The following is a 116,762-nucleotide window of genomic DNA, read 5'->3' on the forward strand; positions in this document are numbered from 1 at the left end:
AAGAACACGCGCTCAGCTTCTGGCCAGTACTTGTCGAATGAGTGGGTCCCACTGGACTGCAAGTGGGAGCACAAAGAGGCTTTGTCACTACTGGGGTAACTGCAATTTCAAATATTATGCGGCCATTGTATCAATGACCGAGTTCGAGAGCACAAGGCCTCAACAAAGAACGTTCCGTCAGGACATTTGGCCATGCACTTCCGAGATTGCCCCAAGTGTGAAGGTGACTTCTATGGGGTCATTACCATGCATAAAAACAACGATAGGCTTGCGCGCGAAATCATCGAAGCTATGGAAATTGAAGATGGCGCCGACGATTGTGTCAGTAGTACTGCGTAGGTTGCGCTAACCGATAAAGAAAAACTCTTTCTGCGCACTGTTGCCCCTGTACCACATGGCTAGAAGAGGGTATAAATGTACAAGACGAGGCGTAATAAAAATTCGGCTGATAGTGTCAGCGCTTGTGCTTCGTCTCTCGTGTTTGCCTGCGTCCTCAGTTAAATTTAGGTTGACCAGTATTTAATCAATTATGATCCAACTAGCTCAGATTCTGCCTATTCGTATTTCAACGTGTAGGTGTGCTTGCGCGCGTTTGCCTGCCCTCCACACATACGTGAGCGCTAGAAACCTTTTGTCGCAACGTTTCCACCGTGATGAGGCGGGAACAATGGCAGGGAAACAGAACTAGTTGTTTTTTGACATTACAACGCATGTTAAAGCTCGCACACTGAACAATATAAATACGTTATTGTTATTATAAAAAAAGCCACAGTACGACGCCCCTCAGTGTCCAGGTTCCACTCCGGCGCCCAAAGTTTTGCCGCATTTCGTGTTTAGGGGATACGAAAATATACGAATTGTAAAATTTTGGAGGACATAAAAATATTCTTACTGCCGGCGGAGTAAGGAATCCCGTCTTCGTACATAAATATTTTCCATGCTATGGCAAAAACAAAGTTTAATGCAATCAGGACGTCTTCCATGCTATGGCAAAAATAATGCAATCAGGACGTCTTATTCCAATTAAGGCACACTGTGCAGAAAGCTGAAAATTTCCCGTAGGTTTCCTTCTTAGTGCCTCCGGCTGTTTATGTTGTCAGGATGTAAAAACAGCGCGGTAGGACGAAATATACGAGGAAAGAAACCAGACAGGACGAGCGCTGACTATCGACTGAAATTTATTTGAACGAAAAGACATATGTACACACAAAAAAACATTGAAACGGCGCATGCGCTAATATGCGTGCCATACCAAACAATGATAGAGATAAAAAGAGCTAAAGCGCGAAATAATGAAGGCGTTCAGTATAAACAGGCTTCGTGACGAGTGCATTAGTCAAGCTTTTGTTACTTTACATGATAAAGAAGTGGCTCATATTGCTTGTTGATGACACTCTGTAGGAGCAAACTTGTTTCCGTTTTATAATCTCTGGCAGTGTTTGGTATGGCACGGATGTTAGCGCATGTCCCGTTTCAATGTTTTTTTAGTCCCGTTCTTTTAGTCCCGTACTACTCCTTTTTAAAGGAAATAAAGCTGTTTGTTTGATTGGTTGATTGATTGATATATGTCTTGTCGTTCAAGTGAATTTCAGTTCATAGCGCTCGCCCTGCCTGGTTTCTTTCCTCGTGTATTTCGTCCTACTGCGCTGTTTTTACATCATGTCGACGTACCAACTCGCCCAACTTTCCACCCTGCTGCGTTTATTTTGTAATGTTTCCATCGGTGATGCGTAAAATAGATGCTCTCCAGGGCCCCCCACACAAAGCCCACGTACGATATTTTAAAGGTCCGGTCCTGGGCTGGCATATCAAAAACAGATATTCGGCCCAAGCTTTTGCGTCTATTACGACATGGAGGTTTCATGGACGACACCCAGGATCAAAAGGGGAGATTTGTTTTGAAAATACGAAAGCCAATGTGTTGCTCTGTGATGCCAGTGAGGTAGTTAACGAGACTCAGCTACGCGAGTAACTACAACCAGCACGACGGGACCTGGGCATGATGCGACTCTGAGCGAGAAAGTGTAAGAGATGAGCAGAGGAAAATATTGAACCAGCTCTAGGGGAAGGAAGGTACGCTTAACTATGGCACTGTGTTTTTGGGTATAGTGGGTCTCGAGGTGAAGGACGTGTAGGTGACTAAAAGAAGACTGTACTGCTGGTAAGCGGAACAATGCCGCCAATATACGCTGTGAAGATGTCATATTAGTTGAAGACACAAAACACTATTTAGCGAGACACATTCTAAACTAGTGGAGGAAATAAAGAAACTGTTCGTAATTAGATATTTACCATACTTCTCAGAAGATTAGACTAATGAAACTTGGAAATACTAGTTTTATCCTAGGAAACAAAGGTGGGGCTGCCCGTTTCACTGCGTCTTTCTGGTGTTGCTGGAATTGCATAAGATCGACGGCTTTATTTATTTGAATAATATTGCGATTGACAGTTATTGTTCATGCATTCTTTTGAGCAGTCCAAAGTCGTATAGTTCTTTCGATATAACTTTGTTTAAGTACGATATGCAGCCGCTTCCTATAGCCACGCTCGTCCGTAGAAGCCAATACATATGTCAACGGCATACGGGAATTATAAAAACATTTTCAATCCACGGTAAAATAATTAGGACAGGTGAAACTCGTCGTAATGATGAAGTCGCCTTAGCGCCTAAGCGCACTTTAGTTTTTCAAATATAAGCACATTATCTTGAGAAGTACCAAGAATTCCCGAGAAAGTCGGTGTAAGGTCCACTCATGAGGTCAGTGGCCAGGCGCCCTGGCCTTTCGTATGAACGGACGGATAGATTCCCGCCGCCCTGTCTGGAGGCACAGCACGGCCAGCCCTACGCTGTTGCCGTCGCGCGTACGGGAGACGGCTTGTCTGGACGGAGGGAATGTCGCGGGAATAATCCCCTTCACGAATCATATGGGCCCGCCAAGTTCCGAGGGTTGTTTGCGTAGCGGACAACGAAGGCGCCAACACAATCGGCTGACCACACGGCCGCCGAGGCGACTTTTCCGCGAGGTCCTTTTGTCGCGCGCCATTGTGAGAACGGCTGCCCTTAGCCGCTTTTCGTTCCGACCCTGCCGACCCTCCGGAGGGGGTATGTGTACTCGCCGCCGCGTGCCTGCGCACAGGCTTTTGACCTGCAGGTGGTGGCGCCTAATTGATTATTCGGCAAATGGCTGAGTGGAAGCTGTCTACGTGAAGTTGGGCCCTCTCTCACGCGTGTACGAAACCTGGAGGGGCGTGCCCGAGAGATAGCAATACCGAAGTGTTATAAGGTCGAACTTGGCTGCAAAAGAGCGTTCTTCTCTGAGCTCCCAGCTAGGCAGTTCCCGGCGAGGCAAGAGTCTGGACCGTTGAAGCTAGGTTGGGATTTGTGAGTCCCACTATGCGAGAGGTATACTTGAAGATCGCGTCGGAAGTTAAGCGTACAGCTGTGTACCGGGCAACTAGACGGGTCCTGCGGCGGAAACAGACTTCAGGCCGTCGTCGTCCTCGAGTGGTTTGTGTACGTTCCGAGCACAGGAGAGTTGGACGGCGTTCTCGAGTGACTTGTACGCACTTGTAGCTAGCGTGTAGCTGAAGTTTGAAGTTTTTCCATTTTTATTACTCATGTACCCAGTTACTCAAACGAAAATAGTTGTATATAAAGTCTTCGTTTCCCCTCATCAAATCCAATCGCCTCAAGTTCGTCGAACGCCATCTCCGAGAACTTCTACACCATCGCCCTGTGAGCCTCCTAACAAATCAACCGGAGCCCGGGCGATTGCGTTCCTGATCGGCACCGGACCTCGGGGAAACGAACATCCCAACCTTGACTGCCGGCTTTTCCGCAAAACGTATTTCGGGGATGGACTTGCAAGAAATTCTGTTACTGAGCTATATACAGCTCCACTGTAAGAATGGCAGAAGATCGGTTACATCCAACACAGTTAAAATGAATGGGTATAGGAAAAAATAACGATCGCATGAAGGAAGAACAGTCACACACTGAGTTTACGGAACCGCAAGTTACGGCTGTTTGTACGGGCCGCTTGCCTCTCTGTTAAACAAAAAACAATTGTGCTTATTCATGTTGTACATCATGGGTGGATCCTGAGTAGTCACTTTGAGAGGGAGCCGGAGAATGGGTGAATGCAGTGGTACATGGGGGATGGGAGAGGGGAGTGTGACGTGGCTAGGTAGGGCTACTTGGGGGAGTGCTTGAAAGGGGCGATCCGTAGCTATCCCTCACGCGACCATACTCACCTACGTGATTGTAATAATAAGAAATTATCGTAAGCAGAGCCCGGCATCTCCACCTGGTCTGGCGTCGAAAGCCTGTACCATACGGTCTCCAAGGCAGTCATTTGTTTACAGAAAGTCGTGGCAATATCAAGAACTTTAGTGGTTCTTTATTCTACTAAAGGCCTGGGGAGAGCTTCCTTCATGGCTGCTGCAAGTTGTTTAGAAAATGCAGCTCATGAATAAGGGGACCAAAGTTTCGAATTGCCACGAAAAAAATTGAAAGACTTCCGGCATATAAAGAGGAAAACAAAGTCACCTTCCAGCGGAAGCCATGCTTCATGGCTACGTATGCGAGTCGAACGCCGTGCGAGATCGTCAGCATGCGTGCCTGCTGGTCGTCGGTTAGATTTGTGCCGGGCGTACCGAAGCCCAACTGGACACGACGCTGGAGCAGGCAGCTCTGTAGCTCGGCGTAACTGGCGAACGTCTTGCTGCTCCAGAGGGTCCGCCGCAAATCGTCGACGGTCAGCGTACCCGCGCCCACGAGTTTGGACAGCTCCACTCCCAGCAAGGTGCCCACCATCGCGAAATTGAAGTAGTCCGGCACACGGTAAATGTACATGTACGGCGCCACCTGCGCGAAGACAGAGAGGTTTGCATAGGTCAGTGTACCCTGGTGTAGTGGTCCCATCTGCTGCAGATTCTGATTATAATGACGCTAAAGGATTTGTTTTTCGGTATAAAGTGATGATAAAACCATCTCGCTTGCGCAAGTGATTCAGCTGTCGCTATTTCAGTGTTAAAGCACTACGACTGTCAACCACAAGAGATCAATACGCGAACTCCGAAGTATAGCAAAGTATTACCACCCACAATGCAGCAAATACTCGTGGAAGGGCACTGGACAAGTCTCCATAAAACGGCTAATTCGTTTGCCAGGTTGTCTGTGTGTGAAACGCGGTGGAGAGGACAACTGCTTGGAAGGCAATTCACAGGGCGCCTCTACGATTTCGGTAAAGGCTCAGCGCGCAATCTGAAGCCGCAGAGTAACATTTACACAGTGAAGCGGAACTCACAGATGTGCTTTGGACAATGCTGTGTAAAACGGCTAAGCCGCCCGTGGGATTCACCGTAGAAACCATGGGAATGCTTAAAACAAAGTAGTGAGCAGATCATAATCCTATCGCAAATACCGGTAAGCAGTAATAAAATCCTGGTAACGAACTCCAGGAATCATGGCTTACCCAATGGGTTAAGCGCTGCGGCAACGCAGAGAAAAAGTAACGAAACATTGGTTTTGTTTAGTCAAAGTTTAAACCAGGACTTCACACCTGCATTCTAAACGTGCCTACGAGCTTGTCTGTTACGGCGAGTGACTCCGCGCGGGCGAACACACGAGTAAAGAATCCAGGCGCTTAGGCCACCGTAGTGCCAGACTGCTGCGCGCCCACATTGTTCTCCGACGAGGAGGTGCACATGATACGGCAGCCACGTCGGACATTGATTCTGCTGGGCGGTAAGCTTTGCTGCGCGGAATCGCCAGTTGGGTTAGTTGGTTTTGGTTCACCGTAGATATATAGCGCTTGAAGACATGGGAGAAAGAATAGCCGGAGAGTGCCATCCTGTGGTCTTTCTTCTCACATCCATGACTTCAAGCGCAGTACATGGTGGAGCTCTGGTTTTTCGATATGGCCGACACAATGTGGGTTAAAGGCGAAGCGAATTGAGAGGATAAGGGTTCAAAGAAACACAAGGTGACACGGTGCTGGTCTTATACGACTACTAAGATATTTGATCATGGTACGTCTTCAATGGGGTTGCGTAGGGCTGCCTGAATTTTGTATTCGAGATAGAAGCTCCGTAAATATTGCTACGGGGAGGCAGGCCAGTGATGAGACGAACCATGGTAGATGAAGGCGAACAACCTATTGAAATTATTTACAAGCGGCGAAGACAGAGCGCACGGAGGCTGCGCGCACCAGCCACCCCTTCGTCGTCGCCATCACCCCCGTTGTCGTGGATGGGGGGCTATGACCCCACGTGGCACTGTCCGCCATGTCCTGTGACAATATATTTTGGCGTATTTATGTTGTACCACCATGTTGCCTTCAGGAACTTATTGAAGATATTTGTCACCAGTAGAAAGAATATAGGTATATAGGCTGCTGTAAGTGTTCGCACTATATAGTCTAGAAGCTTGGTACTGTCTGTAGATTCTGTAACGAGAGGAAAAAATTGCCTCCAATCCACTCTGTGAAGGTGGCTGGAAAGCAAATTTTTGAACGGCACCCACAACAAATACCCAAGCGACGTCACTTGAATTCACACACGTGGCTCCACAAAGAGTGAAACCAGAGATTCTGCCAGCCGTTACCTGGAATTCGCGGGGGCGGCGTCCCGAACGCAGTAGCGTCGGCCACGGCCGGGCTAGAGCGGCGTACGACGCCACCGCTGTAGCCCGGCCGTGCGTCGGGAGAAAACGGAGAGGAGCGTCTTTCGAAAGGTGAGACAGCGGAACCTATACTCGGGAACAAGTTAAGAACGGCAATAGCTCATATACGGTGTCACTCCGCCTAAGCGACGAACCCGGATGTCAAAGGGCGCGCGCGTTTTGAAAGGGGATTGCTTTGAATGCGTGGTATCGTCTGCCTTTTATCGAGTAGTTTGTCTGCCGTCACTGCAGTACTTTATAAGCATATTAGGTACAGAAAATTACGGAAACGGCTCGTGCCATGTTCAAAATATTCCCAGTAACACACTAATCGCGGCGCGCGGAGTAACATCCGGCTGCGGTGATGAGGCAAAGCGGCAACTTCCGTTGCCGTTCTGAAGTTGTAACCGAGTATAGCCGTCCTAGATGTGCTAGCTAGGAGCTACACCCCTGCAAGACACAAGAGCAGACACCGAAACAATTTGGCATGCGAGCTTAGTGATTCCTATGTCTAGCGATTTAAGCTAGTTTGTTTGAGAATTGCGAAAAAGCTGAGGGAACTTTTATAATCGCTCTATTTCAGATCGAGTTTCTCCTTTCGCCTTTTGTAATACCTGGTAAAACACAAACGAATTGGTATTCACCAATTTAGAAAACGAAGTCCCATTCGTGGCAAGCAGTGCGCATAAGGTAGCGTTTCTCTAGCGGCCAGATGTCTGTATGTGGTCTCTACATTTTGTTTTCCCGCCCTGCAAACCAATCCTTAACTTATCATTGCCGAACGACCACGTAATTCCGTCGGGCCCGGTTTACCCAGGAGGTGCTGTCAGACAAGTTAATTAAGGTGTGCGAAGGAAGTGCGCAATGGATGCGAAACACGCCAGAGCGGGCCAAAAACAACCATCGCTAAAGCAGACGACAAAGCCGTCCCTTGAACGCACCCGCCGAGGCGAGCAGGCAGCCTTGCGCGGGGAACGCTAATAGCGCCCTATCGCCGCGCCATCTACACCATGCTCCGGTAGGGAAAACTGCCTTCCCCCACCCCATCCACGTTCGGGGTTTCTTGTCCCGCACGCCACGAGGGAATCGTTGCCTGGCAGTGGTAGAAAGCTTTGCTTTATTACGAAGGAAGCTCTCACGAACGCAACCTGTACGCAACGTTCACGACCATCCCGACGGTTTAAGTACACCATTGCGGACGATTTAATTCTTCGCTGCCGCAACGACCTTTACCCCCTCTTTGTTGCTATAACGGTGAAGAAGAAAATCAAAGAAGCCGAACAAACGAACGGAACGCGCACACTTAAATTTCGCGCCCGCTGGTGCAACGCGTACCGTATCACGTGTTCTGTGCCAAGGAGCTGGCGGAATTCCTCTCCCCTCAGTCACGGTCGAGTGGGTAAGCCGTTTGAATCTCGTGTAACAACTCACGGTCATGGCCACGTGGGTCAGGCGACGTACTCTATCTCCGTTGATGTACCACGTACAGGTTCGAATGCTGCCGGTGCCGGTGATTCCTTTTCTTCATACTGTTATACTCAGTTTTGTGAAACGCCGGAATCAACGAATGGCTAAGCAGCTTCGCTTTTATAGACGAAAGTGGCTCTTATTCGAAGCATTGGATATACTAAGTTCAAGTCTACATAAAATGACGTTTGCAGACTATGTTTCTTTCACAATGCTCATTATCACGGCAGCCAGGAAGCATCAAAAGTCATACGGAGTGAGCCCGTAGGGTCATACCTGGAACAGCGTCGGCACGAGGATGTGGTGGCTGCCGATAATGCGAGGGAGCGCTCCGGTGAACTCGAGCCTCGAGATATGCAGCTTACGTCGCGTGGGTGGGTTTTTCATGATGACGCTGTAGTGGTGCTTCAGTGCCGTCAACATGGTGTCAAGGAAAGAATCGTTCTGGAGGCGTTTTGACGGGCCCTCGTAGTCAATGCTGTGCACGTTGTGCGCTTCGCCCAGTAACACGTCCAGCTCCGCCTGGTGCACCTGCTGGCTCATATTTTGCCGGTTGTCACCCTGAATAGCAGAATAAATGAGCCTTAGAGAATGATTGAGGCTGTTACTGAAAAAAAAACTGTGGTCGCTTCCTCTGTCATAGGAATCGGTAAAACACGAAAGATAAATGCGCAGCGAAATCTGCAGCTGAGCATGATTTGCGGGTCGGCGACTGCCTTGTAGGTGTGCTTGGAGAGCGACATCCTGTTGGCGGGGCGCTTCGGCAGAGGTGTAGTGGCATCTATTCTGTGACGAATATGACGTCAGTGAAATCTTGGTGTATCCCGGCATAAAACACTTTCGTGTTAAAACATCAAGCCCGAAAACGAACAACCCTAGTATAATGTACTCGTTAGATCTTAAGGTTGCTTCCCCGCAAGAAGGCCCCCTGTGCAGGGGTGCACCCTTTAGAGGCGGCTTGCTTCGTTGTACTGGCGTCACTTCCGTGACGGATATGCCGTAAGTTAAATCTTCGAAATTTCCCAGAATAAAGCACTTTCGTGTCAAAAGTGATCAGTGCCATTCCACTCTGTCAAGGCGGATGACCAGCGTGACTGTTTGCGGGTGATTGGTCATAAACACACTCTCACGCCACGCCGTTACAACCTAAAAGCGCTCATCAGGATTTTAACTAGGATTCACTATGCAACACACAATGTGGGAACGCCAGGTGACATAGACCAAGTTTACACTAATTTTCCCAAAGTCCGATACATTATTGCTCGAAACACGTTTTTAGGACCAATACACGCTCAATAACCACGGGAGAGCACAGCTGTTTGAGATAGGTGGCGAGGCAGTGGAAGTGGTAAAGGAATACAGTTAAAACTGGATATAACGAAGTTGACAAAACTTCCAAATTTTGCGTTACATCCAGGTATTCATTACATGATGATGATGATAAATTCTTTTTATTAGGAAGGGGAGGACCGAAGGTCGCTGGAGGGGGAAGAGGGGGAATAGAGAGGGAGGTAGACGCCCACTAAATCATGTTCGCCAGTCCACTGGCAGCGCCAAACTGGGCTAAGGTCACCAGGTGTTGAGGATTTTCGAGAATGTCTCTATGTAATGCTTCTATATCTGAATTTTGAAAAACATTATGGTCCAGTCTATGAATATCAAAAGCGGAGCAGTGCAGAACAAGATCGTCCATGTTTGCTTTACACACAGTGTGACAAAAGGTACATGTACAGGGGGAAGCGGTGCCAATGCCCTTCTTCCTGTCAGCAAGTGTCTGCCACTTATGGATGATATGAGGTGTAGTGGCCGTGTTGGCAAGTACTTTGTTAATAAATATTTCTTGCGATCGTTAAATGAAGTTTTGGAGTTGAGGATCGCGTGAATGACGCAGAAACAAAACCAAATTGCTAAGCATCAATGATGGTAAACTAACTCTTAAGAATTGATTTCATAGTGAAAAACTGCGTGATTTGCGCCTGCTGCATTCTTACAAACTTACTACAATTCACTCTAAAGAAGCAAGGTCACTTACCCCTGTATTCACAAACGTAACTAAAGTATCTCTTATCCCTTTTGACACTTTTCGGTGCCTTGACGCATTTCAAGGACCAAACTTAAGCTGAAATGGTACATTCTCGTGAACTTTACGCTCTTTTCCGCACTCATATTTCTTGAGAGGATTCTAGCTGGGATACTGTACCGGGCGGCGACGTTCTTCTTTCTCGCCGGCAAAGAAAGCGTTTGAAATTGCGAGCTGAACTTGAAAAAAAAAAAACAAACTTTTGGTTCTCTGGCAGCAGAACTGATCACCGACGAATCGACAACACAGATAGCAGTGGAGACTCGCGACTACACGTCGAAAGGCAGGCCTAGCACCTAACCGACACCGCACTGACACTGGAAGCGCACCGCACTTTGCGGTGCCGGGCGCAGTTCGCTAAATTATTGCATTTCTAGAGCCAATTTTTCAGTAAAAGTGCAAAAAACAATGCCTTATCAGCGTAGCGAATTCACAACATCAAGATTAAACGTGGTAATGCCTTCGTTACAACGACATCGCAAACACATGGTTTTCGATGGGGCTGGCAATGCGGAATTGAAAAGCTTCGTTGAATTCAGGAATTCGTTACACACACGCTCGTTAAATCCAGGCAAAAGGGAAGTTGTGACCCTGGATTCGAACCATGAGACAGATATAAGAAGGATGGACAGAAGACAGAAGAAGGATGGTAAGAAGGATAAGAAGGACAGAGATGAGAAGGATAAGAATGGGGTGGAGTGCATTCGGCAGGCATTATCAGATAATGAATGGCAGCCTACCATTGTCGCTGAAGAAGAAAGTGTATGACAGCTGCATCTTACCGGTACTCACCTACGGGGGAGAACTTTGGAGGCTCACTAAAAGGGTTCAACTTAAATTGAGGATGACTCAGCGAGCAGTGAAACGGAAGATGATAGGTGTAACATTAAGGGACAACAAGAGAGCGCAGTTGGTCAAGGAACAAACGCGTGTTAAGGTCATATTAGTGGAAATTATGAAGAAGAAGTGGACGTGGGCAGGGCATGTAATCCGAAGGCAAGGTAACCGTTGGTCATTAAGGGTAACAGAGTGGATCCCTAAAGAAGGCAAGCGTGGAAGGGGGCGGCAGAAAGTTAGATGAGCGCATGAGATCAAGAAGTTTGCAAGAGTAGATTAGTGGCAGTTAGCACAGGACCGGGATAATTGGAGATTGATGGGAGAGGCCTTTGCCCTGCAGTGGACGTAGATAGGCTGGTGATGATGTTGTGATGATTTTGATGATGATGATGAGCGCCGGTGGCGTGAGAGTGCAAAGTGAGTAAAGGGAATGCGGAAAAGGAAAACTGGGAGTTAGGCTACTGATCTTGCCGTACAAATTCACATTTGGAAAAAATGCCCTCAAGAGACAATAATTGCTTACAAATAATTAACTACCCCTTCACAATGACGGCCGCGGTTAATCACCAGGGATTGCCGTAGATGGGCCACCCCGGCGGGCTAATGATTTGCTTCATGCAGATTGATTTCCCCATATGTGTTGCTGGTGGGACGGCGACGTGAAGGAATGCGCACCCGCTTTGTGATGGGTCCTAAACCTAAGTCCAGATTGATCTCATTTCGGACCAGGAAACAACGATGCGCTTTTGACCTGCTTTGCTGTCCGAAATACTGCAAAGTATTTGCAACAAGTTTCAACCAGAGAGCAAAATCGAGGAAGGTTTAAGAGTGTACTGAACGAGTTTCAAACGCATGGTGATGCTAAAAGCACTTGACAAATGACGAGGACAAAAAAATGTATGACGATTGCGATACTCCCTAATGCGAAATTTGTGCGCAGCGCGAAATGCAGTCTTTTCGGTCAAGGCGTATATGTGTCTCAGCAAGTGATCGCGTGATCAACGAATGCACGGCGGCGCGCGTTTCTCTGCCATCTCGCAGCGCGTCGGCGCAGCCGAGCATGCTGTTGTAAATCGTGTTTGAACCTCCCTCGCAAATGTCACGTGGTTCGGGCGAATCCCACAAAAAGAACGACGATGAAGGAGCCAAAGGACCAATGAACTAGTGTGGGTTCCAGGACATGCAGGAATCTCATACAATGAAGTGGCTGATCAATTAGCCAGTATGTCTCTTGGTGGCCCTGTGGTCGTTCAATGTCCAAATGATAGCTTTTTATTGGGTGCACAATTTACTCGTTTACAACTACTCCAGACTTATCGACGCCCTTCCCTCTTCTGGGGATTATAGCCGCCTTCGTCATGCATGGAAGCCGATATTTTGTGAATCAAGGATATGCGAGGTAGCAATCACTAAACTTCGGTGCGAAATTCCCCCATTAAATTTTTATCTCTATAAAGCTGGTCTGGCTCCAGCTCCGCAATGTCCCTTTTGACAGGAACTAGAAAATATAGAGCATTTCCTGTTTAACTGCCGCAGCTTCTCCCTAATGCGACGCACGCATCTGGAGTCAACCTTTAGATGCCTCCGCCTTCCGCTATCTACTTCCGAGGTGCTGTCATTAGGCGCTTCCGCCCTAGGACATACGCGCGCACTTACACACGCCTTAGAAAACGAAAGTGTTTTTTATAAGGGCGCAGAGTGTGTGCTTATGCAGACGTCTTAAGACATGTCTGTTTTCGCAGGGTTTGTTATCTCGCGAGTTACCCTCATTTGTTTTGATGCGCAGAACTTTGACTCCTTTTGCAGCGGATTGGCGGCGGCGGCGACGGGGATGTCCGCCTAACCGAGCCAGCGAAGGAGGCACCGGAGACGAAGGAAATGGAGGAAGAGCTAATGGCGAAGCTGCAAGGGGGAGGGCAGCACGCGCTGCTATGGCATCGTAGCTCCCACTGCCTCTCCCTCTCACTTTCGCCATGCGTCGCCACCGTGAAGCGCCCTCCCCCTTACACCTTCGCCTTACGCTCCTCCTCTCTTCATGGCTCGTCCGAACCACGTGACATTTGCGCGGGAGGTTCAAACACCGTTTGAAACAACAGGCTTGGCAGCGGTGACGCGCTGCGAGATAGCGACAGAGTAGCGCGCGCCGCCGTGCGTTCGCTGATCACGCGATCACTTCCTTTTTTTTAGCTTTAGGGAGCATAGTAAGCGACAGCTGCATTTTTTTGCATATTATGGCACATTTACAAATAAGCGCATCGTACCTGCACGGGATGCAGTTCAGCCAGTCATCAGTTACGCCTATCCTGAACATTGGCACAGTGCTCACGAAGATGGTTTTTGACGCTATGCCCCGCGGACCCGAAATGCCGTTTTCAACAAGAAAGGGCAATTTCATACGCAACATTTCCCATTCATTTCACGTATCAGCTTCTGCGCTTTTTGACAATGCCTGGAGTGTTCCCTAAGTGGACTGCTGACTTTGCACAGTCTTGCAGTTTATCAAGAGCAAAAAAAAAAAAAACGAAATCTAGAATTGGGCTTTCGGGATTTTTTCTCTCAGTTGCGGGAAACATCATGAAGATGTAATAAAGATGAAAAATGAAAACATTGGCAGATTTAATGCTTTCTAGTTTTAAAAGCAAGCATTTGATTAAATTTTGTTATGGAATAGATGCCTAGGAAATTATTTCTCTCTTGGGTGCCGCGGCAATGAAGTATATATTTGTTCCCCCAGCTCAAACAAAGCAAGCTTGCTCGCGTGGTCTGGATTCTGAAGCGGAGTTCCGCAACTGGTGTATATTGAACTGTGATCTCTATCGATTGTTGATGGTTACAAAAAAATGGTTATCCTTGTTATAAGCACGAAGTCGAGGGTTTGACGGAAACCCGTCTGGTCGGGAAACATGTTAGAGTAGAAGCGGAGACACCGACCAAAAGAAACTTAAAAACTTGTGAACAACTTGTGAACAAGGCTTCAGTAACGAAGCCGAAACGTCTTGTTGTTGTTTTAAAGTTTTTAAGTTTCTTTTGGTCGGTGTCTCCGCTTCTACTTGTTATAAGCACAAACCAGTCTTTCCAATGAACCCATCTTGTACTTCGTAATCATGGCCCCCGCAAGTTGTGCAAGCTGCCGCACCTGTATCCACGCCCAGGCGTCTCTGTCCACGGCCTCCTTCATGCGCTGGAACATGTCGAAGATGAGGCCACCGCTGCCGCTGGTGGAAAACATGCGCGAAGCGATATAGGCCCAGGTGAGCGGGAGGCAGCGGTAGGCAATGCCGATGCAGTACCGGGCCTTGCTGTACTCCTCGGAGGTCTCGTCGCTGCCCGACATGATAAAAACCACGTCCGCCAGGAGGTTGGCGGCTAGGTAGAGCGCCGCCTCGGATATACTACGCTTCGTCACGACCTGCGTTGAAAGAGAAGTGGGTGAGTCATGTAACGGCTCGGGTTCAGAGCACATTGGTCCCTACATTTGTTGTATAACGTGTGGGCAGTGCCCAGGACGTACCCTCAGGGGTATCCATTGTGATCGAGCCGCACTGCGAGTGATAAATTGTGGTGGGAGAGGAAGCTCGGATACTTTTAGATGCAGAGCATCTGATTCACTCGCCTTGTCCCTCCGGCGTCGTCGGCGTTGTCCGCCCCTCCCCCATTCTCCTCGCCGCGCCAGCTGCGCTCTCCGCCGCTCACCCCCTCTCCTCTCCGATAGCGAACACTCTCTCGCGAGGGGCATTGGATTGGATTCGATTGGATTGGATTGGATTGGATTGGATTGGATTGGATTGGCTTGGCTTGGCTTGGAATTGATTGGATTGGATTTGAATTGGATTGGATTAAAGTGGATTGTGTTGGATTGTGTTGCGTCATAGCCGCGGCAGACGCGCTGGGGCCGGGGCATGTGCAGTACTCTCTCTTCCGCGGTTTCCTCTCCTTCGGGCGCGCTGCGCATATAACCGGTGTGCCGTTCTCCGGCGAAGCAACATCCACGCTTGGCTGAAACGCAAACAGTCTACGCCGCTTTACAAGTACGCAAACGTCGTCATCGACTGGGACCGGCTTACACAGTCCCCTCAACGTTGTGCGCGTCCCTTCGCCGCTCCGCCTATGCGTCGCATCTACACAGGGGTTCCCGCGAAGGGAGGAGGGAGTTTTTTGTTCTTTGCTTAGACTGGCGTCCGCGCCACAAGTAACTATATATTCTGGCAGTGGTCAGTCGAAACCGCACCTCGTGATGGAGGCCTTAATTCACGGAACGGCGGCTCCTCGCGGTGTCGCAGATTCGGAGAGCTTCAAGTTCCAAAAATTCAATAATTTGGTTGCTAACGAGTAGAGTAGACACCCACCAAAAGACTGAAGAAGCGCCTGAGTCTATCCGCCTCTTTATACCAGGCGGAGGCAGGCCAAGAAAAAGCTTCAAATGTTCGGTATCTAGAAACGCAGATTGAAAGCTAAAAAAAAAAAAAAAAACGTGTGGAGAAAATTTGACAGCCTTTTCATTGGCAAGAGAAGTCCAGTATGCAAACGCCACTTTTTATTCACTGCCGACGTGAACCCGCCCTACTGAACTATTTCGGAACCTTGACGCTCTCCTATTGCAACTGCAGTTGTCAGCTTGTCAGGACCCTCTTAGGATACCCTTGCCTCTGCAGCTGATTGAGCCTCAGTGCAATTTCCAGTTTCACGAGGTGTACAAAAGCAAACTGAGGTTGTCCTTTACCGACTTTGCCTGAACGTTGCCTTCACTGGCTGGGCGAACTCGCCATTGTGCTCTTTGTGCTCTGTGAGAGAAGACATACGGCATGTTTTGTGTCACTGCCCACAGCATAAAACTCAACGCGAAACAGCGAAAAGAACTCCTGTGTGACTCCTACGCGGAAATTCTTTAGAGCTGCATCTCTTAATTGGTGCGTGGCAAAATCACGCTGACGCGGCGTGAGGGACAAAGGCTCTCCTAACTTTGTTATGACACGGGGTTAATCGAGGTTCTTTAACCTTGGGATTTTCAGGTTTTTTCTTCTAGTGCTGTGATTTTTTTCTATAGTTCCGAACTTGTTTTTATTTTATTCTCACTTTTATTCATTGTTGCTGCGCACTTCTTCGCCTTTTCTTTTCTTTTTTCGCCTCACTATGTTCGCCCCCATCTGAAGTAGCAAGCCCCGCCATTTGTGGTGCTAACCTCTCCAGTATTCAATGAAGCTTTCTCGCTCTCTTTTTTATCACTGTGACTTTTGGTAGTAAAGAAAAAACCTAATTAGAGACTTGTAGGCGTTACATAGGCCCATTTAGGTCCTTTCTAACGATAAATTCCGCTTTACTGGACGCAAGCACACTGGTCAAAGCCCGGCTGACGTTAGAAAATACCGCAAGCAGTAGGAGTTGCGGCCTATATTGGGTGAAGTACCGGAAGTGGAGTTGAGCGTCAGTAAACTGGCGTTGTTAGGGCGTGTACAGAAAAGCGGCAAGGCTTTTGGCAGCACGACTGGCATATGCGACAGCCGTTAAAACAGCGTCCTTTACGTGGACACGAAAAGCATTCTAGAACTCGCGCTATGTAACAACTGCCATGGCTGGAGGTGCCGTTAACCGCGGTTTTCTGACAGGAATTCGAAAGCGACAACGTGAGAATCTTGTTTCATATGTTAGTGCTCCCTTCGTACGCACAATTCATACCTTTACAGCTAACGGTGTTATGTGAAAAGCAAATGCAATGGCCATGTCCAACCTCTGTTTGGAAAAAACTTCATAGGCATAATTTTGCTGTTCTTTGATTCCTCTTTGCTTCTTTGCTCAACGAGAGCTTGGGCCACAAAGCAGTGCAGTAGGAAAATGTGTTTCTGAAGAACAACCTACATTTAGCGAACGTGTATCCCGCCTAGTTTACGGTATTCATGTAGTTGTGGGGATTCTCTTTACGCGAGCCTACCACGTAATCGGCGTCAACGTCCGTCTGAGAGCTTCTTATTCAGCAAGTACAAAAAGTTTTCATAGAAGCTTACACTCACGCGCCAGATTTGAATGGTGAAACTGTTTTAGGTGATCATTGATGGACAGACCAAACTGAGTTTTAGTATCGTTGCGATGTCGTGGTTGACGTCGACGGCATGGCATTTCAATGATCTTATGATGAGCAAGGCCAGAGTGAGCTTGTCGTTTTGGCCGACATTTTCGTGCGCCACTCTGAGAGCGCGACTTTTCGTCTCCAGCGGATGCTTTGCACGCCGAGTGTCTCGAAGCGCGGTCTCTTCCTCGGCCGTGCGAAATATATCCGTAGCCGGGCCATGCGGAATCAATGATCGCCTTCCGTAGCTTCGACATTCAAGTCGCGGCTGATGCGCACAACGACTCGAGGACAAACGAAAAAGGGGGGCGTACACCCGCCGCGGTGGCTCAGTGGCTAAGGCGTTGTGCTTCTGAGTACGAGGTCGCGGCTTCGATTCCCGGCCGCGGCGGTCGCTTTTCTAATGGAGGCGAAAAGCAATAACGCCCGTGTGTACGAGATTTCGGCGCACGTTAAGGATCCCCAGGTGGTCAAAATTAATCCGGAGCCCTTCACTACGGCGCACCCCATCGCCAGTGTTGCGTCGGCGCGTTAAACCCTACAATCAATCAATCGAAGAGGGGCGTACGCTATCACGTGTCTTTCTCGTTCCGAGCAAGCGTTGCCACAATGCAGTGAACGCTGGAGTTGTTTTTTTTTTCTGCGGGGGAATCATCATCATCAGTTTCTGCAAGCGGTCGGGCTTCGCTGATGCTCCTGAGTTTTTCGCTTGTGTTCGCGTTTTTTGCTGCGACGTTGGCCCTAATGCAGTGTTCTATTGCTTTCGTGAATGTGTGCTGACGCCATTGAACCGAAAATTCGGCCCACTGGATCTTCCAGCCGCCAAAAACCAAGGCCCGACTACCCCAGCCTGTGGTTAGGCCTAACCTTCCGCCGCCTCTCACGGCCTCGCCCCACTCGGACTGCAGATTTCGGCGAAGAAACTGCATACGTGGCTGTCACGGCAGCTGCGGGCAGCCGCACATCTAAGTTGGCGCTTTGTTCCACGCAACTTCAAGACGACGCAGCGTCTACAATGGCCAGCGCAACGATCTTGCAAGAGGTCCAACTCAACCAGACCCCAATTACCCGACAAGTTTCTGAAACGGACAACTACGAAGAGGACATCACCGAAGACCAAATGCAATAAGTTGAAGAGGACGACGGAACTATTGACGAAGAGGGATGGCAACGAGTTCCCCTAGGCAAGAAAAGGCAGCCCACACGCACTGATCGGGTGAGTCGATCCCGCCATCTATTACAATTGAGACCTTTATCCAATATTAAAATTAGGAACATCCCCCGACACGCCATCGCTAGCGCAATCAGACTCACAGCCCCCAGCCCCGAACTAGCTGAAATGGCAGCCGTAACATTTGACGATGCTGCAAACAGCGTGCATATAACGCTGTACGATGAAAGCCATGCAACCAAGCTAGCCAAAATAGATCACCTTTCATTCCGCTAGAACGGGAAGATCGAAAATATCGAAGTGGCACTAGAACTCATGCCCTCCAACAAGAACACCATACGAGGTGTCATCCGAGTGGACCCGAATGAAAGTAATGAAGCAATCCACAGCTGGACTCGATGTGAACAAGCTGAAGGGCTTCGTGTCCAGAAGATTGGCAAATCGGACAGAGCCATTCTTACATTTAACTCGACTACCTTGCCCAGAGCAGTGAAATACTACATGGAACTGGTACGCGTGGCTGAGTACCATCCCAAAGGTTGGTGTGGTTCAACTGCCACAGTCTGGGACACATGTCCAAGTATACGGTCCGTCACCCAGCGTGTGCAAAGAATGCGGTCGTACCCACGCTGCTGAAGGAGAGTGCGAGTCCACGACTTTTTGCGTCGCGTGTCAAGCAGATGGTCACCTAGCGGTTAGCAAAGTCTGTCCCAGTCGCCTTCCCAAACAGGAAGACAAAGTGTCTAAAATGGACCCTCAAAACGATCAAGAACTCAAACGCAGCAATAAAGCCTTGCATCGCCATGTCACTAGTGGTGTCTCCTGGGCTACCGCCGTCACAGGATCCACCCAGAAAGCCGGCCATAACCCCATAATGCCGCTACCGAATGACCATCCCATAGTGCTCGAAAATTCGCAGCTAAAACAAAACCTTCAGGACCTCCGTTCGGAGCTCGAGGCATTGCGTAAAGAGCTTGCATTCCTCCGAAGAGCGGCTACACGTCGTCAGTCTGTTTCCCCTTCCCAATCTGCACCTAAATCTGCCCGACAGAGCCGTTCTTGCATTTCACGCAAAAAAGCAGACGTAGCTTCGCAATCGACAGGCTTCAGCTCCACGCCTTTCATTACTCAAGAAGTGTTGGCGCAACGAGAAGCGCAACTAAAGTTTGAGGCATCCAAGGAATGGCAAAAGGCTTTCGACAATATTGCGGATCTTCAGGGCCAATTTACCACCCCGAGACAAGACATACAGAAGATCGTGGAGGAAATGCACAAAGTCACACAAATGGTCACTCCGCATACTACGCTATGTAAAAATAAGCCGCCTCAATAGATGCCCCACTCGATGCCCCCAAGCCGTTTAATAATGCAATGAAATTGTCGTAGTTTCACTCAAAATGGACCGCTACTCACCTCACAGACATCTTCAATTTGTCCACTCGCCGTACTTCTCCATGAGAGGAGAGGCTCATGTAGGATTCCCAACTATACAACGTACATGGATCCTAAAATCACTTACACCCCCAAAAACCCGGCGAAAGTTCCCAATGCACCTGGACAGACAGCCGTGTTGGTACATAATTCTTGCCCATCTGTTCAGCCCCGATGGGACGCAGCAAGTAATCCTAACAGAGAAGTCGTCGTCGTTCGCATTGAACCGCCACGTGGCAAACCTCTGCTCGTAGTATCAGTCTGCTACCGGCCGCAATGCAACTCAGGAACAAGGGACTCATATGATTGCATATATTTTTTCTCTAAATTTTAACGGCCCGGTTATTATTGGTGGAGATTTTAATGCTAAAAGCATACTATGGGGTTACTCCCATTGTGATCTCCGTGGAAAGCTTTTGCAACAAACGCTGGAATGTAGCCCCCTGCAACTGTGCAATGAAGATTTCGTTCCTACTCGAGTCGGTCTTCACAGCTCACAACAAGATACCACTTGGGATCTTACCATCGCTACACCGGGAATTGTAAAAAGATGGCAGGCCCTGACGTGTACGTGGGGCAGCGACCACTTCCAGATTCTAATCCACCTAAACGGTAAAAAATTACGCAATAAGAATACGTATACTGCCGTCAACTGGAATGTATTCCGTTCACCATTTCATACGGCTCCTCAACACCTCCCTGAGTTTGTCGCCACTCTGAATGAAGCACGCAGCTTGGCTCTAGAGTTCGTGACTAGTACCGTCGAAGTCGATCTACCGGATGCGCACATGCACAGACCCCTGCGTACTGCTGAACGCCTTACAAAAAATATCGAACACACGGAAAACGCCACAAAGGTCTCATGAAACTTAAACGCCACTACAAGAAGATCAATGAATACCAGAAAATTCTTCAGTCTGAAAATTGGTAAAATCTTTGTCAACGCCTTGGACAGGAGAGAGGTCTTTCGCGCCTATGGGGCCTTTTTCGAAGTCTAAGCGGTCGAGCAAAGGCAAGACTGGAGATCGTACAGGAAATGTGCTTGTACTCTGACTACCCTGAAGTTGAAAAAACTCTTATAACGACCTTTTTCCCTCATGCAACTACCGACAAAGCCGCTCTTCGTCCCCTGCCTGTTATCGAGATTACTACGACCCTTGGAGACCTCGACTCCCCATTCACTTTGAGCGAGCTCCAAGTGGCTATGTCGCAGGGAAAGCCAAAGTCAGTACCAGGTCACGACCGAATTAAATGGCAGGATGTCCGTAACCTACCACCTAATGGGCAAGAGGCACTTTTGGCTCTCGTAAACAAATCCTGGGACACTGGAGAAGTTTTTGAGCACCTCAAAACGTCGATTATTCATCCTATACCCAAGCCGGGCAAAAACTCGTAAACCCGAAAACCTCAGGCCTATTGCATTAACCCCTGTCCTGTGCAAATTATTAGAGCGAATGATCAATAACAGGCCTCAACATTATCTCGAGACGACTGGTTGGTTTCACCCGGCCTTAACTGGCTTCCGCCCTAATTTGGGAACGCACGACTATCTTTGGCTTCTCCGTCGAGTAGTGAACCTAACATCCCGCAAGAGTTCTCCTGACTACATCGTCGCTCTCGATATTCACAAGGCTTTCGACAACGTCAGCCAAGAGGGCATACTCCGAGAATTGGCCGCGCCTTCCCCAGTAAAAAGGCGCAGAAATGGGTTCGTTGCTTTCTAGAGCACCGACCCATTCATCTCAACCCGCGGGACGAAACGCCCACAACCTACTACCTTGACAGAGGCGCTCCTCAAGGCTCGATTCTTGGACCTCTACTATTCAGCCTGGCTATGAGCCGCGTTGCTCGCACACTCGAAACAGACCCTGCTGTACGCTTCGCCATGTATGCAGATGATATCGTCGTGTGGACAGAAGCTGCCGACTATGACTCCAAGGAAGGTATGCAAATTGAGCTTCAAGCTGCTGTGTTAAGCTTGGAGCGCACCCTCGCTACATTCAATTTGCTATTATCTCCTAATAAGACAGAATTCCTCAGCGTGGACGGCAAACGCGCGACGACCCCGGATCAAACCATCGAACTTCAAGTGGCCAACAAGGTTATTACCTCTAAAAATGGCATTATTAAGCTCCTGGGGTGGCAGATAAGCAGCTGCAATAGTCCCGCTGCGTGGATTCGACATTTAAAAACTACTTGGCGCTCCACATTACACTTAATAACTCGCATCTCTGGAAAATATGGCGAATCACGTCAGAATGCATGTCTCATGCTTGCTCGTGCCGTTGCGCACGGACGACTGACGTACGGGTTCCCCGTTTATGAATTGCGTCCCCGCCATTTGAAAAGGGTTAAACATCCTCAACAGACATCTAATCCGTACCATCTCAGGGCTTCCACTCCATACCAAAACAGACGTACTGTCGGAAGCAGTTTCGCTTCCCCCCCATCGCTAATTTGGTAGAGCAGACGACGCTCCGGTTTCAGAAGCACCTTGAACGCGTGCCTCAAGGACAATCTATTTTGAAGTGGGACACATAAACAGTACTTTTAATGCTGACACTTTTCCACCTGCTATTCCACCCTGGGAGCGACCCACCCTAGGCAACCTCAGGCGCCGACCCATTTCTCGCTGTAACCGCGCCGTACGGGAACAATATGTCCGCACTCTCGCCAACGACAAAGCTACCGATGAAATAGACATTTTTACCGACGCATCCATGAACGGAACAACAGCAGCGGTGGCCTGGACCTGCCCTGACATTCCCCAGCTTAATGGCTCTCGCAATATAACAGACACATACGGTCTCACTGATGAAGCCGGACTTTTCGGAATCCTCGGCGCCATTCAGACCATACAAAGTGCGACCTCATTTATCACCACCAACAAGTTCCGTGTCATCACTGACTCCCACGTCGCTCTACAGGAACTGAACAGTTCCTTCTCGCCCAATTCTACGGCTACCAACATTCTTTACAAAATTCGCGACCTCACTCGCGAAGGGTTAAAGATACGCCTGGTCTGGACTCCTGCTCACACATATGGAGCAGACGGAAACCATTCGGCGCATAATGCTGCCCGGGAGTGTTTACGCAATCCTCCCATGGTTGCCGCGTCCATCCAACAATGACCTGAGCCCCAACAGGCATGCGAAATAGACCGGCAGCAAAAATACCGTCAAATTAAGAACCTCAGCCGGCAACGGCTTGACGACGTCTCATCACCTGGTTTTCTTGCTCCTCTGCAGTCCCTGCCAAGAACAGTAGAAAGTTTCGCTAATAAAGTCTACGCTGACTCGGCCTACACTCCGGACGTCATCTACAAATGAACAACGCATAGGAACCTTGCTAGTCCTCGGTGCCCCTATCGTGGCAGCAACAATACACCGAACCTTTTCCACCTCATCTGGGCTTGTTCAGCTTACTCGACTCACCGCGGCCAGTTCCTCACAACGCAAGTACGCCCGACGACTTCTGAAGAACATGTCCAACACGTCAGAAACAACCCCCAAATTTTACAGAAACTTACAGAATTCGGTCTCAAAACAGGTCTCTATAAAGTAGTATCATGGCGGATCGTGCACCCACTCTCTAGATGTCCCCCCAAACACACCCTTCGTGGCTCCTGAACGGCTCCTTTTGGATACCCCAGTCATGGTCGCATTAGAGTGCCCTCGTCACAACTTCACCTGTGCATATCGTGCTAAGCGAACGCTCACAGTGCAGTGCAGACTTTATATGAACAATCTTCCCCTCCCCTTTTCCCTGTGTCCCACAACAGGGCCTATTGTCCTCCTCCTATAATAAAGTCATACATTCCATTCCATTTTTTCTGCGGCAAATGTTGTCCAATCTCCCTAGTGGATATGCTTGGCTTGAAGAACGTACGCTCGAGGCACGCAGCGAACACTGACGTTTTTTTTTTGGCCAATACTGGCCAATCTTCGTAAGTGGGTATACTTCGTTTGACGAATGTGCGCTCAAGGAACGCGGGCAGGATCGCTTGGTATTTTTTTTGTATTTTTAAAACTGCGGACACCATACACAAACGATTTGCTCAACTGCTCCGCTGTTAAAATGTGTTCGTCGGATGGTGTGTCTCATCATAGCATCGAGTCATACACTTTTAGTCATGCACCGGATAACGACCCCTATATAAGCGGCGCACAGGCTAATACCGAGCTATAAACGTGTGCTAGATAACGTCCCATATATAAGCGGTGCAGAGACTAATACCCGGATATAAGCGTGTGTGACGGAAATTTTGAAAAGGAATTAGCCGAACTATAAAGACTACCTTTTGGGAATGCCAAGACACTGATGTAGCAGTATACAACGCTTTGTTCCAAATATACCTTGTGATTGATATTGTTGGAACGCTGTTTTACACATAATTTGCCGTTCATTCAGAGCTCAGCTTAGTTGTGAAGCAATCAGAGCTGATCGCGCCAGTTCAGGGGTTGACATTTTTTCCCGGTTATACTCTGCAAATAAACGTTGCGCAAACCAGTTGAGTTAGTCTTGTAGAGTTGAAGTATAATATACTTTTGGGGGAGCTAAGTGAGCAGCAGGAAGTTAAGGGCTCGTATGTGTTACTATGCCTTATTTCTTTTGGAAGAGTCGGGCGGTGTTTCCACTCAACTGAGCTCCTGCTGTCGACGATGGGCTTCCTGATTAACGGCCCATATTGTCCGCGGAATGATTGACGTGAGAAAGGGTATTGGTAGTGCGCATTATTTTATCATACCATAAGCAAGAGAAATCGTTAAACTAGAGAGGAATTTACAGTATCCATGCATCAGGGGGCAGGGTGAGAATTTGTGCCCTCCGCAATGTACTAGTAGTGCTGCATTGAGTCTAAGGCACCTCTGGGCCCCGACAAGGTGTTCAGCGTTGAGAAAGGCCGCGTATCCGCAGTGCAGATACAATGACTATTCAATTTTTATTGGTTTGCGAGACGAGCAGTACCGTTGTAGACGGGCATTTTCTTCTGCTCACATTTCCCCTATGCTTCCTCTTCGTACGCGCATTGCACGATCTTGTTTCAAGGTGCGCTGCCTGGCACGAAAATGTGCCAGGCATTTTTAACAGCTCTGAAGTGATAATTTAACAGCTCTGAAGTGCACAGAAGAAGCGTGCTTCGGTTGACAGTCATGCGAACGCAAATGCAGCACTTGCTGATTCCATCGGAAAGGCCACCATGCATTTACTTTCTGTTTAATCAGTTATTGTTTAACCGCGTGTCGCATGCGTTGTCAGGGGCTTGCATTGAGGCGGCAAAGTTAGGAGCGAATGCGATCATCACATTGGTGAGCATTGACGGCTGTTCTACCAGTAAAACCCACAACACAAAAATTGATCGATCGATCGATCGATCGATTGATCGATTGATCGATTGATTGATCGATTGATCGATTGATCGATTGATCGATTGATCGATTGATCGATTGATCGATTGATCGATTGATCGATCGATTGATCGATTGATCGATTGATCGATTGATCGATTGATCGATTGATCGATCGATCGATTGATCGATCGATTGATCGATTGATCGATCGATTGATCGATTGATCGATCGATTGATCGATTGATCGATTGATCGATTGATCGATTGATCGATCGATTGATCGATTGATCGATTGATCGATTGATCGATTGATCGATCGATCGATTGATTGATTGTGGGGTTTTACGCGTCGACGCTACTCAGGCGATGAGGCGCGCCGTAGTGGAGGGCTCCGGGTTAATTTTAACCACCTGTGGGTCTTTAACATGCGCCGAAATATACCCCACACGGGCGTTTCTGCTTTTCTCCTCCATCAGAAAAGTGGCCGCCGTGGCCGGGAATCGAACCCACGTCCTCATGCTCAGCAGCGCAACGCCTTAGCCACTGAGCCACCGCGGCGGGTCAGAACACAATAAAATATTCAATCCGCAATCCGCCTGCACCCGGTTACATACCTGCATGGCAGCTTTGAAAAGGTCACTTCCCTGCGCTATGACATGTTCCGTGGGCCGCACGACTCTGGGAAAGCGCTCCACGGCTGTGACAAAGTCCGCCCACTGACTGGGAGTCACAGTCTCTACCACGCCGGATACAATCTCGCTAAGAGGACCCCGGACTTCCATGTCTGGCCCCGAAGAGAAGGCCTTGATCACGTCGGAGTCGATGGTTAACAGGAGATTCATAGCAGCCGTCACGTCAGTCTGGTCGAGCCACAGCTTTTTTCGGCATGGACAAAAGAACCACGACAAATCTGTTATTTAAAGTATTCTTTAACTTCTGCATAAATATTTCGAGTCATGATCCCTGGGCCCCTGATGCGCAGCTGTTAATTGCCGTAGACAGATGCACGCACGCATGCACCCCCGACCACGCACTAGGGCGCACCGACAGGACGTGCACACAACGTGCGCTATGCACACATGCACACTATGCACGCTATGCAGGACGTGCGCTATGCACACGATTCATTTTTCAGTCGCGTTGTTTTCACTGCTTTAAAACATGTTGGAGGGGACATGTTACATGGTATATTGAAGGCAAGATATGCAGTATTTTTAAAAGTCCATCCGAATTTTCTGGGAAACGTGTTTCTCGCCTATTTGATGGTCCGAAATATTCGTTCTTAGGTATGCGCCCCTGTTCGCAGGCAAAACTTTGCTGTCGAGATTATTTACGTTGCTTCGCGCAAGAAGCGCGTAGTAGTTCTCGATAACATTCTGCGGTGTTCGTTCGAAAAAGGGCGTAGTTGTGGCCATTTTGTTTTAGTTGCGTCGTAAAAACCTTTTCAACCGTTAATCTTCATTAAGATCAGGACATAATCTGGGCAGTGTTGCACATGCGAAATTGCACCTGCTTGTTGAATGCGCCAATTATAGGGCCACTAGCCAAGCCACTGATAAAATGGCAGCGCCAAGGACGAAGAATTACACAAGTTTTATTGGTAGGATCAGTAATGCACAGATAACTGAAAACTGCTGTGATTTGAAACTTCTGATAGGCACTTGACAGCCCGGACTTCAAGCTTATATTTTAGCCCCTGCAGTGTAGTAGTCACTTTTACAAATGTCTGATCAACATGCGTATCATGACGGCACAATAATGCTTGCAATTGCGTTTTTTTTTTAGATTTTGTAAAGAACACTAAAACTTCGTGAATAGGGGCTACGGAATGACCACCTACTACAGTCAAATCTCGATTTAACGCATCACACGGGACCGTTCAAAATCATTCGCTATTTTGAAATATCGTTGTAATGAAAAGCTTGCGGCTATATGCCAGTGCTCATACCTAGGATTTGAAATGACAAACCTTGGTAGTATACGCCTGTGCAGACAAGCAAACTCTACAATCAAATTGTTGCACTCACTTCAAATCAGCTTTATTTCAAGAAATCAGTTATTTTCCACTAGTGAGTGAAGCAAGCACGGCGGATTCCACTCTGCACAATACCTCATCGGGTAGATCATCGCAACGAGCGATGCAAGTCTGGAGTTCATTCGTGTGCAGTAAAACATCATTTTTTTACACTATCTCATCTTCTGGGTTCTGTGGCCTACATAAATCTTCGTTCGCGTCGGGACCATCACTGCGATCGCTTCTTGGCTGGGTCGATAGCTGTATTCATCGTTGGATCTCGCACAACGTTCGCAGCAAGATCACTCGCAACGAGAAATGCCTGCCCGCAGGCGTGAATAGCGTGAGAAAAAACTGAACCAACGACCGGCCACCCACTGACACCCAAGGAAACAAGTATGAAAAGGAGCAAGGCGGCTAGGCTGGCTTTACGGTGACGGTAGCAATTGGCACTCAACATGGTGATGATGATAGCTACTCCACTTGGGGAACACACAGAAACGGCGGTTTCTGTTTCACGCGAGATTTGCGGTGCTGTTAGTTTACCCGAATTCGTAATACCGATGTTCCTCGACTGTAAAGGAGAAAATAAATTACGTGCGCTATTCTGAAATATGCGCTGTACAGAAATTCGCCGTTCTGAAAAAGTTGACATTGCAAATATAGGGAATCCTGCGGGGATTTCGAAAATGTTCGTAAATGTGAGAAATTCATTAATGTGGTCTTCGTAGTAGCGAGATTTGACTGTACTACTAAGTACACCGTAACGAAGGGCAACTCTTAATCCCCCGCCTAATGGGGTTTTCTTCAGCAGTGTTACTCTCACAAATTTGGTGGCAAGCAAAATGCAGCTCTCAGTCGAGCATCTACCGTGATTGCCTTAGGAATGTCCGCCTCACGATTTCTGTGATAAACAAAATGCCCGGAGCGATGTAGGAGTCTGCGCCAGAGAGCTGTGCGCATACCTTCAAAGCGTGCTGGATGTCCCGGTAGCTTTTACCGCTGTTGAATGGGGAGCCCAGTTTTCCTTGCAGGGAGTTTCCCAAGTGCATGTACAGGACGGAGTTAGTCTCCTCGAGCACGAGCATCATGTTGAACACCGTGTAGAGGCCGTGCTGCGCAAAGAGGTGGGGTTGAGTCTCCCATTTCATTTTCAATTAGCGGTGGTGGCGACGGGAGAGATAGCATTCACGTGCCGAGCATAACAAGGCACGTTTTAAAGCGAAGCTTTAGTGTTTTCCCTAATGGTGTCTGTAACGCCAAGATGCCCCGTAGGAAAGGCAACTTTCTCTGACGATGATAATAAATGACCGTGGGTGAATTGAAAGAAAAAAACGCTTCCCGTGGCTGCAACCACACCTGGGTCCCTGGCCTTACGAAGCCGTCGTCTATCCCACAGCTCCATTTCGACACAACCACGGCGTAGCCCGGCCTCGCCCCGTTCCGGTACGAGGCCGGGCTACGCCGTGGTTAGAGCCTTTGGCTGATGCTGTGGCGACCCTGGCTGAAACCCCACATGCACCCAATTTGTTTTCTCTCTGCAGCGGTGGCCATCTTGGTAGCGTTTGTGTTGTCTCCAGTGACGACTACGATCCCTTATCACGTTCTATCAGACACCCAAGTCTTTCGCCTTAATAAATTTGTCCTTTTATACCGGTGTGCGAGTGTAGCTTTGCGTGTTGTGTGCGTGTGCCTGCGTGTGTGGCGGTTGTGTGCTTACCTACCTGCAAAGCCCGCTTGACCAGGTAGCGCACAACGTTGGCGAGGGTCCCCGCATGTAGAAGATCGCTAATTTCAAGGAGGCGCCCAGCTTCCCGAACAGCCTCTATGACGTTAATCGGCTTGGAGATGTACTTGTAGCAGGACCTGCGTGTTAAAAAACATTACTAACTTGGACAAGGTGACACTCGCTAACCATCTAAAAAAATTCAGAGCGCATCCTTGGCCTATTTCCTCGGCAGTAGCGCAATGATAGTATCCGTTTCGACTGTCACAGCAATCATGTGAGCTCTTCCGACATTTCAGTGTGCTCTTTCTCGCACTGGCGCGCTCATCTGCTGGGAAATTGCTCGAGTCATAATATTTCCCATCAACGCGAAGCGTTACCGCAGCGTCGCGCTCGGTCATTGGCTACAGGTTGCCATTTGGCGGCGCGTCTTGGTTTAGGAAACTGATTGCGAGAATTCAGTGGGAGATGCTCGAACGCAAGGTGCGAGCACACAAAATGATCAATTGGGCCTAGGCTTCGAATATATAGGCATTGTAATCTGATCTGAACATCCATGCGAACGGGTGTTTTATTTGTAAACTACCGGCCAAGCTATCTATGCATACATGCCCGCATGGGCTAAAAAGGTTGAAGTCGCACGGAATGACAATAAACGCCTTGCCGCAAAGGTCAGTTTATTTGACTTTTCAGTTTTTTTTCGTCTGATGCAGCCCAAAGAGTTTTCCGGACATGAGGAGTTTCAGCCAAGTACTACCCCTGGCCGACCACATTCTGTTCAGCGGAGGGTGTGCGGTTTTTGTCCCACAATACCTTCTAAGTATTTTCCCCCTATGCAGCTGACCTTCGCTAGTAAGCAATGTTACTACTTATACTTGATCGAGCACCCATGGGACTTCGTTATGGGAAAACCATCGGAACAAACTGCGAGGACGAGCGGCGAGTGTTGTTGTCAGGGCCCAATACTGCACCAGGGGGGCCTGCTTTTGATCTGGCGAGGAATCCATAAACGTCTGCACACGGGGCGAAAGATTCCTTCCCCGCACTATCGAGCAGGCAGCTCTTCTGGAAAGTACCTGTACACGGGTCCCAGTATGTGCATGCCCTGCTGAATCTCATCCCGGGCCATCCTTCTGCGATCCCTGGACAGCGTCGCGTGCACCCTGGAAAGCCACTGCTTCAAGGTGTCCTGCCGGAAGCTCGACGGCCGACCTCTCCACGAGTCGCACACGTAGCCGTAGAAGTCCGCACACGGGTCCTTGCTGTGGTTGAGCAGCGCCTCGAGGTACTCGCGAGCTTCGGTGCACTCTACGAAAGCGCAGTAATGCAGGCATCGTGCGCTGCCTGCCGCATGAAATATAACACGCCCCTTGGCGTCTATGCCTGTGAGAAAAAAAATTACGCATCTCCGCGAAGTGAATCATGACGAGTGGGCGAAGCACTGGGGATCGTTCTTACCGTAAATCACATGTGGTATTGCCCACTCACGCATGTAAATGAGTGACAACGCGTGTGTACATTATATACAATTCCAATGCAATCCAATCCAATTCAATTCAATTTAATTCAATCCAATCCAATCAATTTTAATCCAATCCAACAATCCAATCCAGTCTAGTGCTCATCGCGCATGCGCAACACTGTGTACATGGACGCCAAGCCCCGGACAGAGCGAGGTCTTAAGGTGCTTCGCCCTTAAAACAAGGGAACGTATCCGCAAATAAGGTGGATGCATTGCGAACACGATGGGAGTACTTTATCTTGACCGTTCTTTGTGTATGCGTTTAAATCTTTTCACACGTCTTTACCAATACGCCCAGCATCAAAGTCATCTACGTACATACGCGTTAGCAGAAAGTCCCGTTGCTGCCAGTTTACTGACGAGGTCTGTCGTAAAAGTTGGCTCCTGTGCCCGCTATAACTTGGTGAAGCTCGGGTATATGATTGACATACATTGACTTTAGCATTCTCTTTTTGTGTGTCTGTCAACACGCGTGAGCACATGCAAAGTCTGTAATTCTGAGATGATGGTTACGAGCATAGCTAGCTGCAGGCAGCACATGCAGATGGCTAACTGCTAGCTGTGGCGTGCTGGGGTAAAGGTCATGCCGAACTTGTTTACTCTGAGGTGGTTCCAACATTCTCGCAGGCACTTCGCAAGGTCACCGGAAAAAAGAGCGCGTGTGACAGCGCAGCTTTTTGCACGGCACTCTTGGCAGCGACGCTTACCTGGAGAGACGCAGGCAACGTCTTCGGGAGCGTACGAGGAGCTGAACAGGTAGATGAGGAGGAGGCCAAGAAGGAAGAACACAAGGACTATGACGGCCGCACCTATCAAGCACACGGTCACCTGATCCCTGCTACCCAGCGACGTCTCGCTGCTCCCTCCGTGACCTGTGGAGAGATTTGAAGCGCAGGTAACTTCCACCAAACTCTCGGTGGGTGCATTAGAGACAAAACCATATATACGACAGCTCACAACACCCGTTCTTGCACTCCGTTTCACGCCTTTCGGGATCATGCAGAAAACACTCTCCGGTAGTGCTGGCATAAGGGTGTGGCTGAGGAGGCTGCAGCCGAGGGCATCGTGTCCCAGGTCAGGGGAAGGGGGCCCACCTACTTCCACTTGCCTAATGTGTGTGTGCATAGATAACAGAACTTCGAGCGACACATGTGAGCTGAGAAAACCAGAGCGAAGGAACAGGGCTCCCGCTTAATGCAACTTCGTTCAAACGATCAGCCCCTGGTTAACTCCACTAACTAGGCGTAACGCTTAAGTCTCTCAGTCAAGCGAACTCTCCCCAACCTCCCTTCAAAAACGAAAAGCAGCGGGGAGTCGCGACTTCTTCACCGAAGCTTCTACGCGGCCATTTGTCCCTAACCAGAGTTCAGAATACAAAAAAAACTCCCACCTCCCCTCGTGGGAACCCCTGTGTAGATGCGACGCATAGGGGGTTCACGCTGCAGCGTTGGACAGCGGAGGAACGGCGCTGGAACGATGGAGCGGAGCGGCGCAGGCACCGCGTTTTATAGCGCGCATAACGGTGAGGGGACGCGCCCGCGCCAGTGCGTCTGCCGCGGCTATGACGCAACACAATCCAACACAATCCACTTTAATCCAATCTAATCCAAATTCAATCCAATCCAATCCAATCCAAGCCAATCCTATCCAATCCAATCCAATCCAATCCAAGCCAAGCCAATCCAAGCCAATCCAAGCCAATCCAAGCCTATCCAAGCCAATCCAAGCCAATCCAATCGAATCCAATCCAATGCCCCTCGCGAGAGAGAGAGTGTTCGCTATCGGAGAGGAGAGGGGGTGAGGGGCGAAGAGCGCAGCTGGCGCGGCGAGGAGAATGGGGGAGGGGTGGACGCCGACGACAACGACGACGACGCCGACGCCGGATGCAGGGACAAGGCGGGTGAATAAGATGCGTGGCATCTAAAAGTGGCGCGAGTCTTGTGGCGTTGGTTTATTGGTTTCAAAGAATCTAGCGATCGTGCGGTGAGCGACCGTTCGCTGTAAGGGAGTACGTGGGTTGGTCGCAGCGCTCGGGCCTCTAAAGAACGCCGGTGTCGTGTGGTTCTGCAGCATGGACAGCAGAACGGAATGGCACAGCAACGTGGGCGTGGACACGCAGACAGCCGAGTACACACAAATAGGCCGAAGTAAAGTAAGGAAGGTCCGTAGCGGTGATCGGCTGATGCTTTTAGTCGCCGCGGAACTCCACTTCAGCATGTGTTTCGTCAACTTGCCTCTTCACCCGCTGCTACGCGTTGGCCTGTCATCAGCAGGCCGCATTTGTCTTGTCTTGCCACGTCCTTCGTCACAGGGAACACTGTTTCCACGGGTGGACATATACGCAGACAGCGACCACTGCGGAAACCGCTGCTCGGCAAACCAATCAAGACGCAGCGGGTGGCCACGGCCATAGAGTTTCACACAATGTTATTGTATGAAACTCTGTGGCCACGGTGGCACTCAGTGACAGCCGACTGCATCTTTCGGCCAGTGGTTCTCACGGCTGTTTGCGTCGGTGGCGCCGATGCTCGAGATTCGAGAAGCCCCCGACAGAGGCGGTGTGTCAATTGTGCCCGTAAACGGGGGCTCGCAAAAGAAAGAAAGCGCAAGAACGATACGAACAGAAGGCAATGGCAGGGAATTCCCAGGGCGAAGACATCGGTGCAGCAGTTGCATGGCGAGAAGAGACGCCGTAATTTCTCATGGAAAGAACTGAATGCAAAGACAGTGGTGTTTTTGTCAAGCCACTTGTTTTACCATCCGGATCGCTTTGACAGTGTGAGCTCAAACCCCGAGCTACGTTCCCGCGACACGCTGGCGCCAGACCTCCCGAACCCCAGGGCATACGTGACAGAGGGCAGGGCTTTAAAGGCGTGGTGAAGATGACCAGTGGCTAGTCTGGGAAACATGGGTGCGCAGACGTTGGTTGGGGCAATCGGACCCGCGCTAGACATCTTCAAATCGACCAGCAGGGCTTCAGGGCTGAGGGAAAACTTGCAGTTACAATTGGACGGGGCAGTATTGTTTCTTTCTGTTGGGAAGCGGTGAAATAATTATGTACAGAGTATTTTAAGTCACTATAGGAGAGGCAATTTATCTACTCCAATCAGATGACTTCGTAGCTGTAATATTTCTGAGGTGCCAACATACACAAGCAGCGAGTTCGCCTTGGCCTAGAGTTGGTTCCACCCAGCTATAACTACACCAGCCAGGTAAAGGAAGAGTTCAGAAAAAATTCCCCCGCATTTCCCCGAGGGGGAGAATGTGAAAGTGCGAATGCACGGTTGTCGGCCCGCTTGCGGCGCTTGCGCTCGGCCCCCGAAGCCCACCGCCTCGCCGCCTTCTCTTCCATCGGGTTTGTAGTATCACGTGTACACCACGCAGTTATCAAGCCGCTATAACGCCGCTGAGTCGCCAACGCACGCCGCTGACGACGTAGTTTGAATGCGTTAAAGATATAAGGCGCGTCACTAACACTGATATCAGCGTCGCGTCCGTGGCTTGGTCGGTAGAGCGTCGCGCTGCGGCCGCAAAGTCCTCGGATCGAAACCTGGCGCCGGATGCTGTTTCTTTTTTAAATATAGAGGAGCACTGCGGACGCCGCCGCCGCCGGCGGCGGTGGATGGTTTGGGGTCGCTTATAAAGTGCATTCGCACTTAAAACCTAAGTATGTCATTGATTTGGAAATAGAAAAAAGAAAACTGAATGTTTGGTCGAAAGCATTAAAGAACACAATTGATACACAGTCATCAACACCTCTTTACTGACCATACCTGTCCTGCCTGCGGGGCACTCGACACTCACTACCACCTCCCTCTGCGAATGCCCCGCAGACCCATACCCCCTCCCCCCTCACATCTGGGAGCAGATGTTGAGCGACCCGGGGGAGCCAGGCCAAGTCCTGACCACCTCCCGGGCCCTGGCGGTCGAGGCGGCCCTGTGGGCCTACTCCCCTTCCAATACCTGATCCCGACGGACGAAAAACATGTATTCCTTCCTTCCTTCCTTCCTTCCTTCCTTCTAGCCGGTGTTCCCGGCGGAATACCGTAGCGCGTGCTCTGTGGGCTGCAAAAACAAATCTCGCGCATTACTGTCGCGTAAACCTTATTCACCAAAAGTTTTTGTTTTAATTTGATGGCAGCTAACATTTAGTTTCAAGAGACGGTGGAGTAGGACGTTAAAGGGCGGGGGGGGGGAATGGGGGGATTCTAGCGCGTTAGCAGATAGGGGAATATTGCCTAGGACAGCTACCACCTGCAGTCGAAAAAGTATTTTGGGCCTGCCCTAACAGCAGCGCTAGTATTAAACGAAGAGTATAAAACATAGACATACTGGTTTTTTGGGTAAGATGACACTCCATTACCTCGATACAAAGAGGATACCACGGGCTATCAATCAATCAATCAATCAATCAATCAATCAATCAATCAATCAATCAATCAATCAATCAATCAATCAATCAATCAATCAATCAATCAATCAATCAATCAATCAAAAAACCCATGGGCCCACAATTCTTTTAATCTGACCCAGCTCCCAGGGCGTCAGAGTGAATCGACCGTGTGGAAGCAGTGAAGCCAACCACCATTGCACTGACAACAATGCTTTCTGGTGCCACTAGCGCCTTGAGATGTAAAGAAAGACAACTTAATCCGATAAGTCCCCATTAGGGGACGTTTGTGTTCTAAATTATTCCTTCATGTTTTTTAGCTCTGTGTTTATTTCGCCCGCCTAGGCCGTCGTTTTTAGCTTCAACATAAGGTATTCTTTTTTGTTTTCGTTTCAGCTAATCGCATGAAGGCGATGGGTTAGATAAACCTTTCAGATTTTGTTTGTTCATTATCATATTTAAGATGTTTATAGCTCTAAACAAATTTTTCAAAGCGTTTATTTTACCTTTATTACTTGAAAAATATTTCGTTTTAGGATTCGCTCTGTGGTATATTTATTTTATTTATATTTTGATTTCTTTGGATATCTCATGTTATTTTCTGTCTGTTTTTGTACATGCGTGTGTGCGCCTGAGGATGTGTGGGTAGTGTTTATACAGACTGCGACGCGATGCACGCGCATAAGATGTGAGAAGGGCCGCAGAAGGTCGAATGCCCTAACCGAGGAAACTGCTCACTCACATCAGTGACCAACTTTGCGGTTCGCAAACGGATGAAGGTGTGGCAGATTTCTAAAATAAAGAACAGAAAAGTCGAACTCGAACAGTATGTTCACTCGAAAGGTACTCAAGCCAGTGTTCATTAGCTAACGCTAGCGTCACTAAATAAAGGCTTTTAGAGTATCGGCACTCTTTTCTCTCATTGTTATTTGCCGCCGGGATTTCCATTGGTCGGTCGGCACCACGTGATGTTTGTTTACATATGGGCGCCGCCATTTTGTTTTTGGGCGCCTCTCCTCTCTCTGCAGTGTCCTCGACTGCACGGGCGCTAGAGCGGCCGGTCGCACTCTGTCCGTCACAACCGGCGGCGGTTTCCTTCGGAGAGATGGCAACACTGCAAGCCAGAAACAAAATGGCCCCCAAACGCCTCCGGGTGCGCGAAGGGGCGGTACTCTTATAAGCGTAGCTTATTTAGTGACGCTAGCTAACGTAACGACCGAAGCGTACTCGAAGCACGAAATAGGACACCATCCTGACTTGGTTTCTTCAGTTTCCAATTTTTCATTTCTGTGTACAGCGTTGCTATGTGTGTCTCCTTGAGAGTGCAGTTCTAAATAAAGCAAAGAAAATCATGCAGGGGGAATCAGAGTTTTTCAATATATACCACTTCCGAAACTCCGCTTCAGAAGCCGGGAGGCGCGGCTGGAAATTTTGGAATTCCTTTCCCGGAAAGGCCTTTTCGCGCCTTCCTTGGTCCCGTCGGTGCCCCGGTCTTCTCCGGAAGTCACGTCCGGGAGAGCGAATTTCGCGTGTACCTGGCCGTCCTTCTTGGGGTCCTGCAAAGAGACACCATCATCAGTCGCTATCGTGGTGAGATTGACTCCTTCCTTTGCGGCAGTCTTAGCAATAACCTCAGGACAAACCGTTCTAGCAGTATCGTAGGCGACCGCTTTGGTGCTGAGGCCTTCGTTCTTTTCCCCGGCCATGGAGCTCGGCGCGGCGGTGTTTGGTGCAGGTGTTGTTGGAGCCGAGGTCGACGATGCCGAAGTGACAACGCGTGGGCCTGGGGAAGATTTCCGGGTAGCCATGGAGGCCGAGCTCCCGCCGCTTACCTTGGACGCCATCGAGGCGCCAAAACCAGAGCCCTCCGGGGCTTGTCCTCTCGGCTTCTCCGCCGCTCCTGCAGGCGAACGGTTGGCGCTGGCCCTGGAGCCGGCGGACCCTGACCCACTTCGGACGCTGCGGGCATCGACTCCCTGTGTTTCGGTGCGTGCAATGAAGAGTGAAAGTTAGCGCCCTGTTTTGACGGAAACCAAACGAATTATCCGCTGCGGTTCAACCGCGTTTGTCGAGCAATGGCTCGGTCCTCGCGGCGCGCAGTGACCGAACATCAAGACAAGACACAGACGCTGCTTTGGCGTATTGTCGGGACTGTCGGCGCGAACGTGTCGTGAACCTGAATACAGCTGATGCCGCCTCCTGTCATTTTTAAAGCGAAATCATTCTTAGTGGGACGAATGGCGTTCTGTCGAAAAACTAATGCGTTTCCCCGTAGACCGGTTAGGCGACCGAAAAGCTCTCATAAGGCCTCTAGACATACGGCGCGTGCGTGATACCGGGCTCCTATTGTGTCAAACGGTTTCTTGAAAATCGCATAAGGACAGGTTCTAGATAACACAATACACGCATAAATCATAAAAAAAGGAGTACAATAGTTTACCGTTATCTCATAAGGAACGAGTCGGCACAGACTTAAACGTTTCGTACATGCGTTTACGTAGTGCGGGAAAAATCGTCGCGCGAGTGCATTTTCCGTTTGAGATTTTGGCCGTTGAAGGTTTGAAGATGCGTTGGACGGACTTTCAGCGAAGGCTGGACGCACTTTTAGCTTTCGCGCTTCTCACTTTAAGAAGGGATTGTAAATTGTTTAAGGCACGCTCCCTTACCCTTCCTCTTAATCACCCTCTAGTCACCCCTTCCCTTTGAACAAAAGATTCATTAGACGTTTTCACTACCCGACCACACTATGCTGTGACTTGACCTTGGCGGCGCTTGAAAGTCAGATATGCGCTACGAGGAACGAGGGGCTTTCGAGTGTGCTCCCGCAGTAAAACATAACTTTCACTCTGAATGACCGGTTTGGTTATCTTTAAGTGAAGAATGTCTACAACTTGGGAAACCAGGGGATGGAAAGGTGGGCAAAACAAAAAAAAAAATGCACGCAGCAAACTAGTGCCCTTTGTTAAGTATTATTTATGTACTCATCGCGTGAAATTGCTATGGGGGATAACGTCGCTTTTCAAAGACAGTCCGTCCGGTAAAGGTGTAACGGCGAGGCCTCAGTTAAGCCGGCAGAAAAACAGCAAGAAGCGCCATTGGTCGAAACTTCGATCTTGTGGCGCGCACCAATGAGGATGAACGCCTTTCGTAAATGAAATGGCGATACAGCGAAGTATCCCTGTCACGATATTTTTGCACACATTTGTAGTGCGACAGTATAGCTAAAGAAAATACAAGAGATCAAAATTAAAATACCCTTCGCACGTAATACAGTAAAATATCGTTAATTCGAACTCGGAGGGGACCATAAAGCTGTTCGAATTAAGCGGAGTAAGAATTAACAGGAGGGCGCTAGAATGAATGGACATCGCACAACACTGAGCGGGAAAAAAAAAGAACCCACCTCTGGACTTGTTATGCGGATTAGGCGCTACGACACGTTTGTGGGAGGACATTATTAAAACAAAAAAAAATGTTCGTGGGGATCGAACCGCGAACTAAATTAATGGATCACTCCGTTATACGCCCGAAACAGGCACCTACATTGCATTCATGAGAGCAGTGAGCCGTAATGTCGAAATATTCACGCTGTCTATGCGCGAAAACAAGTTTATTTACTTGGCAGGGTCGAGGCAATCAAAACTGAAAGCAATCGGTAATATGCATTTGCTTGCGTTTCTTCTGCGCCGACTCCATGAGCATCGCTTGGAACTTGCCGAAGAGCTCCAGCGCAGCGTCAAAATTCTCATCTGTTGAGAAATAACACGCTGCAACATCCAGCCTCGACGCTGATTTGCATGCAGCTCTAGTAAATTTGGTTGGCTTGGATTTGCAACAAGTTGTAATCACTCTGGGACGACTACTTATGTGGGTATCGATGGAAAGCAAGGGATCCCAGTTCGAATTAAACGTCGAATTAATCGGGTGTTTTTCTCCATTAAGATATACGGGAGTGTGCCGGGACCAGGGCGTCACTTCGAATTACCCGAAAGTTTGAATTATCCGAGTTCGAATTAATCAGCTTTTACTGCGTGATACTCGTCTAGAATGTTGGTCGAGTGGTTGCGTTGAGCGCTAATTGCTTAACACCTTCCCGAACTAAATGGCATTTCATGCTATCATTGGATGGGGCAATAAGCCGGTTACTCTGAACCCGGGGATTTCCCTGCGGGGACGGAAGTCGCCAGGAATGGAGCATCGGTTTGAAAGGTGGCAGATATATTATTGGCCTGATTCGCGTATGTTCCGTATGAAGGTGGCAATTAAGAGGGCTTGTGGACTTCTAGGACGGCAAATTCTTGAAAAGAAAACACGGTATCTAAGAAGAAAAAGTAGCGGTGCTCTTTAAAATGTTTATGCGGGGAAAGTATACCGTCTTTGCTTTTGAATACGGACGCAATAAAAAAAAATCAATCATCCAGACCTTTCTTTCAGGGAGCCTTTCACGGGCATTAAACGGATTCGCTTGAAATAAAGTGAAACCCACGCGGAGTCTCCTGCGACTACCTAATTGCACGACTACAGAAAGCATGGTAAACGGTACTCCTCGTGAGAAATTGCAGCTGTAACCAAGGTAATCATGGGATTTTGATTGTCGCGAATAAAACTCAGCAGGACAGAGAAGTATAACTGCGGTGGTTTTCAACGTGTAATTTGCAATGCTTTTGGGGTAACTGGCGCAATAAGACTTCGTCTAACTGAGTGATATTAAGATAAACATTGTGCTATTCGGGGGTATGTTTTCTTGCCCTAAAACGTGTTTTTCAGTACTCTGTATTGAAACGTCGGCCGGTGGCCCCAACGTCTGGTTTGGTGATGCCGGGAGAGCTATCTTTAAATTGCGAAAGGGTAATTATGTATGGCTGGTACGGGGAGATAAAACTTCACATGACGACGTTATCGTCTTTACGAGAGATATTGGTATAGGTTTGCTTAACGGTATGTCAGAACCCAAGCTATTGCAGTCTTCAAGTATCGCCTCAACGCCTCGAATTGGATAGCAAGGAAGGCTCGGCGTATGGAGAATGTCACTGCTGGACTGCAGCAATAGTAATAAATGCGCTAAGCTTGAGCAGTGGGAAACCATATATTCTTCTGAATATCGATATGTGAAGTATAGAATGGTTGTATTAGTTTATGTCGCTATGAACATGACACGCTATAATGCGGTATGGCGTCAGCGCGATATCATGACACCGACGCACGTGCTAGACTTCGCTTTGTTCAGTTGGTTGGTCTGAACCCTAAGCTGACAGTGCACCGATGCGGCAGCTTCCCCTAATACTGGAGAGAGAGAGAGAGAGAGAGAGAGAGAGAGAGAGAGAGAGAGAGAGAGAGAGAGAGAGAGAGAGAGAGAGAGAGAGAGAGAGAGAGAGAGATTGCTAGCAACCCGAACTCTTTACCCGATTTCGGGGCAACGGGCGACCCTGGCGTCGCGGTGCTGTCAGCACCATACCTCACCTAAACTGGACGCCACTCACTCACACTCACACTCACCACTCATCATCAGCCCTCCCACTCACTCGCCCTCAGACTCACTCATCATTCTCACCCCTCGCACAAACTCCCGCACACGCTCACCACTCGCTGAGACCATTCGCACTCCCTCGCGCTCACGCGCACCGCTCTCCATCACCACTCGCACTCACTCGCGTTCACATTCACCACCCTTCCTTATCACTCGTACTCACTTTCACTCACCACTCGCCCTAACCACTCCAACTCGCTCATTCTCCCGCACAACACTCGCTGTCACCCTTAGCAGCAAGTGTGCGCTGCAGACCCTCCATGAGTCAAGAAACGGAACACTATCAGTGCATTAAGGCGTCAGAAGTCCAACCTATATCATATTCCTAAATTGTCACGCCACCATCGAGTTAGTGGTGCTCATCGCGGTAAGCCCTGCAGATCGCTCGAGTCGCGCAAGTTAACTCCAGAGTAGTGAGCGGGGCTCACCACTCGCGAGTGGCGAGAGTACTTGCACTCGCGAGTGGTGAGCGGGACTCACGGCGAGTGGCACTTGCAAACTCGCAAGTGATGAGCGAGGCTCTCCGCGAGTGGCTCTCGCACTAGGTAGTGGTTTGGGGGCTCACTGCGAGTGGGGCTCGCACTCACTCGCACTCGCACTCACCATTCGAAAACGACGGCTAGGCTCACTCATCACTCACTCGTGACTGGTGAGGAGCAGGGCGTGTGAGTGCACTCGTGTGTGAGCCTGTCGACCTATGGCCAGCACCGCCCCCGTGCTGCCGTCGGAGGGCCCGGCTACTTGCGCAAATAGGGCGACGCGTGTCTTCAGCGCCACTTTCATACAGGTTTAAAAGCTTTTAAAGTGGCTGCCTGGGTCGCCTATGGATCACCACTGCGGTTATTCGGTGGCCGCTCTCAAGGTCGGCAAGAATGACGATTGGTTGTGCGGTTTTTATCTGCATTATAGCTTCTTTGCCGCGTGGCTAAATTAGTTCGTGCCTTAAGGGGAATTGAGTGATCACCGCTGAAGCCGGTTCCACGCCCGTGAAATCTGATAAAACACCGGAGCCGACTTCAGCCCGTTGGCTACCACCTCCCTGACAGGCGGGGTCGCTAACAACGCCACTCGCCGCGGTATGTGCGCACTCAAAGTTTACCCACAGGGGTCTGGTATTTTTGTAAGTGGATAAATGTTTGGGTTAATTGGCGAAACCCAAGAGGCCCACTAAGAGGGTTCAACATAAATTGAGGACGACTCAGCGAGCAATGGAACGGAAGATGATAGGTGTAACGTTAAGGGACCAGAAGAGAGCGGAGTGGGTAAGGGAAGAAACGCGTATTAAGGACATATTAGTAGAAATTAAGAAGAAGAAGAAATGGACGTGGGCAGGGCATGTATTGCGAAGGCAAGATAACCGTTGGTCATTAAGGGTAACAGAGTGAATCCCTAGAGAAGGCAAGCGTTTGAGGGGGCGGCAGAAAGTTAGGTGGGCAGATGAGATCAAGAAGTTTGCGGTGAGAAATTGATCGCAGTTGGCAGAGGAACGGGGTAATTGGAGATTAATTGGAGAGGCCTTTTTCCTGCAGTGGGCGTAGATAGGATGATGATGATGATGATGATGATGACGATGATGATGATATATTTGGGTTGAAGTGCGCCGCTTGCCCCGGCACACGAGCGAAGTGTGCGCACTGGACGGCCGTCGCACCGTGTTGGGAGCATTTACAGGCCTGCGGTAAGGATCCCCACGTGGCGTGCCAGCGGTTGGCGCGTACGACCGAAGGAGTACGGCTCCTATACGCCAAACATTCATTTTACTACGGGAGAGATGTTTGGAGACTCCAGCACGCTGGCGGCCCCCTGCCACACAGGCGGAGGTCGCTCACAACACCACTCGCTGTGCTATGCCCTAGTCGAAGCTGACCCACGGAATTCTGCTAGTTAATTGGAAGTGGACCTGCGCCGCGTGCCGAGATTGGGTATGGACGACCGCCGAGGCAGTGGCGCCATCTCTAGGACCAGCGGGGTACCTTCGCCTGAATGGCCGTCGCGGCGGCGGCGCTAATGTCGACACAGCAGGGTGCGTTCGCATGGCGTGACCGGCATCACCTTCGACTAACGTTACGGGAATGTTTGCCAAACTTTGTGAGCTTCTAAAAAACTCTGCTGTTAAAGGCGGTCGCCGCAGATACATGCCCCGTTTCACAGCCCGCGCCACGTTGTTGCTGCGGCCGAACGGCGAAGGTGGTGCCCGCAGCTGCGTCAGTGAGCCGGTCGTGTGCGCGTCATGTGTTCGCGTGACGAGCAAAAACAGCATGCCCGGCTAACCCAACGGCAAACCGCTGTCTAGGCTTGGGAGCGGTGGCTGCATAGTTGCATGAATCATCCGACAGCAGGACAGCAGCTCACGGCGGCGCTCCCACTTCGGAGTCAGAGCTGTCGGAGGCGCCCCGAGTAGGAGGTCGACACTCCAATGCTAATAATCGAAGATATCCAAGCCCTGGATTTCGGTCATATGAATGCGCAGCCGCTATCCAGAATGATCCAGAGCATTCTAAAGCTGCCAACCGAATAGAACGTTACTGTTGTTCCTCTGTTAGAAGCGTGTTAGGGTAGCGCGGCAGTGATGCACTTCGCTCCTACTCTCTCTTGAGACCTGAGTTCAATTTACGAACAGAATAAAATGCGCGTTGTACTTTTTACCGGTACCGGTCAACAACCGTACCCCTGGCTCATCGCACAGGGGGAGCTTAAGGCGTATGCAGTAACAATTCGAGTTGCCAGATTTTTTACAAGTCGCGTTGCCACTGCTCTCGAGCGGCCGGAAAACATACCTGCTGTCGCGAAGGAAGCTGTTTGCGGGGTTTGGCTTGCCCTGCTGAGGTGGCCGGGGTGGCGGGGGTAACCGGGGTCTCAGTCTTCGACACGCCTGCAGCCGCACTAGAGCCCTTTGAGCCCCTCCCCATGCCAGGGGTGGCCGGAGTAGCCGGGGTGGCCGGAGTCCTGGTCGCAGACTTGTCTGCGGGAGTTATGGGGCCTCTTGGCCCTCTAGCAGGCCTAGGGGTGACCGGAAGAGTAACCGGGGTAGGCGGGGTCTTCACCTTAGGCTTGTCTGCAGGAGTTATGAGGCGCCTTGAGCCCATGGCCGATCTAGGAATGACCGCAGTGACTGGGGTGGCCGGAGCGTTGGCTTGACGCTTGTCTGCGGGAGTGATCTGGCCTCTTGAGCCTCCGACAGGCCTCGGGGAGGCCGCGGTGGCCGGTGTCTTAGCCTTAGGCTTTCCTGCTGGAGTAATGAGGCCTTTACAGCCCGTGCTTGGCCTCGAGGTGGCCGAGGCTGTGGGCGTGTCCGAGCCAATACGACCGCTACTGTTTTTCACTGGGGCACAGTGGACTTTCTGCACCCGCCGTCGACAGTGTAGAGGTTGGCGCACGTTAGAAGGAACTTCCTGAAAAGGACGATGTCGACGAATGTCGACTATTTAAACAGAAAAAAATACATCTGTAATAAAATGGGAAAATAAATGGGATAGATATATACTACGATGTAACACGCCATTGGTTGCATGAAATGCGTTAAGAGGTTGCAGGGGCTCTTCAACTGTTACATATGCGCGAAAGTTTAAAACGCCAGTGTTCGATCTAATAAACAGCTGCGAAAGTGTATTCAACCGCCGAACCACCGACAGGCTTAGACTAAACTACGGCGTTATTGCCTTCGCGTTAAGACACAAGTTCAGGCATTCGCGGCTACGCCCCAGCTCTTTTACAAATAAGCAGTAACCATCCCACATGGACTTACGTACATGTTAGGTCCACCCGTAGGTGAGTTACCTAAGCGTAATGGAGGCCTGCTTACGCCTGTACAGTTGCGGAACAACTGCCTGCATAGTCAATTTTATTTGCTCTGTTATTTTACACTAATGTCTAATCATGATCAAATCAAGACCTAATGAGACACTGTTTTAATCATGATCTAATCCGGTGTAATCAAAAAACGCAGAAGACTACTTTCGCTCTTGTGACTTTTAATGTACATGTGTTTCCAACCGAAACGAAAACAAATGGTACGAAGCCGAGGCACTTAATTTCGCCTCCACAAATTACTCAGCTTTCAAAAAATACGGGGGACAATAAATAAGAGTAATTTCGACATGCATTGTGGGTATTTGATATATGAAGCGTTACAGTTGCTAAGAATACAGAAAAAGTATAGTCATTTTTGTTCGCACATGATTTACGGAAATTAAATACACGACCTGATGCTGTTAACAATGAACATTGAAGTCGGTGCTTGAAACTTCTGCGCTAGCTTAATAGCGAATAGGGCCCCTAATTCAAAGTACCGCTTCCGAAATGGTTATTATGAAGAAATCTGGGTAGGAAAAGAAGCAACTCAAGATAGTATAAAAATTCACTCAATGTGAAAGTAAGTGCAGAGCAGTGATTCGCCATAATGGGCTGTAGCGCCGTTATCTGCTCACTGCTGCCACCCTATGCAAATCCGCTCACTGCTACCCAACGCCCTTATCCGCTCACCCAATGCAAATCAACATTCCCGCCTTCGCAGTGCTCGCGCGCTTCATGCCTGAAACGGCGCGAGCGGGAGTTCTGTTCTTTCGGTGCTTGCTTTTCCTCCCGCGCATGCCGGCGTTGCACTGCCACTTTTTTTTCGCTTAAACCAACCCAACGGGCGTTCGTAACTAATAGAACGCGGGCGCTTTCGGTTAATTACGTATATTTTGCCTCAAGTGTACCTATAGTTTTCTTTGCGCTGAACAACGGGGAGATGTATGACAAGCGCCAGCGGTTCACGAGTTTCGAAAGCTTACGATTATATAAACCGCTTGGCTTTCGAAGTCTCTGGACTCGCTGCGGTGGCTCAGTGGCTAAGGCGTTGCGCTGCTGAGTACGAGGTCGCGGGTTCGATTCCCGGCCGCGGCGGCCGCTTCTCTGATGGAGGCGAAAAGCAAAAACGCCCGTGTGTGTGACATTTCGGGGCACGTTAAAGAACCACAGGTGTGCAAAATTGACCTGGAGCCCTCCACTACGGGCGCCTCATGGCCTGCATTGCGTCGGCGCGTTAAAACGTTACAATCAATCAATCAATCAAAGCCTCTGGGGTACGCCGTGAACGACAGCGTTACCACGCGACGCCCTGTCGCTCTACTTTGGTCCAGCGAGCGAGCTACGACGACAAGGCGCGTCCCTAAAATGCCGTGCACTTAAAATTCCGATGTCGCCTGACGGCACTCTAGCGATGGCTGAAGTGCTAAGCTTGAGCGCCGTCGGACTGCGATCGTGATCACTTGGACACCCGAGCGGATTCATTCTCTGTCCGAGACGCCGGCCATTGCGGAATGGTAAAGGTCCTACCTTGGCATCCACTCAGCAGCTTTTTCCGCAACGGCTTCTTCTCCACAGGATTACCACGCTCTGCCACGGTACTTGCGTGTCTTAGGTGTCGATCAGGTATGGGAGCCTAGAACGAGGGCTGGAGGGGGAGACGATCGAAGCAGGGTGCTGTCGCTCCTCGTTGTTGTCCTCTTCTAGGCAGCAGAAATGGTTAGGACGCTTTTATTACAGCGCACTCCAATAAAGATTAACCGCAAGGGAAGATTAATAGAGTAAATAATGTCCCTCTCAATATCAAGGCTTAAACACCCACTGCATCGAAATTTGAAAACGCCCACTTTTGTTTGAAACGTGCGGTCACCATTATCATCATCGAGTAGAGCAGTTGGTTGCGCCTACTGCGGGTGAAGGCCCCTACCAAGGATATCCAACCACTGTCGCTCTGATGGGTCTGTCGCTGCCCTACTTCTTTTAGGGCCTTTACTCCCTTCTCCCCATCCCCGCAGAGTAGCATGCAGGCGGTAACATGCCGGCAAACCTCTCTGCTTTCATCTAATAAAGAGCTCTCTCTCTCTCTCTCTCTCGCTGTCTGCCAGGCACTGCCATTCAAGCACACTGCGGCTTTGGCAGGCCCGTGTCTTGTATTGTATTGTATTGTATTGTATTGTATTGTATTGTAATCATGTCATTATTAAAGTATTATTGTTATTATTATTGTATATCGTGTGCTAGCTGAGTCCATCCTTTGCTCCCAAGTCTCCGAAGTTCATCCTTCCATCGAGACCTCGGGCGACCCTTAGTGCGTATATGGTATAGTAGCGGTAGTACCCGACGATGCCTGGGTGGGCCGCTTAGCTAATGACACTAATGGGTATAGAACTTGTCCAGTTATTTGCTACTTCCGTAATTAGGTAGTTCACCACGAAGTTGTACACTATTAGGAAGACCCGCCTGGTGTCAGTACGTGGGCTTTCACAGGAAGGTGTGTGGTAATTGGGAACGCCGGGAACTGGTTTTTTTATTGTACACTCCCTAAACAAATTGTATTAAGATGGTACAAACGGCTACTAACGATACTCACCAGTCATAGTTTGATGATAGATAACATGGACTTCTACGGGAGGCGCGTGGTTGCAGGAAGTCCCAAGAGATAGCGAGTGCTATGCGAAATTTAGCTGAATTCCACGTCCAGAGGGGTGTAACTTGCAAAATCCCGCTGGCCTATTTAAACGCATGTTAGGACAAAAATTGTTATTGGTGTTTCGACAAATGTGTGGGCACCATTTTCAAGCAATAACGAATTGGATATATGAACGGACTGTATAGTTATTGAGGAAAGTGTAAAAAGGCGCAGTTCTCCCGAAATTCTGATGTTCCCTATAGGTGGGTGCTATGGCAAAATGTTCTAGAACCGCATTTAGCTACCTGAGTAAGTTAGCGATATCAAGAAAAATCAGCTGAATATCTCAAATCTCCTTCGATAAAAAAATAAATATCTGAAAAATTATTTCACCGCAGTTCACTCTCTCCGTAGTGTAACTGTTAAAAATTTCCTCAATATTGAGCTCCTACACCGAAATCACAATGGGCTCATGAATTTTGAAGCCGTTTGAACTAGCAGAGTGGCTAGGCGTTGACGTCACCTGTTAGGCATTTTCAGCTTGTCATGCGTGTCATTAATGAATGAATGACCTTTATTTGGGAAGAGGCCTGAGGCCCTGGTGGGGGTTGGGGGGTAAAGGAAAAGGGAAGACCCGTATTACAAATAATGATCACATGACGTTGTAATCGTTTAGAGTTCCTCTTCCGGTTAGCTGCAGGTACGGTTTGAGTGTTCACATAGGCACTGGTCGTTGGTATGTGGAGCACTGTTCACACTGTTCACACTGTTCACACTGTTCACACTGTTCACACGAGGTTCACACGAGTACAGTCGCGTGCACGAAAAAAAAAATTGCCCTTTTCCCGGCGTCGCAGGGCTACATCTTTCAATTCGGCTTTGTGCGTTCGTAGGAATAACATTTATTGGCAAAAATCAAATTGGTAAATGAAGCATGAAACATTTATTGGAAGATCTCTAGAAACCCCATTTTGTTCCGAAATGCAGACCCGCCCAAGCATTGTTGTTTAGGCCAAAACCCTAAAACTGTGTGTTAGATATTCTTTAGGGCTACATATATCAGCTAAGAGCGCTTAGATATGTGAACGGCATTCTCGTTGAAGCCCACGTTTGGCTTTATCAAGAAGTCACTTTGTGCTGGTCGTGAAAACAACATTTATTACAATTCTACAGCATGGGACGCCTAGACTAAGTAAATAAATCTGTATCTAAGAATCGCGATGCCATTCTTACGAATTCGCACACACTTGTTCTGCTCCTAAAAAAGGGTCAGTTTTCTTTCGCTTCTGTTTAAAAGGTTAATTAAGAAGTGACTTTGTGAGACAACTCAGACAAACTATGACGAGATTACCTTTATTCAAGGCAAGAATTTCTACATTGTCGAAGACGTTAGAGGCGAGATGGAAGGCGCTCATGACTTCAGTAAAAGAGGCTGCGATCACCAAAGATAGTTTCTTCTCGCGGACCTCCACTCTTCCCGTTCTGTGATGCCGTAAACGAACCCTCCAGTAGGGGATGAACCTGGAGAGGAAGTCTTTGGCTTTGGCGGAAGGTTGCGCACTATGACACGACCTTCCTCCGGTGTCTTGATGGGAGACATCTTGGTGAAGTACTTCGTGAAGATGTCGAATGAGCTGAAGCCTGTAATGTAGAGTTGCACCCACATGAAGCTAGCAACGTATTCTAAATATGTAAATTATGCGGACACCGTCAAATTCACTTAGACTGTAAGTTTTAAACTCAGCCTCGTGCAAAACGAACGTGGAAATGTCGTCCGTGAGAAATGTTATGATGTCTCCCATTTTGTATGTTTCTAAGGCGTAAAACCGGATTTTGAGTAAGTATAATGAGTGTTATCTTTACTCGAGGTCCAGAAACGACTGATTATGAAGCAGAAATTGCAATTTTGAAATCTCTTGCTGTACCGTGAGAAGCAAATATTTACACTACTCAACCGGAAGTAGTGCCCAATATCGAAGATGTGCACCAAACATTTAGAATAAATAATGCAATGGTACGACATAACCATAACTATGTCGTAGGATAAGTCCGTATACTGACTGTACAAAAAGAACTTGCCACAATTTTTTGTTGGCACTATCAACCTGCTCAGGTCAAGGCGGTTACGTTAGGCATTGAGAGCCCAACTATAATTGAGGAATTAGCTGGCGCTTCTAAAGGCGAACTAGCTTAAGTTGACAGGTCGTGTTATAATTCTGCCTTTTCCAAAGAGGAAACTTTGAAACCACTCTTTTTAGCATCCGTCACCCTTAAAGTGTACTTGCGAGCGCGTGGCCCTACCTACATAAACAAGGCCAAGGTTGCGCTGTTGGCTTCCAAACACCTCAAATGTGAAGAAATGAAGGACGTTTAGCTCACGCTGCACATAAGCAGCAGGAGTGAGAGTGAAATGGTTCCTGTTAATTAGCCGGCAGTTCGGGATCAGCACGTATTGTTCTCTGGGCTGCAGTCTGAAACTCTTGTGTAATAGTGGCACTCACCACAAATGTAGCACTCAGATTCAAACTTGAACGTGCCTTTCTCATATATATATATATATATATATATATATATATATATATATATATATATATATATATATATATATATATATATATATATATATATATATATATATATATATATATATATATGTGTGTGTGTGTGTGTGTGTGTGCCCCAGCTATCATGCACCAAGATTAAAAAAAAAAGAGTAATGACGTAACTTGAAGAAAACCTAGTGCATAATGTTTGCAATACTGTGGAGAAGCAGGCAGCATTTTTTTCGTTAATGAGACTTAACAAATTAATTGTAATTAATTATATAACTCTGGAAGTACCCTCCTATTCACTTAAGTGTCAATGGGGCACTTTTAGGTACTCACGAGGGGCATCTAGCTGCGGTATTTTCAGCGACAAACTAATTGCGTACACATTTGTTCTGACTGATAAAGAAAACCCGCGAAATATAAAAAAAATGTAAACATCCCCCTCGCGAGGGGCACGATCAAATGCAGAGCATTTCCGGGGGCGCACGACGTTAAGTAGTTTGCGTTACGTTATTGTTTCATTGCGTAGCACCACTGGTTGAAGGTCTTGATTCCATCTCGTGCAATGGAGACTCGACGACGGCAACTGCTTTCGAGAGAGCGCTGCGATGAGTGCGTTCCAGCCTCGCCGACACCCGCCTTTATCACTCCACGATCGCGCCACGCACGCGCGATGCTGACGTCACGATCACGCCACAGATGTTGTTGATCCCGCGACGCGCGCGCCCCCACCCGTTGGGCGCGAACCGACCGCGGAGGGAGCGCGCGATGTGAGCGGAGAGTAGGCGAGGAGGAGCGGGGGAGAGGGCGCACCTGCGAGCGATGCGGACTATTACGGACGCCTAGAACGGGTGACATCGTGAGTTAAAGAAATGCTCTGCATTTAAAATACCACGTGACAGCGCCTCCGCGTGCATCGTAAAGAAATTCCCTCAAACAAGCTGCCTCTGAGTTAGCCATAATGAAATAAACAAAAGAAAGAGGAAATCGCTACCGAGTTTAAGCCTTATCTGCACACGCACCCCGCAAAACTTGCTTTTGCTGCTCCTTCCATGCATGCCATTATCAAGGTGATTGGCTGTCTCTTCGGGCGGGTGACAGGCGAAGCAGTTGCTTTCTATCAGCTTATTTGGTGAAGCTGCTTTACAATTCACGCGAAAGCGCCGTCACGTGGTATTTTTCATATTTCGCGGGTTTTCTTTATCATTCAGAATTAATGAGTACGCAATTAATTCGTCGATGAAAATAGCGCAGTTAGATGCCCCTCGTGGGTACCTACACGTGCTTCATTGACACTTTAGTGGATAGGATAGTAATTCTCGAGTTAGATAATTAATTACAAATAATTAGTTATGTCTTATTAACAAAAAAAAATACTGTCCGCTTCTCCACAGTGCTGCAAACATTATGCACTAGGGTTTCTTCGAGTAACGCCCTTGCTCTTTTATAAAATATTGGTGCATGATAGCTGGCACACCTTGTATGTCATAATCATCATCATTATCACGAGCTTGTTTGTGTGCACTGCACGACGAAAGCCTCTCCCAAAGATGAGGGGCCCGTTGAGCAAATACAGAAAGATAGATTGGCAGTCGTCAACGCCTAAGGAGGCATAGGTGAATGATTATGCTTTTTTAAATTACGGTTAGTGAAGTTAGCACTTTTTAAAGTTATGCGACAAGGAAAGAAAGGAAGAAAAACACGCGCCCAGGGTGGGGACCGAACCCACGCCTTTCGATTTGGTCTAGAATGCCTTACGAATGCTTTTCCTCAACGAGCCCCTCATTTTCTAACCATATTATTCTGCGAAAGCCTAGCGAGGGTCTGGGTTCTGGCAGTTTCGATGCCAAGGTAGCATAAGAGGGTTTCCCGCCAGTTTCCCCTCATGACAGGCTGCAGACGTTCGAGTCATGCCCCGGGGGTTGTAAAGAAGGTCCCCTTCTCCCAGTGCAGTCAGAGTGGCTCTGGCTACCACCCTGGAGCGTCAGATACAGCTGTAGTAAATATAAATACCCCAAAAAGTGAAGGATAACACAGTCGCCCAGATAGCCGAATTGGTAAAACATTCGAGCATCGGCAAAAACGAACAATTTCGTGGTCCCCGCCGGGTTCAGGTATCCGCCATGGAGTTTCTGAATGTAACAAAACCGGTATAACTCGTCATATTGCCGTTCAACAATGGGTAACGCGCTGTTCGTCTGAGAAAGCAAACGCAGCTCGCGATCGGAAAGCATCTATAGCTGTAGACATAGCCCCAGCCGTAAGCGCGCTTTGACTGATGGCCTATGAGCCTTGCGTGCAAGAGAGAAGGGTAGAAAGAAGGAATAAACTGAATTGGTCACTCACTCACCTTCATTGTACTTGTAGATGCTTTTGTCAAACCTGAAGCCATCCCCACCGTTGGCGATGAAAGAGGTAGTGATGATGTGGTACCTCCTGTTAGGCAGAACATCGTGGTACCTTGGCACTCTGCATCGGGCGCACAAAATCCCCAGCCATGCCACTCGCCGGTCGTTCGGGCGAGCGAGGTCGTAGATCACACGCATTCCTGGTGGAGAGGGGAGTCTTTTAGTATAAAAATTGATAGCGATGGTTAAACTGCGTGGACGTTGCTGGAATATCAAGTACACAAAAAACAAAGTCAATTGAGGTGTACAGCCTCGTGTAAATCAATGAAGTGACCTGTTCCTTTGGGGAAGAGGAAAAGAGGATATACGCGCTGAGAAACTGGGGGAGGCAACTTCAAAGTGGGAAACATTGTCAAATCACTGGGTCAACAATCGTTTTAATTTTAATAACACGTACCATTGTTGGAATGCCACCGATTACTCTGTTTAACATAATGCAAGACAATGTTCTGACAACTTCAGCTGGTATGATTAAAGTTTCCTTGTTTCTCACCTCATTCCACCAATTCCACAAGGGAACAGTCTAGCGCCTGGTTTTAGATGCGACTCCATCTCATTCACTCGCCTTGTCCCTCCATACGGCGTTGCTGTTGTCCGTCCACACCCCTCCCCCATTCTCCTCGCCGCGCGAGCTGCGCTCTCCGCCGCTCACCCCCTCTCCTTTCCGACTGCGAACACTCTCTCGCGAGGGTCATTTGATTGATCCGATTTTGGCTTGGCTTTGCTTGGTTTGACCTGGATTAGATTGGATTTGGATTGGATTGGATTAAAGTGGATTGTGTTGGATTGTGTTGCATCATAGCCGCGCCACGTTGCGTCATAGCCGCGGCAGGGGGTTCACGGCACGTTTCACGTGATGGTAGAATCAACCTAACGGAAACAACAACGGAACCCCTTATGCGTCGCATCTACACAGGGGTTCCCGCGAGGGGAGGTGGGAGTAATTTTTTCCTTTGGAGGTTACTACAGTTAACGTGTTCGTGGGTGCTCATCAGCGCCTGAATCTGAACTTAAGTTTTATGTTGCCCAAATTGACAAAAATTTTAAATTGTAATTATAACTGCAAGCGGAGAAGCGGTTCCCCTAGGGACATATCTTTTTGTAGTTTTTCTGCGTGGGCACGCAGTGGAAATACTCACCCGACACCTGCAAAAACTTTCCATTTAGGTCAGGCCACCAGGTGAAGTTTGAAACTCCGTACTCAAACATCTGATACAACTGCGCACCGGTCATGTTCATGGTGACGAGCTCGCTGTCGTATGGCATAGCACCTAGCAGGTCCCCCAACGTGACGTTGGCTGAAAGAAAAAGAACAGCAGTCGTAAATTGTGCGAAATGCGCGAAAACGTTGCACTGTGTCCTCACCCACTCTGCAGAAACTACGGCCCATTGCTGAGCAATTAATACTAACATATCACTTCACCTAGGCGTCGTTGACTATATATTGTCAATACTGTTGCCTTCTCTGCACAGCTTAATGAAATTGAAGTTACGGTTTTCAACACACATGAAATTGTGAAATGAAGAGGAAACCACAAAGCGGGAGGAATTGGCAACGCCGGCCGCTAACCCCGCCGTAACAAGCCGTTTTGTACACGTTTACGGAAATATACAGAAATCACTCGTCCTCATTTTACCTCCTGAAGAAGGCGCGTTAGGCTTAAGCTGATGTGCACTTTTTTCGAGAGTAGTGTGCTCCGGTAAGCCCCAGAGCGGCTTTTCCTGCCAATTAGCACGGATGTCTTCCGCACCTTGATTTTCCCTTTTGCGAAGTTACCATTTCTGAAGTGGAAAACACTTTATTTAATCGTCTGGTGTAATTGCCTGTTGTGTTGTTTGGTACTTGAGCGTTTGGGTGTGGTTTTAAAAGAGAGAAAAAAAAAAACAACAACACATAAAAGAGTGATTATAACGGCATTGCAGAAGAAAGGACCTGAATGGGAGCGCCGGCACTTGTTAATCAGCAAAAGAAGCTCAGCTATACAAATGCGTAAACTGTAGTCAGCCACGTGCTTACAACGACGGCCTTACAGTTCTCTCTAATGGAGTCCCGGGCCATCCCTCCATTGACGACGGCGGCGTTGTAGTCCGACCAGGCGTAGTCCAGCTTGCTTCTCCTGTTGGTGTAGAAGTCAAGGAAGGAGTCGGCCATGAGATTGATCGAATTGCATTCCATGAAGCGGCAGATTTTCTCGTTGGCTTCGAGCAACACCTTCGTTGAGCCCACAACTTTCCTAATGGCAGCATCCACGATTCTTTTGTACGGCATCAATGCGCGAAGGAACTTCTGATCTTGAGAGCATGGAGGAGAAAAAGAAGGAAAGGCAAAAGCCAGTTGTTACGTTTTTCAGGGAACTTGGTGGAAAAGCGATATTATCCTACCTTTTGGGTTTATATATACACAAGCACACACAAAGACACGCACACACACTTTTACTTTCATATTTAGCACTCCACAGAAATTAGAGTGGAGCGGGGTCAAGCTGAAGATGGTGAGCATGAGGTGAATGCCGGGATGTGCAGAAAAAAAGAAAATGTTTCCGTGTACGTAGGCGAACGCCGCACCATATCATTTAAAGGAGAAATAAAGACAAAACACAACTTTGTGTTATTTGAAAGATTTCGTGTTTTATAGTGCCCCCAGCGCTTGACCGAATGCAAACAATGCTTTGGTCACTGAGAAATGAGTTATTTTAAGTTAAAATTTTGATTTTACCGTTAAATCATGCGTTTTTGTGATCTGCAATGACATCACAGGGCCTTGTTTACCGTTAGTGAACCTAGATGGCGCCACCACACTGCGGCAAGCCATTTTCTGCTTTTCGTTTGCTTGTAAACGTATTTGTACCAGGCTTGTTTTGTTCACGGAGACAATCGTTTCGTGAGACGTGGTGCTCTCTCGACAAATCCGGTCACGTAAGACATCGTCGCTTGCGTTAATCGGCCAGTGTCATCTGAAACAACCCCAAAGCCCCGCAGTCAGCGCAGTCCCTTGCAGCTAAACCAAGCGTAGTGCCCGCAGTACCAACAGCAGCACACGCATCGGTATTTCTATGTTAACGTGTGCTTTCATAACTTCCACTGGTTGTGTCATCACTCTTAGGGCTTTAAAAAGAATGTGCCCTAAATTTAAGCGCAAATAGGTCGTTCGGCAAGCTTATGAGCTCTGCCTAATTTGCGTTTCCTTTTGCCGCTCTCAGACAATCTCAGAGCTGCCTGGTATGACATCATAGGTTCTGTTGCGGGAAATGAGCTAGTGGGTCGCATGGTCATTCCCTTTTTTCCTTATTATGTATCTTGTTTGTGCGAAGTTTACGTTGAAAGTGGTGTCAGTATGATTCTAACGAGGCAATCTTTTGAATGAATTAAACGTGTGTTTTCTCTTCAAGGTCCCTTTAAAGATCAGAGAGCAGAGCTTCTTTTATCCCATTCAAAATGTTTCCAACTTGAAACTTTGGCAAACGTTTTATGTGTTTTCATCGTTCTTGCTTTTACATAACGTGTAGAAACAAGAATTTGGACCATTGTACGAAAGCTGCGATTTTTTTCCCTTTTATAAAAATAAATCGAATAAATTTAGATACACTTGGACATGCACAATTGAACATTACCTCATACGTCATTTCGTTTCGCAATTGGACTGGATATGCATCAAATTTTGCGGGAGATCTGACAAGCAACTTTAGTCCTCACGTACGAGGTAATATTGCGGTGGGCGCAATTTTATATCATTACTTGTAAATTATGTATAAAAAAACGTAGCCTAAGCAGCTGTTTTATTTTCCCAAGGAAAATCAGTCCTTACAGTTCTTTACTGCCTATGCTTGATGCTTTTGCAGACTGGCAATAGAAAAACGCGCCAGCATTGCAAATACAGTGAAGACTCGGGCTTATATTCGCAAGGGGGAGCCATCTCCGTCTAAACTAATGAAAGTTCGACCTAATGCAAGTGAAGTACAACAACATTTCATTTTGATTGGCCAGCAGTACCGCATATTAGCGATGTATTACTTGAAGGAGTTCGTGATTGCAGTCTCCCGTTCCTACTTGAATGCGGCAGACAGACCTTTTTGCTCCAACGATCGATTGTATTCCAAAGCCTCTTCTACACCTTCTTAAAAAGTGAGAAATGGACACTTGGCAATAAATCCAGTTATGACTTCCGCGCAGACTGCCCCACTGGTGCTCCGACCTTCTCTTTTGCGTCCTCACTGGAAGTGACAGGTTCGGCGCATGTGACCGGACATTAGATGTCCTTTTCTGTCAGCGCCCCACACACCATTGCAATCGCCTCCACGTCAACGTAGTCCGCATCAACGTCTTCTAAATTGTCGGCCTTGGGTGTCATAGGTTGGCTTACCTCAGATGGTCTAATACGGACCGTACCATTTTCGAGTAGTACCTTTGGAAACCAAATGATTCGACGCACTTTGCCTTCCGTCTTAAACTACCTCGTCGCCAATAAGATTACTACTGAGCATGCAAACAGCGCTGTATTAAAAATTTCTTCCTTACAGCAGAATTATTTATGAAAAACTGTGTATAATGATGCTACAAAAACAATTTTCTCTGGAAAGATGTACTTTGTAATGCCCGTTGCTGTCTGTAACCAGGGTTCGTACTTTGTCAAGTGAATTAATTTCACTTTTTTCCGTGCCCCCCGCTTGTCAGAATAGTTTTATCTTATCGTATCTTACCTGCTCTCTCCGTTCTTTTTAATAGCGGTGCGTTTAAGTTTTAGTTCCACCCGGCCCTGGCGTCACTCAGAACTCGTGGCAGGAAAATGGAGAAAAAAAATGCTAGGGAAAGACATTTAGAGGAAGCGGTGAGGTGGCGAACAGCTGACGAACACGTGCGGGGAGTGCTCGCCTCAAGGAAAAAAAATGGCCGCGTATCTGCTCCTTTTGTTGGAAATGTCTTCAAAAGACGATAGTCTTTGTAGACATTGGCCAAGGAAATGCCCCCCTCCACTTTCCCGCTCATCTCTCATGCTGTTCCTGTTCCGTCGCGCTCATCCCAAGGTAAACACACTAAAGGTTTGCTCAAGGCGATTTGAATTCACCGCGTTCCACTGCTACAGGCGGGGTTCCTCGATGCCAGCGCTGCAGTACGGCGGAGACGCGCGTGAATAGAGGCCGCCGTCTTCAAGGTTTATAGAACCGCGTTGCCGTGCTCCACGCACGTTTCAAGCAGAACGCGAAACCTAGCTAGTAGAACCTTTCTTTGCTGTTGCCGCGTGATTCCTCATATGCCGCCCGGAGGTGGCGCGGGCAACAGCAGGTGGTACGCGTTGTTCTGCAGTAGATGTAGAATATCATTTGCTACCGAACAACCAAGCATCCAGGAATTTTTTTAATGAAGGAACACTAAATATCTCTTGTGTACTAACTTCCTGTTTTATATTTGCGTAATGTCTTGTTCTTGTTCAACAAAGGTGACAAGTATGAACATATAAACCGGGCTTAGACGTTTACATTTCTCTGTGAGTATATAGGACTATTGCGCAGTAAGCATTTTACTTTGGCCGGGTGGCTGAATCGAGTTACAGACGGACAGACAGACAGACAAACAGACATACAGACAGACCAAAATTTCTGGGTTTAAGTAGCCCAAGGAAGAATATAGTCTTTAAAAAAATAGCAGTGGCTTAGCTCAGCTATGCCAGGATATACGTAGCGTGAGCTAAGGTTCAGCACCCGTACTCCAATTGCATTGGATTTCAATCCAACACAACCCAATTTAATCCAATCCAATGCAATCCAAGCCAATCCGATCCGATCTAAAACAATCCAATGCTTCTCGCGCTTGCGCAGAACGGCCCTTCACGGCACACGCGAAACCGCTCAACCTCGGCCAGTGTAGCTTACGCTACAAAACGCTTCCCGTGGTCAGAATCGAACCTGAGCCCTTCGTATTATGAAGCTTACGTCTATCCGATTCCACTATCATCGCATTCGGAGCGCTGAGCACTGACTTTGTATTCGTAGCGTGGGTGTTGGATATTAACGCTGGGATTGTTGAAATAGACTTCGACTTTGAACTTTGGTAGTTGGGATTTTGGGCTTTAGGAGAATTTGTGGACTTTGATTTGAGACAGTTAGCATTGACAAAGCTTCGCTTTTACCAGCGTAGCAGTTGAAGCTTAAGTACTATTCGTTCTGAGCGTCACTCAAAAATCGGTGCACCTCATTGGAAAGGAGGAATACGCTAAGCTATGGAGTCTGAGTGGAAGGGGAGAGGAGGCAAGGATCCGACGTACAGGTGTGGAGAGTGCGCGGCGCGGCGCTGATGTTTGGGTGGGGAGGTGCGCGTCAGTAATTGGCTGCGCCATGTGATGACATGCTCTGACGTGCAGGTGTACTTCTAGTTGAGACAGACGACGTGCGCTTGGAGGAATCAATTCTACTGAGAAGATGGAGACCTCTAAAAAATGCGAAGGCAAATCTAGAGAAGACCTCCACCTCCGCTGTTTTCTCAGTCTTCGCATCTTGATTGGGAAGGGGCTGAATGGTGTTTTTTTTTTGCCGAGGCGGCGTATCTGCGTGTGTAGGCAGGGGGTATGTTTCTGCGGCAGGGTGTCGGGTGTCAAGCCACCGGTGCGGGGGCGCGTGTGTCAAATTATGCAGGGCAGAACAGACCCGAGCTCAAGGGACCTTTTTATACATAGACATCTATACATTTTGGCCGGACGTGATCCTATAGTTCTTATTATCCGCGAATTTCAATTATTGAATTTAGGATAACGAGCTTTCATCGCACAATCTAGTTAATATTGAAGTCGATGATTCGTACACTGATGGCTTGATATAAAGAACTAAATTAGAAAATAAAGCATCGATTTCATAAATTCTGTAATAGCGGTCATTACGCCACACAGCCAGACCTCTCATAGGAAGGCCTAATAGAATACGGCTGCCAACGCATGCTCTTCTTGAAACCGCTCTCCCAAACCTGAAACACGCTGTCTAGATTTACGATGTCTTCGGTGGATACGTCTCCACAGTCCGCCGGATGAATAGCGCGGCCCGTGACGAAAGGAGTAACCATAATCCTTTTTCTCTCAAGACGACTTCACACCACCCCAGACCATTGCGTCATTTTATTTTCTGCGGTCTAATGATCCGCCATATACGAGCAGTACGCTACGTCGTGTCTCGTTCTACTACTGGCCAAAGCGTGGGAGCAGATGACGAGCCACGGTTTCTTATCGTGATCACAATCATGATCCCACTCATAGCGTTGCTCAGATTGGTTAAAATAAGGTCGTGATGATGATGATGAGGATGATGATGATGATGCCTGGAATGATTTTAGGTCGGTAGGTGCAAGCGTGCGTGCTCGCGCACAAACGGTCATTTCGTATGTAGCGAGGCATATATCATATTCTATGTAAGTAAATGTGAAACCTTACCTTGACGAACACTCTGGTCGAGCAGTATGGGATTTCCTTTCCACTGGATTATCTGTCCTGCCCGGTTTACCAGAATATCAAGATAGCCCAGGTATTTGCCGAAGCGATAGTCTTGCACAATTAGGACACGTGAACCATCCCGTCTCGTGATAACGTACGGATAGGGTCCTTCTACTATACTTATATCCTCCTTCGTCGGTGGCGTTCCTAAAGAAGAAAAGCAGGGGTACCAGACATTTACATTAAGGGTTTGTCAAGTATGTGAGATTGCAAGGAAATGCATTGACGCACATTGCTTGCCAAGAAATATATTACCAGTGGCAAGGAAAGCGCGTGAATTTTTAATATATATGTGCTTTGTCTGAGTGCCCCTTTTAGGGACAATGCATTTAGATGTAAAAAAACAGGTTCATAAAATGTATAAGGGTGACGCAGAATGGGACCCCGTCTTTTAGTCTAGGGAGATATGGTGAGAGATGTCATTGATTTTATGTTAACTCTAGCGTTCAGAGCTTGCTATTTATTTTGCTGCTGCTAAAATAAATCTACCCTGTTGCACAAAAAAGATTGCTCATCAGAAATAACCGCTGCATATGTTATTGTGCTTTGAGTATTCTTACTCCAGTAAATTATTTAATTATCATAATAAACGTTCTTTGTAACAAAAAATATGTTAATATCAGCTGAAGCCTAGAAAACCGCGAAAATTACCAACATAGAGAACGTTGATGAAGTCACATACATGTGACAATCGCTTTCATTAGTGTGAGTGAAAGGAGCCAGAAATCAATTTTTTCTGGTCAATTTTAGAGAACGAGGAAACGCAAATTTGGAACGTCGACTCAGCAATTCCTCTAGACAAGAGAAAACATACTTCCAGACACTGACAGTCTGGCGCTTGAGCAGTCGTTCCTACTCCAGCAAGTGAAATTCTTGAATCCAATTTACGCAAAAAAACTCACCGGATGCCATCGCTCTTAAATAAACAGTACATAAAAATTAAGCCTCCGTGAATATAAGATATTCATCACCGACACAAAGTCCAGCACCACCATACGCGAACGGACAAACCTGAAGATGTAGGCCATTGCTCTTCAAACACCCCCGGCTCTTCTTTCTAAACTAATCGCCAACACGAAAACACAAGCCATTTTTAAATCTATACCACCTCTTCAAAATTGTCAGACAAAGAACTATAAAGGACAGGATCTTGTGACAGTTTCTGATTTCAATGCAGCCCACACTGTTTGTGGCGACCATCGTGACACCAAGAAAGGTCAGCAACTATAAAAAATTTGACAGTTAACCTTCATTTGTGCCACACCGTCCACCCATGCCGTCCGCGTGTGCCACGGTATCTGAAGCAACACTACCCCAAAACTTAACGCTGATACATGTGCCCAAGAACACAACCTGGCAGTGCCTTTCAGAAACCTTGGGAAGAGATCACTACGTCATACATCTGCAACCACCCTACTAAAACACTAGAAGACAGCCAACAGGGACCGCTCGTTTTAGCGACTAGCAAATATTCCGGGAAGGATGGCCGACGCGGGCTATTCAAAACTTATAGTTTGTACTGCGACTGGTGAAGGCCGTTTGAAAACGCACAGATGACATCCCGCTAACCGAATACTACCCATCCATAGACAAATCTCGTGCAGCTCTGAAAGGACAGGAGGAGGCTCAACACGCATAGGAAAAAAAAAAAAAAAACGGAAGACGAATCGCAAATTGCATGTACGGATCGCTCAAATAAAGCTAACAGCTGCCATATACGCGAGCATCTCAGCCAAAAGGACTGGTCGCTGTTCTCATTCAAGCTCTTCGGAACTTGTGGTCCCCGGCGAGCCTGGCATCTCCTCCGTTACAAGACAACTCCGCAGGCTTGTCACCAATTACCACGGATCGGAATGAGACATGACCAAACACCCTAGAAAACAGAGGCAAGGGTTGACAGTAACCCAGCAACCTTCTTCCAAATAATACATAGGTGCCCCCAACACCCAAGTGGATGCGAATTTCTCGCTGATAGCAATAGAAGCAGCATTCGCAGCTTCAAAGAAAGACACGCGAGCGAAGGAGAAAAGGTCCAATAAGGTCCCCCAGCATGGAAAATTCTATTAACGACAAGTGGGCTGGCGGCAGGGCTATAAAAAAACATTCCTTTGCCAAATAACATATACGGCTTCCGGTCGCACAGTTCAATCCAATATATACTTCTAAAGATAAGAGACGACGTAATCAGCTCGAAACCACACAGAACCGTGGCACCCTCACCCTGGACCTGGACAGCAACGGTGCGTTCAAAAAAGGCACCTACTAAACCACACTACAGGGACCAGCGTCCATCAACTGCAGACAACGAATATAGGATTATTCCACCGCGTTTATCGCCAACCGCACCGCAACCATAAAAACTGGACACCTTTGTTCGGCCGCATTTAGGACAATCCCTTCCAGTACCCGTCAAGGGTCCGTGATTTCCCCGCTTCTGTTTAACGTAGAAATAAATTACATTGCCCCCCCCCCCACCCCCCCCACCTCTAATACAGCGTATCCCCGAACAGCAGCACGCACTGAATGCCAAAGGCCTCACCCCTGGGTGAGCAGCAAGGTACAATGCAAGACGCCTTTGAAGAAGCACACCGCTATCTGCCCTCAAGGTCTTTGAGGGTGTTCCGGACAAGTCCCCCTTGTTACGCTTCGCACTACAAAGGCAAAAAACGTAAACAAAGCCTCCTAGACAAGGCCTCAAAAATACCGCAAAAACCAGTCCCAAACCTCTTTGAAATCCGCATTCTTGGTCTTACTATCTCAAAAAAAACGGATCGGGTCTTCAAACCATCGCAACTATCCACAAGAAACTTTGTCAACTCTTGCATCAAATCCAGCGTGTTTCACATTGAACATTCAGCATGCAGGAAACCGTCAAGCTACGCATTTATCTAAGGGACACTGAAGGCTGAATGAACTTTTCTTTTACGTGAAGGATTAGACGTTTTGTAGGCTTCTTGGCATTTTTAGAACGAGCGACTATGCGTTATTTGCTGAAAAACAAATAAATATAGCTGACATTTCACTCTCCCATTTCTTTTTTCATTTTTGATCACGTAGCCCATGCGTCTTAAAGGAGGAGCGAAACACCGGTGCGGTATAGAGTAAAAACTTGGCGCAAGGCGCCCTCACGCGGACAACGCTGGCTGTTACGTCTCGAAGTTATGGGCGACTCGGACAACTTTTCTCTGGCCGAAGAGGTTGGCTTGGACTTTTATGATTTGTCACCGACGGCAAGAGAAATGTTCATAAATGCTCAAGCGGCCAGTGTGCCCGCTCGCCTACACCAGCCACCCAGACTCCTTCTAACCGGCCGCGAGCGAAGACCCTACTGAATTGACAAGCGCTATTTCGAATATCGTGCAATCGTTCGAGAGGGCGCCTTCGCCTGACCTCGCCTGTCGATCACGGCCTTCTCACATTCTCTTCTCTCGCGCGCACCTAGCACGGAATAAAAAATAGGGGCTGTCTTTCCGGCAGCCGTTTCGCGTGCAGTCCTCGCGAGCCAGGGTCTCCCGGGCTTAAATGTAGCAAGGGTATACAGCTGAGCGATGAATGCTTTACGTATTGTTTATAACAGCGGCTCGCGGCGAACAGAGGAGCACAAGGTCGGATCGGTCGACTAACCACCTGCAGTGAGCACTACATTTCTCGGGGGCGGTACGCATCAAACCGGGCTCAGGAACGTCTTCCCAATAGCAGCATCCACGCTCTGAGAACGCCGGATTGGAAGCTCATACGGGTGGCTCAGTTACCCACATGAAGTGCATCTTGTTCCTTTCCCAGTCCTGTCATAAACGCAGCACTATCTCTTCACGAAATTTGCGAACTATATGTTTACAGACTTTAAAATTCTATCCACCATTTCAAGTGATTGAACCTTGAACAGTGTTTTTTTTTTCGATTATTCCCTCCCTTCCTTTGTGTCCCTCTCCTTCCCCAACACGGCATTCATGCCCGCTCTGATAATAAATGTATTCCCATCCTAGGGTATTGACTTGGCTGATTGCGCAGCATTGCTTTTCGAAAACGAAACTGAAAATATGGTTGCTAACTGAAGGTGACTTTAAGCAACCAGTCTCGCAATGTATAAAAGATGTTGTCAGCGCTTTATAAGTTAAATTACCTGACGGAAACCGTTGATTTGCATTTATTTCCCGTGCTCAACCAGTAACGAACTGCTAACTGCTTATTTCTGGAAAAAAAAAATATCGATGCTTCTCTTATGAGCTCAGCTCTCTTTATACCTTTCTCTCTCTCTCTCTCTGTCTCTCCCACTTTATCCTGCCACTCCCCCTCTACTTCCCTTCCCCTGCACTGGGTTGTATGCAGGTGAGCTCCCTGCCGAGCTAAAAATATATTGATTAGCCGGATCGCATTAGCAATCTTGATTAGCCGGATCGAATTGGCATGCCATATTTGGCCCTTGAGTCGACCGAAAAATCCAAGCTGCACACCGCCTTACTACAATCCTATAAAAGCCCTTTCGGGTTATCCCCCAAAGTTCCACGAAGATAGAGCAGCTCATAATACAAGCGAATAACTACAGGAGGTGCATTCCATTTTACATGAGCAACGTATTAAAATAACACCTACAGTAAGAACCACCTAACGATATTTGGTGAATGCAACCCCCCCCCCCCCCCCCTTCAGAAACACAAGGACCTCATTCCTTACACATCCGAAAAGACATTTGAGTAACCTCAATACGGGAAGACACACAACTAGTTCAAAAGACACCACGTGCCACAGAACAATACCTAAACGCATCTTCATTCCAGCTTCATCCAGTGCACACCGTCTGCGTAACCACAGCAGATGGACTATGAGAATCCGTACTACCCCCTCGGAAGCTGCTTCGGAAAATTTGCGGCGAATCTGCTCGCTTCATTGAAAATGTCGACGAAAGACGATAGTCGTCTGGCACCCCTGCCAAGTAAATGCCTCCTTTCTCTTTCCCGCTCACCTCTTATGCTGTTCCTCTCCTGTCTAGCTCCACCCAAGGTAAACAGGCTAGCACTTTGCTCAAGTCAATTTAAATTTACCGCGTTCCACTACTCCACACCGAATGCCTCGATGCCAGCGCTGCCGCGCGGCGGACGCTCGTGAATGGAGGGAATCCTACTCCAGGTACATTTCAAGCGGAACGTGAAAACTATCTAGTGGAACCCTTCGTTAGTGTTGCCGTTTGATTTCTTAAAATGCCGCTAGGGAAATCGCAGGCGACCACTTTTGTATTTTTCTGAGCGCATTTTTATTAAATCAACCATCCGTGCATTTTTAATAAAAATAACGCTGCGAATACCACTTTTGTATTGAGGTATTGCAACGATAAGCGTAATATTTCGTTTTGGCTCCACAATGTTGACAAGTGTGGACATTGCCGCCGGAGTTAGGCGTGTAGATTTGGCGGTGGGTATATAACCCTCCGTAGATGTCTGGCCTACTGGATGAAAAACACCTTGTGGGAAAGCCAGCTAACAAAGACGGAACCTATACCAATCCCTTTAAGTCGGCTTCACCTTTAAGTCGGACACAGTATGGGGGTACAAGAAGCTCGGTTGTGTCCCGCTAAGTTTTGCTCAGTTAGCACAACACGCTGGGTAACCCGTTCACGTACGGTGAGAACTTATGCAGCAGATACTGCACTATTAGGGACAACTGGGGGAACTTGCCAAGGCTGTTAAGTAGATGGGGCTCAGTCAAACCTCGGCGGGCCGAATGGTACTGGCAAAGCTGGGCTGGCAAGAGGCCGACCACAAGAAAATGACACCTTTACCCAAGGTTTGGGCTCAGAAAATCGAGAGCAAACCCCTGCCCAGAAACATGAGACCGGGTCGCAACTACGGGCGCAGAGAGGCGAGGGTCTAGGCACTCATCGAAACGTTAAGACAAGTGGAAGAACAAGATAGGACGGGGATCACCCTCTACACGGACGCCTCTCTACCCAAGTTTTCGACACGAGCCGCGATATCGGTCACGACGCAAGACGCTCTGGTGACGTGCGCATCTGACAAAACGGCATTCCCGGAAGAAGCGGAAGAGGCGGCAATAGCTTTGGCGCTCACGCTGCCTAACGCGAGCAAAATAATCACGGACTCGCAAAAAGCGTATGCCAACTATAGAAAAGGGCAGGTGTCTCTGATGGCACTCAGAATACTAGAGGGAGGAATGCGCCGCACGCCCGAGCAGAAAGTCGAACTTATATGGACACCGGCTCATTCAGGGCTGGAAGGCAACGAACTCGCCCACCAGCTTGCCCGAGAACTTGAACACCGGGCAGACGAGCACGAACCGCACGCCATAACGACTTACAAGGACATCACCAGCCACTACTGGGAAGGCAGAAGGCGGTACCCTCACCCGCATAAATCGCTCAGCACAGCGCACCAAACGATCTATAGGCAAATTCAAGCAGGATCCTTTCCGCACCCCTATCTCCAAAGCAGATTGTACCCCGAGATATACGAGAACGAGTGTAGCTTCTGTGGGCAATTGGGCACGCTCCGGCACGTAATCGGAGAGTGCGATTTCACCGAGACAATCCCCCCAACCCTTACCCAACCCTTCCCACACGCCTTAACGAGCGATGGGAGACTTTGCTAACCAGCCCCGCCTAGGAAGACCAGCTCGTCCTGATCTCCAGGGGCCAGGCAGCCGCGAAGCATATGGGTCCCGTGAAGAGGGAACCGCCCCATCCGGCACGTAGTCGCCGCAATTTTGTGCGGCTAAATAAAGTTGCTCTCTCTCTCTCTCTCTCCACTGTACCACTCAATGGGTTAGTCCACCAGCGCAGAACATACGCACTACCAGTGCTCTTCGTTGGTATGTCGCTGGCACTCGGTGGGGTACTGGTGGCCAAAGCAGATGACAGATAACCTGCCGCATTCACAACCACTGTTGGGCAAATGATGAGCACTCCATCTTGTCGCAAGGAGTCAGCAGGGGATCGTGGTTCGTGTCGAAGCTTACCGGCGTACGTTACCACAAACTCATCGGGCGTATCACAATACATGAGGCAGTCCTTACAGCGTCATCTACTAAAGTGTGACATCTACATTAATAAATAAGGGTAAGATTGAAAAACGCAGAGAGATAGCGCGCAACACGCACTGATGTATACGAATCGGCAAGATTTAAAGTAACGTGGCCGCTGAGTGCGCAGAAGGCTTCCTCAATCCCGGGTCTCCCAGTTAGACTCTAGCGGACATGATTTGGTAATACGGTTGAAATGTATTACGCACGGACTCGTTATCAAGGTATTCTGGAAGCCGCAAGGGCTTCATGCACTCTTCATCGGGTTTCGAGCCAATAACCAATCAATCGCATTCTTTAAAGACATGCCTTTTGTACTCAAAAGGTTAACTTTGGTTGCAGTGGAGCAGGCAGTCACAACTGAAACGTGGTATTTGGAATAGTTCGATAGAACGTATGTTGTAAAATGCAAGCACGCCTTTGTAGCTATCATTGTAATCCGCGGCCCAGTTTGGCCGTCCAACGAGGTCTGCGTGGAGAAAAAAAAAACAGTCCAAAACGAGCTTACCGGCGGACAGACGAGGCGAGACGGTAGGCTAATAATTAATACCGGCGGGAGAGTGAAAAGTACCTCGTCCATAGGCCAACTGATCTGTGTTATCGGAGAGTGTCAAAAAAGCGAAAATTTCAAACACCTTGTTGATTACTGCAGCATCACGGTTCGATGGCTCTACAAGACTAAATGTACACCTAGTAAGTGCGTTGTGGTCTTAAAACTCCAAAAGCATGTTAAAACTTGTATTAAACGGACACTGATTTGATTTGCAAACATTGTGCGATTACTTGGGCAAATTGAAGTTTGGGGTCATTCTGCGTGCGTTTACGCGAATTTATTTAGTAGAAAAATTCGAAAGTGCTATCCTCCTCTCTGCATCCACCTAGAAGAATTACTATGACGTTTCGTATGACGCTTGCTCTTGGAAGGTTGGCTTGACTCCGCTTTTTGCGCGGCTTGCCGACCCTTGTACAAGGTTTGTCGACCGGCCGCCTGCCCGGCGGGTCGTCGCGATTCGTTCGCTGAGAAGCCACAAGATTTGTGCCCGAAAGAATGTGGCTTTCGTTTGTTAGTCTGTAGACTGTATCAAACTTACCAAAGCCGGAAGTATTTATTGTAAAGTTTAAAACGAGCGATCGGAAACACTTATTGCGCTGGGTGAACCACCAAAGCGCTCAGCGCCCGACCTTGCATTTGCGATCGTATTTCCCGCAAAAGAACGCAGTCGCTATTGATAAGATACTCGTGGGAATTTGGGGGACGCATAGAGCACAAGCGTTAGTCAAGAAATACCCCTCTAGGCTGCTCAAAATGCTCAAAGTAGTAAAAATAAGTAGTCTGTACGACATACACTTCATATACGGAAACCGAGAACGCTCGGTGTTTGCGTGTGCGCAGGCCTGTAATACCTCCCTTGTCGCAAAGCTGGTTTATGTGCTGCAGGTACTTCATTGGGCGCGTTGTAAAGTACAAGCTCTACATAAAGTATTTGCGACTTTTGTGTGGGGTTCTTCATGGGAACCTATCCGCCTGGTTATTTTATTTCTGCAATTGGTGTCTGGTGGTGTTATGCTAAAGCATTTGTTTATACACCAACTAGTGTCTTAATTTTGTTCTATAAATTTGCGCATCATCCTATTCCACGAAAAGTTATACAACCGAGAATACATTTCCATTTACTTCTTCTGCTTCTCTCCACGGTTGAAATTAGCACCCCGCCGCGATGGGGCAGTTTAAAGGAAATTGTCTACACTTTTCACTTCTTACTGGGATGTTTTCCCTGCAATATATGTTTAGCCGTTCAAGGAAGGCATTGAGGAACACTGCAATAGAGGATCTGTTCTCGGTACCGGTTTATGGCCAACCCTACATAGGTCACTATCCCACCAGGGATTTAAAGGGTGTCATGCGCTTGTGTCTTCCGTCAAATAAAAAAGCGTTTTTTAAGCTCCATAGATCAACGCTGCCAGTGTAAACATGATTCCACGAAAAAGGAATGCCTATTTTTTGATCAGACAATTACCGCATATGTAATCCACCTGAAGCCATTGCTTTGTTTTGTGCCGGGATGCGGTGTTTGTTTAGGTTATTTTGTAACAAACTGTTAAAACTGACATGGACTGTACGCCTTGTACATTTATGCTCATGCTTTTTAGTGATACTAATTGAGTGCCTTATTATATATTTGTTGATGAGATAGTTTTGCTTCTTTGCCCAAGGTAACGGGTTCGATTTCCGGCCTCGGCGGCCTCTTTTTTTGATGCAGGCGAAAAGCGAAGACGCCCGTGTGTGCGAGATTTCGGCGCATGTTAATGATTCCCAGGTGGTCAAAATCAATCCGGAGCCCTCCACTACGGCACGCCTCATCGCATGTGTAGCGTCGGCGCGTCAATCCAATAATCAATCAAATAAATAGTTTTGCTTTTAAAGGTGCCGCATGACTGACCAGCATGCAGAACGTCCTCATCCAACGAAGTTCATATTTTGGTAGCAGGCTGCATTGGTGCGGAGTACTTATGCGGTGCAAAGTGGCCCACCCTGCAGAGTGGCTCTATCTCGTGGACGCTTGTGTCTTCACTCCGGAGCTTTGAAGGGTGCCTAATGTTAGCTGCAGTGATGGGTTTCTTTTTGGATGACTGCTAACTTTTGTATTGTTTAATAATTGCGCGTTTTTTAGGCAGTGCAGATAACCGAGCTTAAAGCACTCGATGTAGAGCGTTGCAATGGTGAAATCCGCCCTAGGACATGTTTTTATTTCATTTCATTTCATTTGTTTGCACATTAAAGCACGATGCATTTTATAAGGGGGGTTTGCACCAAGGTATAAGAATACATACAGTGAAAACAACAACAACAACAACAACAACTGCAAAAAAGAACACAATGGAAATACACATCAGCTAGGAATAGCAAATGTATTCCAAACATGATGAACTTGGGAGAATAAAAAGAAAAGAAGCAACGCCGGAATTTGCTCAATCGATTCCGAAGAAGTATCACGTAAAGGCTGATAGGTTAGTAGTTTCAAGCTTTCTGCGAAATTTTGTGTGGTTAGTGCACGAAGCTATTTAATTGGGTAGGAAATTCTAAATTGCAATCGCGTGAGGAAAGAAAACTATTTACTGATGATGTGCGGCACTTGATTCTTTTGATCGGCTGGCTGTGATTCATACGGTCAGGAGCTCTTTGAGGGTGCGTTAATAAAGCATGTCTTGATAGTGACGAGTAGTAAAAGGTGTGTAGGAGGCGCAAAGGAGCGATAATGCGGGGCGTAGGGAGGGTGAGGAGTTTGATGGGTGGTTTGAGTGACGTCACAGGGACTATGTCCCAGTACTGTGATGTTATAAAACGGTGGCATGGTTTCGTACCGATTTTAAATCGTGGGAAACATATGATTGCGAATGGTTGCAAATTAATGGCGCATATTCTGGCTACGGTCGAACGAACGTTAGATATGCTAGTTTTTTATTATCGGTGGATGCGGATTTAAGATTGCGGCGGAGGTAGCCTAGCGTGCTTGAAGCGTCTGAGCAGATGAATTCGGTATGGGACAGTCATGACAACGATGGCGTCAGATGAACATTTATGTATTTGTACGTGGTGGCAGGGGTAACTGGTACGGGTAACTGGTACATGGGTTCAAGAATAGTGCGTTTGACATGGCTTTGCATTTTTTGAGGTTTATTGGCATCAGAGAAAATTTCGCACCATGTAGAAATTGCGTTGAGATCGTATTGCAAGGAGGCATTGTCGGATGGAGAGCGGATGGGGTTTTAGATGACGCAGTTGTCAGCGAATAATTGTAATTTTGTTGTAATATAGGTCGGTAAATTGTTTATGTAGATGAGGAACAACAATGGTGATAGGCTTGCGCCTTGCGGGACTCCCGAGGTTACACTGGTGAGAGATGAGCGTTGGTTTTTAGCAGTAGTATATTGCATGTGGCCCTGTAAAAGGGTTTACTCCTGCGTAGTATATTAATGGGAATTATAAGATAAGAGAGCTTAAGCAGGAGAAGATTATGGGGAACAAAGGTCAAACGCTTTGAGAGAGAGAGAGAGAGAGAGAGAGAGAGAGAGAGAGAGAGAGAGAGAGAGAGAGAGAGAGAGAGAGAGAGAGAGAGAGAGAGAGAGAGAGAGAGAGAGAGAGAGAGAGAGAGAACTTTATTCTGGAACCGTTGGGTCAACGACGAGTGGTGACCAGAGCTTTAAAACATCCTGAAATATTGAGTTCACTTGAAGGTTGTCTTCCATGTCGTAAAAAATATCAAATGTAAATTCTGCTAACTACGTTTCGCAAGCAAGCGACTATCGAAAACCGTGTTGATGTGAAAAAAAGAAGTTCATTATTTCCAGGTAATGCATGAGGACCGATACTACTATATGCTCGAGCAACTTACTTGTGAAGCGAAACTTGTAAGCGAAATGGGACGATAGGTAGTGGGGTTTGCACGACTTTAAAAAGTGGCACAACCAGCGTGAACCTTCGATCATCGGGCATGATTTTAGATTTTAAGGACCGTGAAAACATCAGCACAAATATTTGACTGCATAGCAAAAAAGTATTTTTGATTAATTGATTGATTGATTGATTGTTGGGTTTAACGCGCCGACGCAACGCAGGCGATGAGGCACGCCGTTTGGGAGGGCTCCGGATTAATTTTGACCACCTGGGGTCTTCAACATGCGCTGAAATCTCGTACACACGGACGTTTTTGCATTTCGCCTCCATCAGGAAAGCGGCCGCCGCGGACAGAAATCGAAACCGCGTTCGCTTGCTCAGCAGCCCAACGCCTTAGCCACTGAGCCACCGCGGCGGGAGAAATAGTATTTTTCAGTCAATTAATGTTAATTTGATCACAGCCGGCAGAAGACGACAACTTAAGTTCTTTGATAAGATTAAAAATCCAATCATGGCTGACGTGATTAGCGGCCATCATGCTCACGCAAGTGTTTGAGGTGGAGGGGAGGGGGTGGCAGAAATAGCAGATTTACTAGGTGAAAAAACGGAACAAAAAAGTCACTTAAGGCATCTGCACACAAATCGCAATTTATTGTCTCGTTGCCTTAATCTATAAGTTCTATTAGATTAGAGCCTCGCGTACTGCTAATCATGCACCAAAAATTGTTTGGGTTGGAGCGAAGAATATTTAACAGGACTGTAGAGAAGAATTTTGCTTTAGCTCCCGAGTGTACTGTATATATTAACTGGTACCTGTGCCAGGCCTCAGAATGATTAGTTCCGCTTGCTCGTTTGTCGGAACGTTTTGTTCTGTTTAGGAAGGATTTCAAATGTTCATTAAACCAAGGGTTGTTCGAATCAGTCTCCCAGTTCGCAAATCAATTTCCCAGTTTGCGTTGAAAGAGGGGTTTATGTATGAATTTTGAAAGTCTTTAAAGAATGCTCTAGCTGCCGCTTAAAAGCCTTAACATTAGCTTTCCTCTACTCCAAGATCAACTTTTTCGGTGGTGACCTTTTATGTAGCGGCCGGGAAATGCGAATACAGAGAAGAATATGGTCGCTCAAGCTTCCAAGACCCGTAACGCTTTGAACATTATCAGGGCAGGAATTACCTCCTGGGGACGGTATCATTAGATTAAGTTCGAATACCAAAATTAAGTTCGTAAAATTTTTTGATCCACTATGCGCCAAACTGTGGGTCGTTGTCAGCAGGTGTCATAAAAATTCCGGGAAGTTGAAACCTCCAAACAGAAAAATAGGTGCATTTCGACGCTTTCCTTTAACACGAGCAAGTGAAGAACGGAGCCAGGTACAGAAAGACGAGGGTGATCCGGTGGGCGGTAACAGATGCTAAAAACGGACTCGACGTTGTTTGGTGTTGTACACGAGCAATTGTTAGTTACAGTTCATTGTCATGGAAGATGAGTGAATAAAAGAAAGCATTTTTTATGGTGATTAGAACGCTGCCACCACTTCCATTGCTGCGGTCAGGACGATAGAGCGCCAAATTGAGATTGCCAGGAAATATTTCGCTATCATTTATGTCCTTGTGCACCAAGTTGTTGTAATTGTGGATTTTTATGGAATATTTCTATAGCGCATCCTCAATTTTGGGCTACAACCTTCATTGCACCCCGGGCGAATTGGCAGACTGCGTGCAGACTGACATTAACGCGCTGGCGAGTTTTAGTTGGCGTGGTGTTGACATATGCACCGACTGCATGCGCGAACAGGGTAGAATCAGACGACTGCCAGCATGGTGCGATGACGCCTCTTACGACACAGGGAAACCAAGAAAAGCTCCGTAGGTCGGGGCAAAGCGCGTCGCATTCGAACGTCTGCTATGACGCGGAGGCCATTCTGCCACTGCGTACGCCTCGGTAGAGAACGTTACGATTCTAACCTGTGTTTTCAGGCTTATCTGACACACTCTACAGCTAGCAGGATGGCAAAAGCGTGGAATGCCGATTCGTGAGATATCGAGAATGCCCAGACAACCATAATGTGGGACGCCCAGCCCATTGTTGCACGGAACCAAAACCGAAACTAGTTTGAACAACTCTAACCTTGGACGTCGTCCATTCACCTAGCAAGACGAAAACACGTCATGGATGTAGTTGTTGCGGTGGCAGCAAATTTTGCATTGCATTTTTTACTTTCAGGCTTTATAAATTAACCATTGAATAATCGACTAGATAAACGATGGAAGGTGTGTTTACATCAGTCAGTGTACGCAATACCAATGAAAAAGTAGTTTGACAAATTAACTTCAGTATTCTTTGACACCTACGTGAGTACCTAATGTGAGCATGCCATTTATAGAAGTAGCAACTACGTAAGGACCTAAGTATGGTTCTGCTCAATGCCCTTTATGCTTGGTGCCACGATTAGCAGTTATGTGCCGTGCCGGCCTGATGTTAAGCGCAACGTTATCATTTGATATCCACCGTCGTCAGTCGGTACGCGAAGCGTTCGGTACTGCATGTTTACTTTGCATTGAAAAACGTAAGGTCCATCCTGTCGCATTTGTTGGCCCCTTGTTATTATTTTTACGCTTTCTTCTATTTTGAACCGCTATGGTTACGCAGCGTTAAGCCTATATATATATATATATATATATATATATATATATATATATATATATATATATATATATATATATATATATATATATATATATATATATATATATATATAAGGTTAGTAGAGACAGAGACAAACAAGAAAGACGTAGAAAATAAAAATAAGTTTACTGACGTTTCAGGGACAGGACTCCCTTTCTTCAGAGTGAAGAAAGGGAGTCCTCTGAAGAAAGGGAGTACTCTGAAGAAAGGGAGTCCTCTCCCTGAAACGTCAGTAAACTTATTTTTATTTTCTACGTCTTTCTCGTTTGTCTCTGTCTCTACTAACCTTATTTTTTTCGCGCTCTGTGTGAGTTTTTATATTTTCAGTCTATATATACAAGGACATGAGCTGTCCTTGCCCGTCTCGTCCTGCGTCCGAGAATTTTCGGGCTTGAAGTTGCTGATCATGCAGTACCAATTAGCTAGCTCAAACCCATTCTTTGATAAAGTACGACATTCGCGAAAGTATGGTTCCCATTAAACCTGCAGCCGTCCATGCCCCGCCTTATTAAAAAAAAGTACTTTTATTTAATCATGCAAACGCCAAACCCATCAATAACTACATGTTTGATTTATTTGTGCCCGTGGCGCGTCCAAGACGAACGGCAGTAAACTAACTTCAAAGCTATATCGACGCTATCAATGCTCGCCGACAGAAGTTATATTTACTAAGTTTTTTTTTTGCATACGCTCGAGACGAATCTCGCTTCGAGGACATATAGCCGTGCCAGCGTATTGCGAGAGTTCCAATTTGCATTTCCTTCAAACTGCGCGACCTGGTTGAATGTTTTAGCGGACGTAAAGATGCGCGATGCGCGGCAAACACGCTGCGAGAGGCGGTATTTACATTGGAGGCAAAAAAAAAAAAATATATGGTACAAATACAAAAATGATATAACGCGGAATTGTTTGCTGGAGTATTGCGCGAACCATTTCTGTCTGCGGGTCATCTGAGATTATGCCTGACAACGCCGGTCATTAGTAATAGCTTAAGTGAAAACGAATAGGCTAATTTTAACCGTTATAAAATTAGCGCAATACTTTTTCTTTGTGCCAATACACGTTCTGCGACAACAATTAATAGCGTGTGAAAGTTTCAGTTAGACTTCGCCGTAGTTTCATTTGTACAAACCAGAAAACAAAACCCGCCCATTTGCCGTCTGCATTTTAGGCGATTTAGGCATGCATGTTTGCGGAACCAACAAACGTCAAGCGCTTTTCTCATCTATTACTTTCTTCTAAATTTTTGAATTCCACACCACTTCAATATTAGTCCGAATAAAATCTGCCGAGCACGATGTTTGTCGCTGTTTATTATTATTATTTTTGAATCCCTGTATAGTTCGTCAGAGATTCTTAGTAGACTTACCTGATGATCACTTTTTTTTGTTGGCCCTAATGAGTAAAAAATGACCGGGCCATCTCGGCCACTAACACGAAACCTGGGGAGGGGCGAAGCATGCACTGTATACATGTATTCAAAGATTGTAAGTCTCTCTTAGCACACAGCGCCAGACATCCCAATTATGAAGACGGTGGAAAAGGGAAATTGGAAACGTAGAACTTCAAATTTTTAGACTAAAGCGACTACGGCGTGGAATAGGTGTAAGCAAGGAAGCGCGAACGAAAAGCGAGTGTCCCGGTGTGTTGTTCTGCGACGTGTTTTTCCCACGTACATGAAACATTTCTAGCGCGAGGCGTTGGGAAACGAGTGTCCTGGTGTTTTAGTACCGCGACCACATGAGAATATGACGACGAAGGACGACGACAACATGAGCCGCCGACAGCCCGAGCCGCCAAGTTAAATCAACTTTATCAACAGTGATTTTTAGCCTTGGCTGCTATCAATGAGACAGGTCGGCCAGAAAACAAACAAGCGGAGGCGATGAATGCGCCGCGTCACGTTGCAACGGCCTGAAGCGCATCCACCGCGTCTACGGCCACTGTTGGCGAACAAACGACAGCAGTATTGCCGGTATGGCGGGGTTCGAAACAGCAATCTGACATTCATACAAAGAAAATGTGATCACTGCAGCGCCCCTTATGAGAAGTGGCAGAACAAAATAGCTTGGTTGCCGTTTTCCACCACACGTCGCCCCAGGATGAACCGGTCACGTGATTAAAGCACTGGGAAGGCTGGCGATTGGGGGAGAGTGGCCGGAGTAGAGGGAGAGGGCTTGGTTGGCCGGTCCGGGCTGATGCGTTTGGCATTGTAAAAATACAGGAGGCGATGCGTGGAACACATATAATATTCTAATAAGCATAAAATGACAGTGCCAAGTGCAACTATCGTGAGGTGATGGGGGAAGTTAGCGCGACGGCAAAGAACGGTGCCTGATTTTTAAAACGAAGGTTCCTGGGTCATTCAACGCCAAACGTACCAGAGAGTTTGCTCGACCATCTCCGATTACACTACGAAAATTTGTGGCTGACCACTTCCTGACACTATTAATTCTCCTAGCCGATTGTTGGCGGTAAAAACTTTTCTGTCCTTTAGACCCATTTGAAAACCTCGGTGGTTGCGAAAACCTACGTTGGGAAAAAAAATCGCAAAAGTAAATTAATATGCGGAGCGCATTGAAATAATTCCAGGTGATAGAAGAAGAAGCACGCGTCCTTGCTATACTGTATTTACAGTTTCTATTGTGTTTTTCAAAGCGGGATTTGCGGGGAAGCAAAGTGGCGTTTCTGAGCAATTTTACACATTTTTTGCAGCTATTGAAACTTTTGTAGAAACAATGCAGCTGCATACTTTGTTTATATTGTTTACGGTAAGTGCGGAAGAAAAATACGGGATCATGGAAGCGGGCAGTTTCGGCGCGATAAAGAGAGGAACTTCGAAAAATTTGCGATATTGTCCATGTTCAGACGCTCATCGCGCTGTGTGGCGGTCTATGTAAAAATACTGGCTTAATCTAATTCGAAAGGGTGCACAAAGGGGATTAATTTCAGAAAGTTTAATCAGAGTACGTTGTGTTTTCAGCGAGAAAATAATTTTTATATTCCCTGCCTAGACGGGGGCCATAAGTCCGCTTCACTGCAACTACGCTTCTTGCACATCAACGGAGACATGGGACGTCAGCGTAGGTCCCGCGTGTTATGAGGTTTCACACGGCTAGCTGCTCTAAATGAGGGCGGCTGGCTGGTTCTGGATTTCGGAAGGGCGTCGTCGGCAGATGATTAGTTGTTGGAGCTCTTAAATATATTCCGCAACGCTGCGTTCATGGACGGGATACAGATGTAGCAGGAGATCGGCTGCTGGTCCGGTGTTGATGCTTTTAAGAGTATGCAGTTTTCATTGTGGTTGCCGTCGTGTATGCAAAATGGACGAAAAAGACTGCATCTGCAGCTGCTGTTCGACGTGTCCCGGCAAAGACCCCCTGCTGACATTTTCGTAGAGCGCTCCAGAAATGGACAAAGTTGAGGATTTACATGTTTAAAACTGGGTCGCAGGTGTTCGCTGCATACTAGCGAAAATAGTTTTAAATTCTTACATATTTTTGAAACAGTTTTTAGACACTGTAGAAGATCTCAAGTTGACCACTTAATAAGGAAACCGCAAGCAAAGTTCCTGCGGAAGATAAAAACCAGACGAAAAATGAGTGGAAGATTGTTGTTTTAGACCTCGCCGAGCATTACCATTTCCTCGAGCAAGACGCTCCACAATCGTACCACTGGGCACATATGCAAGCCACAATACACCCATTAATTGCGTACCATCGTTCAAAATTCTCGGGACCACTGTGTTTTAACAATGCTAGCCGTCATTTAGGGCTGTCTTGACGACACGACAGCGGCCGTGGCTAGATTTCAAGCTAAGGAATTAAAATTTCGTAAAGAAGAATTCCCTGTTGTCCGAAAAATTCGCTATTTTTCCAATGGGGCAACATCACAGTACAAGAACAATTTTAATTGTCTAAATTTGTGCTGCTATGAAAATGAGTCAAGTTAGTGTCTGAGTGGAACTTTCTTTCAGCGTCACATGGAAAGAGCGCTTCCGACGGGCTGGGCGGCACCGCTGAGCCATTGGCAGCCAGGACCAGCCTTCAGATACCTTACCAGAAACAAATATTTATACACCATCAGTTTTTTACATGGGGGTAAAAGAACACTAAAGGTATATCCCGGCTCTGGGTGCCAGGATAAATGGTTGAGCATAAAAGCTCTCAAGAAGGTTTGAGTTGAGAATTTCTTTGATAAATACGCGCACCTTTCATTACTTTGTACCCTAACCGCTAACAACTGTCAATGCTGAGCTCATTTATTACTCCGCATTGAGACTTTCAAAGTAGCAAAAAATCCATGTTGACGACCACGATGAAAACTGCATACCCTTAAAATTATAAACACCGGACCAGCAGCCGATCTTCCGCTACATCAGTATCGCATCCATGAACGCAGCGTTGCGGAATTTATCCACTACCAGCCAGCTGCCCTCCTTTAGAGCAGCTAGCCGCGTGAGAACTCAAAACTGGCGGGACCTACGCTGACGCCCCACCTCTGCGTGGTGGGTGCTCAATATAAAAAATTATTTTGTCGCTCAAACAAAAAGTACTCCTACTAAACTTTCTGAATGAAATCCACTTTGTGCACCTTTTCGAACGAGCTTAAACAAGTATTTTTACATACACCGCCACGCAGCGCGATGAGCGCCTGAACATGGACAATTTCGCAAATCTTTCAAAATTCCTCTCTTTATTGCGCCGAAACTGTCCGCTTCCCGGGTCCCATATTTTTTTCAGCACTTACCGTAAACAATATAAACAAAGTATGTAGCTGCATCGCCTCTACAAGTAGAGTTTCAATAGCTGTAAAAAATGTGTAAGAATTGCTCAGAAACGCCACTTTGCTTCCTCGCAAAGCCGATTTTGAAACACACTAGCAACTGTCAATGCATTATAGCAAGGGCGCACGCTTTGTTTTCTATCACCTAGAATTATTTCACTGGGCCCCGTATATTATATCATTTTTGCGATTTTTTTTATCGCAAAGTAGGTTTTCGTCACCGGCGCGGTTTTCAAATGGCTGTAAAAGACGGAAAAAAACTTTCCCGCCAAAAATCGGCTGAAGAATAAATAGTGTGAGGAAGTGATCAAGCACGAATTTTTATAGTGTAATCGGAGATGGGCGAGCAGACTTTCTGGGACGCTTGGTGTGGAATATCCCTGCTAGCTTGACTGATTGCGCTCGATGTTGGGCCGAAACAGACTGCACGAAAGACTTATTCGTATAATGTGTTTCAAAAACGACCGTGACGATAAGCACAACAAGCGCCTCAAGAAAAGAATTGACACAGATTTCAGTAGGCGTGAGAGGCAGCAGAGTTGGGGTCGACCTAGCATCTTCCCCACACTATAGTGGGTCCCAGGAGAGAGGGAGCAGCCGGACCCGAGAAGCGCAATGCTGTGTTGGACGGCACTCACGCCGGGGACGCCGGGCAGTCAGTCGCCCGGGGGTTTTCTGTCCAAGCCGGGCGAGTTTGTGTCGGCCTAAACAGAGCTGCTACTAAAAACGCTCCCGGTGGTCGGAATAGAACCAGGATACCTCGCGTTAAGAAGCCGACGTCTATCCGATCGCGCCATTCCAACCTGGTCTAAGCAGTTTGGATTTTGGAGTTTCACTTTGACTCAACCTGCATAGAAGAAAGCTTCCAGTTTTAGCCATCTTTCTCGTAAAGAAAGGTTTTTTCATTTTTCTATTCTGCCGTCTATGGCACAAACGGAGGCTGCAGATTTCCATTTACCATTTAGGTAAAAAGTGGGGGACGTGTGTAAGCTGCACAAGGCAGACAAAAGTAAGATTCGAGAAATTTATTTTACTGCTCCTGCAACAGTCTTCTGATTGGTTGAATGTTAGTAATATCATTAACGTACAGTGAATTATATATGGGTGATACACGTCAGAAGTTTACAACTCGTTTCACAGCCGTGTTTCTGGAGCCTTAGTTTTCATCCTTTGACACTGCGAATAGCAGTTCCCGGTGTTTTAGTAAATTGTTTTAAAAATGTGGTTAGGTACACATACATCTGCAACATGTACGAATGAATTTTCATTTAACGATTTTTACTGCTGTTCTCTTCGGAATTCTGAGGCAGCGCTGCTGCCGTGCTGACTCGTCTCCATGTTCTCGGTACATATCCGCAAGCCACGCGTGTGGTTGTTTTTGCAGCGTGAGCTACACTCGTCGAGGTTGACCAGTTTCGCGGGGCTCCTGGAGAACTGTGCTGCGCATGCGCGAGGAGCAGTGACGTCACACGGCGCACAGAAGGTTGCTCGCTTCCCGGCGCCTCTCACGCGCCCAGCGTACCCACGCGCCCAGCGTCTTCTCCGACCTCCGTTACGCACGTGGCGGCCCGGTACACTTAATGATCCTGCGAGGGGTGGCCGTGTGGGGAACCGATGGCTCGTGCGTCGCAGCAACACCGGCGTGCGCCTGTGGAACCAACTTAGCTCCGGGGCTATTGGTGACGCTGCGCCGGAGCCGCTTGATAAATATACATGTGTCGCATAATGCGTATACCGTGTGTGTGTCATTGCAGCAGCAGTAAGCACGATAATCAAGCTAATCCTAGACAACCAGGAAATCTAAGAATAACCAGCTTAATTTTAGCTCCCGCTACGTATATCCTGGCATAGCGAAGCTAAGCTACTGGTAATTTTTTTCGAATTAGCTCGGTAATTTAGGGTGGAATCGTCTGCTTTCTGCTTAAGCTTCTCCTCTTGTTCCTGTTTTTGTACGCGTGTGGGTCCCACAGTGTCTTGTTGGGCACAATGGGAGAACACTTAGGTGAGTGCTCGTGAGTAGAACATGTGGCTGAAATCTCTGCTAAATCTCTTAGAGCATCGGCACGAAGAATAAATTCAGTTATGCACATTCCAAACAAACATTCATTTTAGCACCGCCTTTAGGAAGATCCGGGACAAAAACCTCACCTGTGTACAAGAATGTGTTGGTGTGTCCTCCAACAATAAGGTCCAGATCAGGACAATGCCTTGCCAGGTGCTGATCAACGTCGAAGCCAACGTGGCTGATAAGAATAAATGTGTTTATTCCTTGCTGCTTCAGTCGGTTTGTCTCCGTGTTGATGCTGTGAACCTCTGGCAGTATCTTGACGCCACCTAAGAGAGAATATGTAGTGTACGATGTAAGTTTTTGAATGAAGCAAAGTCATCTAATGGCACCCCCATAATGCCTTATGTGCGTTTAATATAATTAATTGGGAATTGGCCCGGTAAAGCTTGAATAATTATGGTTACGCTGGAAGCTTTCACTTTGTGTAATGCGGTCAGAAGAGGGAAGAAGGAGCATAACGTTCTATGTATAAAATATGCAAATAATGCTGGCAAATTTGTTTGAACTCGTCCCTGAAGCGCCCCAAAGGCATGGGTGTTTTTGAATGCGCCGGCTTCCAGAAAAAGTATGTGGCGTTTCGTATATCCATCCATGTCTGCGTAGGCATCTGAGCGGAAAGCCCGCATTGAAATTAGAAGAAAAATATACAACAGCAAAATACTTCGCTTATTTGAAGTTCGAATGCTTTCGTATGTTCGAGTTCAGAAAGCGAATCCCGTCTGAAGGGTCGTTCGGTATTCTATCGGTGAATCACCTTAGGGGCTCGGGCTGTTTGCATCTCATGTCGTCGTCGTCTCATGTCGTCGCAACAGCGTGTAATCACGGTACTAAAACACCAAGATGCTCATTTTCCAACGCCTCGCGTTGGAACGTTTAAGCTGCATGGGTAAAAACGAGTACTAAAAGAACACGCCGTAGCTCTCGTTTTTCGATCGCGCTTGCCTGCTTCCTTCTATTCCGCTCCTTACTCGCTTTAACTTTAAAATTTGCAGTTCTCCGTTTTGAATTTCACTCCTCCTCCGTCTTTGTAAATGGGATGTCGGGTATACCAGCGCGCCTCATGTGGCAAGAGAGAGACTTAAGAACTTTGAATACACTTATACACTGCATTGTTCGCCTCTCTACAGGTTTGGCGTTAGTGGAGATGGCGTGGTTGGTTTTACTAACGGCACATATAAGCAATGATGGTGGCTCGTGTATAATCGTTTGGTTTGGGTGACACACATAGGTCTGACGCCTCGATTACAATGTGCGCCATAGGGGGGGGGGGGGGGGGGTGTCATGTAGTAAACAGTACTTAGGTCTTTGTAACGGGCACCGAAATCTATGCCCACACTCGTTTCAGCACGCCGCTTCTGTTTAGTATAGAACGAAAACACCTGGAACAAGGCTCGAGAGCTTCGAGTGAGCGGCTGCGTTGCGGACTTGAATAGTAGTTTCGAAGGAAATAATTCATAATAAATATTGTTTTCTAAGTATTACAGGGCACTAGAAAGAGGCTTGTTGATCTTTTCTTTGATTTATATGTAAAAACAAGCTTTAGCACGAGCAAAAGCATGGTGCCTCAAACTGATCTGCAGTTTAGGCACTTATGTTAAAACAGTGGTGCCAAACCCTTATTTATATAAAGTGCAGCAATGAGGAATCCCTTTATATACCTATTATCAGCTGCTTAATAGTGGATGAGAAATCCTACAGAATGCGAAGTATTTATTTTCTTCAACAGTCAAAGTTGTCTAGTCCTAACACGGCAACTATATCAGTTTCAAACCTTTTTCCTTGTAAACAGGCACATAATCTTTTTTGTTTCAGAACTTCATGGCACGCTTTGAAGTTTTAGTGAAAGCAGGTAAAATGACCTTTCAACGTTGCCGAATTATCGCACCAGTATAAATTGAAAGTAGCAATACGCGTTTCGCTTCAGTGTCTGTTCGTTAAACCGATTCGTAATACAGTGGCATTATTATATGGCTGCCCCACAAAAAACGAAGGAGGCTCCCATTTACTACATCCAGCCTGTGATTGTTGCAAAGTACACAACGCTTCTGCCATCCATACGGCCGTGCGAGGAGCCGATTATTTAAGCCAAAGAGCACCCTTATAATGGAAGGTTGTGCAATTACTGCTGCGTAAACTTGTGCGTCATAAAAAAAAAAACACCTGTCCGTAGAGCTCACTGAGCATAAAAGTTTGTGTAATAATGTTCAGCAATACACTTACCGGGCTTGGCAATGGTCATTGTTTCGGTTGTGTCAACTCCCAACAGGGCTACTCTGTGTCCCTGTATTTTTAGCACTAGAGACTTCGGGAGGTTGATGCCCCTAAAAAGCGGTTCGCCGGAGGTATCTAGATTGGTTCCCAGCACAGGGACACCTGCTTTGTACATGGCACGCAGGAAAGGCACCAGTCCCGCGGGTCCATCGTCAAATTCGTGATTTCCGAGGCACTGCAATTACGGTCGGCTTGTATGGACAAAACCAGCATTTAAAACCGCGGTCATTCACGCGATGCATGTTTAGTGAGACAAAAATAACAATTTTTACCACAGAATAAAATTTATGCCTCATTAAAACACAACATAGAAGATTTTGCAGTCATACGCTTCAATCAGGAAAAAAAAGTGCCCACCTAAATACATGTTTAGTTGGTATCTATAGCCTGACGCGGTTACTAATCAACCAGTAGAAGCGTAAATTACCTAAAAAAGCAGTCGTAGTTTTCTGCAAGCCTGGTTTTTGTACAGGGAAGTCCCCTGACAGGCCTTCTCATGTAATTATAAGTTTGTGTTCGTCATAACTTAGATGTAACCATCATTTATCCCCCTTTGCCTGCTTGATGTGCTTCCACGTAACGTTTGTTTGTGTAGTTTGTGTGAGCTCTATGCATTAATGAAATAAAAGTCCTTTCTGAATGGTTTTGATTCCCCATTGGCCAGCAGTGGTGGCTTGGATTGAATTCCCAGAACGGGTAAATTGGCGAAACAATTTTTTTGTATACTCACTAATGCTGACCCAGACTATGCGCTTACAAGCATGGAAGGAAGAGACGGGGGGTGGTGCGGTAAGAGGAAACAGTTCGTGCTTGCTCACTAACGAGAAAGAAGGTGCTTGTGCTAACATATAGGGCGAGGAATGGAAAATGGTTATTAGTAAAGGGTCGCCTCGTGGGTTTATGAAACCACGCAGTTTTACTTCGTACTACCAATGTAACGGGCATGAGTAGGGCGACAAGCTGGATTCTCGCTTTCATGTCCCACGAACTATTCGAAAGTGTGAAGTTCGCTATTCAAGAAAAATCGTTAGTTAAGAGTAGTTGTTACAAACTCGCAACTACTTCCGCTAACAATGCCATTCAGCTGCGTGATCTTCTTTGTGCTGAATCATTCAGAAAACCTTAGAGCTTCGTACGTCCAAGCGTGGTGGTGATTGTAAGAGGACAAGATAGGCCAGCAACCGCCAAGCGCACCAAAATGCCAGCCCTTTTTTGCATCCGTAGAAATAGAACTTGGAAGGCTCAAGGAACTATCACAGCTTTGGCAGGATTACATGGTGCGTATAATTTGTGGGAGCATACCTGCAATGGGGTATTAGATAACGGTTGAGAACCAAGAGTGTATGCTTCAATTTCACAATATTCCGTATTTGGCGTTAGTTTTATTTGGCGTCAGTTTTATTCTGCCAGTTTTATTTGGGAACGGCATTCTTTAAAACTGCAGGATATGCGCTTCTTTTCCCGCCAGATCAAACAAGAAAAAAAAAAACACTTATGTAATAGACTACAATCCACACGTAAAAATGTGTGCGACTTCCTCAAATGGTATTTCATTGTTAATGTTAACTGCGTAAAATTAGATTTTATTAGTGGTTAAAATTTATTTATGTATTTATGAAATTTATTAAGCATTGATTTTGATTTCCAAAATGGTTTAGACTGCGTTCTGTGTGCTGTATTCCTGTGATTCCTCTGCTGTATTCCTGTATCCCCGGATTCCTGTGACCAGAAATACGTGGACGTGCGGGGTGATGCGGGATGACCGGCTCCTTGAGAACGCATATCAATGCATATATGTGGGGTAAATTGGTTGGAACTGTGAAACCTGGTTGAGTAGCGCGGCAAAGACGGGACAATAAAGAAGATACCACACAGGGCTGGGGCCATATCGAGCAAAGTCCAGCGCTAGTCCTGTGTGGTTGGTCTCTTCTTTGTTGTCCGGTCTTTGCGGCGCTACTCAACCAGATTTCACGGCTTCTTGAGCGCTCGAACAATGTGCGAAACGGCATATCGGGCCATTTATTCATTCACTACCGGGACTGGGGGTTCATCACTTTTCCTGAACAGTGTGGCATATTGTCTGGATATAAGCACTTGATAACTCGAGAATTCCTAGTGGTAGGTGATTTCACGTTCGGGGAATAAAGCTTTCACACGACATCTTTCTTGCTCGCAGAAAAGCAATATAATTGTCACAATCATTGAAGTTTTCGAGACGTGCCCAAAAGTGCCGTATGGTTGAAGAGGAAGAAAAATTTTATACGACAAATTATTTTTGTTTCGGCGATTTTATAGGAGGGCAATACAATTACAATTATGTTAATTGGAAGCTGCAACGGTGTTCTGAACATCTTTCCCTCTCGTCGTCTCTCTTGCGCAGGGAACTTTTGCTAAATACAAAGATTGAAACGGTACTTACGATTGCATCGAAATACATTCTAGACATTGCAAATGATGCAATTTTGTCCTTCAGTATAGAATACCACAGTGTCCCTTGGTAAAAATCACCTGCATTCAAAAACAGGGTGTTCTTTTGCTTACTCTTGATTTCTTTCACCTGAAAAGGTAAGCAAAAAAGACAAAGTTCTATTATTGCTGAGGCTCGCTTGAACATACCAAAACAATGTGGCGTCAGTGTTAGCAGGCTGTTCCGTCAGCACTTCGGCCTGAGGCTTGCAGTCCATTAAAGGGGCCCTGAAAGGCGTTTTGAGCACACTAAATGAGCTAGCGCAATCGTTAGATTGGGTCGTCAACGTCATCTGTGCCAAGTATTACTCTTTTACCCGCAGCGGAAAGCTCACACTTTTGTTGCAAAGTTTGTCGCTGTTTTCTCACCCTTCCCTTCGTGTTTTTGGACGTCGCCATCTTCACATGTCTACATCATCGACTCCCAGATGTTTGTCATGAGATAGATATCCTGCTATTGGGTGGCTTTTTCACACACTTCCGGCAAAGAGATGAGTCGTCTGCTCAGCGTCGGCTCGCCGGATGATCTGCCAGTGGAGTGCGGGAGTGCTCGGACATTTTACGACAAACGAAACAAGTGTAAACAAACGCTTAACCGTTTGTATTGACTGCAACCCGGCCATATCATGACATGGATATTCTCTTACCTGAGTAAGATCCATAAAGAAAGCGTTGAAGCCCCGCGGCACTTCGTTCGTGCATTCGCAGAGAACACCCTGAGCCGAATGCTCTGGTTTGACGCATACATTTTATTCGACTTCAAAACAATCTAGAGATGCGTTTCGAACGAACACAACGTACCAACATGCGTTGCAAGCCTGGACTGCGATTGGCAGACGATGGGTTGCGTCCTCCTGCCCGTCGTAAATTCAGCGCTCACCTCGCGCGCGGTTTGCGGGGACGAACAGCAAGTCACTTAACTCTGGTGCCTAAGCCGAGATGGCTTTTAGCCACGCACACTGCACATACCCCATGCGAGGTTGAGTCGTACGTCGCTCGACAAAGATAATCCTGACCATGGGAAGCACTATCCACCCGCAGAAGCACAACGTCGCATTCCATCGCGAAACAAAGGCGTCCACAACACACACCATCGCCTCCTGTAATGCCAAACGCATCTTGCACTTCCCAATGGGATGGAGTGGTACGCCTGCAGTGCCCACATGTCGCGAGGTGGGGCCCCGAGCTGAACCGGGATCACGCAGCCGTAACTGACTTCTGGAGCGGTTTGTGCCTTGTTGCCAAGGCAACCGGTGTTTGAGATTGTCAAAGAAATGGCGCTCGCTCCAGCGCTTGAAAACTCAGAGCCGCGGCGGAGCATATTTTGCCAACGTTGCCCCTCTCCTCCACGCGTCGCCCCAAGCTGAACTGGTCACATGATTGAAGCGTTTTGTGCACGGGTTCTGTATCGGTTTAAAATGTCTTTTTCACATGCCGCCGGCAGGAATTACCACCGCCACAAAATAAGACCCGGCACCAGCGGGGCCACATCTGATACGGCGCTTTTTAGATAAACAGTGCGCGGTGCATGAAAGAGAACGAGCGCACGATCCTCCCCGTGCGGCTGCGAGTTCGCCGCCGATAAAAAGTCACGTGCCGCCGATAGCAACTGCAGCAACGTACACCGCGAAAGGGCAAGTCCAGGCCACCGCACACATGCGGCCAGATTTTTCGTTCGCTTTTCCAGCCTTGAGCGGAGTGCAGGATTCGTGGTGTCAACAAAGCTTGCCCGTAGTAGACGGCAGTCTGAGGACAGCAATAGTGGATGTACGTCGCCGCTGAGGAGCGCAGCATCATGGGAGGGAAGGCTCGCGCGCCATCAACAGCGAAGATAAAGTTTAAAGGGGGAGGAAAGGCGGCGCGACGATAATGCGCGGTTTTTGATTTACGATTTCTCAGCTAATACTCATCGCTTTAAAAACATTCTTGCGGGAGGAGATTGCTGATACATTGCTTTATTTGTTTACATGTACATCCATGCATCGGCGGAAGGTATTTCCGGACCCCTTTAAGGATGAACTTCTACCTACGCGTAAACTTAGAAAACTGCCCATAGTAGAAGGTGTGTTGGTTTTCCCCATTACTTGTAAATCTTGAACTATTTTCCTTACTTGAGGAGTTCCCCGAGGTTCTCTTCTCGGCCTGCTTTTATTGCAGTTCAGGCAGTTCGTGTCAACGAAATGAGTTGTTAGAATACGTCATCGTCGAGGTTCTTTGGCGATGACTGGTAGAAATTAGAATACACACCTATAAATAGCGCACTAGATTCTGGACACTTGCAGAAAGATGTAACGTATAGTAGTACCATGGTAGCTTATCATTGTCCCAGAAGAACAAAATGCATGACAGCTGCATCTTACCAGCACTCACCTTCGGGGCAGAAACTTGGAAGCTCACTGAAAGGGTTCAACTTCAAATTCAGGACGACTCAGCGAGCAATCGTACGAAAGGTGATAAGTGTAACACTAAGGGACAAGACGATAGCGGAGTGGGTCAGGGAGCAAACGCGTGTTAACGACATGTAAGTAGAAATTAAGAAGAAAAAATGGACGTGAGCAGGCCATCTAGTGCGAAGGCAATATAACCGTTGGTCATTAAGGGTAACAGAGTGGATCCCGAGAAAAGGCAATCGTGGCAGGGGGCCACAGAAGATTATATGGGGAGATGACATCAAGAAGTTTGCCGGGATAAATCGGTCGCAGTTAGCACAGGACGAGGATAATTAGAGATCCAGGGGGGAGAGGCCTTTTCCCTGCCGTGGGCGGAGATAGGCTGATGTTGATGATGATTGTGTCATGGTATGCAGAATGGGAAGCCTCGTCGTTGGTCACTCGTTCAATGAAGCGTTCATATAAAGTGATCATTTATAGCACCAACACTCCAGTACCTATTCAGCCGGGAAATATAAATTCTCACAACCTTGAAAAGCGTGATTTAGGTGGGCTTTCTTTGTCTCAGGAAATATTTGCAGGGCTCTGGCTGTGCCAGGGACGGCACGTGTGCGGGTGAATAAGGAACTTCTGAGGCACTGGATGGTTCCTGTAGACATCGTAGCGGTTTGTGAATTCCGAAAAAAAAAACCGCAAGAAATTATATACTAACCAGAGATGAGGAGCTGAGTAAGGTCACGCGCAAGGTAAATACAAAGAAATCAAAGCCAAAATAACAAAAGTAACCGACAGGCAGCTCTTCATCACGCTTGAAGAAATATTTGGGAGCCGCATCAATTCAGTTTCTTTGTATGACTTGGGGCTGATCCTAAAGGCGAGAAGTAAATCAGGCGTGAAGGTAGTGATGCATGGTGATACATTTATTGATGCATTTGGGAACAACATCTGAATAATGAAAGGTGGATTCTGTGTGCTGTAAAATTGATGCGCTAAACCCAAACCCATTATGCCTTTTACGCATGTTGTTGAACGGTGAGGTTTTATCCCGCACAATACAAGAGAGCACATCAGGCCAAGGAGAGATGACAAGCAATATCATAGTGTGAGATTATAAACTACTTATGATCGCCATGAGTCATTGAAAAATGATCCTAGGGTGCGACACGTCACACATGGAATTCACCAAAAGAAAGTGTAGTTGAGTAGACGATATGAAGCGGAATAATGGCGCGAACCGTGTTTGTGAAGCGATTCTTTATATTTTTGTTCTCATATGAGCGCGTCAAAATCCCTCACACCCAGGTGGACCGTAATACAGGTAAAACGGTAGCAAACCACCAAATATGAGCAAATAATTGTGCGTCGTATTTTATAAAGTAGGTCCCCAGCCACAACTGACGAATGACGTTCGGATAGATTATAAAACATCGAACGTACGTTGTTATTGATAACAGCGAGCCGTGGGACTATTTTATTATGATTGGCATCAATTCTTATGGGAATGTTTGCATCTTAAGCTAAAGACTATTTTTGATCTACCCCAGCCCCGGTATGTCACATTTCGCTCTACGGACGCCTGGTGGTTCCACCATTCCAGGTTGGTTCAATTTGCCCGCAGGCAAAAATTGTTATTTATTTTCTACAGAAGCAGGGGGATGCCGTCGCCGTTCTTGTTGCACAAAATAGACCACCAAATGCGACCTAAGTCTAAGCGCGAACAAAGGGGTGATTCGCTCACCAAAAAATTTTAAGCACCCTGAATGTATTCCCTGGCAGGCACACCACAATAAAGTTCATTGTCTGTCTGTCTGACACTGCATGTATGTATGTATGTATGTATGTATGTATGTATGTATGTATGTATGTATGTATGCATGTATGCATGTACGTATGTATGTATGTATATATGCATGTATGCATGTATGCATGTATGTATGTATGTATGTATGTATGTATGTATGTATGTATGTATGTATGTATGTATGTATGTATGTATGCATGTATGCATGTATGTATGTATGTATGTATGTATGTATGTATGTATGTATGTATGTATGTATGTATGTATGTATGTATGCATGCATGCATGCCTGTAGGTATACATGTATGGATACATGCATGTATGTATGTACATGTGTATGAATGCTTGTGTGCATGTAGGTATGCGTGTGTAAACTCACACTGAAAAAGGGTGTTGTAGCTTCTCCTGAACACTTTACGGACCGCGGAAAAATCGTCTGTTTGTAGGAGCTCCAGGAAATACTTTTTCTTGCCACAGAAAATGACTGATGCTGAAGTGTAAGAAAGACACATAATGATAGAGGAACAATAGGGTATTCCAACAGTAATAATTTCAAACAATAAATTTATTGCAAATTTTATTTAAAAAATGTCAAACAAAAAGTAACAAAACGAAAAAAAAAGATGGTGACAACATCAATGCCAGAGCATGAGTCCTCAGGGTAGGGCTCTGGGTCCTTGACCAGCGGTACCTTCCGCGATATATTTGGTGCCCATCCACGTTGGAAATCGCTCTTCGGAGCATCACCCACATGTTTTCGCCGATCGATCGCCTTTGGAAAACCCGTAGCGTCATTAGGAGCATCACGCGAGCTCTCACCCAACTGAATGACCTGCTGCAGCAGCCTTCTCCTGACGCGGCAACCCTGAGCTCCCACTTAGATTATATTGTACAGCAAGACGTTGAGATCACTGCGCTCAAAAGGGAGATCGCTGGGGCAACGGACAATGACGCGCGTGAGCAAGAGCTCGAAGAAGTGGCATAGTACCACCGCAATGTCTCGCACTTCGTCTTTCGGGCACGTTTTCTGCTTTCTGCCCAGCCGAATGCGTCCTTAGTCGGTGAAAGCGGGGGAGCAATTGCTCCAGCCCCTGATCCACGGGTACGTCAGAACGCCTCGCGCCTGCGTCACGGCATCGGATAGTCACCCATCCGAAACATCAGAGTCCAGCGTTCTAGGGAAATCTACGCGAGTGGCAAGCTTTCTAGGATCACTACAGCGTGACCATTTATGACAGCCTAGTGCTTCCGAAAGTAGAGAATTTCACATATCTGTTGATGTAATTGGTCGGCGATGCCACGAAAAGTATCGAGGGAGATTGATTGATTGTAGGGTTTAACGCGCCGACGCAACGCAGGCGGTGAGGCGCGCCGTAGTGGAGGGCTCCGGATTAATTTTGACCACCTGGGGATCTTTAACGTGCGCCGAAATCTCGTACACACGGACGTTTTTGCTTTTCGCCTCCATCAGAAAAGCGGCCGCCGTGGCCGGGAATCGAACCAGCGACCTCGTGCTCAGCAGCGCAACGCCTTAGCCGCTGAGCCACCGCGGCGGGTGCATCGAGGGAGTCCGGCTTGCGGAATCGAACTACGACGTTGCGGTGAGCACCCTTGTTTAACGCTTTGGCCGTCCAGAATTGTTCATTATCGAGCATATACGCCAACTTCTGGCATTTAAACCGATATGTAGCTCGACTGATATCGAGAGGCTCCGCGAGTTTTACGGCAAGGTACATTTCCACGTCAGCGCCCTGAAAGCTATGGGAGTTGCCCGAGAAAAATATGCCGTGGTTGTTAACTGTGTGCTGCTGCGATACCTGCCCGATGACATAACCTTGATCTGCCGGCAGAGGGCGAAGGAATTGAGCGAAAGTAAATCCGCGGCCGAATGCGCGATGAGCCAAGGAAAAACATGCCAGGTTAAGAAGTTACCGGAATTCTTGAGAATACAAATTTAGATTAGTGAGGGAGGAAGGCAAGGGCAGCCTCTATCAACCCAAACTCGTCGATCCGTCCAGAACGTCGACCTCAATCCCCCAAGACAATCGGCGACACCCTTCCCTCGGTGTTGTCCCTGATTGCAGAGTATGAGTCCTCAGCTACACCGGCGTGTCCGTTGTGAGACAGCCGCGGTCGTAAGGTGGTGGACTGTCGGGTCAACCTGTCGGCGGCCAAGAAGAGGACGCGCCTGCGCAATCCTCGATGCTGCATCTGGTGCGGCAGACGCAACCATAAGGCTCGTCAGTGCAGAGCGTCGCGCAATCTGACGTGCAGTACCTGCAACTGGAGTCACCTCACCGTGCTGTGTGACGGGCTCCACCCAGCTGACCACACCATGCCCAGATCGATGCCGCAGGTACAAGCAGGAGAAGGTGCACCTCCCACTGTGCTCACGGCTTCGAGCGGACACTCCGGGGAAACGTCTGTATTACTGCAGACAGGCCGAGCTTGTGCAGAGGGTGCACGGCGACGCCTCATAGTGCGAGGCTTCTTGATACCGGCTGCAAACGGACGTTAATTCGTCAGGGCATCATCATCATGAGCCTGTTTGTTCCCACTGCAGGGCGAAAACCTCTCCCAAAGACTTCCAGTCACGCCTATCGAGTGTCCGCTGAGTTCATGCTTTTCTCCCAAATTTTCGTAGCTGATCTCGCCAACGAGTTCTTGGCCGACCACTTGATAGGATGTGTCTAAATCCTTCAAATGAACTGTGGTCAGCACAGAAAAGCTATCGTTAAGCTGCCGGCGAATGGAGGTGACGCCACGAGGACAAGCTCGGGGAAATTCAAACACGGTTAAGAATTTGGAGGTTCCTAAGACCAGTCCGCAACTCGACAGCATGACAGTCAGTATCGTCAATGAAATGCAGTACGACCTCGCCGATGCCTTCCAGCCGAATACAAAGAAGGAGGATGAAATCAGCATACTAATTGGTTCGGAAGCGTACTGGAAGAGATCTCACAGCTGCAGAAACATCACTAGGTTGGACGATTCACGAGACAATCTAATATTCGGCTTGTAGATTTAATAGCACACACGACGGCATTTGGACTTCGACGCATTCATTATGTGGTGGCGGAGCAGCTGTTCAAGTCCATCGGGCGAAAATGAATTGCCTAATGCCCACCCGACCACTCGTCAGGAACGCAGTGCCAAATACGAAGTAGTTAAAGACGTCACGATGGCGAAACAGGCGGAAGGAACGGATAGTTCTAGCCAGCAGACACAGAAGCAGGAACTTGCCGAGTATACCAACTACTCAATCCGGATCATGGAAAAGGGAATTGAAAAACACCCCTTAAAACGCCACCCGTGCACGTCAAGAAAAGCTATAGCCATTTACGTAGAGTTGGTGCAAACGTAAAGCGCCTAAGAAGAGTTGGAGAGCAACTGCGGCTAAGGAGCCAACGAAAGGACGCAAGAAAAATCTATCCGCCGAAATGGCCCCGAGAGGATATACATACATCCAGGGTTCCGGCACCGAACCCGAGCGCAGTATCAAAAGAGGGGACCGCAGAGCCATGCTCGAGACTGGTCAGTTCTGGGAGTCTAGCCAAAAGGGAGACGAAAAGAAAAGGTACGCCGCATGCGTGTTCAGCAAGCCGTAAGAGTGCGCGTACGGAGAACAGCAAGAAACGTAGCTTGGGCTGCACCAGCGAAGGAAACCAATAAGCCCGTAAGCGGTTTCTCAAAGCAAACCTAGACCAACCTAGCGCGCGCACAGGCACTTGTTTCAGCGAAGCCGAAACATCAGTTTTCGGGTGGCTGCAGGAAAGCTGAAACGCTGGCATGCAACCGGTTATTTTTGGTAATTTTTTCCGGTAACGCTTTATACGGCGGAACTAAAAGCCTAAACAGCTCTGCTGTTAGAATAAGCAAAGCGGGACTCTGGGAGGAATTGGAGCGCGCGTGATGTGGCGATACGCCCTGGAGAGTCGGGAGGCGGAAGGACAAGCCTGGGCCTGAGATGTTGCAGGTGCAAAACTTGTGGTTGTTGACAGGAGAACGAGACCTGGCGATTAAGTGACAGTGCGGTGGACGACCACTACCTCGACGTCACGGACGACGTTTTGTACGCGTGTCATGTTTTTTTCCAGCAAAATGTAGTTACCTTCCTCCACAAAGACTATGGTGAACCGAACGTGAGCAACCCTCACTGAGGTGCCGGGAGTTCAATGCCATGATTGCCGATGGGAAAGCGGAGCGCGCGAGTGCTTCGGTGGCCTTTTGCAGTTACGGGAAGATTGTGGTCGGGATCTGTGGATCCACACGGCACTGCCTGTTCTGAGGCAATTCGGGCTGAGTAGCGCGATTTTGTTAGTTCGTTTCACACGTTGAGGATTCTGGGAACTGAAGGGGACATTGGAGCGTGCATCAGGAGCAGACATCGGCTGTTCAGTTGTAAGGACAGGTGCGTGCCGCTGAAGATGTGCGAGTGCGCTATCAATGATGGAGGGTGATGCCAAGCACCCGCTTAGTAAAGTATCAGTGCTGTTTGGTGGAACAAAGCAGACGACGGGACTAAGCAGGAAACACATTACATAGACGCTGCATGCATGCATATTGTCACGTCATGTCGTGCTGCACGCGGCCGGACAAGAATAACAAAGCAATAAAATGATGCCTCGTTGAGAACAGCGCGCAATCTGGCACGACACATTCCGAGGAAGAATACGGGCACGTGGCGTCAGAGAGAGAACTGCGTGGCAGCGGCGCTAGTTCGCTCGTTCCTACAGAGGCACAAGATCGCCTTTTAATAAATCTTATATTTGTCATTTTAACCGCTAGTATAGTCCCCTTGAGTCTGTGCCTCACTGCAATATGCGTTGCATGTCTTCCGAATCAGTCAGACAAGTTAATGGAGATCACTGGAGATAAAAAAAACCCGCACAGAAATGGTTCTCCAGGAGTGGTAACCAATGACTAACAAACATTGGGTCACCTGTGGTGGGGTGATATACCTTCAAGCCGTGACCCTCAAATCACTAGTTTATTTACCAGTGACCCACTCGTGACCTACGCATTTTTTGCACGTTGCTCACCGCAGGCCCATGTCACCCATATGAGGTCTAGGTAAGACGGTAGCTGGATGGAGAGGGGGTGAGGGGATGCAGAGAGTGAGAGTGATAGAGAGAACAGAAGAGACAAGTTTTGAGAAACGGGAGCAGTGGGATAAGGATGAGGAGAGGAGGATGGTTTGGACAGAGAGAGGATGCGCAGGCGGTGTAAGAGGAGGATAAGAAGAGGTGTGGGGGGAGGAAAGAAGATGTACGCGGGGAAGAAGGAAGTTGCAACATCGAGGGGGAATATGACATGGGAATGGGATGGCAGGTAGAGTGAGGGAGGCACGCAGGAGAGAGAAAAAAGTAGATACCGAGTGGATACAGACGAGGAAAAAGATTAAGATAGTACGTGGCAGGCGCCGCAGGAACGCAATTTTCCGGCTAGCTCTTTTCCGCCAAGGAAGCACCACGCGGATGATTTTGTACTAAAAGTTCCCAGGTCCGATGGCGCACTTGGGATTTTCGGAGGTGCTTTTCGGGCGTGACAGCAAGTTCTCAGGAGGCCGTGCATGGTGTGGATACATGTGGGATCGCTTTTTACATTCGAAAAAATCTTGATTGAGGTTGTTTGAGTATAATTCGTGTCGTCCGACAAGGAGCACATGAACTGCGAGAAATGTGGCTGCACACGCATAGTTCTTAACAGGCAACGTTTTGAACATGACTCTTTCTGTTTGCATCTTTGTATTGCTTGCACCTAGTTCCCATGGAGTGATGTTTGAGCAGGCAAACGCTGAAAGAGAAAAATAAAATGGATCCCTTGAAAGGTACATGAAGGCTATCGTAACCTCTATTTCCAGGAAACAATCCATCGTCAGAGAAAAATAACGTTAAAATAATTGATAGGTAACATTTACAATACAACAGGTAAATTTCACGCCGCTTCCTATCAGTACAGATTCCTTGCTAGAGTGGGGACAACTAGAAGAAATGCACAATATGACTGAGTATTCAATGTGCTAAGGGCAACCGCCAGACTCGTGTGTAAAGCTACGTTTCAGGAACACAGAAGAAAAATTTCGCACTCACCTTATGGGCTATTCTTGCGACTCCCCCGAAACACTTGGATCGGTCACGCAAGAAGTCAGGACACTGATTGCCTCGCTTGTCGCTCTCGAGGATACGCGAGTGAATGTCATTGGTGTGCAGAATGGTAAGTTGGAGGGAGGAAGCACCATAGTTGTCTTTTGGATAAGCACCGACATATTCCACATGCGCCACGAAACATATAGCAGGGAGGAAGACCAGGCCATGCATAGTTTCTGCACACTGGAAAAAAATATGCACAAAACCCGGCCTGTTTTCCTGCCAACTCCTTCGCTGAGTTATAGTTTTCTCCAGTTTTGACAGAGAGGCAATGTTCTCGAACAATAGGCCTCAAGAAACCCAACTTGAGGGCCCACGTGGAAGCTGCGTTTCCAGAGACGATTCGTCATGTCACCGCTGGACAGCAATTGTACTTTCAAATTCGCCTCCCATATCCGCTCTGGGTTTGCCGCACTGACCTCGAGCAGTATATTTGCCACTGTCAGGCCTGTAGTAAGCGGGTCAGACTCCTCTTAAGATTTGTATGCACAGGTGGTCGCACCAGTAGCGACTTCCCGGAACCACGTTCGAACTTAATTTGCCTTGCTGCCTTCTGGAATACTTGGAGAACGGTATTGGCCCAATCTTTAGTTCGTGAATTCGGTGTACCTTTTATGGCAAAAGCCGCATGAGAAACGTTTTCCCCAGCAGCTATAGATGTGCGAGAGCACTGTATGCAGGGGGGCTTATCAGCTAAGCAGAAACAAAAACATTTTTTCAGGGTTTTATAATGTGCCTCAGCGCCACGTTGCGCCACGTTGATGCGCCACGTTGTACAGCACAAATCAACATAAAGTGTCCTATCTCAAATAATAATAATAAACAAAACCAACTCCAGGTATGCGAAAAGATTCATGGAAAACAATCACTCACACATGCTTACGAGCTGTATTTCTTGTTATGCGCCGAAAATGTTTTCTAAGAAAATCAGTTGCACTTTGAAGTTTCTGGAGTGAAATCGCTAGTTTTCAGGTCAGAGCCAAGATCGTCTGACTTTCTCAGTGTCTGAAAGAATGGCGCATAATACCCTGGCATGCTGCCGACATTAACCGATTGTCGCTAACGTTATGACGAATGACTTGCGGGTGCGTGTCTCTTTTATACTTTTGCTTTGACTCAATCCTTAGATGGTTGTTTAACTTAACTAAAATTAACTCACCTGGCATCAGCGTGAAGCTTCAACCGGGGCTAGGTTTTTGGATGAGTTTGTGTTGTCATTTCCCGGGACAAAATCCTAATGGGAACTGTTTGTATATGAGGAAGTTCTGCTTTCTTTGACGAAAAATAGGTACCCACTCTATTGTCACCTCAACATTAGCATAGCTGTAAATAAGAAATCAAATGCAGAGATTGCGATGAGTGACGCGAAAAAAATTACTCAATAAGTTCAGAAAGTAAGTATATGTGAGTGGCAGCGACGCGCGAAAAAAATTACGAGGCCAGCTGGAGTGGTGACAGCGACAGGCCATCGCCGTCGCTTGCGTTTTGCCGGCCAGAAGCAGTCCACAAGCGAAACGACGACATTGACGGAGGGCATTGCGGGAAGTATATGAGCTTTTTATCGCTGTGAATCGCGGTACAAAATGCTAACGGCTATGTCGCTGTTGTTGCTGCAATGGTAAAAAAAATTCTGAATGGAAACCAGAAGGTGAAGGAGCTGATGGTCGTTCACAATGTAAAAAATTTAACGTAGCTGTCACATTCACCCAAGTCACCTCAGTATATGCTTACGGCTAATGTGGAAGCTTGGTCTAGTCGCTGAAGCATGATGGGATAAAAACAGTGGAAAAGATATGGTTTCGAAGAGAACTTGCGCTTAGTACTCTCCCAGAGGCGGGAACCGGAAAATAAAACGTACCCTTTCACAAGCAGACTGCGCCGTTTTCCCGTGAAAGTGTACGTTTTTTTCTGTGTCCGTCGCTGTGGGAGTACCAAGCGCAACTTCACTTCAAAGGCATGTTAATCCAAGTAGCCCGTCATCAAGATTTGCAGAAAAATAGGGACTAGAGAGGCAGACACAGCAGAACTGTGGGGTCTCGCTCTCGCCTCTCCGCCTTTTGCGCTGTTTGTACTCCATCAAGGTCAGAACGTAATTGTGTAATTTTACAAATAAGTTGCGAACTTTGTTTATTTCACGTTTTTCTTGGAGGCGGAACTGAGGCCAAAATGTTTGGGTGCCTTCTGGTCGCTTCAGTAGAGCGTTACATTGCCGGTTACGTGACAAACTGCTCACGTTTCTGATGCAAACTGTTTCCATCTTGTGCTCATTTGTTGCCACTGTGTGCGAGGGAGTACCATCACGTAAAAAATTCCGCTGCTGCGCTCAAATGTCCGGCACCAGAGAAGAGTAATCGTGCGTAATTGTTAAAGGGAAAAGCCTAAGACCCTATGTTTTATGAAAGGCGTGAGGTAAAAAAGGCGATGTGAAGTACACCGAACCACAGAGACAACGAAACCACAAGCCGGTGACCGCGCACCTGGAGAGGAACCCAGCAGCTTCGGAGGAGGGCTTTGAGAACGGGCAAATGGAAGACGTAGTTCCACAGGAAGGTAGGCCACTGCCGCACGCTCAATACGAACCGCCTTGAGAGTACAAGGCACCGGCAAGGACCAAGTGGTGGCTCTTGGAAATGGCGAGTAAGCGGAAAGAGCTCCGGAGGGTGGTGTCCAGGGACCTGTCTGGTCAAGTGGTGACGGGCGCGGCCGCAGTGTTTAAGAGAAAGTTCAACATCGGGTCAACAGAATGTCCAAGTAGGCTTTTGCATTCACGTATTTTACCTATTAATGCCCCCTGTTGCAGATATTCAACGCGCAGTTTGTCCCCAAAAATGGCGTGTTTGTCAAGATTCTGGTAAACAGTTGACGCTACTCTCGGAATTATTAATTTCTCAATCTCGGACGCTCAAAATTTCACCACAAGGGGCAGCGTTGAGTGCAGAGCACTGTTTACCAAATTGCGACCCCCTTGTCCGCAGTATGGTGCCTACAAGTGCCTTCCCGCGGGAAGCTCCGCTGATCAGGAATGTTCATTTTTGAAATAACTAATAAAATGTTTCAGACAGGGACCCCATGCTGCCAAGCTGTAGAGCAAACATGTTGCGAGCGTTGCGAGACCGCACACGAACAACCGCAGTATGCCTCCTTCCCTGGCATGCCGTAGAGAGTAGGCCCTCATCTGGCGCCCAAACGTGGGGCTAATTTCAAGCCCACCTGTGGACATTTGCTCTCTGCGGCGGCCGGGAAGGGGCCCACTGGGCTTTGGGACGGCATTCCTTTGTTCCGAGAAGGAGGCGCCATTTTAGCAGCCGGATAGCCGGTCTTTGAGCCGTATAGATGCATGTTTTTTAAATTAGTTTTGAGGCCAGAGTTTTAGTTTGCTTAGGTTTTACGATGGCTGTAGATGCCTTCTTTTTTCTGTTGTTTGGGTAACGGCCTAAGTGGTTAAGTTGCGAGTGTACTTAGCGTTTGTGGGGATATTAGTCACTCCTGTATTATTGCGTAAGCTACACTAGCCGAGGTTGAGCAGTTTCGCGTGGACCTTGAAGGTCCGCGCTGCGTAAGCGCGAGGAGCATTGGATGGGTTGGATTGCCTTGAATCGAATTGAATTTGGATAGAATTGAATTGGATTTGATTAAATTGGATTGTGTTCCAATCCAATCCAATTTGAGTGCGGGTGTGTAGAGATTTGGGTCTGCGCATTTGAGAGGAGTGACGTCATAGCCGCGGCATACGCACTGGCGCTGGCGCGTGCCCAGCTGTGCGCCTCCGTTGCGCAGTAGCCAAGTCTGACGGCGGGCCGGAGCCGCTTGATGCCGTTTCGCGTGGCTCCTGGTGAGCCATGCTGCGCATGCGCGAAGAGCAGTGACTGGACTGGACCGGGCTGGAGTGCATTGGAATGGATTGGGAATCGTTTTAGCAGCAGTAAGCCTGATAATCAGCTAATCCTAGACAATAAGGAAACCTAAGAATAACCAGCTGAACCTTAGCTCACGCTACGTATGTCCTGGCATAGACGAGCTAAGCCACTGCTAATTTTTTTGAAGTGTCCATATTGCAGTTTTTTTTTCGTATTTTAATGTGACTGTAGTTCTGCGCCGTTGGTCGTATGTACTGCCTAGACGTTCCTTTTTTTGCTTCAGTTGTAGATTTATGGGTGGGGTTCGTCGCTTTTTGTACGTAGTTAGCGCGGGTTGCTGTGTAGCGGCGCGTGTACAGTTTGGCGTGGTTGAGCCAGCTTTTTGTTAGGTAGTTCGCTGGGAAGAGAGAAGGAGGAGCCGCAGGGCTGGGGGGGGGGGGGGGGGACTCAGCGGCGGACGTTGTTGCGCAGGAGGATGCGGCTCAGTTGCAGCTAGCAGATCTCGCCTCAATGAGGCAGATTACGGTGATGTCCGCGGAGATGACCCGAATGCTCGGTTCGGCGCCAGCGGCTCCCACCGTGGGTCCTGTAGTGCCAGTCTCGAAGCCGCGTTTGAATATCGAGGTTCCCTCCTATCCCGGCTACGGAGACGTGAAATCCGTTTACGAATACCTGCAGCAAAAGGATTCCTACCAGACTGCGGTAGGCGCATCGGATGATGACGTGCTGAGGCAAGTCCTGCCCGCGGAACTTGTAGGAAGCGCTGCGCGTTGGAGGCGCTGCCAACCGGCTTTCGAGTCGATGGCAGATTTTAAGGACCGCTTCCGCGCTGAATTCCTGCCACCTGATTACGAACACCGTATGAGGGACGAGCTTGCCCTTCGCACGCAGCACCCCGAGGAGAGCCTCCTCGAGTGCGTGCGGGTGATGCAGGAGCTGTACGAATGGGCCGTCCCCGAGTCAGCCGACGCGGTCAAGGTAGCGCGCGTGTGCAGACAATGCCACCCGCGTTTCCCACCGCACCTGTGGGGCCAGTTTTCGCGTAGTTGAGCGCGTAGTTCAGGCGGATTTACTCGCTGAGCTTCGCTATAGGTTGCCGCTGAGACCCGAGGAATCGCTGGAACCAGGTTGCGCCTGGTCGGGAGGGGGAGCGGAACGGATAACGGCCCCACACATTCCTCGGTCGGAAGCAATGCAGGCGACGGAAGAGGGAGGCAGGACAAAACGGCCCGCTTGTGCTGGTGTCGTCGCAAGCATGGCCAATTCTCCCATCAATTCCCCGAGAAAATGCGTAGTACGCAGGGAAACGCGGATCGCCGGCTGCAGTGAAAAGCGGTAGCTCTTCGTTGCCGGCGGAAAGCGAGAAGAAGGCCTCTGTCGGAGGGGTGGGGGGAGCCGCCTGACAACCCCGACGTTCGCGCCGGCGTGCAGCTAGTCCCATCTGCATGTAGGGACAAGAGGACTCTTCCTGATTTGCCCAGTTCATGCGAGTGCAATTAGTCGGTTGCGAACGTTTTGCAGTGGTTGACACTGGCTGGACGGTGTCTCTAATAGGAGACGAAATGTCTGAGGCCTGCCGGAGAAGGAGAATCCGGGCAGGTCAGCAGAGACACCTTGCAGCTTAGCAGCGGGTTCGGCAAAAGCAGAGGTGTGCCGAACCCGCTGTGCAGGCAGAAAGCACAGACAGCGCTTTGTTTGCTTGCCTGGTTTGTTTGCTCCAGTCATGATTGGGAGATATTTACTATCGAGGGAGGGTGTTGCTGTCGACATGGGGAGGAACGGCTATCAGTACGGGCCGCAACCCCCTTTCTTTCGTTTCGCGAATGCGCCACTGCACGGTTTACAACCACACGGGGCAGCTAAACTCTACTGCGCTGTGGAAGGCCAGTGGGAGGTGTCAGGAAAGATGAGCACTGATGTAGAAGCGATCGTCGCATCTTTTTCAGCATTTGATGATGAGGGGCGAATGTTGGCGGGAAGTTTGCTCCCCTTATCGGAAGGGGGTGCCGGAAGCGCGCGCACCGTGTTCAGCGGTTTCACTGGCGCCGCCCCCCCCCCCCCCCCGAGAGGGGGAGGAAAGGGCCAGACAGAAGAGTCGAAGCCGGCCGCAAAGAGAAAGGAAAGTGGCATCTCGCAGCGGCGATTTCTAGCTCCCGAGAACTGAGGCAGAAAAGAATCTGTCGTGGGGAGAGGTAGTAAGGAAGCGCTTATTGAGGCCCGGAAAGCAGACGGTCTGTGCCAGCGGGTGCTGAAAAGGCTAGAGAGTGGTGTAGCTTGTACCAGTAACGCTAAGTGGTTTTACTCGTATCTGCTGTGCGGCGATGACTTCGCCACATTTCTCAACTGGACGACGAAGAGGCGGTTTCATCCCCTTTTCGAGTTGTGGTCCCAAGAAAGTTTAGAAGCTTTTCATGGGGTACTTTTATGACTCAGCGCTGGCAGGACATGGCAGCGGCAGTAAGACCTACGACAAGTTATGCTGTGTCTAGAGGAAAGAAAAGGTTAGGAGAGGCCCTGACGTCACATTTGTGAAGCCGAGTCCCGCCATGACTTGAGCCCACTGAACACAGCACTCTTTCCCATCATCCTTTGCTGTTTCCGGTTTGATTTGACTAACATGGCGTCGCCCTGCCCTCCCGCTTCGCAGCGAGAACAGCTTCGTCTCTAATTCCTCTGTGCGATGTCAGGTTCTAAGCTGTTGATTTCGCCTTCAATTTGCCCATTCTAAGCCTCACCTCAAGTTTCAATCGAAAAACGGCCTTCGTTTTTGAGATAGAAGGACGATTTTTGAGCTCTGAAGCCTGGCAAAGTATCGTTTGTTGTCGTCATAGCAACAGGCTCGCGGGATCACGAGTAGCTACTGAAGTGTTTGTTCGTAGATGGCGCTAGGAAACCAGGCACCCTACGCATGCCCTACGCGCGGCGAGCGTCGCGCACGAGTTGCCAACTAGATGCGCGTAGACTACGTACGCTTTTCACGCTTGCGTACATAAACTCTGCACACTCGTGGAACTAGAACTGTCTAATCTCACTTCACGTCAATAAGTGGCTACAGTGGTTTGCAAGATGCCTGACTGTTGCGTGCCGGGTTGCCGGTCGCACTCGTGGTTCACAGGTAAGTATATTCGCCCATGCGCTATTTGCCGAGCAAAACGGAAGCACTACGCGTCTGCCTCACTTTGTTTTGTAATGGTTGAGAATAGATTCCTAACTGAATGAAATTGCCGCAGAAAGTGGGTCGCCGCTGCCGAAGCTGCTAACGCGCACCTTTTCCCCGGCAGACCGATAAGGATGGAAAACCTCTGCGCAAATCGACGAGGTATCGCCACAAGATAACGGCAACTATGCTCACCGACCACGCCAATTATTAACAATCGGGTGTTGTTTTCGAATGAACATTACACCACAAAGGAAATGGCAGTAGAAGAAACGCTGCGAAATCAGCTGTAGTACACAGATTGCAGACGACGACAACGCCCAAGCGGCTGCCGTGCTGTGTTGCCTAGAGCACTGCACGGGCCCGGGCCGAGCCCGGGCTCAGTGCCGCAGGCCCGGGCTGGGCTCGGGCTCAGTGCCGCGGACCCGGGCGGGGCTCGGGCTGGACGCCACGGGCACGGGCCGGGCTCGGGCTTGAATTCATAGGCCCAGCCGTTAATAGTTCCGACGTGAAGTGCAGAAAATGGCATAAAATTGAATATTCTGAGTATACTTTTACGCGCTTTTTGATGTTAGTTGTACACATTGTTTTAAAAACGTGTTTTGCTGTGGCTGATAGTCACTATACTGTAACTTTAATGACATTTCATGTAGTGCATCAAGATTTTATGTTTTGTTGTATAACATATGAAAGATGCGGTTACAAGGAATTACCTAGTGGGGAAGGAATTAATTAAGCCACCCTGGAGCAGTGCACGTATGTGTGTTTTAGATGTCGAACCAATCTAAATGCGGCTGCCGTGGCTGGAAATCAAACTCCCGTGCTAGAGAAGCGCTACCGCTTAACAACCACTCCAGGGAAAATATTTCAACGCACGCACATACTCGTGGATTGAAATGGAGAGCAACAAATTTAATTAATGCCAGCTTGTGACCGAAACAACCACATGAATTTTCCAAGAGTCTGGTCATCAAAGGTGATGGTGTCTCTCGTGTAAGAATACGAGATATTATTACGTCCATGTGGCGTGAACTGCAGATGGTGTGAGCTAAACTACGTGTACTTTTAAACCCTTATTTTTTATGTTACAATTCAGGGCATGCTTGTACAGACTAGATGCTCCGTCTGATTTCCCGATACGAAGACACTCGACCAAATATAATAAACAAATTTTCTTCAACGTCTAAGACCAGGCCTGGTGAGAGAGAGAGAGAGAGAGAGAGAGAGAGAAAGACTTTATTTGAGGCCAGCAGGGAGTGGGAGGTCGGGATGCGCAGAGCCTCCACATCCCACCCACGTTCACGACGTCCTCGGGACTAGGCCCCGCCGGTGTCGGCGTGAGCGGTGCGCGAAAGGTACTCGGGAGTTCGTCCCTTTCCCCCCCGTCTGCGACTCGCTCCGCTTCTGCCTGGCGAGAGCAGCCTCGAGCTGCTGGACGGCTAGAGTTTGTGCGTTCAGGTCCGTCGAATAGACGGCACTCGTTATGGTGTCCGGCAGCCGGCCGTAGAGGTCGGCAGCTTCCACGGGGTGCACTGCACAGTCCCACAGGATGTGGTCACACACATGCGGGCCCTCCCTAGGCTCACAAAAAAAAAGACCGTGCCCGGGCTGGGCGTGGGATTGAGACGACGGGCTCGGGCCGGGCCTGGGATTGAGACGGCGGGCTCGGGCCGGGCCTGGGCTTGAGACGACGGGCCCGGGCCGGGCCCAGGCTAGGCTCACTTATGAATTCCCGGGCCCGGCCCGGGTCGGGACCGGGCTTCACAAAGCGGGCTCGGGCCGGGCTCGGGCCTTAAAATCAGGCCCGTGCAGTGCTCTGGTGTTGCCAACGTAGCGAGGAAGCCACAGTCAAAGCGCCGTAAAAAAATGTCCGTGGCATTTTGCCAGGTTTGGCCACCGCAGCCGTGAGAAACTAGGCAACGCTGTCTATGGGCTCAAGAAAAATGACGTCACTTTCTCCACACTTTTTGCAATGCATTGGGATGATAGGGGCCTCTCCTGAGTACCTGGCCAGGCATGAATAGAGACGTACTGAGCTATTCCCGCGCTTGCCCTCTTTGTCAGGCAGCGAATCCTCGCGTTGGGAAACCTGTGGGTTTCATGAAGCCGGTGAAAAGCAGAGACCCGTGGCAGATTGTAGCGTGCGACGTAATGGGGCCTCTCCCAAGGTCCGCGCTAGGAAATCAGTTTATTATGGTTTTAACGGACTGCTTCTTTGAGTGGGTGGAGATTTTCGCCGTTAGAAAGCTGGCGTCGGAGCGGATCGTAGAGAAGCTGGTGGAGACGTTCAGTCGTTGCGGCTTCCCCTCCGACCTGATCACTGACAATGCTTCGTATTTTTCAAGCAAAGTCTTTTTGGACTTTTGTCGAGCGGCGCGAATTCGGCACAGGAAAACGAGCCTCTATCATGCTCAGAGCAACATCACTGAGAGGGCGAACCGGAACGAGAAGTGCATGCTGGTTGCGACATCCAAGGAGCATAAGGATTGGGACGCGTGTTTGCCTGTGCTAACTTTCGCAAGTAGGAATACCTTAAATAGGCCAACGCGTTTGACACCAGGTTACCTAAACTTCGGTAGAGATCGCCTTCACACTGGAAATGCACTGCTGTACGCGGCCGGTGGCGGGTAGCGTCACTTCTCTGTCGCAGTAGGCGGCTGGGCTTCGAGAACGAGTTTTGGCAGCGCAACGCACGGCTAGAAAGAACCTGGACGTGGAGCGCATGGAGCAGGCCGAAAAGTATAACAAAGGCCATCGTTACCTTGTGTACAACATCACTGACCTAGTGCTAAGGAGACCGCACCCATTCAGCAACGCTGCGCGTGGTTTCACTGCAGTGCTCGCACACAAATGGCCAGGGCCATAACGTATTACGGCGCAGACAACTCTGCTCACGTGAGTTGCAGTCGATAGAAAGCAACGAGCTGGTGGGTTCTGTCACGTTAGTGATCTCAAAGCCTACAGTCAAACCGGACTATAACGAACCCGGATAGAGCGAATTACGGTATATATCGAACAAAAGCAAATCTCTCACAAAAATGCATGCGAAGCATATTGCTTATAACGAAGTTTACATCGGATATATTGAACTCGGTGCGCCTACAATTGCCACCGAAATGCGTTGTCTCGGAGCAGCGATTGAGATGTTGAGCCTTGCATAGACCGACGTGACGCCTGACACTTTCCGCAACGGTTTTTGACGCACGTGATTCACGACGGAACCCATCCAGCCAGCGAGTCCGGACCAGGTGGCATCATCGGCGAACTGCGCGAAGAGCTCGCCAACGTTCCAGATGCTGTGCCGAAACGAGTGTTTTTAGAGGATTTCCGGAGTGTTGACGACGGTGTTGCCGTCACTGTGAGCCCCTCGAGCGCACACACCGTCGCCGATGTCATGGCAGCTGGTGCTGCTGAAAGCACTGAAGAGACTGAGGATGTCACAACGTAAAGCCGTCCGACGCCTTATGAAGCGTTTTTACCAGCCGTTGATCTCCGCAAATATTGCTTCAATATTGAAGGACACGGACTTGAACTGGTGCAAACGATGTCTTGTGTAGACAATGCGGTGCTATCGGTGCCGCCAAAACGAAAGTGAAAACAAAAATCACCCCTTTCTTGCGAATTAGGCAGTTAAGGCGGGAAGTAGCTTTACTGCATGGAATAAATGGATTGTTTTGTGTAAGGTAATGACATACTTTATGTGTTCGTTACGTTATGTGGGAATCGAAAGGGGGGGGGGGTGCCGCGTATTGCGAACTCGTAACAAAAAAATTCGTTATAGACTGGTTTAGATATATCAAATTATTGGAGATATCGAACTTATTGCGGCGCATATTACAGTTCGCTATAACCGGGTTTGACTATCACGTTCGTAAAGGCGGTGACGAACTGGTGATGGAGGCAGAAAGGGGGAGTACCCCTTCTAATGACAGAACGACCAGCGAGAGAGTTAGCATCTATCCCTACGACCTGAGGGTGCAGTAGTGTGTACTCCCCACAGGTATGGGACTAATGTGGTTCTACCTCGGAGCGACCCGCATCGCAGCGCTGTCGTCGTTTCGAGTTTCATCGAGCCATCGGCCTGGGGGTTGTGAGGCGCGGTTTCGCGCCTAGTTGTTGCAATGCCAGCCTCGGCCACCTGCCGACAGCGGGCACTCCGGTGCGACCCGGGAGCTTTGTCGCGCCACAGGCCTGGTGATGTGAGGCGTACGTTCTCACCTAGGCGCTGCGAGTCCGGCCCGGCGCTGCCAAGCAGCGGGCCTTACTGGTGCGTCGGCCGGGAGCCTTCAGCCAAAGTCCGCTTATCCTGCTGCATTTGTAGATGCCAAACGGGCGTGCTTCGCCTCCAAATCAACTGTGGGGGCCAGCTGAGCTGAGGGAGCTGTGACCGTGGCGTGGTGGCGTGGGTGGGCCCAGAGCCTGCAGCTAGCTCTGGGTCGTCGAGCCTGTAGCAGCGCCTGTGTCCCGTTCGTGCCCTGGGCTAATCGCGGCGCCTCCGGTTCCGGCGCTCAGCAGCAGAGATCCAGGACCGGGGCGCTGTCGAGAGGAACCTGGGCGTTCTGAGGAATCATGCGCCGCACCGCCGAGAAGGTGCTCCTGAGCACGCCTGCAGGGTGGCGACAGTGGCCGAGCAGCATACCGCTGTACCTTGGCGGTTCTCGGCCCACCTGCTGTCGCACAGAACGGCCCCAGACGGCGACCAGGAGTTCGACGGGCAATAGGACGCCGGGGGCACTCGTAGTGATGGACTGGTGCCGCGTGCTTGAGGGGGGGGGGACGCCTCGGCGACCCTCTTGCGAGCTCTCTCCCCTCGCCCTCGTCGCGGGCCGGGTGGCCGCCGGCCGCGGGACTTGGGGATGGGGGCACCCGAGGGTTGGCGCTAGTGGACACGAAACGGGGGTAGTAATGCCATGCGGAGGCACGCGCGGGAGACTCGAACTCGGGACTCTGGAGGCGTTTGGTGCGTGTTTTTGGACGGTGTACCTTGGCTAACCTCCATGTGAAAAGTTCTTGTACACAACCGCAGCGTGTCTCATTCCCGGGCAGCCGTAGAGGGAAGGCCCACACGGTGAACTTGCCGAATAAGAATGCGAAGGCAGAGGGATATGAGCAAATGAAGAAGAGGAGGAGGGGAGAGAGAGAATTGCTTTATTGAGGTAAGGATGACAGATGCCCTGGGGGAGAGAGGTAAAAAGGTAGGGGAAAGAGCAGTTCAGCGGTGCTCCCTGTTCACACAATTCTTTTTCTCTGCATGGTGATGCAAAGGCCCGCTGTTCAATGCGGTTCACTGTTCACTAGCTTGATTTCTTCTCACTTTTCGCACATAAACCGAGCAGATAGAGCGTGCTTGGTGCATTCTAGGGGAGTCGGACAAGCTGCTATACCATTTTACAGGGAGCATTCTCAAGAGCGCATTCAGTAATTATTTCAAGGGTTGGTGGATCTTCCGCACCCGGCGTATGTGTTCGGATTCGGATGTAGGTACCGGGCCAATGGCTAAACGCTGCGCACGGCCTCTGTCGAAGGCGGGACAGAGCCAGATTAGATGAAATAAATTTGGTGTGGCATCACAACCACAGTGTGGGCAGTGGTTGAGCCGGAACCTGCAGGGGCTGCCCATTTGTAAATGACGTGAGGGTTGTAGGCCGCATTGGCGTAGACTTTGTTTGCGAATATTTCTCCGAGCATGAAAGAGGCTTGAGAAGGTCGAGGACTCCGTCCGGTGTTGCATCTTGCAAGCGTTGTCTGCTTAGTGTCTTTAGATACCGAAGCCGAAGTTGCCAATCCGACTGGAGAGAGGGAGTTGGTGCGTTGGGAACCGCGGGAGGTGCTTAACGCTCCCTGGCAGCAGCGTGTGCCAAAAGGTTGCCATGTGCACTCATGGTGTGTCCCGGTGTCCAGGCGACGCGAATCGTGAAGCCTTCTTCTTGTAGGTCGCGTACCGAAGTCAGAATTGGGGTCGTCCTGCTATTAGGCGGGAACGCATGGTTCAGCTCCCGAAGTGCGACGTGGGATTCCGTGATTATTCTGAACTTCTTAATGGAGAGGGGGAGGAATGTTCTCCAATGTGCCGGATGGCTCCCAAAATTCCCAGGAGTTCCCACAAGCCCGTATGTATTGGAGACGTGACGGGATCCATTTATTTGCGGGATATCTGTAGAGGTCCAGGCTATGGCCGCCGTTCTTCCGTCAACCGCAGCGTCCATGTAAATGTCTGCCTCATCTTCGTCCTTGTAGTTGACGAGGGTTCGAACATACTGCTCTCGGGCAGTTTGATGAATTCTCCTAATTGGTCTGCGACGCGGGATGCCGATCGAAGGTCGCTCCAACGGAGGAATGGGCGGTGGATGGTTCATTTAGTTAAAATCACGTTTTAGTTGATCCCATTCGGTAAGCACTCGTCCCTGAGGAGAATGCTCCACATGATGCTGGAATCGCAGCTTGTTTTCCTCTTTAAGGGTATGAAGGGGCGGAAGGGGGACCACTTGATGCAGAATATCGACTCTCGTGAAGTTAGGAAGGCCACTAACCGCGCGGAGAAAATGGCGATTTAGCTTGGGAAGGTCATTACATGGGACGGACGTAGATCATACACGGGGAAGCCGTAGAATAATCGTCCATGTACCACTGCGTGAGCGAGCATGGTACAAGCGTATTGGTGTGCCCCACCATATTTACTGGACAACCGGGTGACAAAGTGTTAAGTAGGGCGCCAGGTCTTCCTAAGCTAGGCTACCCATTGTTTCGGGCTGTGCAAGTGCTAACGGGAAGACCCAGCAGACGAATAGTGCCATTGTGAGACTCTATTAGAGTGCCTCCTACTTGAAGAGAGATGGTCTGGTCCTTATTTGTTGCAAGTTTACCGTCGACGCTGAGCAGTTGCGTTTTGGCAGGGGATAACTGGAGCTGGAAGCGGGACAAGCTATTCTCCAGGCTGAAGATCGCAGCTTGCAGTTCAGTCTGCATGGGCTCTTTGGAAGGGAAATCGCTGGCATCGGTCCATACCACGACATCGTCCGTGTAGAAAGGAAACCGGGCGGCAGTGTCTTGCTCCAGAGTACGAGCCACGCGATTCATCGCAAGATTAAAAAGTAGGGGCCCCAAGATTGATCCCAGAGAAATACCCCTATAATTCACCCCTATGAATTTGTGAACAGACGTGTTGTTATGTACGCTGTAAATCGGGTGGCTGAGGCCTCTGTCTGGCCACGTTCGCCTTTAGCCTCAGTCTCCCCTTGGTTTTTGCTAAGAAATAAAAAATAAAAAAAAAGATAGTAAGTGGTAGGCTGATGTGTCTGGGGGTTGAGACAAATCGGGCGGTGCTGTAGGAAGTTCCGAACCCAGACTTGAGCCTTCTGACTCGGAAAGGCAAGTGCGAGTTCTTGTAGAATGCCTGGTTGACGAACGTTGTCAACGACTTTATTGATATCTAGTGCGAGGACATAGTCAGGCAATTCCTTGCGGGATGTCCTATTAATGACACGTCTAAGCAGCCTCAAGTAATCATGAGTGCGAATGGGAGGACAAAAACCTGTGAGAGCAGGATGAAACCAGCCTGTACTATCGAAATGGTAAAAAACCCTATTATTGATAAGTAGTTCAATAACCCTACAGATGACGGGAGTTAGTGAAATAAGGCGGAGTTTTCTGGGGATTGCGAGAATCCTTGCGGGGTTTGGGAAAAAGGTGGATGACGGTGACCCGGAGGGAGTGGAGGACCTTTCCTGAGTCCCATAGCTTGTTAACTAACTGCAGTAGAACATCTAGGCCTTGCGGGGGGAGATTGCGGAGGTCTCGCCACTTGACGAGATCATGGCCCGGTGCCGACTTTGGTCTTCCCTGCGAAATGGCGATCTGTAATTCTCCCATGGTAAAAGGGGAATAAAGTTCTTGAAGTGAGTGGTCGATGTCGATGACAGGAAGAGCCAGGAGAGTACAAGGATCATCCACAGCGTGTGGAAAAAAAATGTGTGGATAAAGGTGTCTTCCACTTGACGGTAGTCCATTTAAAGACACATCTCGTCCAGTATGGGGAGGCAGGTCCTCGCACGACCACTCATACCGCGAGAAATTCGCCATAGAGGGCAAACGTTTTATTATTACGAAATGCAAAAAGACGTCGAAATTTATGCGATGCACCATTAAAACATACCTAACAGAGAGTTCTGCTGATATCTATTCGCTTACATGCTACTCTGCGGGGATGGGATGAATGGAATAAACACCCTAAATGAAGCAGGCCGAAAAAGAGGAGGAAAGCAAAAAGGTAAAAAAGAAAGTAACATGGAGTATTCTGTGGAATACGTAAAAGTCCAGGTGATCTCACAAGATGACGTCTCTGCGATGCCGATGTCGTGTAAGTAATGAAACCCTGCATTTCATAGTTTTTGCTGGGATGATGGAGATAACCATGGTCCACGAAAAGCTTTCAATGATAAAAGTCCGTTGTTGACTCTAATAAGATGTGTTCAACAGTTTCTGGAAAACCGCAGTTTGCACAATAAGGGTTTGTGGTTTGACAGAGGGTGTCTCGGTAGCAGTTCTTAAGTGGTGCGTTGAGGCGAAACCGATGGTAAAGTGTTTCAAGACGACGTGGGATTCGGTCTGAGAGTCTCATTCTCAGTTCACAGTCTCTATGGTACAGAAAGGGGTGATGAGTTTCTGGGAAGGACCAGAGGGGGTTTCGTTCCTTTAAGGCGTGCTGTTTCGCTAGCGCTGCAGCCTCGTGCTTTGTAAAGAAAAGTTTCTTTACATTGCGCAGTTGTAGCCCTCTGGGAGCCGCTTTACTTGCTTTCTAGTTGCCGAGAATGCCTCAATATGCTTGTATCCATTGTAAGGTCGCACGATGCCCGGCGACGTAGGCTAGATGGTGCAGGTAGGTGACGTCGCGGGATACATGGTCGTGAAGACTGAAGCAACTGGCGTGCCGTAGGGTTTGTGGCGCTGTCTTCGAATCCGTGAGCATAGCCCATTCTGCTGGTGGCTGAAAAAGAATGTAGTGGATGGTTTGCTTTATTGCATGAAGCTCGGCCGACGTGGATGAGGTTGCACATTCAAGATGGTAGGACATCGCTTGGCCGGTTGATGAAACGTAGACGCCAGATGAACTACTGTGCGGAGTAGCTGAACCGCCCGTAAAAATGTGGGCCATATGTGAATAACGGCCACTGATGTGGGCAAGTGCGAGTTGGAGGCAGAGCTAAGGAAAAGTTCGCTTTGAGTTGACACCAGGTATGTTGAGTTTTATGCGCACAGATGAGACAGTTCACGGGGGGGGGATCAGACGGCATGGTTGGTCGCGCTTGGGATAGTACAGATATGTTATTATAGTTTATCAACTCTGGGAAGCTGGAAATTTCGTTGTGCTATACACCACGGGTCAAATAACTGGTTGTGTGCAATTGATATCTCAGGTATATTCTGAATGACTCCTTTAGCCGAAGAACATCTAAGGGTACGCAACCAGCCTCCGCAACGGTACACACGCAGGAAGAGCCCCTAGGAAGGCCAATGCAGGCAGGCAGACAATTATTTCTTGCCCCATCGAGCTGCATTTTGCTTGTGATCTACAGCCGCTGCAAAACAGGAAGGCTGTGACGCAGCAAGCCATCGACATAAGCCTTGGAGAGAAGCACTATCGATCGACAGTCACTGCTCCCTTGACTTCCGACAAGGTACCCAATGACTCGCGCCACCTCGGAAATGCGAGTACGTAGTCTCCCAACCTCAAGTGCCCAAGAGAGGTTTTGATCCATGGTTATGCCCAGGTATATTTGAGTGCGCACAATGCAGGCAACTACCCCCAAGGATTATTGGGTACTGAGTCATCCGCTTGCGGGTGAATGCCATGACAACGCTCTTCTTGGGCGAAAGGTGGAGGTCCTTCGGTGCAAGGTAATCAGATATATTTTTAGAGCTTTCTGGAGCCTCTGTTGTGTATTTAGATGTGACCTTGCTCTACTCCAAGTGCAGATGTCGGCATGAATTGGTCCTTGACGCCAGGACGAAGCACACGCTTTAGGTCGATTAGTGTAAGGTTGAATAACAGAGGACTCGAAACCGCTGCTTGAGGTACCCCTTTCTTTATACTGTGACACGACGTAGGACCTTCCGGTGTGCTCATAGAAAGCTCTCGTCGTTCCAAGTAGCCGAAAATCCTTGCATACAGCCTCCCACTAAGGCCAAGAGAAGCTAGGGACTTTATAGAATGGCTGTATGAGAGACGGAATCAAATGCCGACTTTATGTCTAGATAAACCACTGCTGGTATGTGTCCGTGGTGTAATCCCTCTTTTACGGACGCCACGAGAGCAAGGATGTTGTCGATAGCAGACCATTTTTCTCGAAACCCACTCATTTCCGGTGGATAAAGGTTCCTGCTTTCCATGTCCTAAGTCATTCTTTTCGAGATCATTTTTCCTTGATTTTGCCAATACAGCTAAGTAAAGCGATCGTAGACAGGAGCCTACAATACTCTTCAGCCGCTTCTTTTTGGGAAATTTCCTCATGTAATGACAGTGCCGCGAATGGATTGAGCTGCTTGTTGTTGTTGCGCATGCCCTTTATGACTCGCCATATCCGAGAGAGAGAGGCTGGCGCACATCTAATTTAGTGCAAAAATCACGCCACCGTTGTCGACGCAACTTTTCCATATAGCGTATCACATGCCTTGCGGGCCTGCCTCAAATCCTCTAAATATTTACTACGGCGAGCCTTCCACTCAGCACGCCTGCGGATAGCACGCAGCCTTTCGTATTCTGCATGCATCAGTTTTTATAACGAAGCGCTCCCGTACGACCCTAGAGGACTCCTTATACAACGACCCATGATTGGTATTGGGTCGTCGTCGGAAGTGGTGGTGGTTATCTACAGGTCGACCCGGCTTTTGAAAGCTTCCCAGTCTGTGCGCCTAGATTTGGTTTCGCGCCGGGACGCAGACACGCCTTGGTATTATATTAAAATCCGGATGGAATCACTTCCTTAGTCTCAAGATTAGTACACCAAGTAAACTTTGGGACGACGCTGATTGAGACAAACGAAATATCGATGCAGCTGCCGACTGTTGGATGTTTTCGGTAAGTAATGCTGCTGTCATTCAATGGTTCAATACGACGTTTTATGAGTAGTTCGGCAAGCCTTGCTCCGCGATAACTGGTGTGTGCGCTTCCCCAAATTTCGTTGCGTGCGTCGAAGTCTCCGCATATTATGTGAGGTGGGGATGTGCTAGAGATATTTTCAAGGCTGGAAACATCGAAGGTTGCCCCTGGTTCCAGGTAGGCGGCAAGAAACGTAAACCGCTGAGTCCCAATCACAGTATTGACACACACATATTCCCCATTGTCATGAGGAGAAACGGTAACCGCTGCAGCCTGTACATCTTCGCGAAAACCAATCAATAGCAGACTGAATCCGGTCAGGCAGTGCGAAAGAAAAAATAATTATTTTTGAGGCGAAAGTGGTCGCCAACGCTAGACTTGTAGATTACGATGAACGGGAATTGATATGTCCGTACGGGTTGGCAAAAATCAGCAAGATTTCAGCGTAAGCCGCGGCGTTCCATTGAAATATTGTGCAGTTCTTGAGATTGGAGTTTAACGACACTTTTGGAGGGGGGATCGCCAATTCAGTTATCATTGTTGTACCTCACAACCACGCAGTGATACCTTGAAAGAGGATGACACCACGGGCAACACAGCCAAGACGGCCTCGACTTGAGGATAACTTTCAGAGGCGGGGGGGGGCTGCTTTGATAGCCGCAAAGAGAATAGGAATGACAAAACTCAGAACATCTGGTTGTGAAGACTGGTGGGCTGTCGTATGTTCCCTACGAGGACGTAGCTGCGGCGAAGAAGTTGTGCCCTCAGGAGCATCTTGAACGTTTTGAGAACTTGGGAATATTTCAGTTCTTGGACGGCTCTTGAGTAGGACTTGTCCTGTAGCAAATTTTGAAGCCGTGGGTCATTTGATCAGGACGTCACCGGTTTAAATACAACCTCAGTGTTTGGTGGTGGTTCACGTCAGCTGAGAGCTTTACCCTGGATTTGCTCGACCCTGCGAGCAAGAGTAGCAGTCTTTTTCTCAGAACAAGCTTCATACACCACGGGATGCGCGCCTCCGCAGTGCGCGCAGTGAGGCTGGGTCTTAGAGGTGCAATCCTTGTGCGAATGAGCTCCAGCGTGTATTTTACAACGCACTGGTCCTCGGCCATTTATGGCGATATGTCCACGTCTCTGACATTTAAAACATTGCGTTGCTGATCCCATGTATGCCGTCATCGGGGAACTGCAAAAGCCAAGAAACACTCGTTCTGGCAGTGGTGAGTCAGATTTAACTGTAAGAAGACATATCGTCGGCGCGATTCAGTCACAGCGCTGTGGTCATTACGGGCATGGGAAACTTGCCTGCGGGAAGATATCACACCTTCAGTGCTGAGGTAGTGTCGAAGGTATTCGTTTGTGTACTCGAGGGGCACACCTTGGTTCCTCCCGTAAGCCACGATCTTCAATAGTTATATACCAACAAGGCTGGAGATGCGCAGAAGACGATTCGCAGCAGCAAGAGTTGATACGGTGACCACAAGGCTTCCATCCTTGTTTAAGCGATGCGTTAGGTCTTTTTTCTGTGCGGTTGCCATGACCTCTGAGGCCAAGATGTTGGAATTGACTTTCAAGAATGAGCATCCTGCTATTATCAGTTGAAACACAACCGGAATTCCGGCGGTCCGCTTTTTCTTGTACGGGACAGCAGTGAATGGTACCTCGTACAACCACGTACAACCACGTCATCACGAGAACAGGCGGACTGCTCTTGAGCTTGGTCGACAGCACGATTTTTCGGTGCTGGCGGGCACTGTAGGTCCGCAGAGGTGTCGCATGGGAGCAGGGGGGGCTGGTGCGGCACGCTTCTGTGGAGGTTTTCCATTACGGCGCATGGAGCGGAGGCGATGGTGGTACCCCGCTGTGCCGCGGGGACCAATCACTGCTTCAGGCATGCCTCTTGATGCGGTAGACCCGCCTCCTAGTGATCGCTGCAAGGTTGGGAGGAAACAACGAGAAGGAGGATGGCACTGAATCCGTAACAAATACAAAAAAGTGAATAATTTGCAGAACGGTATGGCAACCAGCCGGCGGAACCGATCTTCGTCTTCCTTTTCCCTTGTACCAGTTGCATCATTTGTAGCGTGTATAAGGGAATAGAAGTCATCACATTCCGTTATGCTAGCTTACAGTTCGCACCCCTTGATCCTGCCACGGCGGAGGAGGCGGCAATTGCGCTCGCCCTGTCACAAAGGCCGACCCCCACGATCGTAACCTCTGATTCAAAGACGGCCATTCAAAATTTTGCCCGTGGTCTCATTGCGCCACTGGCACTCAAAAATACCGCTCAAAATCTTCCAACTTCCCCGGTAGAACTGCTATGGACCCCGGCGCACTCGGGACTCAGGGGGAACGAGGCGGCCCTTGACGCGGCTCCAGGATTCATAATCCGAGCGGGAGCCAGCCTAGTTCTTTACCACGGGGCCCGATCCACCAGAGACCGCCTAATTGCGTATCATGACGTAATCACACATTACCGCCTCGCCCGCCGAAAATACCCCCCGGCGCATCCCCAGCTCAGCAATGAGCAAGCGCGCACTTGGCGACTTCTTAAGGTTCATTCCTTTCCCTGCAGGCCGGTGCTCCATCACATCCACCCTTCCCTCTACCCTCACCTCATTGCCCCGCATGTTGCCAGCGCGCCCCACTTGCCCACTCTATGTGGGCATGTCCTACCAATCCTTTCCCATTAATCAACCGTGACGAGCAATGGGAGGGTGCGCTGGGTAGCTCAGACCCGGTCGTTCGGATCGCCTTGGTGGAACGAGCTGCCATTGTCGCCGCCGACCTCCAACCGGCAGCCACCACCCTTCCCTAACCCGAGTCGCTCAATAAGAGTTTCTCTCTCTCTTTCTCCGAAGAACATGAGCGCCCTGTTCCTCCCATGCCGGAGAAGTTACCGCGGGCCACACAGACGTTGGTTCGTCGCCTTGCCACCAACACCGCATTCTCATCTGCGCTCCGCCACAAATTATACGGCAATGACCCCGGCGAAGGGCTCTGTCTGCAGTGTTGCGTGCCTGCAACGGCCGAACATTTGGTGTGGGACTGTCAGTGTTACGCTCTCTTCCGTGCTTGCACGCTCTATACACTCCCCGAGGACATTCGCCCGACGTCGTACTTCAACTGGGTGCTACCGTTGACACGAACCATCACCACGCTCACTTTGTTATGGACCTCTCTTGCCGCGTTGGTCTATGCCGACGAGGGTCCAAGAGGCGTATTGAGTACCTACCACAGACACTCCTACAATCCCACCCGTCCTTTCTGACGACTCAACCACCCTCACAGGCCAGCACTGATGCAGACAGCAAGAGTGCTCTCGCACAGGCCTCAAATAAAGCACGTCTTTCTCTCTCTCTCTCTTTCTCTCTCTCTTTCTCTCAACATTTTTCAGCAGTGGGGTGTCTTAATTAGAGCAACCGTTTGTTCTCTTCCCAGGTGATCACGTTTAATCTACATAAAACCCCTTTCTTTAACTGATGGCCCCTAGTTTTTGATATGCAAAAAAAAAAACCGTGTAA

The 116,762-nt window shown here is 48.3% G+C and overlaps 2 protein-coding genes across 3 annotated transcripts in view; both read right to left on the minus strand.

Annotated features, from left to right (window-relative positions):
• The window catches only part of LOC144139367 (uncharacterized), a 15,768-nt gene extending 760 nt beyond the window's left edge, over window positions 1-15,008 (minus strand). Inside the window, exons 1-4 of the mRNA XM_077671732.1 lie at window positions 14,185-15,008; window positions 8,408-8,692; window positions 4,550-4,867; window positions 1-56 (exon numbers count right to left, since the gene is read on the minus strand). The exon at window positions 1-56 is cut by the window's left edge and continues 760 nt beyond it. Of these exons, the coding sequence (XP_077527858.1) occupies window positions 1-56; window positions 4,550-4,867; window positions 8,408-8,692; window positions 14,185-14,511 (986 nt within the window). The 5' untranslated portion in view covers window positions 14,512-15,008. The remainder of the gene's footprint in view (window positions 57-4,549; window positions 4,868-8,407; window positions 8,693-14,184) is intronic.
• A 32,988-nt stretch (window positions 15,009-47,996) lies between these two features.
• On the minus strand, window positions 47,997-95,407 carry LOC144138682 (protein 5NUC-like). Of its 2 annotated transcripts, XM_077671082.1 has the most exons (9): window positions 95,073-95,405; window positions 84,743-84,880; window positions 82,273-82,498; window positions 80,133-80,318; window positions 59,028-59,234; window positions 53,648-53,908; window positions 52,756-52,914; window positions 51,559-51,756; window positions 47,997-48,300 (listed from the first exon to the last, which is right to left on the minus strand). In XM_077671082.1, the coding sequence occupies exons 1-9, from the start codon at window positions 95,298-95,300 to the stop codon at window positions 48,098-48,100; spliced, it is 1,806 nt and encodes a 601-aa protein (XP_077527208.1). In that variant the 5' UTR covers window positions 95,301-95,405; the 3' UTR covers window positions 47,997-48,097. The 2 variants fall into 2 exon arrangements, with proteins under 2 accessions (XP_077527208.1, XP_077527209.1); XM_077671083.1 differs by lacking the exon at window positions 59,028-59,234 and having other exon boundaries at window positions 95,073-95,407.
• Between the last annotated feature and the right edge of the window lie 21,355 nt (window positions 95,408-116,762).

This window comes from Haemaphysalis longicornis, unplaced genomic scaffold, assembly GCF_048455015.1.
Source record: "Haemaphysalis longicornis isolate Haplotype H1 unplaced genomic scaffold, Haemaphysalis longicornis Haplotype H1 scaffold_5, whole genome shotgun sequence".
NCBI lineage: Eukaryota > Metazoa > Arthropoda > Arachnida > Ixodida > Ixodidae > Haemaphysalis > Haemaphysalis longicornis.

Coding starts and splice junctions, on each gene's coding strand:
- LOC144138682 (XM_077671082.1), bottom strand. CDS start 95,300: ATGCATGGCCTGGTCTTCCTCCCTGCTATATGTTTCGTGGCGCATGTG. Junction 84,881..95,072: donor TCGCAAGAATAGCCCATAAG/GTGAGTGCGAAA, acceptor TTACCTTTTCAG/GTGAAAGAAATCAAGAGTAA. Junction 52,915..53,647: donor GGACTCCATTAGAGAGAACT/GTAAGGCCGTCG, acceptor TTTTTCTTTCAG/CCAACGTCACGTTGGGGGAC.